Raw genomic sequence first — 134,865 nt, forward strand, 5'->3', positions numbered from 1 at the left:
GAATCAGCTGATAGCACCTGATATTTACCTTCAACAGACTCATGATGCTTTAAAATGAAAGACGCTCTCTGCTCTGCACCACAGTTACAGTCACTCAGGCCATTGTACGCGGACACTGTCGATGAATGCCCTGACAGTTTTATTACCCAAACGCTTTTATTTTGTAGTATTAGAAGGCCGTGTCTGTTTTAAAGGTGCACTATGCAATTTTAATCAGCAGAAAGATGATTATTGTCTGATTTTAATGCCCTAACAAACTAAATTAATAAATTGTTCCTGTTTTCATGACTGAATAAAAGAACTGGCCTTAAAGGAAACACAGTTTCACACTGTTGTACATTGTTGATGTGTAGCGGACCCTGCCACCTTTCTAGTTTCAAACAGTGTTGAGACCTTATGGAGAGCAGCTGGTTTATTCAGTTATGGGAAACATAATTATATATATGTTTCAGAGTTTGTGTAATAACCTCATTCAGATCCAGAACTACACAGTGCAAATGCTGTGCTTCAGTGGATGATGTGATCTCAGGTGTGTTGTTTCAGCACCTTGGACAGCGAGCAGGTGAGGCTGGGATCAGATGAGGCTGAGACCAGGTGAGGCTGGGGTCAGGTGAGGCTGGGATCAGATGAGGCTGAGACCAGGTGAGGCTGGGATCAGGTGAGGCTGGGATCAGATGAGGCTGAGACCAGGTGAGGCTGGGATAAGGTGAGGCTGGGATCAGGTGAGGCTGGGGTCAGGTGAGGCTGGGATCAGATGAGGCTGAGACCAGGTGAGGCTGGGATCAGATGAGGCTGAGACCAGGTGAGGCTGGGGTCAGGTGAGGCTGGGATCAGGTGAGGCTGAGACCAGGTGAGGCTGGGATCAGATCCTTTGAAACAACAAGATAAAACTATATTGATTGGCTCTTATCAACAGTGTCACGTGATAATGAGTTCAGGTTCAGGGGGTTTGAATCGCTAATGAGGCTCAGTAGTATCTCTGACACTGAGGTGTGAACTGGGTCAGAGGTGTGATGAAAGACGTGGGACCAGGTGACTGATGGACTGAGACATCCAGGACCTAAAGGCGCTTGTGGCGCTGACCGAGCCCGCTGTGCGTCATCGTCCCGCATCAGAAGTGAAGCCTCCCTGAGGACAGTTCACCACAGACCACCTCCGGACGTTACTAGATCTGGTTCCAGCCAACCGGGGAGAGATCTGCTGGATCTGATACTGTATCACGGGTCGGCCTCAGAGCTGGGTGGCCTCTCTCTCCTCTCCCTCTCCTTCTCTCCCTCCCTCCCTCTCCATCTTTATCACCTCCAGTGTTTGCATTGCTCTCCAGCAGTACGCCGCCTTTCAGCGACCCCGCTGTGAGCGCGGATCCGCCCTGAGAGCTCCCTGGGACGGGCCGCCTTTAAACCTGAGCCGCGGTGTCCAGACCCCTGCGGGAGTCAGACCCGTTTAAGCGCATACCTCAGCGCGGGGCCGCTGGCGGGAAAATAAACAGCACGGCCTGCTTACGAGCGCAGACCTCCTGCTGTGACAACCTCCTGTGTTTCAGTAGGTCTGATGTGTTTTCACCGCCGCCACTGCTCCCATCTCGGGCAGCGTCTAGACCTGGAACACGGAGGCTGGAGGCCTCCAGCCAGACAGCAGAGAGGAGGAATCTCTGAGATGTTCTCAGCGTCTCTGATTTATTTCTGTGCAGCTGAGAAGCTCAAGCAGAACTTTCAACTCTGACGTTAAAAAGGGACAGATGAGTCTGGACAGAACCGAACTTCACCCATCAGACTTTAAAGGAGCACTGTGTACTTTTTGTAAGTACGATATTAATGAGGTAATAATACAAACTCAGAAATATTAATTTTCTCTATCAGTGAATAAACAAACTGTTCTCAGATAAGATCCCAGAAGCTAGAGGTGGCAGGTTCCGCCACATCTAAACAAAATGAAACAGTCCTGTAAGGTCAGTGTGTTTGTTCAGTTGATCAGTCAGGGAGACAGTTTGTTGTTGTTCTGATTAAAACCACACAGACACCTTTAGCAGAGATCTCTGCTGGAGGAAACCGCTTCAGTCCGGGCAGAAATAACTTCACTTCTCTCACAAATCTTCACCTATGATTCACCAGCTGACTACAGCCCCGTCTGAGGGAGCCTGCATGTCTTAAACACCATTCCTGATATTATAGCTAGAACTCTCCCACTGCTGCAGTATTATATTACACCCCTCCTCACCCAATCACAGCGTTCCCCAAAATCCTCCTGCCCGCTCCCCGCTATAAGAGCCCGTCGTCCCACTCTGGCAGTCACCTCTCCTTCTCTGTGGCGCACGAGATTTCCCGTCACACCAGCTCACACCTTCTCCTCAGGCCGCGCTCTCATTACCTGCGCTGTTTGTTGATGCTGTAGAGGGCTCGGTGGATTGAGGTCAGGGGTTATAACGGAAAAGAGTTGGAAGAGACGATGCGGGAAGAGGACTCCTCCCCAGTAATGGACAGCGCGGGGAACAGCGAGGAGGAGACTGACCGTCAGCTGCCGCGGAGGGGCGCGAGGAAGCGGCGGGCGACAAGGAGGAGCGCGGACGACGATGAGGAGAGAGACGTGGAGAGTCCGAGCCCCGAGAAGAAGTGCAGAAAGAACTGCGACTTAGGAGGAGGCGGAAGCGCGGGGAGCGAAGGCAGCAGCAGCCCGGAGCCCTCCTTCGATGACCTCCAGACGCAGCGCGTGATGGCCAACATCCGCGAGCGGCAGCGGACGCAGTCCCTCAACGAGGCTTTCACGTCGTTACGTAAGATCATTCCCACCCTCCCGTCGGACAAGCTGAGCAAGATCCAGACGCTGAAGCTCGCGGCCCGGTACATCGACTTCCTGTGCCAAGTTCTGCAGAGCGACGAGCTGGACGCGCGAGGGGCCAGCTGCAGCTACGTGGCGCACGAGCGGCTGAGCTACGCGTTCTCGGTCTGGAGGATGGGGGGCACGTGGTCCCTGTCCACCACGTCCCACTAGATGGAGGATGGACCGGATGGAGCAGCAGGTAGGCTGAGCGGCTTTCATTCCTCATACTGCAGGGAGACGAGCCGTGCCAAATGTTCCCATGCGCATTTACGCACAGACTCCGGACTTTTGCTGCAGTGTTTGTTTGGAAAACTCCCCAAAACGTCTCTCAAATAAATGTAGTCTGTTTCATTTCTTCTAGAAAGTGGAGTGTAATATTTGACCATCCACCACCCAACAGAGCTGTAACCAAACACAGACTCATGTTTCTATCTTACAGTCTGAGTCCTACACATGACACGTCTTGATACATTTGTACATATTGGATGTTTGTCTCAATCAAAATAATGTGTCTCTCACAGATTGTCTGACTGAAGAACATGTGGATCAGGCTTCTTCAGACTCAGCACTGACACAGGATCAGCCGCTGTCCGTCAGGCTGCAGAGGAGAGCCGGCTTTTCATATTTCCCATTGCATGGACTGTAATGTTTGCATGGGGAGCACTTAGGACAGACAGGATGGAGCTGAAGAAAGAAAGACCACTGCGACTACGAATGTTGTGAAAGCAAGATGAGCTCTGAGGGACTGCTCAGTTTTGAAACACAGAGAAAAATGACACTTCATTCCACATTCCCTGTGACAGTGTTTCACAGCAAATGAAGTATCCTGTATTTATTTTTCTATACATGTGCGGAATTCCTTTTCCCCCCTCGCTCAAATAAAAGTTATTTATTTTTGGAATATCTCAGAATGCTGAATGGATCTGGTGTCTGCACATTTTGAGTTTTGTAAATATTTGGCAGTATCTTGAATTAAAAAGATGGAAAGTATCACTGTTACGTCTCAGTTGTCTGGATTTTCATTATAGAGCTCAACTGAAGCTCCATGACAGGAGGCGATGAAGTGGTCCACCTCCAGACAGTCGTCTGAAGGAACGAGGGCTCATTTGAATCACAAAAACAGTTTTAAATACCTGACATTTTTTGAAACAAACCCATTTCCCAGACTCTCAGCACTTTGAGCCTACAGGTGGTTTATTTTCTTTAGGCGTTGCTGAATCCTAAGTTAACTAAACCAAAGAGAGGGGAGGGGGGCAAAAGAAAACAGCTCATACTCCTGGCTCATTCTGGAGTGATTCCTTGAGCTCAGGGATCTGGGAAAGCCATAATTAGCTGGTGGTGTGTTTGAACGGGGTGAATGTGGAGCAGTGGGAGGCATGCATGATATTCCCAGATGTCCTCTGAGCCACAGGTCAGCATGGGAGTCTCCTGCAGGTGCTGCAGCAGCCAAACCCCCAGAGCTCCGACAGAGAAAAGGGTCGGACGGAGTTGTGATGCAAACTGAATAACAGCCTGTGAGGCTACATGGAGGTGCACCTGGACTTCTGATGAAAAACAAGATGTTTCTCAAATGATCAAAACAAGATTTATAACAGTTGTTCCATATAAAACACACAATGATGTATAATTCACAGAGAGAAAGAGGCAGCAGAGCTGCTGCTGGTGTTCCTCAAATCAACAGTGCTCATGGGGACATTCAGATCTGAGTCTCCAGTAATCATCTGTTCATCAGAGGCCCATAGATGGAACATGACAAGCTGCAATATGAGCCCTCTTGAGCAGCAGTAGAGTGACCTCATCATCTAGATGATCGTGTGTTTGCAACCTTCTTACCTCAGAAATCTTTTATTCATGTGTCTGTCTGGACAGAAACAGATTGTCGGATGTGTTGATGAAGCAGGACTGTATAGATCAGAGCAGTTACTGTTACTGTCGTTTCTACTTCACCGTACTTTGCTTCCCTTAATAAACACTCAGGACTAACATTATGTTCAAATACTGTATATGTCAACTTCCTAAAGCAGTAAGCTGTTTCAGGAGCACGACAGTAATGTGAAAGCTGACTGATCAGTTGTTGAGGGATGGTTAAAGGAGCATTACGGTGTTTTTGCATCGCGGCATCGCGTGCAGAAGGTAAAGCCATCAGCTCTGACCCGAGGAATCGATTCCCACCCTCTGATCACCGTGACCATGTTATCTTAAACTTGAGGCTGTTGCTCTGACACGGAGGAATGTCACCTCTGAGACACACACACACACACACACACACACACACACACACACACACACACACACACACACACACACACACACACACACACACACACACACACACACACACACACACACACACACACATATAGGTTATCCACACACACACAGGGACATTTCTCACGCCTACCAAACAGGGAAATACATTCCACAGAGGAGGAGGAGGAGGAGGAGGAGGGCTCCTGCTCCCCCCACTTTGATGTTTGGAGGTAATGGGATGACCGCTGGTTATCAGTGTGAAGGCATCTGGTCCTCTGGGTGTAAGTGTGCTATGATAGACTCTTTGATTGACTGACACACTCTCTCCCGCTCATTAATCACAGTTTATATCTCCTCGCTCTGCAGCCCTTAAACTGATCTGAGAGTCAAAGGTGCAGACCTGTGAGTGGGTTTAAATCACGGAAGCAGCTGTAAATCTTTGTAAAAATGGATGTCTCACTCCTCTGCATCAGAACACGGTGCTGTTTGTTTGGGTTTTTGAACACTCGAGCGGAGGCCGACCTGTCTCACCTCTGCTGTTCTCCAGCTCTCCCTCACTTCAATCTGTCTGAGGAGTCGCCCAGTACGAGGAAACGAGATGGTTTACCCTCAACACCAGAAGAAGAGAAGGAGAGAGGAAGTTGGACTGACACACACACACACACACACACACACACACACACACACACACACACACAGACTAGATTTGAAAGTCTGGTTTCAATTAGAGCTAATTATCTGTTTCATCTCCACCTCAGGCGGTTGCTGTGTGTAACTTTAGGTGTATGTTTATGTGTATTTGTGAGTGCTAGAGTCTCATACATCTCAAATGAAGAATAAATATACAATACTTCTGAATGCTTTCCTTATTATTTCATATTTACTGTATATCTATTTTGACAGCTGCAGCATTTTGCAGACAAACAGACTTTTCTTTAGGTTCGGTACCACTAACTGATACCAGCGCCTGGAATCAGGACTTCAGTATTTTAGTCTCAGTGCAACAACAATATTTAGCTTCAGGTATAAAAAAGAAGTCAAACATTTGACTCCACACACAGAAAACCTCACTGTCCCCTTTCAAACCCGTCTCTACAACCTACCGGAGCATCGGGTGAGAACATGGCTGACGCGAGCAAAAACTAGCATCGGGCATGGCCGTGAAGACAGACCTTATTAACGTTATCTCCAACCGCAACAAATCCAACATGTTAATTAATCATCTGAGGATGTCGATGAAGTGTTCCTTGTCCACGGAGGGTTCAGCTTTCGGCCCTGCTGGCTACAGACTTGCTAACATTAGCTGAGGCTGCTAATAAGGATGTGGCTTTTAGGCTATCAAACATTGTACACTCTGAAGCTTTTCGATGTATTTTGTGTTTTGCCAGATGTAATCTGGAGTTTAAGATGCACTCTCAGGTGCCAAACTAAATGTAACGATGTGATTTCACTCGTTCCCCTCGCGTGTCGTATTAAAGTGGCCAGTTTTTACACATAAAGTCGAGCTTACTCATTAAGAGAGAACCACTCAGCCTGTGAAGTCAGTTTTATAATGTCATTTGAAGCTCTGGAGGGAGTTCTCCAAAGAAAAATAACTGGGATGATATCAGGGTTGGACCTGAAGTACATACTGTATGTTAGTGTACATTTAAGACAGTTAAGATATTAAGGTTTGAAAGAAGTTGGCGTTTGGAGGCAGGAAGGTCAAATGAAAGATGCCCCTGAGCTGCTTCACGGACAAATAGGAAGCAAATTATACTGGAAACTTAAAGCCTGCCTGGATATCACAGACACAACTTTAGGAAGCACAGCAGCTGAATAACTGAGTCCTTTCAGTGCTGCAGCTGAGTGTGTGATGCTTCTTTGGGCTCCAACGTTGTATTTCTGAGAACAAGTAAAAAGTGGAGAGTTGCAAGTCATTTGCGAGCAGGAAGAAACAGAGTGACAGGAGAGTGACAGAAAGGAAGTCGGGCCAAAAACCGGCTCAGTAACATAATGGGCAATCACACACACATTCCCCGAGGACGCTGCCAAATGCAGCCATCATCCTGGACCTTTGACCTCTCCAACTGACCCTGTCCCCAGACTACAGCGACCCCCAGCTGGACCACGAGCCACCACATTCACCGCCACAAAGTACCCACTCATTTCACTAATCCCTCTCTGATGAATGGGCAGAGGTGTTGGACTGCAGAAGAAAACATGTCTGACTGCAATTTGAAATGAACGTGCAGACAAACAAGTGAGAAAAAGAGGAAGAAAGAGGAAGAAAGAGGCGGCAGGAAGAAGGCAGAGGAGCGTATATGAATCCTCTCAGCGCTCTCGCCCCGAGGCTGTTTGTCTTACAGATTGAGTTAAGCACAAGCAGCTTATAACTCTCCACATACCAGACAATATCACAGTGACCCCGCGTTATGAATGTAAACATACGCGCTTTATCAAAGACCGGCACGGCTCAGTCCAACACATCGGGCTCTTTCTCCTAACTTAATTTACCTCCGACCTATACAAAGTTCCTTTATTGGATTTGAGCTGTTTGAATGTCTAATTCTGGCTAAAATGGGGTCTGATGATGGAGATGGCGGTTTTCTCCATGTTTACTTTATGAAACCACACTGGTCTCTGTTATCATGCACAGACGAACTATCAGCAGGGAAAAGCCCCGAGGTCACGCGCAACGCATCAAGTGTTATTTGTACAGAGAGAGAGCATTGTTGGCCTCAACACAGGTCCATTCACCACCACAGAGAGGAGAGAAGTGTGTTTCCTCGTTGTGTTATTAGCAGACGAGAGCACTCAGAGTGTTGCATCATCCGGACCAGTTTCCAAACTTTTCTCTGTTGTAAGCAGAACAGAGTGAGCACACACACACACACACACACACACACACACACACACACACACACACACACACACACACAGCAGGCTTCCCCCTGGTGTTGGCTGTAGGGTGGTCTCTGGACTCTGGTCTCTGGTCTCTGTCTGTCTTTCTTCACCTTCTTTATTTCTCCCTCCTCACTGCCTCCCTCGTTACTTTGAGGTGGTCGCTCTCTGTCTTTCCTCTCTCTCCTTCTTCCTCATCTCTCCTTTTATCTACTGTACAATCTCCTTCCCTCTGTTTAATACTTCCACTCTTTCATTTCCTCCTCTTCGTTCAAACTCTGTCTCTTCCTCCCCCCACTCTCTGTTTACCTCCCCACAAAAGCAATAACACTCATCGAGCCTCACTGTGAGCTGGCTGACGTTTGCTGAGAAGTGTGTGAGAGTGTGAGTTCACTTTAAGAAAGAAGGAAAACCCTGTCGAGACAAAGAGTCTTGCTGATCCAGTGATTATTGCCAGCCAGCGTTTTTCTTGCCAGTTGTGCTCTGATACAGTGTGTGTTGCAAAAAGCGTGATATTAGATCATTTATATTTCTGACGGTTGTTTCTCTGCGTCTCACTTTTCCTTCTCTCTCTCAGAATGCGTTGGTTGTGTGATTTTATGAGACTGGCGTTTGGTGTCACATGAACCATTTGCATGTTTTTTTCAGGCCTGAAAGCCCCATAACTCCTTTCCTCTGGCTGCTCGGTGAGAGCTAGTGCCAACATCCACACACACGCACACACACACGCACACACACACGCACTGTGGAGTCACAGCACACAACAAACAATATGTAAAGTAACACTGCCTATCTTAAAAAAGAGGCAAAAGGTCTTGTAGAGACCAAAAGCACATGTAAATGCAAGGAAGGAGTGTGAGTGTGTGTGTGTGTGTGTGTGTGTGTGTGAGAGAGAGAGAGAGAGAGAGTTATAAATAGTTGGATCATCTGGAGTACATTAGAGGTACAGTCTCTAAGTGAACAGGTCCGCTACCTGAAGCCACAGAAACCTCAGAACAGACACTGCCAAGCCCCCAGCTGGACACGCACACACGCACACACACGCACACACACACACAAACACACACACACACACACATATACACACACACACGCACACACACACACACACACACACACACACACACACACACACACACATACACACACACACACACGCACACACACACACACACACACACACAAACACACACACACACATATACACACACACGCACACACACACACACACACACACATACACACACGCACACACACGCACACACACACACACACCAAATCTTTAAGAGTAAGACATAAATCAATAAAGGCAGTAAGTCTTCTTGCTCACCTAAGCTGAACACGCTCCTCACACCACATCACCAGCTGACTGTGACTGTGAGACAAACAGAGGCTATTAGCAAAAACACTGCAGGGGCATCGACTCTGTGATTAAATGGGTCTGACATGAATTCAGAGGGAGGGGAAACATAATGTCTGAACAGGGCTGTTAAACTTAGAGCAGGCGTTACATCGCTTCCCGAGGCCACGCATGAGCAGCACCTGCACACACTGATGCACAAATCCACACAAACATGTCGGACAGGTCAGGCACCGAAACAATACAGGCTGCGTTACCCAGCCCAATAACGTTTAAAATCCTGCTTTAAAAAGTCTTTCATTTACACTGTTATACATGTATTAGCTGTATGTGTGCACACACTACTCCTATATGTGAATCTCAGCAGCCATTACTTGGATTAACTCTACATTTTCTTGCTTTCGCTGCTTCTTCTTCCAGACAAGAAGGCCCCAAAGTCAGAAGTGGAGCAGGAAGTGGACCCTCCCCCCACAGCACATTTACACTGAAACCTGAGCCACAGGAAGTGGTCCTGCGCAGCATCTTGTCAGGGCAGACAAATTATTCACCATTTGAAAAATGCACCTTTCTCTCCTCTCCTACATTTCCCTCCTCCGCCTGCACTCCCTCCTCGTCTTCTTCTCCACATGAGCTGTTTTTGTTTCAGGTCCTCCAGAGAGGAACAGTGGAGGAGACACAGCGCTCTGCTACCTGCGTTATCTCAAAGTGAGCTGCGTTCAGACTCGAGTCGAGCTGCTGCCGCTGCGGTCGCTCAGGCCCCTAAATTCCGGGAACTATTCTCCTGCGGTGTTCCCTGAAGACTTGTGGTATTCCTGCCCACAGTATCCACACAACACTTTTGTGGAATTTCCTAAATGGATGAAAAGCAGGTTTATTCAACTCTTTTGAAAAGTGAAACATTGATCTGTCTTATCTCTACTTGGCTGTATTATTTTACTGTGTAAACCCAACTGTGAAACGGCCGAGGGAGAGAATGAAAAGGACAATTTTGTGCTGGTTTTACAAGAATAGAATGAACAAACAATAAAACCACCCAGTTTAACACATAATGTGGGCGATGAACACGGTAAAACCTCCTTCCAGTGACCTCACCAGAGAGTCAAAACAGAATGGAACACAGACTCCTGTATTTTCAGAATTGTATATACTAATATTTGATTTGTGGATTAATTGGTAGGGTGTCGTGTCATTTGAGCAGAACTGTGGAGAAGAGAAAGGTATGGAGGAGGCCTGCAGGTAGATCAGAGCGCATGTTTCACTCACACACTTATCTTTATGTGTAGAAACACTAAGTTATCGCTTGGTGCCACTTCTATCATCATGTTGGCTGCAGGACACTTTAACCACGGCTCGTTCTTTGTGCTTTAACAATCGGTATCAAAGTAAAGCTGCAGCGTCTGCACCTGAGCTCCACATTCATCATTTTACTACATCAGATCCAATATGATCCTGATCATCAGCACATCAGACACTGAATGGAGAGTGACTGCATCATTTGTTGGAGCACAAAAGATACAAAGAAAAACTTTGACAACTCTCTTGTCCAAACACTGTGTGTATGCTCTGCTTAGGTTTAGGCCATAAACAACGAATGTGTATTATACCTGTTTTGGTCGACTCGAAGTGTCCCGAGGTCTCGTTATAAACACTTACTCTTGCCTACACAAACACAGAACTGTTCCAAAGTATCCTTATAAGTATCAAGTGTTGTCACGTGTACAGATGTTGATATATATATAAATATCCAGTAGTTTCATACTTACAAATGCAAACACTGAGCTGTGGTGCTTCTATCAACACATCATTGTTGGATTCACCGTCTGACTGCTGCTCCTAATTTATACACAACTGCTCCTGTTGATGTGCTGCAGACCTTTTCATTTTCATATACCTGTGATTTAGGGGTTGTTGTGGCTAAGCAGGTAGAGGGTCACCTGTAAATCCCGGGTTTGATCTTGATCTCAACACATCCGTGAGCACAAGACTAAACATCAACCCTTGTCATCATTGACAATGTGGATGAATGACAACGTTTTTCAGCCAAGTCTAGTGTAAATACACTCATATATAAAAGTGCTGAATGCCGACTTCTGTCACAGCGAACACATGTCTGTATAACTGTAGTCCACAGATATCAGAACTAAACTCCTTCTACTTTATCTTCCCCTCATCGCCTGGTGGTCAGTGTGCAACATTCTTGGGACTTGTGTCTGAACCGACAGTCATGTGGCTTGTTATTCTGTCTTTGTGCAATGTCATACCAAATGTCACTCACTGCAAAATATTTTCCCCACAAGGACAGAAAACTATCCAGCTCATGTTGTGCATGTGTGAGTGTGGCGAGCCGTGGACCACAGGGACGTACACACAGCGCTAGAATGACACGGTTGTTGTGCACCAGGAAGTGTCGCTCTCCTCCTGCCAGGACTGTGACGGTGTGGATTATGTGGAGGTCAGGAAGGGGAGAAGGTTGCGCTAAGTGGAGTTCAGAGGAGCAGCGGCCAAACACACTTTGCCCTCAGGCGAGTGGTCCAGGGACAACTGAGGGCACACACACACACACACAAACGGTTGATTCTGAAGGAAACATCTTGCCCCATTAATACCCATGCTGCCTCAGGCTGCTTGGCCCACTGGCCTACCCTGGCGACCCTTGTTACCGTGGTGATTAGATATTGCGGGCCCTCATCTGCAAACATTTAGCCAGTGTCACCCCTAATCTACCTTCTGTCACCCGGCCACCGCAGGCTCAGCAGCAACACACACAAACATGCAACTGAGGACACACATTGTGCCACATAATAAACTAATTCATACATCTTCCCTCTGCTGCTGCTGCTGTCGGCTGAAACCTTCCAGTACAGATCAGAGATCTGTCTATAGGAGCTAAAGCACCACTGTGCCTCAGATGTATCTGGGAATCAGACTCTCACCCAGTGTGGCTGCACAATGTTTAAAGTTTCCTCTTAAACAGAAAACAGTGATGAGTTTCTCTCACACTGCTCCACCAGCATAATCCACTTCTCCATCACCCATCCGTACATTCACTCATATTTTTGTCAGAACATGGCTACAGGACTTTTACTGGATCTGAATTAACTGACAGAACAATATTTCATCATGAAAGCAGTTTGTAAAAGCTGCGGATGGTAAGATTGTAGAAACCAGCTAGAACGCTCACTGCCTGTCTACACCAACACTGCTGTTTAGCTCTCACTGGCTAGCACGGTGGTGTTTTATCAGCTAATTTGCTTTGTTTAGTCTAATAAATACATCAATAGAGAACTCTGTTAAAGGCAGCAGTCATGTGAACACAAGCAAAACAGCATCAGCTGCAGCAGTCACTCCTTACTGCTGTGGGTGTGTGCTTTGTGCTAGCAGGGCTAGCTTGGCTCAGGGTCTGTGTGCTTTGTGCTAGCAGGGCTAGCTTGGCTCAGGGTCTGTGTGCAACCAGCTCATGTCTCACTCACATGTAAGAAGACATCTGACATCATCATGAGGAACATAAACCACATCATTGCTAACTATAGCTTTAGCAGTATATCCGCCTAGCCTTGACTCAGTCATGCACAATGAGTGCACAGGCAGAGTGTGTGCACACAGACAGGTATATAAGCAGGCAGACAGGTAGTCTGTCGACTCTTTTAAAACAGGCTGTATGAGACGACTGGACAGGATTACTGCAGGAGTGAAACAGTCACAGACGCTGGATATTTTTCTTGTGATTTTCACAGCAGTTGATTTATTGACTGTTGTCGAGATGTTAGGAGATTTCTACAAATAGGATATGTTTCCACCCAACAACAAAGATGCGTACCTATCACACACGCTTCCTTCATCATTAAAATGGCCGTCACATTCCTCCTCCTGACCTCTGAACTCTGACACACGGGTCCTCCTCCTCCAGGTCAAACCACCATGGACACTGTGCCTCAGGCCACTCACTGGCTTACTAAGCAGACCAAAGAGTTTGTTAAGTCTGGAAGTAAATACAGCTTTAAATGGCACATATATCTGAGTTGGTGAGGGACTAACTTGACGTTTAGTCATCATGCAATTGTAGGTGCACCAAAAGCAGCCAAAAAGTTCGTCCAAAAAACGTCTTAGCGTTCAGCACAACAGTTTTAGTCTCCTCTTCTATTTGCATATGTGCTGCTGGATCAGGGATCTGCACACAACCTGGTTTTCACAAGTTTTTCTCATTAAGGGGGGACGGCACAGGTGAGACACTCACACTGCTGGAGACCACAGCACGGCAAAGAGAGAGACAACGTGTAGAAAACACATTTCTCAATCAAGAAACACCACTAATCAGAAGTAAGTACAGACCATAACAGGCCAGAGACAAATACACCCCCTGCAGAGCACTCAGGAGACCCCCAACAACAGGAAGGGGTCTTATTATCATAAAGTGAAGTAAAAACTGCTGATTGATGTGACAGACTTGAAAATGTCTAACAGCTGTTTTATGGTTTCCTTCTCCACAGTGATGATCCACCGAGTCTGTGATCAGCCTCAGTTCAGTCACACAATGCATTTCCACAGCCGAAACACACACATGAACGTTTAAAACGTCTCTTGTAACGTGTAATCGACATCTGTGTCAGGCTGTATGTTGTGACAAATACTCACCAATATGTCTGATACAAACAGGCTTTACAGAGTTTTGGAGCATTAAATCGGTGACAGGGCTACGAGGAGGTTTATACTATTTCCAGGTTGTCTCATGCTGTTGATAGTTGATTAGCTTTTTACCTCCAACACTTCCATCCATTTATTTCCACTTATTCAACCATCCAGACTGTGACAGCAGCTTGTGATGGTTTGGTAGTGACCTCTAGTGGTACAGATACAACACTGCAGGTTAGGACTGAGGGACGGTTTTGCAAAAACTACCTACAACATGTTTCTGGAGACCTTTTGTAGAAAGCACGGTTCAGAAGTTTGAAGACACAGTATGACATGGTCAATCTGCTGTGTGTCTGCTGTGGTTCCTGTAAAAGGCCAGACATTGTGTAATGGTGAGCACACCTGCATAACAGGTAGATCAACATGCTGCTGTTGTCTTATTTCCTGCAGTGGGAGATCATTTTAAATGAACTGTGATGCAGTCAGAGAGCTGCATGTAGAAACATCAGTAAGCTGGTCACGTGTTGCTCACAGCAGGCTTGTTAATCATAAAACGTGGGTATAAAGTCTACAGGTCATAACTCACCTGTGTGTTTCTGTGAGTGTGTGACAGACTGCAGGAACATGAGGAGGCCGGGGACGACTCTTTTGTGTGTACATGGGGGTTAGAAGAATGGGCACTCTGAACAGGACAGACTTTCACCTGCTGTGTGACCTGGCCAGGGCTCTGTCCACCTGGAGACAGGTGCCATGACCCAGAACAACACAGAGAGCTCCTGTAGCTAAAAAATCTTCTTCACAGACTCAAGGATTTGTTTTCTCTGCCTGTTCCAGTCCCCACCTTCCTGCCCTCTCTTTGCCAGGAATTGAAAGCTACATCTCAGGTGCTACTCAGGCAATAAATTATGCAGTGTTTTGCAGGTAGCCACCGATCAACTGTGTTGTGTCCAGTGCCAGGATGATAATCATGTTAAATCAGGCTACAAGTTGAATTTGAGGGATCAAACCAACGTTGGTGCTGATTATTTGGTATCTGTTTCTCACTGTGGTAAAACTGTGGAGATGTCAGTAAAATATTATTATTGTTTTTGGCTCAATCAGTCGTGGCTGTCACTGTATTTATGACATGTTTTGTCTTTATTGAGCATGGACAACAATAATACAGAAACACAACAATAATACAGAATATCATATATATATAAACTGTAACACTGGAGGTCTAAATCATCATTGATAAAAAATAATATGTGAAAAAATAGTGAGAATATGATATAAAATTAAATAAACAAACAAATCAATAAATAAGAACAAATACATTATATTTGTAATAAATAATTCATTTGATAGGTTGCATTCAGATTGTATGTTTACTGAGAATAACAAGAATTAATCTGACATAAGTTTAATGTTTATCAAAGATAAAGTGCCTTAAATTATTCCTAGAAGGTTTCACAGGACTGCAGTGTTCTGTTCTATCTTTCTCTCTAGCACCATTTAAATCATCAGACAGGTTTCATAAGTTTACAACAGATAAACATAAGAAAATGAACTTCTTTACCCATCATAAGAATAATGTGTCAGCCTAACATCCTCCCAGAAAAACTAAAGACACCTAAAAGAGAATTTTCTCACAGATCTGAGTTTATTTTGAAGAAAAGACCAACGCCTTCAGTCTGAATCAGGTTTATCAGGATATATAAGCAGATTTTCACATCAGCCTTTTGAATCTGGTGCATAAAAACAAATAGATATGAGAAAAGGAAAGAAAAGAACAGAAAAGAAAAGAAAAGAAAAGAAAAGAAAAGAAAAGAAAAGAAAAGAAAAGAAAAGAAAAGAAAAGAAAAATCAATAATCATAAATAGAGAATAGAATAATTTACACTAAGTAAGAAATATGTGAAACATGTTCAATATGTTTTAAATGTAAAGAAGTTTGGGCTTCAGTGTTAGAAAGGAAACACAAGGAGCAGGCCATGTGTAAACAGTATGAAGTCTGAAGAATATGTGCAGCTTTCACACCTGTCGGCATGAAGCTCACAGGTTTACAGGTGATCGATCACGTGTGCGATATTAAGAAATCAGAGCTGGATGAATGTGCAGAGATAAATATTGTATCAACAGTAGTAAACATCAATAAAACACGTGATGAATGGTTGAATATTCTGTATTTGGGTCAGTCAGCCGTGATTATCGCTGCATGTGTGTCCGTCAATCAGTCACGGGTGTGTTTCTGCGTCATCGCTCTCCAGCCAATCGCGTGGCGACTTCCAGAAACGGGGCAGCCGAGACATAAACCTCGCAAACATGGCGACGCTCCGAGGAGAGTACGGAGATTGGAAATACGACCGTTTTTAACCGAGAACATCAGCTCCTGCTCGCATGCGACGATGTGGTGGGGTTAGCCGGAGCCACCGCACGCACAGCCTGTTAGACGATGTTTGCAGAGGTGAGTCAGCGCCGAGGGCCGATACAGGAGTTTGTTTTCCAGTGACCGACATGGCTAGTTAGCTTGTAGCATGCTAGCGCCTTAGCGTTAGCCCCCGCAGGTAAACAGCGCACAGCCTGACAGGGAGAGGGAGGACGGCACACCGCCGCGGTGCTTCCAGAAAGGCTGGCAGCTGTAGGTGGCACTCAGCCCGGGATTACACAGGTAACGCCGAGTTAATGCGAGGTGCTTAGGACGTCCGCACTGTCAACACCGGGCAGGAGTTAGCTCGACACAGGCAGTGTCGGTAGTATGCGGTTAGATTATGAGTAACGTCCCTCAGCAACGAATTTCTACATCACAACAAATACAGGTGAGCTGGGCGTTAGCTGGGGAAGACGAACAAACAGTGATACCTGTGTGGTGGCAGGGAGCTGGACTGAAAGCTCAGGTGAAGGCTGCTGGTTACCGACATGTTTCTCCATGTTAGCTAACATTTATGTTGTGCTGAGTATACTGGTGTGATGAGGCACTGTGAATACATGCCCTGTTGGACAGACCAGCACCAGAACCAGAACCAGCACCACAACACAACATATGCTGCATATGTTTTGTTGTGGTGCTGGTTCTGGTGCTGGTCTGTGCTGGTGTCCAGGAACATCAGACACACACACACGGACCAACACAGGCTTGCCTTCAAATATTAACAGGCTGTCCTGGGTCCAGTGTTGTGGGTCGCCGGTGGTTCAGGTCCCTCCTCAGCTTCGTGGTCACTCACACTGACAGGTGTGAGTTTTGTGTGTGACGTGTGATGACATGGTCGTTTTGTCACACTTCACGTGATGCAGTTTCTCTCTGCGACTGAGTTCACATGGACCGTTCTGACCATGACATCTGCTGATGTGACCAACAGGCCACACCGTCCACCTCACCTGAGAGGCAGGTGACCTTACCTCCTCCTAGGCATCTCTCCAGCAGTTTAAGTACAGGTTTAGCCTCAGTAATGAGGCTTTAGCTGGCACTGCACTCCTCTGTATGTCTGGCAGGGAGTGCTGATTTCTGTGTACCGTGCAGTCAGGTGTTAAGCTGTAGCTCAGTAGCTATTTGCAAATGTTGTTCTCTGCTAACCTTTAGTCTGAAGTAAATGATGGGCTTGTGTTGGAGCATCCTGAGCTGGGTTTTGGCTTCACACCAGCGTTGTAATGACATCTGTACTGTGGATTTAAGATGTGAAGCGAGGACAGTAGATTCACTTGTAGATCTCGTGGAGGCGGCTGTTGAATATGCTAATAAAAATCCACTGGCTTCTGTCTCTCACGCTTCTGCTATGATTTGTGTTGTTGTGTCATCTGATGTCGGATGTCTTTGCACACTAGGTTGAAATGCAGTTGTTGCCCTTATTTTGTTGTATCAGACAGATGTTGCATGTCTTTTCCTGGGAGAGGGATCCCTCCTCTGTTGGCTGTCGCTCACTGTGCAGGTTATGACACATATCTCAGTGCTTTAACCCCTGGCTAAATCTCATTAAGGTGTCTTAATCAAGCTCGGTGGACATTTAGGCCAGCACACCGTCACATCAGGCCCGTTTGTCACCTGGTACACCTCTACCTACTTCCTTCAGTCAATAGAAGTGGCTGCCTTGCCAAACAGGCCGACGCCTTTCAACAATTTGATGTGATTAATTGAATCCAGATATATCCACAGTGTGTCTGGGTCATTCTGCCACACCAAATTAAGTTCATAATTCAAGATTGGATTTTGCTTCATCGAGTCCCAAGAGCTACCAAACTAGAAACAAAACAAATTTAGGGTAACACAGGTGATCCAGAGGGTGGGACTCAGTATACTGCCTAGTTGGTTGGAAGCAGGGGATGGACTGACAGGGTCCTCAGGGTAATATTGGAGTTGGCGTCAATAAAGTAGCAGTGCTGATGATGGAGTTTTTCATCATATCAGACAAAAGCGTGGTTTCTCCTCTCATTCTTTCTTAGAGTTGTTCTGTATTCCAGTATCAGAAATGTCACCATCACTTGCTGAAACGCTGGAATGTGGATCGGCAAGTACACGAGTCTACACACCAAACTGAAGCAAAGGAAGTTGTTCATTAGAAACAGGACACTGAACCACCTTGACAGATTTTCTACAAAGCAAGCAGCCAGTGTGTTTTTTACTCACTAGTATCTGGTTGATTCTCTGTATTGGACAATAGACAAAGTTCAGATATCTGAATCAGCATCAGATTGTTCTCGTACTTCCTTGTATTGTCACATTTCTGTTTAGCTGCAGCTCTCCAGCTGTGATCAGATCAGTCAAAATGCAGTTAAGTTCAAAATGGGCCAAAGTTTATGGTCCGTTTCAAGGTGTCAGTCTCTGTTTAGAGCCTCAGCGTACACACTGTAAATGTACTACTGAGGACGTGGTGTGTACACATACACTCACACTCCCTCCTCGTTATATTTTAACCAGTACTGTAAATCTATAGGAGGTTAAGTACTCTGCAGGTCAAACACCAGATTTTTCTATAAAACAGAAGAGGAGCAGTTTACCAGATGACCTCAGGTTCAGATGAGAGGTGCTTTGTTCTTTGTGAGCCTGTTGGCCTGTTGGAAAGTGGAGTCATGCTGGCCTGCTGCACTCGCTGCTCCATCTAATGTTAAACTCTGTATCAGTTAATGACGGCAAAAGGCTTGTTTGCAGGGGATTGCACAGCACAGGCTCTGAATTAGCAAGCAGCTTGTTCGTAACAAATCAGTGATTTGACCACCTCCAGATGACAGGACAGCGCAGACAGCACACCAGGATGGACTTCTGTAGATTTGTGTAGACGTTGTGATTCAGTTTGTTAGTGTAAGTAGAGAGTTTTACAGCCTCACATTTCCAAGAGCTACATGTTGATATCAGCTTCCAAATGCAAACCAAAACGTAGATCTGCCACCGAAAGGGGAAACCCAGCTTTGGACTCTCTTATCACTCCTGTGTTTTTAAGAAACTAAATTCAGAGAGCCATCCAGTCAAACGTGTTTTACTTCTTTCTTCTCTTTCTTCTTGTGTTGTCATCTCTACAGATGGATGTGTGACATTTACTGTGCAGAATGATGCACGTCTAGAGTTTGGAAGTCATTCCTGGTCCAGTATGCAACTAGTGTGATGTTAGGACTTACAGCCTCCAGTGCACACACATGACGACCTTTCAGTGAGGCAGCAGACGTCTTACGGCCAGAAGGATGACTTTTGAAATGACAGCTTTTTTATGTATTATTGAATTATTCTGTCATTTTTAATGAAGTAGAGCGAGTTGATGCCTGTTTTATGATGTTAATGTGGAAATTATACTTTTGTGGTGAACAAAAACACATCAGACGCACATTACTGTTCTCAGCAGACTATTAGTATATAAAGTGTATTAATAATCTCTGTAGGGGATCTTTAATGAGGCTTTTTGAATGATTTCCTGACTCTCGACAGGTCTTGAAATGAACCGTCATTACTCAGTTGCACAGTTTCACTTCTATGCTCTTTTGATTCTTGAGATGTATCCTGAGGCTGATTGGGTAGCTCTTTCCTCTGTGGTGGTCCTGGTGGATTAGGCCAGCCTCATTCACTTTCATTCCCTCCCAGGCATTTAAGATGGATCTGCCACAGGGAGCGCTTTAATAGGTTGAGTTAACCTCCCGACCAATGACCACACTGATCAGGGTTTTCAGCTTAGCATTGTGGATTTGTGCACAGGTAACAAAAATAGCAGTATCCATCCATGAGCAGTTCTTCTCACGCGTGTGAAGAATGTGTGTGCAGTTGTGTGTGTGCAGTTGTGTGTGTGTGTGTGTGTGTGCGCGCAGATTTGTTTTCAAACAGCGCCAGGAAATCTGGGAAATGGTAATCTGGGAAATGGTAATCTCCAAGACGCTGATAAGAGGCTGCGTGTGCATGTCTGAATGTGCCTGGAGTCAAGGACGTCCAGCAGCGCTGCACAAAACTCTGTGGCAGCACTTTTAAAACATTTAGATTATAAACAGTTCAAGTTGCAGCTGCTCATTCTAAGTCTGTGTTTCAGAGGGCTGATGAAAGCAGAGGACATCAATACATATTTTGATATCACAAAGTATGACTGGATTTGTAGTTTGGGTTATAATAATGGTAAGAAATGGCAAGAGACACACCTTTCAGAAGGTATTTTTGTAAAGTGAACAGTAAATATTTCCAAACCTAATCTGTGGCCCTGATCCTAATACAGCTAATCATCTTTATCACAAAGCGTTTCATCACTGAGGCTGTGTGATCAGTTGACCTCATCAATTATATTTGATCAAAAAAAAAACATTCACGTCCGTCTGTCTGTGCAGACACCTTGTTCAGAGACTCAAAGTATTGTTCCCCTCATGTTTCAGTGTGTCCCCGTTGCGTAAGAAGTCGTCTAGATGTTCAGATGTGTGCGCTCCCGATGGGCCTGGGTGTTAATCACTGGAACAGATGGTTCATGTTAAAACCCTGTGTAAGCTGTAATGACTCAAGAGTGCTGGTTATCATCTGTCCTGCAGAGCCAAGCCTCCGCAGCCTCGTCCCTCAGACCTACACTGATAGCCTTCACATTCACTGCTGCCCGCCGGCTGCACTGACGTCAGACCAGACTTATGTTACACACTGGAACTATATTCAAATACTTTCTCAGTGAATGATTGCCCTAAGTTTGATGGACTCAGAGGGACAGCATGTCTTCAAAGTTGGATCATTGTCTTCATACCTGGAAAAGACAAATGTCTAAATAAGAAACCATTACTGTTCCTTACAAACCTGTTTTGAAAAGCTGTTAGTGAACTGAACTTTAAATTAAACTGATACAGAAATATATTAGAGCTGCAACAGTTGGTCAGTTAATGGATTAGTCAGTGGGGAGAAAATGAATTGCCTAACTAGTAATAATTGGGTCATTTTAAAAAAAATGTAAGGATTTGTTTTTATGCATCACCTGTGATAGATTGTTGGGGTTGAAGAGTCTTTGGGTTCTGGTTTTGTAGTCCTAAAGATTTAACATCTAAACAATCTGCAGATTAATCAGTAATGACAATAATTGTGGATGTTTCTGTGCAAGTAAGTAGTAAGTAGTAGTAAATATGTCAGTGATGACTGAGCCGACTGGAAGCTTCTGAACACCGCAACAACTTCCTCCTGTGTGATAAGTGTGTTGGAGGAAGGTAAACGGTAGATGTGTTACTGTAGGTCAAGCTGTTCTTCAGGGTTTGCATGAAAGTAATTGCCTGGAGTTTACGTTGGTCTTCTCGTCAATGGCGACAACATTGTGGCTGATAACGGAGCGATATTTTCCTTGGAAAGTGTCGGAGTTCAGGACACTCAACTCATGTAAGGTGGTAAAGTTGTGGCTGGCAGGGAATAAACCGCTCCGAGCAGCATTCCTTTGTATTTTTACCACTCCTAGTTCACCTGTAACAATAGTCCTGTTCTTTGTCCAGCTTTGTTCTCCTCTTAAACCTGCTCTTACTGACTCAGTCCCAGCCAGGCATGACTTGAAAAAGAGGGCTAGTGGAGCCAGTTCAGACACTTTCTGCTGTCATGTGCACTCAGGACACTTGTGTTTGGCAGCTTTTTTGCAATAATCTCATTTCTTGAATGTCATGTGTGTAAGAGTTCTTTTTTCTCAATATGGGTTAAAGAATTAGAGAAACTTGATTAGCAGCATTCTGTTGTTAGACCTGATCTAGGCCTTGTAGGTTTATATTGTACAATGTTTAATTTTCAGACTGAAATTCAATCTAATAAGTCTTAATAAGCTGCTTTCTATAGTGAGAGATACTTGTGTCCTCCCTTGCACCCGTCCAGAAGCTTCAACAAAAAAGAAAACCTCTTCAACATCTTACAGAACTAATACAGTTAATATACGTCAGCCTCCGTTAAACACAGGGTAGAGAAGAGAAGTCCGCACTGTCATGTTACATGTAAACGAGTGTGTTGGAGTCATCGCAGCACATAAGAACCTGCTCCATTTCCTCCCTAACCTCATTTGTCCCACGACCAGGTTTCTAACAAAGTGACTGTCTGCTGGGTGTCAGTTATTCCAAGGCGTGCTCAGAGGTGCTATTGTTAATATGACGAGTGACGACACACATGTTTAAAACCAGTCGTGTTGTCTTGTCGCAGCCCACGCGCTCAACAACTTGTTTCGTGTTCGTTTAGCTAATGAAGTCGAGGTCAGTCAGCAGGTCCTCCCTGACAGCCGTCGGCATCAGGTTTTAATTTTTCCAGTGTGCTGTGTGATCAGCTGGTGTGCAGCTGGGGTGGTGACTCGAGATGTCACAAGCTGATCTGCAGGATCTGACCCGGAGCCAGTCAAGTCATTTTTTAATTGAGTAGGATCAAGTTTATGAAGCTCGATCCGATTCAGGATCTTTTGTTCATTGTAACCTGTCATGCTCTGCATTTACCACAGAGCACATGAACAAAAGTGTTTGTGTGTGTGTGTGTGTGTATAAGGGAGTTATTGGTGTAGGCTATTACTTTCTTGCAGCTGAACACAAGTTAGTTTCCACGTCTTCACATGATATGTGGTCAAACCCACATCAGGCTTCAGCCTCTACGTATCACACGTTCTAACTAGCGATGGTAGGCTACGTTAAAGTGGCTAACATCAGTGTTAACGTTAGCTTGTGTTGGTGGTGTTGGTGAGCTGGTGGCAACAGCTGGATGCTTTCAGTTCAGATGTTGAATCATTGTTGATGTGCTGTTGTGGTACGCCAGTTCTGCTTTGCAGTAGACACTTTGTTATCTTCTTCTTTGAGTGTGAAATGATCCCAAACTTTGGACATTCTCTGTCTTTTACGTTTCTTGTTTCTTGGCTCTCCACCATCACACCAACTCAATTCTGAATTTTGTGGTGTGTGTCCACAATAACAGTCCGTGTGGAAACATGATCCCTGAGCTAAGCAGGCCACGTAACGCTGGTGATGGGGAATTAAACGAAGCCTGGAGGCAGAGATTTCACTTAGACCATTTTTTGTAATCGAATCATTTGAGTTGCTCAAGTAATCGTTTCAGCTCTAGTTAACAGAAATGAAACATGTATGTCTGTAATGAATAGTAAGTAGTTCTTTTATCACAGTGAAGTTCAGTTTATGTATTAGAAAAATATACAGAATAAAAAATGAATTATTAATATAGATTTTTATATTTTATATTTATAATGTGTGTGTGTGTGTTAGTCATGAGGCGTGCACATGTGCAGGAGCTCTGTGCTGCTTAATTAAATGATGTTGAACAAAACATGTACAGATTTGAGTGAAGTCTAATTCCTTATTGTAATAAGGAATTATTAATAAGAAAGATAACTTAATTAAAAGGCTACGCAGAAGTTGATGCAGTAATCTGTGTTACAGATGAAGTTGTGGATTTGCATGTTGTTCGAGCTGCAGGTTGAACTTGTTTGGTTCTAGTGTTTCTATTCTGAACGTTGCTCTCCACAGTGGTGTGCTGAGTGTTGTGCCTGTGTGTCATTCTGTACATTTACACTGGCTGACCTATGTATCTGAATGTAACAGAGCTGGCAGCCAGTCTAATGTGTGTGAACGATCCGATTGTCCATAGCTGGCCTTGGCAGGGAGAACAGTGTCTGAGTGTCCTGAGGACGCTCTGTCTGTCCCTGTCCGGCTCCATCAGTGGAGCTGCTTATCTAAGGACCTCGTATGAATGTAGGCCAGTCGAAGATCATCAGGGCTGATCATGGTGATGTCTGCCACTCTATCTGATGCTGACAGTGAGCTTTATACCACCTCTGTGTAGATAACTGCACTTCTCACCTCCTCTCATTATGCTGGATACCTCATGGTAATCTGCTGAGGTTTGCATGGCGTCCAGCTCCTACCTGTACTGATGACAGGTAGATGACCTGATTGTAAATGATCAGGAGGATCTGGATACTGAGGATTCAGGCCCCATGAGGACATGAAGTAGGGATGTTCTGATTCTAATCATAATCATAAATGCCTCTGATGCTATGAACAGACAGCGTGAACTAGATTGGTTTAAAAATGTGTTACTTCGGCTCTGACTGTCTGTAGTCAGCACACGGTGACATCACTGAATAATCTGAACCTGCAGAGCAACTAGTTACTGTAAAATTACTAGTTTGAACTAGCAGAAAATTAATATACTCATGTAAAGTACCTCAAAATCGCACTTGGGTTAATTGTACTTTGTTACATTACATCACTGGTTATTCTATAGTTTAATACTAAGATTAAAATTTTTACTGCAAATGCATATCAGTTCCAAATATTGATTATCAGTCTCCTTGATTACTCAGAAGTTTTAGTGTTGGCCCTGAAAAAAAGACATCAGTCGACCTTACTAACAGTCCAACTCTCTAAAGGATGGATAGGATACACGTATACACGACATAAGAACAATACGTTTATCTTAATATATTTAATGTGAAAGCATCAGCAGTCATGATGGAGGGCACTTCATCGCTGTCTGTGGCAGTGTTACATATTGGATTGCAATGATTGCATCCGTAGCACAGTTAGCATCGCATACTTGGCATAGCACAGGACTGATTCAAGCTACTAACCAGCGTAACTTATGTGGAAAACTGGGACACAGAGCTGCTAGCTGGAAACAAGTTCAGTTTCCTGCACTGACAATAACAGGAAAGCCATAGGATGTGACACACACACACACACACACACACACACACACACACACACACACACACAGACAGTCCAGGCCTGATGCTCTCTAACAATGCAACACTCCACAGTGTGTGTCTTTTTAAGTAATCTCTTGCTGTGACGATGTCTGCAGGGTAGAATGGTGTTTTTTCTGCTCCACAGATGATTTTATTGGACACTACAGTTACACTACAGTCTAATCATCTTGATTGTATCTGAGTGCTGCTGATTTATTGTTACTTTAATTCACAATTTTATATATATATATAGATATATAGATAGATAGATAGATAGAGATAGAGATAGAGATATATATATATATATATATATATATATATATATATATATATATATATATATATATATATATATATATATATATATATATATCTTGGCGCTACACAAGCCAGTCTTACTTTATTTGAAGAGATTTTATGTTTTGATATTATTTTGATGTGGATTTGTTTTTAAAAATCCAGTTTTTCTTTGTTATTTAAGTTAATAACTACTTCAGTTGCACTTTTTTTATAAGACACAAAAATAGTGTGTAATAATTCTGTAAAGAAAGGACCTTTTTTTTGGTCAAGATTTTCTATTCTTTTGTTTTTGGAGTTACTGAATTACACCAGTTTACTTGTGAGATTGTTGATTGAAAGGATATATTTTTCATATTTTGTTGTTTAAGGTGACCATTTAAGTTGCACTTTTTATAAGAGGACACAAACTGTTTTACAGAGTTCCTGTAAAGAAAGCACCTCTAAGATTTTTTTTCTCCTAAGAATAAAAGATCATTTTATTTGGTCATAATTTGTCTGTAGCTCATTTTGATTGAAAATAAAATAAAATCGTGAGAAAATCGTATCGTGAACAAAAAATCGTGAACCGTATCGAATCGTGAGTTGAGTGTATCGTTACATCCCTAGTTATAACCAGTCATGGCAGATGTAAATGTCCTGATCAGTCAGATGTTGGGGTTGCAATCTTTCCTCTGTGCAGCTCTAATTAACCTCAGACTGATCAAAGCTGAAATGTTTTTCATTGTTTTGTGTGTTTCAGGCCAGTCTGTCCATCTGGGGATGGGGGGGTCTTGGAGTCGTGCTGTTCCTCGTCACCTTTGGACCGTTTGCCATATTCTACCTGGCCTTTTATGTCTTCTGCTTCATTGGAGGGTGAGCATGAAGCTTGAGTCGATTAATGGAGTCTTTACATAAGCACACAGTCACAGTGTCTCTGTACCAACCTGACGGATCATCACGCTGTTCTCTCTTTCTCTCTCTGCTTTGCTGCAGGGGCTTTGCGGTCACTCTGCTCTATGGAAAGATCAACTCGGAGAGACACCTGGAGAAGTGCGAGCACTCTTACTTGCCACCCACACAAATTGGTATACTGAAGGTAAACACACACACACATTCATTTTGCCCCCACAAACCCATCAATTAGGTGTTAATCGGGTCCCTTTGTTGATGTAGTTTGATTGGTCACATTTCACCACATCTTCAGTCTTCTTGTGTTTCTTTGTGTCTCCTGCAGACGTTGGATGAGATGAAGCTGGAGATGAAGCCCATAAAGATTGACAGGAGACTGACTGGCTCCAGTTTCATAGATGAACCACTACAACAGGTGTGTGTGTGTGTGTGTGTGTGTGTGTGTGTGTGTGTGTGTCGTGTGTGATACATGCTGTGATAAAGCTTCACCATCAGCATGTTCCACTTGTGAACATGAAGCTGGAGAAGCAGAGATTTCAGTGCTTCATGACAAGAGATTAAAAAAACATGATCAACTCTATTTACACTCAGTGGCAACTTGATGCAGCTAATGCATTTACATTTACATTTACATTAAAGGCATCTAGCTTGTGTCCAGAGTGACTTACAGTAAGTACATTTGTTACAAGAAAGAAACCACAACACATCACCGTCGATAAAGTGAGAAAGAAAAATAGAAAACATTCAAGCCCTCGTCTGGGAATCCTAGTTGCTTTTTATCACCAGAGCAGCTTCACACGACAGTCCAGCAGTAAATCCTTCAGCATGAAGGTCATAATGTGGACGCGGGTTTGAGGAGGTGATGATTTCAGCCTGAAATGATCATTGTGAGAGAAAGTGTTTCCCTCGGCTTTCAAGTTCTCACTGTACACTTCCATCGGTCATAATAAGCAGCACAGGAGAGAAGATTACAGGATCGTGACTGGGTGACAGACAGTAACACTGTCGGCCCATCAGCTGGTCCAGGTCAGCAACTGCACGGCCTCAAGTCATAAAGTAGTTGTCCCTCTTGAACACTGCCTGACCCCTGATGCCTCCAGTGTCTCAGGTTCACAGACGGCTGGTTGTTGGAGTATTTATTGAGCAGAATCTCTGTCAGCTGATAGATGCTCTGTTTTATCTTTTGTAAAAAAAATAAATAAATAAAAATACAATTAACCAAAAGCTTTAGAAAAACTAGGACAAATAACTAAATAATGTTAAAGCTTAATATAAATATAATTTGTGCAAACAACAAATGTTGCTGGCAGGATATTTCTCCATCTTGACTTGATAGTTTTTTCTTATTTATTCTTCATGCTGGTGCAAGAAGCACTTTCACAACTTTCTCATGTATTGTTTCCTTCTCTTTGTCTTTGTCAACCACCAGATCTGTGGCTTCCTTTTTTTTTTATAAAGTTGTTAACCCTTCTTCTAATGTATTGTAGTTAAATAGAATGTATTCCATTCAGTATTTAAATTCACAGTAGTTAAGTCATGTAAGCAGATAATGTGCTCATGTGGCTCTCAGATCTGATCAGACACACTTTCCTAAAGAAAACTTGTCTGTCTTTCGTCCTGACAGAAAGTGGAACTGAAGGTTTCCATACTGTTGAGCTGTCAGTGTCAGTGTTGTCATCGTGAGGCTTGAGCAAAAGGAAAAGACTGTTGCAGTGCTGTCATGTAATGTTTCCGCCCTCTGGCTGTGACTCTGCTGGTAATTGACTCAGAATACATTTGGGCTTAACACATTCATATGTAGATCCTCTGAACGAAGCTCCAGCTGTCCGTCGGTGCTGCACGCAGAGAAGACGAGTCGGTCAGTTTTTTCTCTCCGCCCTGTGGTTACAACACAGACATGCTTTTAGCTTGTTCACCTCACTAAAGCAGCGTGGCCAGCAGAGTTAAGTGCAGACACAGCAGTTCGTGACGGTCAGGTGACACTGACTGCTCGACTGTGGTGCCTCTGTTCTCTCTTCCTGCCTGTGAAATGCACACTAATCATTTCAGCAACATGTGAACAGTTGAATGTCACATCATGTGAACCTGCCTCATTTTCTGGCACTTTGTGCATGTTTATTTATGTAGAACAGAGCAAATTGTCTTGTTAACATGACATTAAAAGAAAGTACAAATGATATAAAATACTTTATTTTATGAGCAGCATACTGACGGTCACACTGATGCTGTTCTGGCCTGATGTGTGCAAGTTACTCAGGTTTCTTCAGACCTAACAGCCCAGTTATCTCTTCTCTGGATGTTTGTAACGGAAACTGACAATCAGCAGACTTTGACTGATTTATTCACCCAGCTCACACGTTTCCTCTCAGCTCTGCTCAGACCTTCATCTTGACTGAACTTCTTTTTTTCCCCACTATCCCTCCTCCTCCATGTTGCTTTGTCCCTGCAGGTGATCCAGTTTGCTCTGAGAGACTACATCCAGTACTGGTACTACACCCTGAGCGAGGATGAGTCCTTCTTGTTGGAGATCAGGCAGACGCTGCAGAATGCCCTCGTCCAGTTCTCTACAAGGTACAAGACACACAGCCATGCATGCAATTCTGTCGTGATATTGAATGTTTTGTGGGGTTTGTGTTTAAAGTAATCCTCATTATTTGTGTGTGTGTTGATGTGTCAAGGTCCAAAGAGGTGGACTGGCAGCCTTACTTCACCACTCGCCTGGTGGACGACTTTGCCACCCATTTACGTGTCTTTAGAAAAGCCCAGGATCGCCTCGCCGACCGAGAGGACAAGCAGAGTGAGCAGACACATTCATACACTCCTGCTTTTCACTCCCGTAGTTGTTCGTATATGTTGCATTTAGCTTAGAATGATTGTAATCATTTTGTTGTGAGTTTAATCAGAGTTTCGTGGTCCTTTTCAAAGACTCCACAATAAGATTTGATGAGAATTTTGATGTTGCGGTGTCTAACAGGAGACATAACAGAGGAGCTGGTGGACTCCTTCTTTGAGGCCGAGGTGGAGATGGAGAGGAAGATTTGTCGAGACGTGGTGTGCACTTCAATCAAAGACGAAGAAGGTAAACACACTTGTGCAGCGTGATGAGCCTTGTAGTTCACACTGTAATGAGGAACTGTTGCCACAAATGTGTCGGTTCGATGCTACAGCTTGCAAAAACTAAACACATGATGCGCGTGTGTGTGTGTGTCAGGTTTTCTTCGAGACTTGTGCGAGCTGCTTCTGTATCTGTTACTACCTCCTGGAGATTTCCACAACAAGAACATGAGATACTTCCTACGGGTGAGTGCACATCGGATAAACAAACACTCTCACTTACATGGCGTGTCAGACGATCACAGCTTCATCAATCTGAGATGTGAACATGAGGCGCACAAACACATATTCACTCACACAATATGTCAAACAACCTGTGTTGTTGATGTATTATAGTTGAGCCACGTGCTGCTGCTTTGACTGCCAGCCGGCTCTGAGTGTTATTAGACTGAACTGAAGATGCTCTGTGGTATCTTCTCTCAGGAGGTGCTGGCACGCGGTGTGCTGCTTCCTCTGATCAACCAGCTTAGTGACCCGGACTACATCAACCAGTTTGTCATCTGGATGGTGAGACACTTGTTCATACCTTCAACCTATTAGGTCTCAAATTTACTGTTTTTTAAATGTTGTAGAAAATGTTAACTCCTGTTTCCAGGATGATTTAAATATTTGCTTCTGCTCATAAACTTCTTTACCCACCTTCATTTCCTCTGTCATCACTGCTGGCCGTGTGCAGCTCCCAGTATGGATGAACTGAAAGTCACGCCTCAGATACTTTTGTCACTAGCTCCAGAAAAAAATATTAATTCTTTTTTTATTTTTAGTCCTACCCTATATTTACTGTTGTGACATTTCATCTCACTTCCCCCGGGCAGACTTTAACTATCAGCCGTTATCTGAACCAGCCTCCTCGTGTCCGTGTTGTAAATGCATGTGGTTCTGTACAGATCCGGGACTCCAGCTGCAACTATGAAGCCTTCATGAACATCCTGAAGCTGACGGACAAGCCTCCAGAACTGGAGGCCGTCAAAGACAAGGTGCTGGAGGAGCTGCAGTACCTCCGCTCCCTGGACACTGCCGGAGATGGTGGGCCTTTGCTGTGTTTCATATCGAAATTCAAACGCTTGAAACTAATTTATCGTGTTAGTATGAAAGCATGAAGCACATACGTTAAGTTTCTTTTTCCTGTCCTCTAGACATCAATGTGATCAAGAACCAGATCAACAGTCTTCTGTTTGTGAAGAAGGTGTGTGAGACCAGGATCCAGAGACTTCAGTCTGGCAAGGTGAGAAACTGCAGCACGGCCTGTTGGTGCTTCCACTGGAGTATTTGTTTACATGATGGTAAAATACTGGAATTGCTCCGAGCCAGTTATCTTTGGAGTCCGCTAGTTCAAGACTCAGACTCTGCTCATCCTCTTCCTGTGTTGTGTAGGAGGTGGATGCCCTGAAGCTGGCAGCCAACTTTGGCAAGCTGTGTGTTATCCCACTGGATCACATCCTCATCCACAACATCGCCCTGCAGTTCTTCATGGGTAATTCTGGAAACGCATCATCACATACATGACGGATGCCAGACGTCACTGTAGTCATCACGAGGCCTTAATCCTGAACATTTCTGTCAATCTTCTTGATAATCCATAATTTATTCAGTTTCTTATAGCCCCAACCTGTCTCATTAGGCACACTTCTCATCAGAGTCAAGGTCACTCCATGTTACTGGTCAGATTACCAGAGTGTGTGTGTGTGTGTGTGTGTGTGTGTGTGTGTGTGTGTGTGTGTGTGTGTGTGTGTGTGTGTGTGTGTGTGTGTGTGTGTGTGTGTGTGTGTGTGTGTGTGTGTGTGTGCATACAAACTCGGAGTGAAACCAAGTTGTGTCTGGTGTGGAGAATCAGCAGGAGTCATTCAAGATGCTTATAATGTGTAAAGAATGTTTGAGTCAAGGAAACCTGCAAATAGAAACCAACCAAAGTTTCAAACGGTGCGAAAATCCTCCGTATGTACCGTAGATACTTAACAGTGTCACAGAAACGCCTTTCAGACAAAACAGCATTTGGACCGACTGTTGTGCTTCTGATCCAGACTTCATGCAGGCAGCAGGGGCCCAGGCCGAGCTGTTCTTCTGGCTCACTGTGGAGGGCTACAGGGTGACGGCTCAGCAGCAGCTGGAGGCCATGCAGGGCTGGCAGAAAGATGGCATGAAGCAGCCCAGCGCCACCAAGGGGCTGCTGAAGGCCGCTGCACTGGGTGTCTTCGAACAATACCTCTCTGACAAGGTAGGAGGCGTGTTGAGGTGGCAGGAGGTCGTTTCAGCTGTGAAGCTGATTAACACTAATCAGAAGCTCAGTAGTTATTTCCTCAGATTTTTGGGGTAAATGACATGCACACAGCATTCTTTGGCCCTTGTGGTGTAGTATTTAAGTATTTACTTGTCTTCCTCTCCAATAGGCGTCCCCCAGGGTGCAGGTGGACGAGGCATCCGTCACAAAACTAGGGGAGAAGCTGCAGAAAGACGACCCCACGCCAGAGATCTTTGACGAAATCCAGAGAAACGTACAGGAATCTTTTCTACACTTTGATCTGTTGATGAGGGAATCTTTCAATGTGCAGCCTTGCCCTGTTTTCCTCCTGTTAAACAGTCTTTGACACACATTTGCCCCTCAGGTGTATGACATGATGCTACGTGATGAGCGTTACTACCCGTCCTTCAAGCAGAGTCCTCTCTACGTCCGCATGCTGGCAGAGCTGGACATGCTGAAAGAGCCGAGCTACCGGGGATCTGACGACGGCGAAGGAGAGTCCTTCAACGGCTCTCCCACAGGAAGCATTAACCTAGTACGTCTTCTTCACTTTGTGTTGCAGGACTTAGACAACACATATGCATTTACTGTATTAGCAAACTGTGCTGTAAAATGGCGACTCGTTTCCTGTGATTTCAGTCTTTGGACGACTTGTCCAACTCCTGCCATGATGAATCTATGCACCTACATGCCTTCATCTCCGACACAGGTACACAGATACACTCACACAGTCTCTTATACACTTATGTTGTGTGTTTTCTCTAAATCTGTGTTTCACTTTTTACTTGGAACACAGTAAGAAGGGTTGAAGGGTTAATGATAAAACTTAGATGGGTTATATTTGACACTGACAACTAAAAAACACATGCTTGACGTCACTCGCTGTGGGGTTTGGGTGTTTTAACTGCTCATGATGAGTGTATGGATCAGTGGGTATATTGTTGTATTGTATTATAGTATATTGTGGGTATCTGTCCGCCTCCATTCGTCCCTCCCTGCATGTTTTTTTCCTCTCAGTATTTCACCTCCTCCATTCATTATGTCTGCTGTCACTTCGCACTTTTCCTGTATGCTTTATTTCTTTCATTCCATCACCTTTACTATTTTTTATGCTTTTCCTTTTTCCTTCCTCCTCCCTCCTCTCCTTTCCTGTCATTCTGTCTCCCTTTTATCACCCTCTGCACTGCATTATTTCTTTTGCCTGCTCTTCCTCCTCCTCTCACTTTGAACCTGCACATGCTTTTCTTTCTTTTCCTTTCTTTCTTTTCTACTTTAACCTCCATTCCCATTTTGGATGTAATGCCGGGGCGGGGTAGCTGACGCTTGTCTCCCCGGATTGTGGGGTGCTGCAGGGGTTTGCAACGACCACGGCAAAACCTACGCGCTATACGCCATCACTGTGTTCAGACGCAACCATGACGGCAGCGAGGACTGCTGGAAGACCTACCGTCGCTACTCAGACTTCCACGACTTCCATATGAGGATCACTGAGACGGTGTGTTCAGAAGTCAGCGGTATTTCTACCTCAGAAGAAAGTTAGTGTTATAGAGCAAGTACTCATGAACTTCTCTGTCTGAGTGTTGTGTATTTATTCTGTTTCAGTTTGAGAACCTGGCGTCCATCCTCAAGCTGCCAGGGAAAAAGACCTTCAACAACATGGACAGAGACTTCTTGGAGAAGAGGAAGAAGGACCTCAATGCTTACCTACAGGTAACAGTTACCTCTCATTAATGACTGTCCATTTCTGAATAACTATAAGTATTTTGTAGTATATATGAGTAACTTCTGCGATTGTGTTGTAGTTGCTGCTGAACCCAGAGATGGTGAAGGCTTGTCCAACTCTGATTCCCTACGTCTACGACTTTCTAGAGAACAAGGCCTACAGCAAGGGAAAGGGAGAGTTTGCGCGCAAGGTAGGTTTTTTTCTCTACCAAATAAATGCAAATATGTGATGTGCACCATTGCGATTTTAGTATGTAGCACATAAGAATGCATATTGTTAATGACAGAGATGTGCTGTACTTGACACATAACTAATCAATGACCAGTCTGATAAAATACAATCTCTCTTTTTACTTTATCGACCCATCAGATAGACACATTTGTAAATCCTCTGAGGAGCTCCATGAGGAACGTGTCCAACGCTGTGAAGGCCCTGCCAGACAGCCTGGCTGAGGGGATGACCAAGGTGTCTGACAACATGGGCCGCATGTCAGAGAGACTGGGCCAGGACATCAAGCAGTCCATACTGAAGGTAACATCACGAGGAGCAGGTGCCTTATATCCACACGGAGAGAATCTATTTTTATTTTCCATCAGTATAAACGTCCCTCGTCCTGTTGGCTTCGAAGTTGCTACCTGGGCTGTTTCTACTGTCAGCTGTTTGATATGCAGTAAACCTACAAGCAGTGGTCAAACTGTAGAAAGACATACTGGATGAATATGCTGCACAGGGCTGATGCAGGATTTCTATGACGATTATGTACAAGGAGGAGGACACTCATTAAGAGTGACTGTGCATCACTGACAGCTGCCAGAAACATTCTCTCTGAAGGAAGTCAGTGGAAGTTTTGGTATCGGAGCTTCATTGATGCTGTGCGGCTGATTTAACTGCAGCATGTTAATGAATTGATTCCTGTCCTCTTATATCCTGGAGCTGCAGCTCTAAATAATCCTCCTCTTCTACTTATTGTTCTGACTGGTTTTATTCATCCAGCCGCTCACTGTCCAGTGTTCTGGTTTTTCCCAGGTGCCTCCACTCCTCCCCAAGACCGACATCGACCCCGAACACTGTCGAGTCTCTGCTCAGCTCGATGACAACGTGAGTCGGCGGCCATGCTGGGGACTGGTTGATGATTTTAACTTCCTTGTGATTTAATTTATTCAGCTTTTATTTATTTGTGCGTCCAGGTGGATGATAACATCCCGCTGAGGGTAATGCTGCTGCTGATGGATGAGGTGTTTGACCTGAAGGAGAAAAATCAGTGGCTGCGCAGGAACATCAAGAACCTGCTGCAGCAGCTCATCAGGGCCACGTATGGAGACACCATCAACAGGTGAGGGAGCGACTGAGAGCAGGTCACCGGCCGTGTGGACATACAGGCACGTAGAATCATTTAGTTTCATTTAGAAATCACCTCATGGGTTTAATCTCTCAGAAGTCAGTTGGGATTATGAAGAATTTTCATTTGGAGGATTTATATTATTTTTCTCACAGATGATCATGTAACCCTGGACTTTAACATAACTGATACTGGGATTACCAGTATCAATCCCCTGATTGTTTACCTGGATTTCAGCTGTTTCGGTGACTTGAAAAGACGAGTCATTCAGTCAGTCTGTTAAACATTCACACCAAAGTACAGCAAGATGCAGTCAGTAGTTCTCACTGCAGAAACAGTTCCACTGGATGAACATTCACGGATCAACGTAGGTTTGCATAAACTCACATGGAACAGAAATACAGGCCTTTTCAGAGCTCAAGATAATCTCTCCAAAGTCTCATACACACGCGTCATACACACACGTCGGACACACACGTCGTACACACACGTCGGACACGGAGCACAATCTGAATCGTCTCTTTCATGTCTCGGTAGGAAAATTGTGGATCATGTGGATTACATGACCTCACCAGAGCAGGTTGCAGATTACGTCAAGAAGTTCAGGTAACCTCTCTCCTGTTTTTTTCAAACGACTCTGATTGGTCAGCAGAATTATGACTAACCACCAGTGACTGTCTCTGTATAGGGATTCCTACTGGCCCAACGGCATCCTGGCCGAGACGCCGCCCCGTCGGGACAAGAACATTCGCATGAGGACACGAGTAGCTGCCAAGACCAGCCTGCTGGGAATCATGCCAGGTGAAAACACACTCACACTCACACACACACACACACACACACACATTTAATCTAGGCATCACCCTGCACCATATGGGACTGTCCCCTCTGCCTCCCTGAGATTTTCTGCACCCTCCTGACTTCTCCACCATCTTCCTCAGATGAGCTGAAGCACATCATCGGGGCGGACACCACGAGAAAGGGCATCCTCCGCGTCTTCGACATGTTCCAGTACCAACCCATGAACCGCCGGCTAGTCTACGTTTTCCTGGAGGGCTTCTTGGAAACGATGTTCCCGCAGTACAAATTCCCAGAGCTCTTCGTCAAGCTGCACTCCCGCTCGCCACGCATCCACAGATACAGCCAGAAACTCAAATCGTCCTCCCTCAAGAGGTGACAGGAGAGGACAGAGGCAGCGGGACATGAGCCGACTAGACACACACAGACTTGAGAGTGAGAGTGGGAGGGCTTGATGTGAATGTTGAGGGGTGTGTGTATGTATAGGTGTGATATCTGCCCTTCCACTCCCTTTACACACTCTTTTCAGTGAAAACACTCCAATTATCCAGCTGATAATTTCTGTGGAGACAGAACTGAAGGATGAACACACACTCTGCCCTCCTCTCACTCTGTGACACACACTCGCACCTGCGCAAACACAAATCCTGTAATTTGCACCAAGACCGAACATGGCAGTCTTTCTCTTTTAGTTTTGAATATTCTCCCTCCTTCTTTTTTTTGGACTTTTTAGTTGTGTTTAGCTTTATCCTGGGCCAGTCAATGCTGCTTTCTCGTGGTCCAGAGAGCAGACCACAAGTACTGTCTTGTTTTTAAACTGCAGGAGTTGATAGCATAGACCCACACCTTGCCTTACCTTCCTGCTTCTGTCTTCTGGCCGGCACAGTTCTACCATCTGAGTGACCCGGCCTCCTCCGCTGTAGTCAAACTTCCCCTCATGCTGTAGATGTTTTATCTGCAAAAGCTGCACACTTGCTTACATGCAAATGATGTTTTGTTTTCATAGCAACCAAATATGTCAATCGCACTGGGTTCAGAAGGCGCTGTTTTTAAAAAATGTGACTGAACAAATGTGGGACAAAAAGGATGATTTAGATTTGTATCGTCTTCTCTGGATGAGAATTATATTTCTTTCCTAAAGTGTTTCATCATCTGTACCACCCGTGATCCTCCAAGAACAGGCCACATCCCCTTTAACGCTACTGTCATGAACTGAGACAACCAAAGCTCATGCTGTTCCATACGTGTGTGTGTGCACTGGTTCAACGTCGGGATCCTCTGAACATAACTGTGCTTCATATCGTTAGTCGTGTGAGGAAAGAGAACTCGAAGATGACCTTGTCGTTACCTAAAAGATGAGGCTGTCCAGGCGCACCGTCAAAGAATGTACTCTGTGGTCTAGTCTGTTTGGCCTGTGTAGAATTGAGTGTGTGTGTGTGAGTGTGTGTCGTCAGTCAGAAACTGTGCCAGTGTGAGTTAGTGAACCAGCCTTAAAACTACATACAGTATATACTGACCAAGAGCCGCAGGCAGAGGCAGCGCTCCTCCACGCGACTGAACGTTACGAGGAAATCAAGATAGAGATATGGAGATATATCCCTAATCACTTTAATTCAGAGAAAATGTCTTTAATTTTGTGCAATATTTTTTTCTTTTAATGCATGTGCATTTTGAATCATTGTATACTGAGAAAAAGTAATTCGTATTGTTTTAACGGTAGAAAAGATGAAAGAAGTTTCCCCTCAGACGTCTTCTCCTCCCGACAACTCAACATTCCGTTGTTGTAAAAGTACAATGTTTATTTTACAGACTTGTTTTATAAGTCTGAGTTTTTTTCTTTTTGGTTTTCGTTTTTGGCGTGTGGGGGATATTTCCCACGTATCTCTCGCCCACCCTAACAGAATCCGTGTTGTGGGTATGGACCGGGCGGTGGCAGGGGGTTCTGTGTCGCGGCCTGATGATTAGCTCATTGGGCTAAAGCTAGTTGAAAGGCGGCCTCAGACAACTGATTCTTTTTAACTCTTGAGTGGCGTTTTATGCATTCATTCTGTTGAGTGTGAACAGATCTTTGTCGGTATGAACGGACCGCTGGAGGGACCGCCCCTTCTCCTCCTGTCCTATAGGCACACAGGAGAGCCGTATCCTGTGACCAATGGAATCACTGCTAATGAGCACTTAACGTAGCAACTGTGGGAAAGCCTCTCCCATTGGCTGGAAGGAGCCCCATTCTGCTGCAGCCATAGGATGGAAACTCACTCGTCTGCTTTGATTTGCTTGCACTGAGCAGCCCTGGTGGACTCTGATTGGCTGAGCGGGAGGACATGAACTTGGACCTCTCTCACCGGGAGGTCCATATTTTGTCCCGAGGTGGAGGAGGTGGTGTCACTACCTGCACATCTCTCCATACAGGAAGGCTTGTCTTTTTTTTTAACCCCAGTATTTATGATAATCTATGATAATGAAAAATGTGCATATCTGTGTACAGTATGTGTTAATAGTGTGCCTAAATGTACTGTCAACTCTATTTTCATATTTTTCTTTAACCTAAAAAAAAACCAATCAGAATGTCATGATCATTTTACGCGACTGAAAATGACTTTAGGGTGTTTTTTTGCATCATGCTTATCAAACTCTTCCTTGTGAGCAAACTGTGCTCAGATCAGTATAACACTAATAAAAGGTAACTCAGACTAACTGACCTCCGGCGTGTCCGCTGTCTTCAGTGCATCAACAGTCCTGATGTGGCTGCAGGTTCTCTCGCAGGTCAAACATGGAGACGCACGATACGGATTTTCTTTCAGCTGATAACTGAAAATGACCTGCTGCTCATAGCAGACGGCAGCCAGGATGTTCGAGACACTGAGGTCCTCCACCTCCACCCACACAGCGAGAGAGGTTTCAAGACTTTCATATAAATCTGTTCATTTCTCTCTAGGAAATGATATCAGTCCCAGCAAATGGATGAAAATCAGACTCAAACTCTGACAGAAGAAGAGTCTAAGTGACAAATATGGCCAACTGATCTTCACTCCCTCCGTCTGTTAGAACCCCCGCAGAATCTTTACAGAAAAAGTTCCACTGGTGTCGTTTATTGATCAGACCACCTGTACAGGTGCACACTGCCACCTGCTGCATCAGTGTGTGTGGATGCTGTGCTGGTTCAGTCAGTTCAGGCTGAATCTTATCTGCTTGTTTTGATGGCTGGAGTTTCAGAGATATTGAGAAATGACACATAATCTGAATGTAAACTCATGTCGTGCTCACTGTGGTCGACAGGATCTCCTGTTGGATCTTTGCACAAACACGCAGCTAGAAAACAAAAAGTTATTCCACATCCAGTGTATCATTTATTTTGTGAGTAGTAAATAGTGACGACAAATCCCATCGAACAAGTCTGTCGTAAAGTAAAGAAATAAATGAATCCTGATCCTGAAACATAAAGAGAAGAGCTGACGGTCGGCTTTAATATTCATATCAGACAGAAAGTGAAGGAATTGAAAGTTCCTGAACCAGAAGTGTGTGTAACATCCTGCAGGCCTGAACTCTACAGTGTCCATCAGTGGTTCTGATGCAGGTTCTACGTCCAGAGTCCAAACAGCATGTGATTAAAACTGAAGTGTTAAGAAAGTAAAATAATCTCATTTGATTTAGATTAATGCTGATAATCTTTTCTTTGGGTCTGATGGCTTGTCAGTGTCCACAAGAATTCATCATCAGTATTCTGATGAACAGAACTCTGGTTCTGTGCTGCTGCTCAGTACCACACATAAAAACATGTACTATATATTATCTACTGTTGAATACTATCGCAGATGTTCATACAACAGATTTAAAGGATGACATGTATCATCTTTCACTATTTTATTCAACTAATCAACACGCGAACCAAACAGACTGAAGAGCAGCACCTCCAGGAGTCACACGGCCAGAACCTCCAGTCCAGAACCTCCAGTCCAGAACCTTCAGTCCAGAACGAGCAGCTTTAAAAGTTCATGGTGCTGTTGATGAGTTGGCTGTCTTCACGTCTTCCTCTGGGCCTTCCCCACCGGGTTAGTGATCAGAACCAGCCCCCAGGCGGCCAGACCTGCAGAACAAAACCCACAGGAGGCTCAGTTACTGTTCTACAGGTGTTCCCCCCCGGAGAGTCTGAGCACTGCGTCACTCACCGACAGCAAATGTGATCTGGGCCACGGTCCCTATGGAGGTGGTTCCGCCCTGCCGCATCACTCTGCGGGCCGCGTTGAACACGTAGGCTCCGGACAGAACCAGACCCCCGCCGGAGGTGAGCCGGCAGCTCCAGCAGCTCATGAACTTCTGGCCGGGGGCCGATAGATCCACACCTGCTGGACCTGGAGGAGCCTCCGGTGCTGTTGACATTGTGCCGCAGGAGGTGTGCTAAAGCTAAAGCTAATGTTAACACACGTCCTGGTCAGGAGCGCCTGGTGACGTCAGACAAAGACGAACAGGTAAGAGTCGCACCTGTGTGGAAGTTGTCTGCAGGTGGTTCATGAAGGACAGAGACTTCTGCTGGACTATATTTCAGCTCTTTGACATGCTGTTTGGTCAGAGGACAGCTTCAGGAGTACTTCCGGATTCTGAACCTGACGTTTCCTGTCATATACTTTCAAAATAAAAGCTCAGCAGTAGTGGAAAAACGCTGTATTGACGTCACACTCTGAACCTGACTGTCGGGATGAGCAGCAGTCAGGCTCTGTCACGATATTCCGGTAGAGACTTTATCGTCGTCAGTAGCTGATGTTGTTATATTGTGATGTGTGTTGGCTCCTGGTTTTAAAGGCGGTGCTGAGTCATGTCACTTTCTGAACTTAATATTTGTCTCTGTCCACTTAACCATCATGTCCACATTTCTGATCAACAGAACGTGTCTCTGTGAGAATACTTGGTCTCTCTTTCACACTCAGCTGCAGCTGAACGCTGTCCAGATGTTGCTTAGTTGGAGATGGATTGAACAGATCACAAGACGGATGCTCGTGGGTGTTTGTCCAATGTGAAAGAGGTTTATTTCTCCCTGAAATCTGACAACCAGCCCCGTCAGCTATCAGCTGTCAGTGATTCCACACCAGGACTGAAGGCTTCCAGGTGAAAGTGTAGCTGTCTAACAGAAGAACCTGTGTGTCCTGACAGCAGGTGGATGATCCTCCCCACAAGAGGAACATGTGACAGCGTGGAGGAACAGTCACTTCACAGAGATAACTAAGGTTACAGTGAAATCAGACAGTTTCTAAGATCCATCCAGAGCAGTCCGGCTGCAGTATTAGAAGATGTGAGACACGGCGCTGTACAAGCTTTGATCATATTGATCGACACTGTTGCTCAAGGGAGGAGGGTTCATATCACCTCTAAACAAACAGAACACCAGCTGAGTCAGCTGTTTGCTTCTGCCCCTGGTTGGACTTGTGACTCTCAGGTGCCATTGTGTTACCAGTCCGTCTGTGTCACACTGCTCCGGTCTCAGAGGAAAGAAAACATGTTCCTGTTTGTTGCCTTTTTAGGTTTATCGTTGTCTGCAGCCGTTGTTCTGACAGGGCCCGTTGCAGACTCCTCGTACGTTGCTGCCGTGTACGAGCACAATGTGATCCTGAACCCGAACCCTCATGTCCCCCTGTCGCGCCCCGAGGCCCTCCAACACATGCAGAAAAACCTGGACATCTATGAGGAGCAGGCTGCCCGGGCCGCTCAGCAGGTACCGTCAGAACAGTAAGAGACTCAACAAGTGTTTAATTTTTCAGTCAAAGGAACTGTTGGTTATTGTTATTAAGAGATGGTGCTGTTTAAAATGTTAAAGTGTCCTATAACTGTGATGAATCCAGAACAGAGGTCTCAAGTCCCAGTTTGACCCCCAACATCAGGTCTGACCAGCCTCTCCCAGTGAGATCAGAGATGTGGCCAGTTCAGTCTGTTATCATTCTGGAAGTGTCTCATATCAGATGAGACTTCATGTTGTCACTCTCAAACATGCCATCAGTAGTTTGCTCTCAGTCAGGTGATCACAGGTGGTTTTATGCTCTCACTACTTCTATTGTCACAGAGTTCTGGACTACAGTAGAGTCATGAACCTGTCTCGTCTCTACACTCTGCTGTCATGTTCCCTCGGTCAGGGTGTCCAGATCCTGGTGTTTCCAGAAGATGGTATTTATGGTTTCAACTTCACCCGATCGTCCATCTCCAGCTACCTAGAAACCGTTCCTGACCCCCAGCAGGAGAGCTGGAACCCCTGCACAGAGCCGGACACACACAACAACACTGAGGTGTAAAATCATACTTGTGGATTTAATTTTGGTGTTGATTAACATCCAGACATGACACAACTTCCAGAGCATCCAATCAAGCAGCACCCGTCTGAATACACATCAGATTCTTGTGCGGTTGTGTTTCACAGGTTCTCCAGAGGTTGAGCTGTATGGCCCGTCGTCACAACCTCTACCTGGTGGCCAACATGGCTGACCTGCAGCCCTGCCCTCTGAGGACCAACCCGTCCTCCTCCTGCCCCCCTGACGGACGCTGGCAGTTCAACACCAACGTGGTGTTCAGGTGAGGCGTGGACCTTGGAATACTTGAGCCAAGTGCACCAGTTAGCGCACCATCGTCTTCATGTGTGAAGTGTTCACGGTCTCTTCTCCCTCACAGGTCGGATGGCCTGCTGGTGGCCCGCTACCATAAACAAAACCTCTACTGGCCTGAAGTGGCCTTTGACTCGCCGTCACAACCTGAGATCATCACGTTCGATACACCTTTTGCTGGAAGGTTTGGCACAATGATCTGCTTCGACATCCTGTTCCATGAGCCCACGATTACCCTGGTGGAGCAGGTAGATCAGCAGCCACTCAAATTTAGTACCCAAAATGTGACTACGTTCCTGTTTGGTCTTATTGTTTCTGGGTCCTTTTTAGGGCGTGCGTCAGTTCATCTACCCCACAGCTTGGGTCAATATGCTCCCTCTAATGGATTCAGTGCAGTTCCAGCGGGCGTTCAGCTTGGGTGCCAATGTCAGCCTGCTAGCAGCCAACCTACGTCATGATCAGAGGAAAATGACAGGAAGTGGTATCTACTCCCCTTTGTCTGCCACCTACCACCACGCACAGAGAGGAGACCCGGAGGAGGGCCGACTGCTGGTGGCCAGGGTGCCAGTCTTAGACCCACTGTGGTTGAATCAGAGCGTGGCCTCGGAGGAGGGCGTAGTCAGGGAGGACTCCACCTCTTCTACAGCTACAGACTCTGAAGCCTGTCAGCAAGAGAGCTGTTCTACTACTCCTCCTTCAGATAGTGCGTCTTCAGTCCCTCCCTCCTCCACCACCTTCATCTCATCCATGATGTATGATCCGTATACGTTTGTCCTCTTAAACGAGACGGAGGGGGAAGTGAAGGTGTGCAATGGGACATTTTGCTGCTCCCTGCAGTACCATCGTTCACCTCAGAGCAGCAGTGAAGAGCTCTACGCATTGGGAGTCTTTGCAGGAACACACACAGTGTTTGGACGCTTCGCCCTGCAGGTATGAATGAGAAGAAGGTTGAACATTTAAAACTGTTTAATAAAACTCATGTCATGTTTATATTTCTCTTTCAGGTGTGTGCACTGGTCCGCTGTGCAGGGTCGGACAACGCTTCCTGTGGACAGGAAGTTGAAGAGGCTGAGACTAAGATGGACTTCCTGTTGGAGGCGACGTTTGGGACCAAATATGTGTATCCATCAGTTCTGGCTAGTAAGCTGGTCCTGGAGCAGCCAGAACACCTGGAAACATCTGCAACTGGCAGAGTGAGCATGAAACACTCCAACATGACTGGTGGGCTGGTTACTGCCGCCCTGTCTGGACGGATGTATCACCTGGACAGTCAGTGAAGTAGTTTGGAAAACGTGTGTGTCAGTTACACACTTGACTTCTGTAATGTGCACAGTGAAATAAAGAACTTTTGTGACGGTTGTGCAAGAATTCTGAATATTTTCTAACCAATATAGTATAAGTGTGTGTGTCCAGCCTGAGCTTTGTGTGCAGCAGCCAACAGCCGGCCCCAAATGTCTCTACACTCCAAACTGATATCAGAGAACGAGCTGTTACTCCACCTCACATCTCCTGAGTCTCGGCCTCAAAGCTTCATTTAAACACAGCGCAGAGACGACAGCAGACAAGCTCACACGTGACAGGAAATACAGCTCTGCTGATGTACAGACCTTTGATGCCACTCTCATTAATATAACTGCTTCTAATCGAGAATATGACTGATAAAAAGTTAAACTGGCACTGGAGGAGAGACGAGCAGAGAAAATAAGGAGAAACCACAACGAATAGTTGAAACCGAGGATACTTCAGGAACAGGCTCAACAGGCTCCCCTTGCGTTTGCACACTGATCACCTGAACACAGTTTTCTCATCGAAGATCTACTTTGCACTTCCAACAACAGGAGTTTCTGGAAGAGAAAAGTTCTGCAGGAGTTTAGAAAGCCGCAGGGTTCAGTCAGCAGCTGCTGAGTGCTGACATGTCAGTCAAGCCCATGACACCTGACGTCACCCCACAGATGTAAGAAGACATTTGTGCAATATCTGAATTTCTGCAGCTGTTAGTATGTTTAAGAAAAACACCATTTGATATTTTTACAAACAGCCATGCCACTGACGTTATCATTTATTATTATTATTAGTAGTAGTAGTAGTAGTAGTAGTATTGTTATTATTATTATTATCATCAGCTGTTATTGTTATCTGTTAAACATTAATGTAGTCAGTGCACATTAATATTTACGGAAAACTGCAGAATTCCTTTGAAACTATTAAGAGTGAGATGAGACACGTGACCAGGTGGTGGCAGGATTTAAAAACTTTATATGTTAAGATTTTATACAACAAAATAAATAAATGAACTGAATAAAATCCATAAGTTCTATTAAACACTCCTTGACTTCCTCTCCTGCTGAAGGTTTACATGTTGTTTGGGGGGAATCCCACATTGTTAAAGTGCTTCCGGGTTGTATTCCCACTGTTTCCGGTCTTGTGTTTTCAAAATAAAAGTTTTGTTTATGTCTACTTGCCAGGTTGCTGTGGAGGAGCAGCTGGTTCTGACCCGCCTGTGACCGCCCAGCACACGAGGCTTTGAACATGTAAAACGTGATCTGACTCCAGTATCCAGATTTAAACCTGAGTCAGCAGTTCGCCTCCGCCCTCTGGACCTTTGACCGCTCAGGTTCGGTGTTGTAACACAACACTCGTGTCTCTCTGGGAAGACACTATGTTTCTGCGCGTTGTCATCTTCGTGAGTTTCTGTTTAACCTCGGCTGTTGTCCGAACTGAGCCTGCAGACTCCTCGTATGTCGCTGCTGTGTACGAGCACAACGTGATCCTGAACCCGGAGCCTCGGGTCCCCCTGTCCCGCCCCGCCGCCCTGACACACCTGCAGAGGAACCTGGATGTGTACGAGGAGCAGGCGGGCCGGGCCGCTCAGCAGGTGTGTTCTGGACAACAGGCGGTCCCGAAGTTCTGTTCAGTCAAAGACACAGTTCTGCTGATGACTCACTTCATTATGCAGTCATGTTGATTGATTATTAATGTCTGACGTCACAGTGTGCAGGGGGACTAGGGTGTCTCAGGAGGACAATTCAAACTGTCTCATTATTACATCATTGTTTATGTTTAAGTCAAACTGTAAGATCTCAGGTGTCATCTGCTGTAAATGACTGAATAATTATCAGTCACCTGGATAATAATCAGAGACCTCAACACCTGAGAGTCTTTCGGTCAGTGGCACAAGTTACACCTCAGAGTTTGGATGGTGGTTGTGTTGATGAGTCAGAGTCATCAGGTTGGTTGTAGTTCTGTGTAGGATCACTTAGAGAAATACTGAGAATGTCGAGGATTAAACGACTACATCAGAATAATGAACCTGTCTCGTCTCTACACTCTGCTGTCATGTTCCCTCGGTCAGGGTGTCCAGATCCTGGTGTTTCCAGAAGATGGTCTCCAAGGTTTCAACTTCACCCGATCGTCCATCTCCGGCTACCTAGAAACCGTTCCTGACCCCCAGCAGGAGAGCTGGAACCCCTGCACAGAGCCGGACACACACAACAACACTGAGGTGCCCGATCAGTGCTGACACCACTGGGCTGCCCACAGCTCCCATCAGCACCAGTCTTTGAATCTGAATCGGATTCTTGTGCGGTTGTGTTTCACAGGTTCTCCAGAGGTTGAGCTGTATGGCCCGTCGTCACAACCTCTACCTGGTGGCCAACATGGCTGACCTGCAGCCCTGCCCTCTGAGGACCAACCCGTCCTCCTCCTGCCCCCCTGACGGACGCTGGCAGTTCAACACCAACGTGGTGTTCAGGTGAAGTGTAGTCAGACCTTTAAAACTGGAGTTGTGTAGTCGTAGTCTTGCAGGTGCACCAGTGCATCATTTCTACTCCATGTGAACTGCTCAGTCTCTTCTTCCTCACAGGTCCGATGGCCTGCTGGTGGCCCGCTACCACAAGTACAACCTCTACTTTGAGGACGCCTTTGACACGCCACCAAAACCTGAGATCATCACGTTTGATACACCTTTTGCTGGAAGGTTTGGCCTCATCACCTGCTTCGACATCCTGTTCCATGAGCCCACAGTCACCCTGGTGAAGCAGGTAGATCAGCAGCCACTCAAATGTATAACCCATTCTTTGGTTTGGTGTCTTTCTGTAACATCCACCTCTCTGGACCCTTTTCAGGGTGTGCGTCAGCTGATCTACCCCACAGCTTGGATGAACCAGCTCCCTCTACTGGACACAATCCAGTTCCAGCGGGCGTTCAGCTTGGGTGCCAACATCACCCTGCTAGCAGCCAACATTCGTAACGACCGTCTGATCATGACAGGAAGTGGTATCTACTCCCCTTTGTCTGCCACCTACCACCACGCACAGAGAGGAGACCCGGAGGAGGGCCGACTGCTGGTGGCCAGGGTGCCAGTCTTAGACCCACTGTGGCTGAATCAGAGCGTGGCCTCGGAGGAGGGCGTAGTCAGGGAGGACTCCACCTCTTCTACAGCTACAGACTCTGAATACTGTCACAAAGACAGCTGCACTGATTCTCCTCCCTCCTCCACCACCTTCATCTCATCCATGATGTATGATCCGTATACATTTGTCCTCTTAAACGAGACGGAGGGGGAAGTGAAGGTGTGCAATGGGACATTTTGCTGCTCCCTGCAGTACCATCGTTCACCTCAGAGCAGCAGTGAAGAGCTCTACGCATTGGGAGTCTTTGCAGGAACACACACAGTGAACGGACGCTATGCCCTGCAGGTATGAATGAGGAGTTTGAGCATTTAAAACTGTTTAATAAAACTCATGTCATGTTTATATTTCTCTTTCAGGTGTGTGCACTGGTCCACTGTGCAGGGTCGGACAGCGCTTCCTGTGGACAGGAAGTTGAAGAGGCTGAGACTAAGATGGACTTCCTGTTGGAGGCGACGTTTGGGACCAAATATGTGTATCCATCAGTTCTGGCTAGTAAGCTGGTCCTGGAGCAGCCAGAACACCTGGAAACATCTGCAACCGGCAGAGTGAGCATGAAACACTCCAACATGACTGGTGGGCTGGTTACTGCCGCCCTGTATGGACGGATGTATCACCTGGACAGTCAGTGAAGTAGTTTGTCAAATTCATTTTAAAGGACGAGGTGGAAAAAAAAAATCAAACAAATGATAATAAATAAATCAAAAACAAATATCTTTATTCATTCATTAGTTAATCTTTAAAAACATTGCACCATGTAGCGTTCATCCTCTGCCTGAAAGTTTTTTGTTCCTAAAAAGGCATTTTTCATTTATTTATTTATTTATTTTTCCCCTCACACACACACACACACACACACACACACACACACACAGTGTCTGCCACTTTCCCTCGTCTCCAGTACAGTACATAGACATTGAGTAATTACAGCTTCTCAAGTTTAAAGTTCCTCAGGTTGCTCGTTCGGCTATTGTCAGTCATCTCAGCTGTGGACCAAACATACAGTAAATGGTTCTTACATCCTCCTGCTGTCACAATCAGCTCCCAAGGATTCAGTTTCCACTCAGAATAAATTCATAGGATTCAATAATGACTTCCTCTCCTAGGAAAAGTGGTTCGAGGACAAAGCATTACCAATCTGACAGCCGTCAGTGTCTTCCATGATAAGTTGAAGAACTCTGAAAAAAAACTAAAGAGTACAGAAGGAAAAACAGTAATCATCAGTAATCATGTCCTGGTCCCATAAGATTGTCCCTCTATTTCTACTTGAGACAATCCTGCTAGAAAAAGAAAAACAATCCTCTGAGCTTTCCTCCAGTTGATGCTCTTCTATTAATATTTGAAAGAAAAACTGCGAAAAAGCTTAAAACCACTCCAGAAAGGACCAGCAAAGAGTATAGGCTTAATTTAAAAAGAGAAACATCACTTTATATTTAAAAAGACACTGGCCATGTTACTGACCATACAGTGATACTGTCTGAGAGAAATGTAGTGTGTATTCACCTTATTCTGTTTTCTACAACATCATCTCCACCCCATGAGTATGCAGCTTGAGGAAACCAACATCTGGTTTACAGCAAGGGTTATTTTTAGATTTAAAGAGCTTTACCTAAAAATAATCAGCACACTGGCTCTATTTTCTCCCTCTCTGCTTGCCTTGTCAGTGGTCTATTAAGGCTCCTGAGTGGCTGGCTAGCCTGCCAGTATTGTGGGGCTCTGTCCAATAGCAGGAAAGTCGTCAGTATGTCTCTGAGTCTGAGTCATTCAGTTCATCGTCCCCAGAGACGGAGGACAGCGGGCGCTCTGGCCTGCAGTAGGAGGCGTGGTCAGGCCTCAGAGGAGGTGGGGTGTCAAAGGCCACGCCTTTGGAGATGTGGTTGTTGGTGGGGTGGTGGTTGATGACAGTCTGGGTGAGAGAAAGTGCAGGGAGAGCTGCTATGGTGACCATGGGGGAGGTGGGCATCATGGAGTTGAGGATGAGCGCCAGGCAGTCGGCCACATCTCGGTTGGGAGCGCAGGACAGAGCTGGAGTGTAACCTACATACAAGGAAGGAGCAACAGAGGTCACGATTCCCTTTAGAGGTACATCTGAACAGTGAGAAGAGTGTTAGAGCGGTGAGATGAAGGCTGACCGTTCTCGTCCACTGCTAACACACTGGCTCCTTTCCCCAGCAGCTCCTGGACAACCACTGTCAATCCCTTTCTTGCTGCTACGTGCAGAGGCCTGCAGGAGGGTGGAGGGAGACATAATGTTAAAATAAATCTGGTCTGAATTTCTTAGATTACCCCGCTGCACTGCAGAGTGTCTGCCTGCACCCCTGGGAACACTACATACGTCTGGAGAGCAGCATTGGTGCAGTTGATGAGGTTTCTGTCGCTGGTCTTCTCCAGAATCAACAAGGCACTCGTCTCATGAGCCTGAGAAGGACAAAGTGAGGTGCAGTGAAATATTGAAAAGTATAATCATGCATGTATAGCACAAAATAATTAGTACAGTTGACCAAGTATAACCACTACTATTGCTAACCAACTTAGAAGCAGCACATGTAACCCTTTTCTTCATGTTATCATTCTGATATTTAACCATCTGAATATTTTGTTGTGAGCTGCAGTTTTAGAGATATTGGATTGATAAATGGAAGCAAACAGCAGTCGTGGTGCTCAAAGCACAAAAAAATACATTTTCTCACCAGCAAGGTTTCTTTTTAGAAATCGTGACCCAGTTACTCAAGATAATCCACAGGTTATGCTGTGAGCAGTTTCACGTTGAAACTCCACCGGCCAACTGTATCATAGCACAGACAGAAGCTGCATCTGCTCATGGAAGAGGGGCTAGCTAATCTAGCTAACATGGCAGCTCAGTTTAGGAGGACGACTTTAATGTTTACATCCTGTGTCATGTCATGTCAAGTCATGATGCCAAAAGAAAACTGTTCTAACTTCACACTGCTCACAACAAGGTCTGTGGATTATCTTGAGAAACTGGGTCTGGATTTTTGGGGAGATATTGTTGCTGAGTTGTTTTGTGTATATATTATATATACAGTGAGGATGCAGACAAGAAGGAGAATATGCATTTGTAATTTGGGGTGAACTGTCCCTTTAATACCCATAATTCACCATGACCAGTGAAGGAAATAGCATTTCCTGTCTCTGTGAACTGTTACCTTGCTGCACGCCAGATGTAACGCAGTGTTCCTGTGTGCGTCCTGTAGTGTCAAGTCTGCTTTAGCACTGCTCACCAACACCTCTGCAACACGAGATGATCACATGTCAGAGAGTCATCAGAGCCTTGTACTCATGCTGTGTGTCAGAGCGTGTACTGACCCACAGTATTGGTCTGTCCGTTTAGAGCTGCCATCATCAGTGGTGTCCTGCGCAAGTGTGTGTCGACCACGTTGGCCTGGGCTCCGTGGCTCAGCAGAAGGGAGACGCACTCCACGTGGTCGGAAAAGGCTGCAGCATGCAGGGGGGTCCTGCACCGACACAGACACACTTAATGACAGATTGTGCTCAACTAGACAGCTTTCATATAAACATGATGTCATTTAGGTCTCACCTGCCCTTGGAGTCAGTGGCGTTGACAATGGTTGTGCCCAGAGAGTCAATTAACATCTCAGCCACTCCCTCGTTATCGTTCATACTGAAACACACAACACACACCATATAACCTCAGTTCTGGGTCTTCATACAAATATTCACTGGTACAGAGAGACAGATGATCTTACACAGCACAGTGCAGTGGACTGAAAGAGTTGCCCTTAATCTTCTTGAACACCTCCTGGTCCAACAACACCTCCACACATGCATCATATCCTAAGGAAAGATAAGGAGGAACAGATGAAGATTCTACTTTGCTGAGGCTTCATAGAGAACAGACACGTCTGTCTGTGTCATAGTGGGTTCCAGTACCATTGTAGCAGGCCCAGTGCAGTGGTGTGTAGCCCTGGTTGTCAGTGAGGTGTGTTTGAGCATGTGAAGTGGTGGTGGCGGCCTGCAGCAGAGCACCCAGGGCGCCCATACGACCGCAGGCAGATGCTAGATGTAGAGGGGAGCGGCCCCGGATGTCTCTGACACACACACTGGCCCCCCGCTGGAGGAGGGCCTCCACACACTCCTCCTGCCCTGTCACCGCCTGCGTGAACAATTAGAAAGTGAAAAGCATTACAGACGATAGATAAATACATTATGTTTGACGAACATAAATATAGTTGTAGAGTTAGTAGATGTGTGTGAATGCCTCACCCCTCGATGTAGAGCCGTCCTGCCCCAGCGGTCCTGATTCTCTACACTGGCTCCTTGGCCGAGGAGAGAGTACACACACTCTGTGTGTCCGTTCAGCACCGCCAACATCAGCGGAGTCCTGCAGACCGTATAAATTAAGTGTTTGTCATATTTCCATTTTTAATTCAAATCAATCTTGTTTAAGTAATCTTCTTAAACAGAAGAGTAGCATAATAATCTTAATGTAAACCTCTAGCTGCAGCCATTTTGTCTATGTAAACACACACTTACTGTCCACTGATGTCTTGTGCATCTACATTAATGTGTTGGTTGTTGTTGCTCATGAGCAGGCGCAGGCACTCTGGGTGGCCATTCATAGCTGTGGCAGACAAACGCACACACATGCTAGGACAGGACTTATTTTTCTGTAGCAAATACATCGTTCCATTTTAATAATCAATAAATGTTGCTCATGTGAAATGAAGGTGTGATGTATTGTTTCTGTGTTTGTACAACTGTGTGCATGCTTACCTGCAGCATGTATGGCTGTCTTTTTGTGTGTGTAGTCCCGGGTCATGGGGGAGGAACCATGGTGCAGCAGCAGGGAGACACACTCCTGATGACCCCTGGAGCAGGCCAGGCTGAGGGGGGTCCTGCCCTCTGGGCTGCAAACGTCCACGTCCAGCAGGGACGACAGGAGAACCTCTAGAGCTCCACAGTGTCCGTGGTAAGCCTAAATCAATGGAAAGGACACACCAACAGACACACTTCATTTATGTCTTATGGTAATAGATGTGGCAGACACAGTGAGAGCCACACCCACACACACACACACACACACACACACACACACACACAGATCCTGAGCTCACCGCGAGGTGGAGTGGACTGACGGGGGCCTGGCTCTCAGAGTCACTCAGCGTGTCTGTTGCCGATGTCTCCATCAACTGAAATAAACAGATGGTTCATAAATATCTAATTTCAATTTCAGGTTCGTACACACACCAGCCACTTCCACACACTTGTTGCACAGACACGGTCACACAGCTCAATGACATCCAAATTTATTTATGACAGTAAGAAGCAATTTGACTGTAAAAGATTTTTGTTGCATGCAACATTGACCTGCACTTTGTTATCTAAGCAAAAACAAGACAAAGTTTCTCTTCAGCTTCATCTGCCCACCAGATGACCTAACCACCAGCAGAGGGCGCTACCTGAAAAGAATCAATGTGAAGGCTCATTGTGTAACAGTGGAAGATGGAAATGTCTTTCTTACCACATCAAGAGGCGTCTCACTTGCCATCTGAAAACAACACAGACAAAGACCGTTTATAATACCATGACAAGTGAACTTGTGTACTGTAACTTCCCTACAATTCTGAAACATTTTAGCATATGGAAGAGATCAGATTTAATTTGCATGATGTTTTGGATTTTCTGACTCTCTCTGTAAGACATGCAACATATTTTCACTCTGTGCGGCAGCTGTACTCACCAGTTCCAGGCAGAGTGTGCGTCCGTAAGCTGAAGCATAGTGCACTGCACTGTAACCTTGCTTGTCTCTCACTGCTGGATCAGCATCGTTCCTCAACAGGTACTCCACACACCTGAGAGAGACAAAAGACAAAAAGCTGTAGTCGGGGCGCCGCATAGCTCAGTCGGTAGCGCGCAACCCATGTGCCGAAGGCTCTGCAGCGGACCCGGGTTCGACTCCCGGCCCGGGTCCCTTTGCTGCATGTCACTCCCCATCTCTTACCCTGCTTCCTGTCCAAACTCTTCAGCTACTCTGTCAATAAAGTCGAAAAAGGCCAAAAAAATACTTTAAAAAAAAAAAAAAAGCTGTAGTCTAACGCTGAGGATTCTTTGATGCTTTATAAACTGTATTAACTAAACGCAGAGCAGAACTTACTTCCCATCAGTATCCGCTGCAGCAGCGTAGTGCAGAGAGCTGCAGCCTCTCTGGTCCAGCTCATTGATGCTCGCTCCAGAGCCCACCAGAGCAAACACACACTGGTAGTTACAGTTGGCTGATGCATAGTGTAGTGGAGTCCTGGGATGGTCAGAGAGTCAAATCAGTTATTACTTATCCAAGGCACAACTTCATAATCTCCTTCTGGTCCCAAAGTGTTGCAAAAGACTAGCTCTGTCTTCATATCCATTTTTTTTATATTCCTAGCATTCCCATGACTTAAATTGATACTTAGCTCACCTGCCAAAGTTGTCTTTCCTGTTGAAGTCTGCTCCGATGTTTAACAGCAAGTTCAGACACTCCAAGTTCCTGGTTGGACAGACAGCTTAACAGTGACATTTTTGTTGACAAGTATGAGGTTACGCACACACGCACACACGCACACTTTGTTTGTGATTAAAAAAAAAACAGCTAATTACTTCAGACTGAAAATGTACTTAATAGACAGAAAAATAAAACAATAGTGTGAGTGATGTCGGATGAGAGGCTGAGAAATGAGACTGTAAGGCCTTTAGCAGGAACGATGACTCACCCTCCAGCTGCAGCAGCATGAAGACAGGTCCTTCCAAAGTCATCAGGGGTGTCTATGTCAAACCCTGTGCAAATATGCAATCAGCACCCATTAGGATGTCAACTAGGTGATTCGAATCGCAAGAATAGAGTCAGCATGTATGTACCTGAGGACAGCAGCTTCCTGCAGCAATCTGAGAAGCCGCTGAGAGCTGCCAGGTGTAGGGGGAACATCCCGTGAATTCCTCTCCTAAAATGATGGGAGGCCGAGAAGGCAAGTCATCACAGGACATGGAGGGAAAGATGTGACAGATAACAGGAAGAAACAAAAAAAGGTTGAAAGATTGTTTTCTTGAGTTTAAACATCTCCAGTCATCAGATGATTTGTGCTTCTCAGAGCAAAAGCACAGAATATATTCAGTGAGAAGAAAAGACAGGTGGTAAAATGTCAATTGTCACTAACTTGGCGGTGTTGGCTCCGTGTTTGATGAGTGCTGTGATGATGAGTTCATGGCCACAACGAGCAGCGATGTGAAGGGCAGTATTTCTGCTCTTGTCCTCACAATCAATCTCAGCTCCTATTCACATATAAATCAAGTATATTCATTAGAGCTGCAATGTTTAGTTGATGAGTCAATCCAAAATAAAAACTACTAACCATTTTGATAGTTGATTAATCATTTTCAGAAACATGTCAAACATATTCTGGTTGCAGCTTCTTAAATGTGAGGATTTGCTCCTTTGCTTTGTCATTTATGATAGTAAATAAAGAGTCTTTGTGTTTTGGACTGTTGCTTAGACAGTAGAAGCAATATGAAGACAACACTTTGGGCTCTAGGACATTGTGATGACCGTTTACTACATTTTCTTTTAACATTCTACAAACTAATCGGTTCATTGATTATTTCTAATCATAAAAATACTCAGTAGCTCAATTGATGATGAAAAAAGTTAGTTGCCACCCTGATTTCCATTAAAACCCTAAAAAAAACACACACGCATTTACATTCCCTGCCAGAACACACAGACTCATTTGCATTCAGACAGAAGGCAGACGGCACACTGTGCAGACTCTTACCATTTTGAATGAGGGCCTGCGAGCAGGAGAACCTTCCATGAGTAGCTGCCATGTGGAGGGGAGTCTTACTGTCCTTACTCTGGATGGATGGAGGGAGAGAAAGTGGAGGCTAATGATTCTGATACTGCTGTAGAGTATTTGTGTTGCAGTTTATGTTAATGGTGAGTCTAATACTGCAGTGTTAGACAGCTCAGAATGAGCAGAAGCTATCTTACACCCCTTTGTGGACCACATGCACACCCACACACATATTCCCCAAGCAGCTTGCAGCCTCAGGGAGCCATCCCCTCCCCCTCCATCTTCCATATGGCCCAGCATCTTGACGCTGTGAGGACCTAATATCAGTTTCCATCACTGCTACCAACGTGTTAACAACACTGTTGTGTCAACTTCATACTTGATTCTGGGCAGCACACACATTTCATGAGCTGAGGACACTCATGACAGGTGATGTATACTGCTTCAGTTCTATCAATATAATACTGTTTTCAGCTGAATTTGTGTATCTGCTTATAGACACACCTGCATGTTGATGTGAGCTCCGTGGGCTAACAGCAGCTCCTGGCACAGCGCCCCCTGACGTGAGGAGGAAGCAAAGTGCAGGGCAGAAAAACCCCTCTCGTTCACCTGAAGCAAGGTACAAAATAACACAATTAAAGACAAGAAATTGTCAAGAATATGCTATCTCGAATAAAGAGATGCACACCCACAAACCTGGTTGACATTTGCCCCTGCCTCAATGAGCTCACTGACAACCACATCCTGTCCGTTGTAGCAGGCCAAGTGGAGAGGAGTGTTGCCATAGGCGTTCACCTCATTGACCTTTGCAAGTAGAAAAGACATATGTTTATGTATGGCATGTTTGTCAGGCTTTTTTGCATTTTATTGACTTGGGAATATTTTACATAGATTGAGGTAGGTCAAAGAGGTCATGGCACATTAAATACACTGCCAGCACATGCATATGTGTGTGTGTGTGTGTGTGTGTGTGTGTGTGTGTGTGTGTGTGTGTGTGTGTGTGTGTGTGTGTGTGTACTGACGTGGACCCCGAGGCTCAGCAGGTAGTGCACTGTGCTGCTCATGCCACTGGAGGCAGCTGCATGAAGCGGGGTGTAGGCTTTCTTGTCCTTACAATCAACTTCTGCTCCACTGGCCACTAGTAACTTTACCACCTCTAGGTGACCTGAAAGAGATGAGGGACAGGAAGAAATTAGTCCAGATCAACAAATTTAGCCATCACAGAAAGCTTGTATGACTAGGGAAAGACAGAGGCTTCACAGAGTCTGATAAAAAAGTGTGTTTGCATTAGAGCCAGACATTATAACTCACCCATGTAAGCTCCCCAGTGGATGGCTCTCCTGTCCTTCTTGTCAAATGCATTAATGTTGGCTCCTCTGGACAGCAGCAACTTCACCATCTGTCACACAAAGGCAAATTAGCTGGATGCTGACGTGTCTATGTGCGTGCCTGAAAGAAACCAACCTCAACATGTCCACTGAAGGCAGCATGGTGCAGGGCTGTGCGTCCTGCCCGGTCAGACACGTTGACATTGCTGAGCAGTGGGACCAAAGCCTCGGCACAGCGTACCGCCTTGTTGCTAGCCGCAACGTGGAGCGGAGTCTGCCAATTCTTGTCCCTGGCGTTGACATCGGCGCTGTGCTTCAGCAGCACTGCCACTGCATCCTAGATAGAGAATGAGAATGGGTCAGAGTGTGCAGAGAGAGGGTCTATTTGTAATAAGCCTCAGTGTTCTAACAAAGTATGCGAGAGTGTGTGCAGGTGGCTGTGAGTGGGTGCTTATAAAAGTCTACACTATTCTTATGGGGCTTCAATGCCGACAATAGCACCAAGAGCGAGAAAAAACACGAGGGGCTATGTTAGTGTGGGCACGTTGCCCAGGCCCAAGCAGAATAGGTAGAGATTAGAAAGGTTTATCCAACACCAACACACTGCGGTGGTTTTATAATTTTACCCCTTTAAGGTCAGAATGTACAAATAAAAAAAAAAAAGATGTTTTATCTGGTATGTGTGCTGCTGCACCAACTCTGAAATGAAAGAAATTTGTTATCTCCAGTGGGAAAGTCCCATTAATAGGACTGAATGTGTCTATCAAACAGGGTTATAGGAAGATGTGATCATCTAATTGTGAGAAATAGTGCATTTCATTGTTTTGGACAAAGAAGAGCATAGTCTTGTTTTCACGGAGGGGCTGACCACAGAACACATTAGCAGCAGTGTGTTTGTGTAATGTGTTACCTCACTACAGGAGGCGACAGCTCGATGAAGAGGAGTCAACCACTTGTTGTCTTTGGCATTAACTCTGGCTCCTAAGATGAGAAGAGAGAAAGATGGAAGAGAACTGTCAACAATGGAAACCTGTGAAAATGTCTCATCATTGAATGATATATTAAATGTCTTTTACCCAAGAAGCAGAGTAAGTAAGAGTAACAAAAGAAAAAACTCAGTGTTTAAAAGGCTTTTTTACGTGACTTATGGGAAAAGGGTGTTGTGAGCCAACAGTGCCTGGAAGATATAAAACTCCCATGATCCTCTTTGGCACAGCTTGGGGGTTAAAATAGCCCTAAAGCTGCACCTGTTGCTTGCTCTTCATGTTATTGAGAAACAGTGATCTCACACACACACACACACACACACAGACTTGTGTTGCGACAGGTTTGGCCCCACCTACTGACGTGCTCAGCTTAGTTCACAGAAAGTCAAGCTGCCATCGACCTCATCAGATGATTGATAAATCATCAGTAGTGACCGCGAGAGTGTCACAGTCACTGAGCAGCATGTAAACTAATGAGGGACCAATGAGCAACATATCTGTAGGTGAGGGAGCTCAAACTGTAGTTGTAAAGTGCCCTGTTTTTGTGTTTATTAGTTGTTCCCACCTGACTGGTGAAACATTTGATTTTTTTTTTTTTTATTTGAACATATGGGTTTAGTTTAGTACATTCCCCCAGCAAAGGCGTAGCAGTTATACAAGACTTGATATTGTACTGTTTAATTTTAAGGACATGAAAATATAAATGACTGTCATTAAGGCAATGGTCTGCTGATCTTTACAAATCAAGATTTAGATTGTCACAGCCTAACAGTGGCACGTTCATCAGGGCTGGAAAAAGAAAATAAGGTCATGGTTCAATTTGATTCTCAATTTTTAATCCAAATGAATATGAAAGAGTAGTCTGTGTTACAGGTGATGGTTTAACAGATAAATCTTTGTTTTTGTGGTGCCTGCAGAGATGCCCTGTTAGTCGTGCTGCCAGTGGAAGAATATGGTACACGCACACAGCAGAGCTTGCAAACTGTGGCTTTTTTGTCGATGAATGTTGTCAACATAACTCACTGGAAATCCAAAATACTTCCACACCGGCGACTTGACACCATTGAAAGAGGAAGGGGTTCAAGTTCTGTCGATGGGTCTCCAGTTGCCATTATTGTAAGAGTGGTGTAGCTCCTTTTTAGTAGTAGGGAGGAGCGTGAGGTGTGTGTGTAAGGTGCGTAAGGTGTGAGTGGGCGAGCGAGAGTGAGGGAGTGTGTATAGGTGTGGACAGTAAATAAATGGGAGAGAAAGGATTTAAAATCAAAATCAAGACACCCTTAATTGTGGGATTGAAGAGGATGGGCTAAGCTCTCAGGAGACAAAGAAAGTGTAAATGAACCTAATCTTGGTAAGTTTCCTCTGTATTATGACACAAATCTTATGTTTCTTTAAAACAAAACAACACATTTAGGAGAGCTCATACTGAACAAACACACAAATGAAAAACAGGACCAGATGGCTGCTAACAGCCAATGTGGCCGGATGAGTAAGCTCTTCAGGAGAACTGATACTGTTGATATTTGTGTGAAAGTGAAACTGAATGGATGGCAGAATAGATTGAAAGATTAAAGGCTGGGTTGTGGTTTTACCTGAGAGGATGAGCAGTTCGATGATCTCAGCGTCTCCCAGATAGGCTGCAGCGTGTAGCGGTGTCCGCTTCTCATTGTCCTGACGAGAAAACACAAAAATTTAAGCATGTGCGTTCTTTCTGTTTTTCATACACACATGGGCCTTCAGATGCATGGTCACAGAAATCATGATAGAGTGACACACCCCAAAAAAAATCTATAGACATTACACAGCTACAGACCACAAGAAACATGACAATAGAACTACAAGCAGAATACATGTTTCATGTATTCACTTGCATTCTCCACTTTCCTCCATCACTTTACACACACCCTGCTGCTGCACCCCCACCTCTCGCTCTTTCAGTGCAGGAGACAGCAATCAACAGAGTGGGGCTATAAACAAATGTCATGTGACTGCAGTAGGCCAGGGCCAGAGTTGCTGACTCCAGCGTGATGACCCCAGCATTATGGGTCCACGGAAAGACAGGCACCGAAGGAAAAACAAAGAGTGTGACGACGTTAACTGAGGAAATAGGCTATATTAGGAGAGGGAAAGTGACGGGAGGTGTGAAAAATGACAGATCAGGTGATGGTAATGTTTCCTGCCGTGGTTGACAACTATGTAAGACTGGGAAGCTGCCAGAAGGCACTCTCAGTCAGTTATGCAATCGATAGGAACCTAGATCAATCATAACCTGCTTGCTAACTGCTTCTCCCCTTGGCATTTTCTTGCATGGCACGGTGTATGTGCAAAGCTACAGTGTCAGGCATGATCACAATACTAAAATATACAGTATATTAGGAGAAGAGTGTGACTTACCTGAATGTTGACATCCTCTTTCTTGAATATGAGAGAGCGAACTTCATCTGGGTCCACGTTGAAGATGGCTCTTAAAAGAGACGGCTGCAGAGATCACAAAAAGAAAAATAGATGAAGAAATGCTGATCTACACTATTACCTACTCAATTTGCAAGGCAGTAATTTTCTATGCTGACAACTGTGTTATCATGGAGAGTTATGAGAGCTACAGAGGGGAGAGTCTCACACACAGACACTATAATCCTGAGCTGGGGGAGAGCCATGCCTGTATATCACCAATTTGTTTACAACAGAAGCAGCTGCATCAGACATCACATAAACACACGCATGAATGCACACACCATTCCATAAATGTGTGACTGTGTGAGGTTAAAGCTATGCTGTCATGCCACGTGGTGCAGGGCCAGCTGATAAGAATGTAAATAGTGTGGAAAAGATAAGGGGAAATGAGGAAGAAAGACTAGGTAAGCCATGTATGCTGAAGCATTTCCATTGTTTATTTGGACAATTTAAACCGGTGACACAAGGTGTTCTTAAGAAGAGATGACAAATTTCCTGAGAAGGAGGCTGCTGCAAAGGAATGAGATACAAAAACAAACTAACACACCTCTATGATACTGTCTATCACTCTGGTTTCATTTACTGTGTGTATGAATGTAAACGGCTGGTGTGAGCATAACAGCACGGTGCCTGATACTGACAGTGAGTCCATTCAAATCAAAGGTTAAGGGAAGTAACGCTATATTAAGCTCACAATTCAGTTCTTTATACTGGATTCAAAGTACTGTAGTCACGTCATGTTTTCATAATTATTTGGGGTTATCCATCCATCTATCCATTCATTCATCTTCTCCAATAGTACCTTAAACCTTGATGGTAAATATCAAAATGAAACCTGTGCATTTATATCAGAACATCTTTGGCCAACATTTAAATTTTTTCCCCTACATCATCTTATGGAGCACAAGAGCTTTTCAGTTTTACATGAAATCCTGCAAAACATTTATTTGATACATTTATTTCAATAGCTGATATTTGGTATTACAATATATATTGTTTACAACAAACAGCACATTCATGACTTGTTAGTTACAGTGATTGTGGATATAAATCACTTTTGTCACGCACAGGTCAGAGTGACAAAGTAGTTTTACACAACTCTAATCCATTTATTCGAGTACCTGATAATTCCAGCAAACTGTTTTCTTGTTTTAATATGTCTGGATAGGTAATTAGCATCAGGATTTTAAGCAGATTGAAGAGATATTAAATGTAAATTGTACTTTTCTTTGTGCAGCAACATTTTTGAAAATGCACTAACAAAGTAGACAAACGTAAGAACAATGACATCATGACGATGAATTAGGAGGTTTGAAGAGCCCCTATAAATCACAGTATGTTCAATCTATTCAGTACTTAGTCCCCTAATATCATTTTGCAACATGCACACCTCAGCTTTACCCCCAGCAAGGGCTGCCAAGTTGTACCATTCAGTACTACGCATGTACTATGATGTGCATCTACTCCGTAGTCTCTGTTTTCCCCATCCCTCTCTCATTCCGTCCCAACTAAAAATAAGTCAGGTTGTCAGGCATGTAGGCGTCTGTCCCGTGCCTATTACACTGATGACCACGACAACTATGTCAGAGATCTGAGAAGGTAGACACAGACTACGAGCACAAACCCTGTCATCAGAGCTGGCCTTTTCCCCATCTCCTTGTTCACTTCAAAGAGCAGCTTTCACAGGATGAAAAGTCATACTACCATGTTTCAATGGTGGGCTTGCCCTTTATTACAGCCAACAAAGGCCCAGGCTTTGCCGATAATCTATACAAATCAGCAGCCACCTCATATGGCAGGGCTATATTGGTGATTATATTGGTGCTATATTTAGCCAGTGCATTGTATTGTCATGCAATAAGACATAACTATGCACTTCAACCAAAACTTCAGGCCAGGTATGAGTGAACCGGTCTGTTTAAAGCCCTGGTGGCTGCTGTCATTCACATAAAATAACGCTGCTGATTCACACTTAGCTAGCTTGATTCAATGAATGACGAACCAAACAGAAGGACCCGTCTCACCTTGTCCTCCTGAGCAGCAGCCCTTCGAGAGGCATGATGGGATCTGCGGTCTGGAGATGATTTGGGCCGAGGAGGTGGGGGCGAAGAAGACGGCTCATCCTCCTCCACCTCCTCAAGCACCACGATACACACACGGCTAGCCCGCTCTGACCGCATCAGGAACACTCACGCACACCAACACAATCACACATACACTCTCCCACACACACACATAAATACACTGTGTTCCCTCTTACATACGGGCACGAATAAGGAGCACAAAGGTCAGCAGTAAATCCCATACACCGAGTGGTTTCCTCGTAAACAAACACTGCACGTCTTCATGTCAGATCCAATGTGAAATCCAGTCTGTCCTCTATCTGTCAGTGTTGCTTTGCAGCATGTCTCCTCTCCTCCTCTCTCCTCTCACTAACCCACTCTCACACTCTCTGTGTGCAGCAGTAGCGGAGACAGCAGGGAATTCCTCTGCGTAATGGTGGCGGTAAGCGGCATGCGGCAGAATGAGCTTGGGCTGCCTAGCAGCACACAGGAAGCTACATATCCTCACTGCTGTGCTGCAGCCAGGAACACACACACACACACACACACACACACACACACAGACCCTGTGATTAGCGTGGACCGGGGCCGTAGCAGCCAGTGTATGAGTGGGCATGCGTCGCTCGTTTCAGGCAGACTGCTGAAGCCAGCTCTTTCAAGAGGAGAGACAGTGAGGGAGAGGAGGGGGAGGGGGGGACAGGGGGAGAGAGGGAGAGAGAAAGTGAAAAGAAAGGGGAGGAGAACAACGATGAAAGGAGAGAGAGCAAATAATTGTAGGCAGGTACCTACTGTGGAGCACTAGAAAACACAAAGAAAGCTGAGCATGAATGGAGCAAAGGACAAAGCGATGGAGCGAAGGACACCAATGGGTGCAAACTGGTTACAGAAAGTTAACTAAGAAACAAAGTGAATCAAAATAAAGAATGCAGAGAAACTCAGATAGAGAGTGATAGAGAGAGAGAGAAGAGAGAAACACTGAATTATAGGACACTTTGTGCCGTATTTTAATGCCTAATTGTTTTCAGGTAACTTTCTGTATAGTTCAGACCATCGGAGACACGTGAGTTCACTTATGTTTAAAAACAAAAGCGTAAGTGGCATGGTGATGCTACAGTGGAGAATGATGGTGCAGCACTATTGATTCTTTACTGAAAGCCCAGTATCCAGTGCCATGTTGTTTGTTGAGAGCTTCAGCTCTGTCCTGAATGTTTACTTCTGTTTGCAGGGTGATTTTATTAACCAGGTTTTCTGCTTCTCATTGTAATCCATTCAACAAAGCGCTGATGTTTGGTATTGAACATTTATAACTAATAGTGTGAAGGCTTCCTGAAATGATATTACATGGCCAAGCTTGAGAAAAAAAGCTGTAATGGTGAAAACAAAACCATGTGCACTGCACTACAGTGTTGCACTAAACAGGGCTTCAGTAGCCTCCGCTGTCATAAAGTTGGTGCTAAAATAGACATTGCCATTCCTTCTAAATGTGAGAGAATAAAAGAAAATGAATACCAGACTTGTGTGTTTGTGTGTGTTCCACTATCCCTTTTGGTGTATCGGTGGCATAGCTTCAGAAGTCCCCATCTCCTCATTATAAAACTGGAACAAACTGGCTTTGCCAGAGAATGTGAGGGTAGCTAACAAGACCAGTCTGTGCGTGCATGTCTGTGTGTGTGTCTCGGTCTCCTTCATATTCAACGCAGATCCTAAATAGAGCAATCTTGCCAAGCCACACAACCCCATTAACTGCAAGGAAGGGATGTGGGGAGGGAGGGCGAATGAGGAGAGGTTCAGTTGGATGGAGCTTCTCTGCAGTCCTAAATTTTGAGTATAATGGACTTACCATTTATAAACTTAATATGAAACACAGCTTAACAAGCGTTCTGCTCCTACAGCAAATGAGTTGATGTTACAGATTTGCTCCAAAGACACAAATAAAGAATGATGTTTGGGAAGCGAAGTACATAAACAAACAACCAATGTTTTGTCTATCCCATTTGCTAGAAGTGGAATCCTCTCAGGAGTGTAGCCCAGAGATGTTTACAGAGCAGATCTGTTGTCATTTCTCAAACAGAAATTAGTCTCTCTGTGAACTGTGTGTATTCATGAGTTTAAAGATGTAAGCACGACTCAAAAGCATAGTCAAACATGTGGAATAGGCAGGTAAACACATTAAGTACAGAGTGATCAGAATGAAGTTCAGATGAGAATACAAGCAACAACAACTGAAAGAAAAATTAGTTGCGTTAGACACATATGCTTCCAAAAGGCAGGCACAGCTCAAAGGCCTGCTGTATTTCTGCTGAGCTGGTGCTCTTACAGCAACGGGACCAGCGCAGAAGGTGAATCTGATCTCACTGCAACACCATGAGGACGCAGGCCTGAAAAAAAATCCAACACAACCTACAAGCTTTACTCCATGAGAGACTCAACGTGCCAGTGGGACATGTGTAAGTGAAAGTATGTAGCTTGCACCGACCGCTGCTCTGACCCTGCCACAGGATGCACTTTGTGTAATGTAATCCCAGTCCAGACACACAAAGGCTGGCGCATGTGGGTCCAAGTGTTGGGACACTCACACAGACAGCGGTAGAGCCTGACTGATATACGGGTCAGTGGATATTGGCCTGTCACAGATATCTGTATCAGCGTACATGGTGTCTGATATGTGCTGATTTTTTTATATGTTATAATTATTAAATTCCCAGTGAAGTGTACAGTTTCAGTGTTCCAAATTCATTTTGGACAATGAGGTTTATTGGTAAACTGTAAAACACCTTTCCTGCATTACATTTGAAAGTTTCTGAGAACCACTACTAAAGGATCATTGCAAAAAATGTGTACTAAATGTGTTTGTCTGTATTCTGAGCATATTAGAATATCAGGCAACATATAAATATCAAAATGTGTTTACTCCCCAGTGTTGGGAACAGAAAACAACAGAAAGTTTAATGCACCAGATTAAACCCCGATATAAAACTGACATTGATGTTCATACCAGATTGTGATAAACAAGCTTTAGGCCCTACTTTTCATTCAGTTTGAGTCACATCTCAATGATGTACTTATTATGCTGTGTACTGGGACACTGACTCAAGTCATCTAGCTGAGCTTCAGTCATGATGCCTCATTAAATAGATAAGCCTGACAGTTCAGACCTCAGGCAGTTGCTCTGTAAGTATACTGTACACATTTTACTGACGCACAAACAAGATGCTTCATGGTGCTTCGAGGCTCCTTGACTACCAGCTTTTTACAGCATGTTGCTGATTAAGCATCATGAGCAGGTCTGAGAAGCTCTGTGCAAGTCAACACAGACACAAAACTATACACTCTCTCGTATGCATGACCTTCTGTTTGGCTGAATGTTTTCTCTTATATGCATCAACCATCTCTCTCTTCATAGCTAGGTTATGACGCTCTGCATGCACTACAGCTGATGGATGCCCCCTACAGGACAAACAGGAACCACTGCCAAAAGTGACACTCAGCCCTGTCCCCAGTCCTGCCTGAGTGGGACTATTTTTGTCCAGTTGTCTGTCAGCCAGCACTATAGAGAACAATGGAGAATAGAGAGGGGGATCTAATCACACACACAAACTTCCGTTAGTTGCGTTCGTGCCGGCTGCCCGGAAGACTGGTCAGACCAGGACAGGCCACAGAGCTGCACAATCATTGACCTACTTTGACTGAAGTTCAGATCTGAACCAAAATCCACAGTTACAAAACTCTCCATCATAATAACAAATTAGACAATATTGATAGGATTTAGAAGTACTTATCAGCTATAATAACTTCAACAAACTTTTTCTTAATCATTATTTTACTTATTATATTGAGGAGATAAATACTGTAGTCTGTAGTAAGTAGTTTTAAATTAGAGACTGACTGATGACATTTTTATACCGATTACAAGTAGCCAAGGAGACCAATAACTGATATCTGGAACAGATAAACATCTGTAGTGATTAAAACCTCTGTGTCAAACTTTAGAATAGCCAGTGACGGAAAATAATTAAATGCAATTTACTCTCTTTACTACAATACAATTCTGAGGCATTTGTGCTACTTTTGAGTATTTTAGTTTTTTTCTACTTTGTAATTCTAATGCCATCACACTACATTTTGGAATTTTACTACACTACATATTAGTACTTACTTTGTAGATACAGATTATTAAGTATTTAAAGGCTAGTAGTTGTGACGGGAAACAATCCAGGCAGCAATAAGAAAAAAACAAAAACCACTGATTTCTATAATTGGAAAACTGCTGAATATTAAATCCCATGATGAGTTTATCCTCACTTTAAGTCAGAAGATTTGTACTCCTGGCAATTACAAAACAATTTCACTGAATTTACAATGGCCTAAAAAGGCAAAGAGAATGCAAATATCATGTATCTTTTTAAAAGCTGTATTCACTAGCCAATATATTATTAATACAATATACAATTTACTCACTTCTGCCTGATAATTAAATTATTAATAATTTAAATATAATAATTTCTCTCTACCTATCAAGCAGAGTTAGATTTACTTCACTCACCACCTGTTATTAGACGTCACAATGCAGCAGGTGGTGGTGGCTCTGAAGTGTTCAGCTGTGGTCATGAATTAGAGACTTTCCAAAAACTTAAATCAGTTATTAACAGTGCTGGGAACCGAAGGCGGCGACTGTCTGTTGAGTTCAGGGTGCAAGAGTGACATTTTATGTCCACAGGCCAAATGGCTAGGGGTATGAGCTTTTCCGGCCACTTAAACGATTACCGTTGTTTTTTTGTAGAGCCTGGAGGGTATGTGAGTTCTGCATCCATTTCAAGCATCTATGCATGGGATATGTTGTAATCATTGATTTCCCGATGAAGTTTACTGCCTCAGTGTACTGGTGCTGTTTTAGACTGTATTTTGCCTCTATTACACATCCTTGTCTTCAAGTTGTTGATAACCACACTGTAAAAAATGTGTGTATCTTGGTCAATTAAGATTAAGATTTGAACATTCAGTAGCTGTATGGCCAGTGGACAATAAAGTCACTATTGCACTCTGATTTTAAGACACATGTCACTGTGATTATCTACACTTGACAAAGTGGGCCAAAAACAACATGAAGAGCCTAATTCCACTTTTCACTTACTGGTTCATGTGTCCACTACAGTTCCCTCGGTATCGCTGCCATTAATTCCCAGCCATGTTTGTTACACTTGATTTAAGCGTGTGGAAAGTGTCCAACTCATGCGCACAGCTGGAGACTTTAGGGCCAGCACCACCTGCTATTTTAGTCTGACAGCCCCTCTTATCTCCAGCAACAGGTGACTGCCCACAGCTGCCCCGGAGCAGGGCTGAAATCAACAGCTGACAAAACACACTCCATGGGCTCAACATCGGCTCGCAGTCAGGCACTTAGCTTAATTCGGAAACATGCAATCCAATTCGAGACAATATATCGAACCAACTTTACAGTGATTCTCTTACAATGGCCGGTTGCATAATGCTGGTCTCGCATGAGTTCAAGCTGCTAACACTAGCAGGGAGTTAGCCACCCTGTTGATCTCGTAGCTATCCAGCTGTGTTCACCGGTCCATCACCACCACAACAAGAAGCAACAAGCACCAACAATCAAAAACACCCACGGACACTGACAGACCGCCGTGTAAGCATCCATTTGACATGAAACGGGGCGTTTAAACTAAGCCAAGTTAACGTAAAGCAACAGGTGACATTACGTTAGCCCTCGCATTAACTTGTTTACATTTAACTAGTCACCGTTAGCTAGTTAGCTACCATGTACGTTGACTCAACGTAAAACGATATCAAGCACAAGCATCAGACATTAACTTAAGCATCAGACATTTATTTTTTAAAACTTCCAGGTCCAGACAGGAGAAAGTAGACATGGATTTGAACTCGTTGCTGATTAACTGTTTGTGAAGCTGAGCTATCACTGCAAAGGGTAGTCGGTGTTAATGCTGCTGACTGAGACAGCACACTGGTGGCACCTAGCAACGCGTTAACTTTACGTTAACCTACATGTTAGCTAGCTAGCGTTAGCATCAGACAGACAGCGTCGACGTTACCTGGTCTTGTATCTTCAACACGGCCATATTCCCCGTGTAGCACTGAGCAGCAGCCACAAACTCGCCCGGGAGTTACTGTAAATGAACCGGGGTGGAGGGTGGAGGGGGGCGGGGGACAGGCTCTCCGGAGCGGAGTCAAACGGTGCCGCTCCCCCCTCTCTTCCTTCCTGCCGTGGATAAAGTCACCGCACCGTCACGGGACAGATGACAGCCCGGGAAACTTTGAGGAGCCGCACGAGCGCAGCAGCACACATCTGCGCCGACCGCTCAGACGCGCTGATTGGCTGCAGGGACAGTCCATTCAGACAGGACGGTGTAATGCTCCTTTAAATGTCTTAACCAAACTTTTACTACCAAAACACACAATAATCAAACTCTGACTCATGTCAGCATCTTTCTTCAGGTTTATTTGTAACGTTTCCAGTTATTATTATTATTATTGTTTTATATGGAAGAGGGAAATTAAAATAGGCAGGTCTGCATTCCCTACGTGACAGATGTGTTCTGCTTTTACTGTCACAGTGATTTGGTTTTTATTTATCATGAATATTATCACAGTTTGAAATTATGAGTTGGGATTCCTGGATTCAGTAATTAGCTGACGCCCCAGTAAAACTGAGTATTTAGTTTAATTTTGGTAAAGAATTGATAAATTATTCAGACAGCATGTTAATCAGGTTTCTGTGGTACTGCGGTACACTCTTGAATGCCTGAAAGCTGAATATGCATATTGTGCTTCCCAGTAATGCATGCATTGACATTCAGCATCAGGTACTATCCATTTACAGTAAATCAATAATGAAAATAGGCTGAATGGTGCCCTCGCCCTTCTAAAGTAGATTTCTGGGGCTGCTGTTCACATCACTGAAGGGTGAAACCTATGAGGTGTTGTCTCTCACTTCTAAACTGATGAAAAAATATAAGCAGGAAGAAATATGAATAACAGTTTTACCGAGGTGTACAAAAATTGCATATGAATAGAATGTTATACATCAAACACAAAACTAGATCACAAAAAGGCCGTACTGACTGTATCACTTTTATACAAGGAGCCATTTGAGAGCTTTGAATCCTCGCAGAACAAACATGTCTGAAACCATTGATACCTGCAAGTTTGGCAGTTTTTCAAGCAGAGCCTGGGTGTAGCTTTAGAAACAGGAAGGACAGGAAGTATGGAAACAGTCTTGTCAATATCCAAGTCCACAACATGTAACTGCATGTAATAAGATTATCCCCAGAGGATACAGAGGTATTCTCCAATCCAAATCTGATCCACTGGGTATTAAACAAAGGTGGGAGGAGGTGGTGAACTTTGATATTTCAGAGGAGGGCTGGTGAGGAAAATGCTGAGTGCAATTGAGCTCAACTTTAAGCTACATGGACAGATTCTGCAGGGAAATAAGATTTTATTACACCTTTTACAAAAACAACACCTGAACGACTGTGGAGACAGTGTGGGATAAATGGAGCCAAGCTCATTTTTGTTCATTATAAAAGAAAACCTCTGGAAGAGCCAACCAAACTTTGAAATGGATATCGAACACACTGTAAATCCACTTTGACTTAAATCGATAATACGAACCGTGATAAATAAATAATAAAACACAGAACACACTGCCGAGCACTTGGACTGGCTTATACCTCCCATAAACTGAACTAGTATCTCTCACTGAACAGATTCCACTGCAGTGGATCAGATGCTGATAATCACAGCAGCCTTCTGTGGATCTGTAGCTGATGACATCACATGAAATCTAGACCCTAAGGTCTATGACATCTTCTATGTTTTTTCAGACGAAATGTATTAGAGAACTGTTTGCCACATACACATTTGTTTCCCCTTGTGTGGTTTTGAAGATGCTGGATTAACCTCAGTCTGGACTCTGAACGTTTTCCACAGATCCCACAGATAGAGTTTTTATCCTCTGCGTGTGTGTGGACGTGTGTCCTCAGCATGTGCATGTAGAGGAAAGTTTTTCCACAGGCTTTACAGCAGTGAGGGTCTGTGGGACTCTGACTGACAGGGAGCTCTGTTGATTTCTTTACATCGAAGCGCTTTTTCCTCTTTGAACTGGGTGCCTTTAAATGTGAAGGTGTGCATCTCTTCTTCCAGTCCTCAGTCTTTTCTTCAGAGCTGTCGATTGTTGATTGGATTGGAGCTTGAACATTACTGCCCACAGAGACAGTGTTGATTGCGGAACATTGGCCATGATCCACATCCACTCCAACACCTTCGGGCTTCACTTGCACTGTGGATAAAGGAGATGTTTAAAGGTTTACAAGTTTTCACATGCAGTAGAAGTGACTTAAGCATGCTGTGCTCCTCCACCAGACCTTGCTTTCTAAAGGAAGGGCAGAGTGATGTGTTTTACTTTTAGGCAATGTGACAAATGCCTGTTCATTTGCAGTCAATGTGCACAACTATTATCGTGTGGCTGTACCACCTTTACTGCGGTGCCCCAAAGAACAACAACATAAAAGATAGCATGTACTACGAGTATCCAGGAGTGTATTACTGCTGCATTATTGTGTAGCGGATGTACACATAGTTATGCAAGTGATGCATTTAGGTTATTTTTGTGCTTACTCAGCAAAATAATTAGTTACTTTTAAATTGTGTTCATAGCATCATTCTAAAATTGACTAAAACTAGTAATTCATGATTTGGAACAAGTGAGAGGCATCACACCTGCTGCACACAGACATACTAACCTTCATCTTGTCTTTGCAGCAGTAATACGTAACCTGTAAGGTGAACAGACACAATAGTACATCATCATGTCAACAATTATATCAGTCAGTAATGCAGAACTGAAACAATTAAACAAAGAAATTAAACATAAGAGCAAAGTCAAGGGAATGCAAAGAAATCCTACATACGGTGTTGTTTAGACAGGTGCATCTCAAAGTTACATTTCCGAAACAGGATCTTCCTGCAACAAGGGCAGTGCCAGTGACTTCTGCCCTTCTGGATCTTGTCTTTACACATACACGGAACAACAAACTGCTCTGGAAGGAGAAATGATGGCATGTCTGGATGCTTACAACAATAGTGTTTGAACAAAGTCTCATATTCCATTTTAATTTCATATGAACCTAACCTGTGCCTTCTGCAACAAAATGAACAGCAGATAGAAAATGCTTTTTCATCAGATGTTTCTCAGAGGCTTGAACACTCCTGATGCAGTAGGGACAGTTGTCATCGCCTGCGAACTTCATGAAGTTTGTCTGTGAAGTGAAGACACACTGCAGGTCTGGAAGAGAAATGAAGATTGGATTTACTTACTTTACAAAACATTACAGTAATTAATGCACTGACTAGAGTTACAAGGCACTTTAAAACTTGTAAGGAATAACAGAAATGTCTGTTTTAATTTTAGGAAAATCAGGAAAAACTGATGGTTAGCACGACACGACTGGATTAACATCTTGAAGTCAACAGCAATAAAATACATTAACTGGTTGACTGTGTTACTGATTGAGACTCTTTCCTGGCAGGACTTCTATTATTTTGCTTTCACAAATTCATAACATTATGTTGAGCTTCATGGAATTCAATGAATTGATTTTAGGAGGATCATTTTTTGTTTAACTGATATCTTACCACCGGAAGTATGACGGGGAGGATCTCTGTGCCTGCGAGGAGGAGGAGTTGGATCTGATGCACAGGGGCTGGCATCATTTTTGGCAGCTTGAGCTGTTGCAGAGAAAAATAAAAACAGGTTGGAACTAAAGACTGGGAGCATCAATGTAGTCAGAGAATACATGCCATTGGCAGAGTGAGTATGACATGAAGCCATGGTCGTGACATTGTGATGCGTCATCACAATGACAATGATTTGCTGAAGCACTGATCAAAACATGCTTTGTTTGCAGCGGAGCCTTCTTAAAATTGGTAAATGCATTAGCTATACAACACCAGGCTAACAAATGATGAGCTCATTTTGCACACACATTTAAAATGGTCCTCAGAGCTTACCAAACCTAAAAAGATGCGGAATAACTTCAATATGCTTCAGTGTGTTGTCTAGCTTTATCTATATGAAATCTTGTATAACTACTGTTTTCCAGCAGCACTTCCGTCATGTGTCGGTGGAATCACAGGAGTGGCGGACCACTCCAGGAATCGATAATGCCACTCTCATTTCCTGCGCTTTAACACACCCACTCGGTCAACCAAACTAAAAATCAATTACTTCAGTACGATAAGAATAACATGATATCCAACTAAACTGCGTGTGTGACTGATTTTCTTCTTAAATGTAACATCTCTGCAGTTTGGTTCTAATTAGTCGAACCAAAACTAAGACAAATACGAGGTTAGGACTCTTCGGAGTGTCTTCAGTGTTGTCAGGAAATATGCAACTTTAACGTGATGTTACAAAGCAGCTAAACAACAACATCCACCACTGTTTGAAGCTAACCAAGTTAGCTAGCCACACTTAAAAAGACTGAAGTTAGCCTGGTATCTAAACATCGTTAACGCAGCTAGCAGTTAGCTTAGCCGCAGTGAGGAAAAACATTCGCGAACAGTTTATTTCCAACGTAACACACTCCACTCCGGTACATATGTGCACATATTTATTTCCCCCCAGATGTTTTCATGTTGCACATAATTAATAGACGTGACGTTATTTAGCAAAGCTGTTGCTAGGTGATAGACGACCACTACGGTGGCCTAGAGGGCACAAACCTTCCGTCTCCGGTAACTTGGCTTTGACGATGATGTCCAACAAACAACGATGGCGGTCGTTTTCTTCCTTCAGCCGGGAGGCCTGTGCCTCGTAATCCGACAGTGTCTTTTCAATTACACCTACAATTTCTGAAGTAAAAGCGTTTAGCCGCTCGGAGACTTCGTCGATCTGACCCATCTTCGCTCCAGTCTCGCACTCCAGCACCGCCCGGAACAATTCATTCGGGACCGACGGAAGGTAGCTAGTCGGAATTTTAAAAAAGGGCGCTTCCGCCGGCTCCTTTCAAAGTAAAAGTACTTAAATGAACATCGCCCATAGATTTTGTGAGTGAGTGACATCATTGTCACGCCGGTGACACATTCAAATCAGGGGCCATAAATCAACACACTAGATGAAAAAAAAACCCCAACACTTTATAAACATTTTATAAATACATATTTTATTTAAACATGTCCGCATGCGTGTCAGTCTTCAGTTGTCTTATCTTACAGACGAAATAAAGACATGAAGGAAAAACATATAAGCTGGTTGCTAAAAATAAAATGTGACATCTCTCTTACTAACCACTACAATATATAGTTGGACTGATCTCAAATCTTTTTCTTTATTGTTGTCTATTAATGCTGTGATGCATTTTAATCCGAAATGAATTATGTAAAAAACAAAAGAATATACCCCCCAATAAACAGTGAAGTCACAGCACACAAAGTAAAAGCATGTCCTTGGTCTGTTCTGTCAGTTCCCCTGCTCAAGAGGCGAGACTTCTGCATGTCAAGGAGGTGGGATCGCAGGTGTATCCGTACTGACAGCAGTGCTGACCGTCTGCACAGCACTTGCCCTGAATCAGAAGAAAATTGTGGTGTTAGTACAGCATTTGTTATTTTCTAGGTTGACACAGGATGACACTCAAACCTTTGTCAGCTGCTCCAGTGTGTGGTGATGTGGACTGACACATTTTAACACTATAATGATCAATGAGTTGTTCTGTGTATTTAATCCATACCAGTGGGTAGGGGCAGCAGCTCCACTGGCCATCGGGTCGTTTGCAGCAGGATGACCCCCCTGGGCAGTAAAACTTGGAATCACAGCGAATAACTCCGGCCTCACCGTTGCTGCTGCTGGCTTCTGTTACAGCTTTCATTGGTGTCTGCTGAAGACAAACACACGATGAGCAGGATAAAGTGTTTTAATCTAAATATTTCATCATAAATCTATATTTTTGTACTTTTAATATATAAACATTGATTACAGTCCCTATTTTATCTTATTTACCTCAGTATTTTATCTTATTTTTGTAACTATAGCTAGTAACTAGTAGTCTTGCTTTGTTTGCATATTGTGTATGTTACTTTTTTATATCTATATTTACCCTTACATTTTGATTGTATTTGTGCTTGTACTGCTGCTATGATGACGTTTTAATTTCCCCTCACGCATTAATAAAGTTATCTATCTATCTATCTATCTATCTATCTATCTATCTATCTATCTATCTATCTATCTATCTGCCAGTCTGTCTGTCTATAAGCAATGAAAAACATCCTTACATACTTTATTTGCTTTATTCGATAAGATTCAAACACTCAGAATTGAAGCTACCCTACTTTACCTCTTTTGTGATTCTGATGATGCTTAATCCTGTGACATCAATGATGTGTGACATTTTTCAAGTGAGGCCCCCCCAAAAAAACCGTAGAGGCAAAAGTCTGAACATTCAGAAAACTCTCATGTGAAATGACAAAAGTATTTTTTCTCACCTCTTGCAAGCTGCTTTTGTCCTCTAAAGTTGAAATGTGAGCTGCAGGGACTGAGGTCAGCGGTTGTTTGGGGGTGAAAGGATATCTCAGGCCTCGCCTTATACAGTGCGTGTAACTGTAGTCACAGTCGTAGCCGTATGGACAACAGTGGTAGCCATCCAGACAGCACCGGCCCTACAAGGCACATGTTTTATGGAACAATCAATACAGACTAGCACTAAGACTCGTCAGCATTAAAACAGTGACATTCAGATGCTGTTTGAGTTAAAGGTCCAGTGTGTAGGATTTAGGGGCTCTATCGTCAGACATAAAATGACAGGAGGGCGAGACAAGGGGTATTTTGTTGGTTGCAATCAACAACCTCACCACTAGATGCTGCTAAATCTCACACACTGGACCTTTAATGTCAATAGTGATAAAAATGAATTTCATCACAGTCATGAGTCTTATTGCACAAAGGTATCTAGGTCAACTCACAGGAGAGTATGGGCAACAGAACCAGGCCTGATTTGGATGTCTGCAACAGGTAGTGTAATCAGGACAGTAGAAATAGTTGTCACAATGAACTACTGAACTCTTTTGTTGGTCTGGAACAACAACGTTGTTTTCGAGCTCCAGAACGGTAGACACAGGTTGAACGGGAGTGCTCGTTTCCTCCGCGGCCTCTGTTTCCTTCATGGGCACGCTCGCCCACGGCTCGTTTTCCCTCTCACACATCTGGGTGGCAAGATTACAGCTAAACCCTGAGGGGCAGCAGTGGGCCAAGTCAGGGCAGCACACAGCCTGAGGACGTATGGAGGCAGACAGGAGGAGAGATTACTACCAGCACACCAAAATGTTACTCTACAGGTTATGCTGCTTGACACATATGACTTACTTTTGGATATGGACAGCAGCTATAGCCATCCCTGGTCATACAGCAGCTGGCCAAATCAGAGCAGACATGGCCGTCAGGACACGTGATAGAGCAGGATGCAAACTCCCACACAAACACTCCCAGTACCATGCACAGAGTGAACCTCGACATCTGCAGATAAGAGTGTTCATATGAAGTTTAATATATTACGTGCTGTCAGGGAAAATCAACCCAATCTTTTAAATATATGAGTCAGATTCTGTGGTTTCAGTGTGAAACCTTTCCCGTCACTTTGCTCATGTGCTGCTCTAACTTTCAGTTCCATCTTAGCTGTCACTAATACCGTCCTTCCTTAAAGCAACCTCACTGCGCAGTCACAATCCACAGAAATGACTGATTATAAAGCGAAATACAGACGGTATGGCAGAAAGGATCCAACACAGATACATGTGGAAGATATTTTTACTTGCCTTCTGCATGTGAAATGATTCACCAGCTTCCTGTTGCACGTCTAGCACTTGCCCTGAACTGAACCACCAGATACTCCACTCTTTATTTGGCAGGTTGGACCCTCCCACTACACAAAATCTGGAGGCAAAACTTTATATCACTCCCCTGGGTCTTGTGACTGTCAGGTCAGGAAGGCAAGTGCTTGTAGAACTAGTTCCTACACAAGGGTAGGGTTTAGGTAATCATTGTTTGAGAATGCAAACCACACAAAGACACACTCATGCACTGACACATTAGACGTGACTTTAACCTTTGATACATTATGCTGTTTGAATCACATGAGCTGGCTGTATAATCTCAGGTTCACTATTGTTTTAGAGCTACAAGATTTGTTTTCCCTGCTGCTGTGCTCATATATTTCAGAGGGAAACACTGTACTTTACTCCACTATATTTATAATTAATTTGCAGGTCAAATATTTTATATGTACATCAGATTTAAATTTGGCTCCACCTCAACCAGCTGAATGAAGCTGAGTGAAATTTAAGATATTGTGTTCTAACAAGTTTCTGATATGAAATGTATATTATGTGAGATAGTAGTGGAGCATATTCAAAAACTAAAATGATCAAATTGTGGAGATATAATAGTTCTGACATTATGGTGTCTATGTATTGTGTCACAGAGATATCTGCTGAAGTTAGCATGCTAACCAGCTAGCCCAAGCCTGTCCCGCTCCAGAGCTCCACTGTTAGCTGTGTAAACAACCAGCTGTTACCCTGTGCTCCAGGCTCACTCTGGACAGCTAGCTGCATTGCTAACTGTGCTAAATAGCTAATGACAGTTACAGTAAGCAGCAGTTAGCGGTTACTCTAGCCATATTCTGACCCTTTTTGTTTTAAGCATGAATTCAAAAAGTGACCAACTCTTACATATTGCACCTTTCCCAAAGAAAAGTATTGTTATGGTGATATATGTAGTTAAGTGTCAAACGTAATTATATGACTCATTATCAGATAAGACTGTCAGCATTTTTCTGATGCTCAGTGCTACTTTGGCTCTGATGCAGCATGTAGTCTGAAAAGTAACTAAATGTAGGTTACAGTAGAGTGGAAGCACAAAGAAGTAGTAAATGGAAATACCTAAGTACCTCAGAATTTTACTTAAATCCAATACAGTAATACATACCATTCCCTCACTGAGTAACTTCAGTACTTTTCCCAATTGTTTTTTGTAAGTTAGAAATGGAAGAAGTAGTGAGGCTTTAAAGTAACAGCTCCATTGTGTTTCCTGTAACAAGAGGGGAACACGTGGATCATGTGGTGTCATTAAAAAAGATTGTTATCTTGTGGTTGATATCCAGTTTGCAGCATTGCTGACCCCAATTACATTCTGAGGAAGTAGGACAGTAACGGTTTCATATATAAAGTTGGGAGGTTATCAATAAAAGCAAATCCAGCGGGCGGCTCTAACTAGATGTGAAAGTATGATTTGAACTAAACAGAGTCTCATAATGGAGGCTGGAGCTGAGGAGCAGCAGTAAAGGCTAAAACAATACTTTATTAATGAATTCCCATTGTTTATACATTTACACTGCAGTGTAACGATTCAGAGCAGGACAATATTCCTTGTATAAATGTTGACTGTGCAGCTCACATTTCTTCACGTAAGTCCAACTTCAATATGAGGCTGGTGAGACATCATGTCTTCAGTCTACATGCATGGCACAGGCACTAGCATTACCAGCCTCACCGAGCAACTAGAAATGCAAGATGTCGGGTTTGAAGCGGAGACAGCGTCTCCGAGAGGGCCAGCATACTGCAGGTGTGGGCTAGTGCCACTCACACTTAAATATCCAAGATGTGGGGAAAAAAATGCAACTGACTTCAGTCCTGTGGTGGAGGGAAACAGATCTACAAAAGGCTTGGTGATAAAAATCAACAGAAGATATGTACCAGTAGTTGCCACTGAGAGGGATGGCTGCCTCCCTCGATTTCACTTCACTCGAAACAATCCCAGCATTACAAGTCTGTAGGTCTCTTTTTCAAGCGTGATGACCAGAGCTGGATGGGAGAAGTTTGTTTAGACGCCAACGGCAAAAATAACACTACTAGTTGACTGTTGGGAGAGAGCGCAGCCTCGGCTAGTCGAGCTCCGAGTCCGACTGAGACGCCGCCTTCTTTTTCTTTCTCCTGCCATGTTTCTTGTGCTTCTTTTTCCTCTTCTTCTTGGATTTGTCCTGTGAGGATGAAAACAGTTGTCATTTGCTACTAGATTAACAATAAGGATTTGGTAGGGGTTGTTGCTATACAGGTATGTGTTTGTATGGACTTCTGGCACAGAGCTAGAGACATATCACTACATCCTAACATCTCTGTACTGAGCTACTGTGCAGAGTCCAAGTCAAAATAAAATCTGACCTCTTCCCGGCCGAAAAACATCAAACTAAATCTTATGTAACATAATCTACAGAGCTAATTAAAAACAGCAAATTGCTCACTGTGATTTTCTCCTTTTCCTCACTACTTCTCTTTTTCTTCTTGGCTTCAGCCTGTGGAAGAGAAAAGCAGAAATGATACAAAGCGAAAAAAATCCCTTTTCATGCAATAATCATATTTCAACATTACTGGAAACTGCATGAGCAATTTGGCAACTGATATTCTGCACCAGAACAAGCTCAAAGTCTGTTTCTGGGTGACCATTTCATAAAACACTGAAAAAAAACTGACGAGCAAGCCTAATTCATCATAAGATGCTGTGGCAGCATTTCTCTTTTCACTTAATGTTTTGCAGAGTTAATCCAGAGTTGTGAAGGTTTGCCAGAATACATGACAAAATCCTGAGCATCTATTATTACAACAGAGTGACACAATGAGGAGACTAATGATTAAAAAACATCATTTTAAAATCTCATACTATGGTTCAGGGGTCCGATGTGAAACAGTCACACATGCACCCAAAGATCTGTTGAGGGCGACTTAACATTGTCTTTGGTTGCACCAGCGAGCCTGATGTTAAACAGGTCAGACTCAAACAATGTTCAAAATACTTTTTAAGCAACAAAGAACAAAGATAATCCTCAAACACTTCCAGCAGCACTACACACTGTATACAGCCAGTGATGGAACGTGATGGTTTTAATAACACAAACATGTTAAACAACAGAGGTTATTGTTAGTTTTTATTGCCTGTGTTGTGATTTAAATGATCCTTTGTCTTAATTTTCATCCTGTTAACAGTCATTTACTTTACATAATGTGTTAAGAAAAAAAATCAATGTGAGGTGATAGTAGATGAAACACTGTCGGAAAAGCTGTGGAGGAAAACTGAGACTCGCTGTTTATCTATGCAGGAAGACTGACTGACAGACTGTGGATGCTAGTCGAGAGGTCGATGGCATGAATGTTGCTTTCTGATACTTAAAGTAATTTCCATACCTCAAACCTTGAAATAAAAGAGGAACGAAGAGGTAAAAGAGGAACAGAAAAGATAACCTAAATATCAAAACATGTGATTTTCTCTTGCCGTCCTCATTCAGAGCAGCAGCGACAGGAAGTCATTAAGCTGTAGTCACAAAACAGCAGCTTAACAAATGTGTGAAATGTTTTCTTGTCAAGTCTCTGATGTTAGATTGTCTTTTAAGCATCATTACTGATCTACAAACATTAGAATAATTCTTACCATCTCCTCCCCCTCAGAGTCCACAGAGTACTCTGAAGATGAGTCTTTATAACTTCGCTCTGCCTTCTTTCTTCTTTTACGGCTCCGTTCATCCTGACAGACACAAGAATCGAATCACCGTTATCACTGTTTATTAACACTTGGACTCAAAGCTGTTAGACTTTACAACTTTACCAGGGAGAAAAGCAGTGACTTCAAGTAGAAGTCTGACAGAAGCATCACACATCTCACACAAAGGTCGTTATTTAGGTTAGCCAAGAACAAGTCACCTTATCTTTGTCCCCTTCTTCCTTCATTCTTTTCTTTTTCTTCTTGGGAAGGAAAACAACATTAAGATGAGGCACTGGCATTTTTTAATATCTTGAAGTCATTGTGCTATTTAAAAAAGGCTGAACCTTGCTCTCGGCGTCAGATTCCTCCTCTGAGCTGTCCGATGCTCTCCTGGCCAACGACTTCTTTCGCTTCCGTTTTTTCTTCACACTCTTCTTTTCATCCTGAACACACATATGGAAACACAACAGTGTAGCGAATGGTACATTTCATTTTCACACACATAAGTATGTTCCCTGATCAGTTCTTTACTGACAACCACTTCATTTCAGACAACCAAAAACACACCACTGCAACATGGAAGCATTTTCCTAGAATGAACCTACAACAGAGCATTAAAATCAAACAGCAGCCAACAGTCCTAATCAATCAACGGTGACTGATTATCTAAGGTTGATCTAGCATCACAGTCTGAGGTCTGAAATGACTTACTTCGTCTTCAGAATCTGAGGAGGAGCTGCTGGAGGAATCAGAACTCGATGAGGAGGAGGAAGATGAAGAATGCTTGACAGAAACACAATGAAAGCAGGGTTCATTAGACTTGAGAATATTTGCTTGTTTGGAAACTGGAACATGATAGTAAAGAAGATTAAATAGAGGGACAAAGGACGAGCAGAGTGTGTGTGTGTGTGTGTGTGTGAGACAGCTGGCCATCACACTACTGGAGGTCTCTCCTCACCCTGTTGGATTTCTTCTTCTCTTTCTTTTTTTTCTAAACACAAATGAAAAGCCAAAGTGAGTCGAGACATTTCAGAGTGAGATCATTCAGATGTTTGATGTTTGAGATGTCACACCTCCTTTTTCTCTTTCTTCTCCTCTTTTTCCTTGTCGGTTGTCTTTTTGTCTTTCTCTTTGTCTTTGTCACTTCCACCCAACAGCTTCTCTCGGTTTTTTGCCAGTTCTTTCCTCCATTTCTGAAAACAACAATAAAAGTCTGAACTATATATTCATCTAACAAGCTGGTCAGAGATACTCATATGCAGCTGCACCTCCGTCCACATATGAGACTGGTGTGTAGTACAATCTAAAGACTGACATAATATGACAAGTTACTCTTCTCACTTACAGACGGGATTAAAAATAATGTGAAGAAACAGCTGGTGACCTGTCAAAATGTCAGAATACATAATGCAAACATACATCGTTCATTTTGTCCTCAAAGTCAGCCAGGGCTCGAGAACCCTTCTTCTTCTTCTCCAGCTGCTCCTTTAACTCCTCCCTGATAAAGAGACAATACATCAGCTACAACACATGCTGTACATTTGGAAGGATCACATCTACAGAAACTGAAGAAAGAAGCAGTCGCTGCTTTTTGCTATTGTTAACATGCAATCGTTAAACTGATCCGTCACTTAACAGGAATTTACAGGAAACAGACAATGAATGACTCAGTGGCCCATTTCATTTCCAGCATTTGTTTGATTAATCAAGATTTGTGTTTTCCAAACAGTTTCCATTGAATTTAACTATAATTAGCCTCTTAACTAACTCTGTTGTACCAAATACAAGTGATTTAGGTCCCTTTTGTGTTTTTTCTCTTAGCATAACATAAAGAGGAGCTTTCATACAGCCAGTAAAGCTGACAGTAAATTAAATATGCCCCCTTGTGGCTAAGACTAAACCTCATTTCTTTTACGACTCAATTTAAGAATTTCATTAGATATGAGAAAATACAAGAACGTCTGAATGTTTCATGGAGGGACCAAGAAATGTCACTGCACAAGTAAAAAGGTTAGATGATGGGGCTGACAGCTGAATGTGCATAATTTATAACCAATGCAATCAGCGATGAATGAGATGATCCCTGGGTCACACACAGATATCAGACTGCAGCATCCTCTGCTGGAGTAACGCTGATTTTGCAACTATGAACATCGGGTCCATCAGGGTGAAACACTGTCAAAAAGTGAGGAAGCGGTCACATTTTTCTTGCCGCAGACATTAAATGTGAGATGCCAATGTCAATCAAATTCTCCATGTAGGAGGACAGGATGCAGAAAGTGTTCCTGCATCACACTCAGATTAGAGAAGCCTCGTTTACGTCAAACTATCTGAAAAGATTTCTGTCTGTTGTGAAAAAATCAGACTTTGACACAGGCCATTCGCCTGTCTTAAAAATCCTGTCCTGAAAGCACCCGAAGTTTACAAAAACAACATCTAATGAAGACAGACTTCAGAGCCCAGCAGGGATAGAAAATGCTCCCAGAATACAATAATTTAGAGTTCATTGCTTCATCGCAACACTTGACACTTGCTTTGCAGAAAGGCACAGTCCTACTCCTGGACTAGTAAACATTACTTATCTTTAGCATCCATCACAGCCCATAAGACAAGTGCTGGTTCTGGCTGTCTGTAGGGTGACCCATGAACTAGAAAAGGAACCAGAGTCTTAAAGACCTACATCTAAACATCTGTGATACTGATCAAGGTGATGCAGCAGTAAAAAAAAATAAAAAAATAAAAAAATTTAAAAAAAAGGCATTTGTCTGTTTTTGTAACGAGGGAGTAAATATCTATGTCAGGACGGGCCGTGAAGGAGGTCTGTCCTTCCCTCACCATGTTGGTCGAGGTCTGCTTAAATAATCCTGTATGGTCGGTCCAGAATTTGATGCTGGTCCTCTGGCTCGTGCAGCAGCGATGGGGTTGATGTAAGCCTGGAACACCAAACAGATGAAAGCATTTCACACAGTTGGAGTGGAAATACGCAGATACCAGATCATTATTAAAACTACACAGTTACGCAGTTTATCAGAATACTACATTGCAGCTCTAAAGCACCACATACATCCTCATAATGACCTTAAAAATGAAAAAGCACCGATCTAACAGATCTAATGCAGGACTAGTGACTTCAAGGAGACCAGTTTTAGTTTGGGGTGCCTAATTAACTATACAGGGACTGCTCCTAAAGACAATGCCCCCCTATCTGTCAGGAGAAACTCTACTATGCCATACTAACAGGATCAACAGGGAGCATGCTCCGTTGTCAAGAGAAAATATCTGCAGGATTTATATAAATGGTTCACTTGACTTTAGCAGAGTTTGTCCTAAATCACCGGACTAACGTTAGCCATGTTTGTTAATAATTTATACAAATAGTTCATTAGTTCCTTAATGATAGCTGAATATTGTGTATAGCCTAAAGAAGGGACGGGAAACGCTGCGCAACATCAGCACGTCAAAACATTGCCTAGGATGTTATTAGCTACAGTTAGCATGTGTAGCTTTACGCAGCTCCACTATCGCCGGTCGAGCCTGACTCTCGCCTTTTAGCGTTATCTGCAGCACGATGCATCAATCCACTTTAAAATGAAAATGTTAAAATTCAATAAAACAATATTCAGTTGTGTTTTCAACGCGATACACCGACGTTAACCACAGTCCGGGCCTAGCATCAGGGTACCCAGCGGAGCTAGCCTATGCTAGCTGAGCATCACGTTAAGCTGTGCTTGCTTTTAGCCTGGCTAGCTTAACACATGTAGCCGTGTGTTCACTTCGCAGCTCCACACAAATTCTGCAGCATAACTCACCACTCGATTGTCTCTCTTGCCCATGTCGAGTTTACAACAGGAAAAATTATCCAACAGAGACAGCAGCCATTAGTGTCACCTAGCTAACATTAACCTAGCCAGCGTAAATTTCTTTCCCAGCCGCATTTCGCGAAGCCCCGCCTTCCTCAGCAGCTGATTGGCTAGTACGTTTCCTTCCAGACGCCTTGTGATTGGATGCTCCATGTGCAGCGGAGCAAAAAAAAGGTAAACGCTGACCTGATCACTTTTTATTGATCTAATTGACCTAATTCCCAGTGAACTAGCAAATGTCAACCTTATTTTCAGACAGATCAGCTGTTTCCTGTCACTGCACCTCCCACCTAATACATATAGATAAATTAATGTTTTATTTGTATCAGATATGTCATTGACAAGGTGTCCAAAAACACACCTGAAGTTATCCTTGTCCATCTACTGGTGATGGCAGAGCACACACCAACCTCACTGAAATTCCTCAGAAATCCTTGTTTTAGAATATCTATTCTCTGGACAGATCTAAGATACGTAGAAGCAAATATTATAACAAGATGCAACAATACACATTCACTGTAATGACTCATTAATTTGTCAATCACACTCAAAAATGAGTCCAAACAATATTCAGAAAAGCTGCTTTTTATTCAACTGGTGCAACACAATAATAAGACACCAATGCCAGCATTAACATGAAAGTATAATGCCATGATTGTGTTTTTTTCCTAGTCATCATTTCCATAGGCTAACTACAAATGTGACACAGGAACATTATGTGTGATTTGAGTTAAATGATGGACCAAGCTGCGTTGGTTTCAAAACAGTGAAAGCTCAACAGTGGAGTTCAGTTTTACATAATGAGACTGAAATGTTTTACAAACTGGTTAACTGATGAGAAAAGCATTCAGTGATTGTATCAAATGTGATGAAACTAAGGCAGTCATCGTTTTAATCATAAACTATGTCTTAAGTATTTGGAGATTTCATTGCATTGTATGCACCACTGAAACCAGATATGAGTTATCAAATATAAAATTCACACAGTGCTTAGTCGAGCAGACAATTTTAAATGGATGTACATCATGTTCGCCATCTAGCAATTACAAGTATCTGGCAAAAAACAGTTGATACAGGCAGTTATTTTCAGACAGTAATGACTACAGTAACATATATTTGATACATAGGAATGACAGTAGACTGATCAATGACATGACCGGTGATGAACAGCTTGAAAGAAAACCTGAAGGAGTTGTTATGTGGTCAGTTTAAGTAGCCCGGGATGTGCAAACTGTGCCCGAAAGGTTCGGACGTCCATAAACAAGAACCTGAGAAAGTCAGAGAGTTTGTCTGTTTGTCTGTGTGTGTGTGTGTGTGTGTGTGTGTGTCTGTGTGTGTCTGTGTGCTAGCAGCACTACCTTTAAGAAAACGTAAACCAGTGTTAAAATATGTTACTGTTCTGCAAGAACTACTACATACAAAAATACAACTCTGCATAACTTGCTTTTTCCTTGCTGGTAAAAATTGGACTTGAATACAAAGGGACATGACAGTAAAATAAAGCAAAAAAAAAAAAAAGAAAAGAAAACCTAAACAAAATATTTGTGCATTATTTCATTATCAAAAACCACTGTAAAGTTCTTAGTCACTCTCAATCCAAAGCAAATGAAATTCAACAAGCCCGCCCAACATTTTCAATAGACAAAATACTCTTGCCATACAACTTTCCTCTGACCCTCGCTAACTCTACTTCTATCCATTTGTACGACATATCTATGGGCTGACGATGCACATATCAAAAGTTTTCTATCATTACAGCTTGTACTTAGCACTCTATACTGTACAGTACCAATGCCTATCCTTTATACATTCCGTACATTGTCAAACTATTCTTACACAAATTCTATAGTTATCTGATAGTTGGTGTGATTGGTGTAAGAATATTGTATCCCCCAGCATCTTAAAAAAAAAAAAATCAAGTAACAACTTGATGAAAACAAGCATATAAGACTTGTCAATAAAATTAAAATTAAATACAGAATATTGGCGACACTATCCTGTGCCAAATGTATTCATGTTGAATAGTGCTGGTGGGATTTAGTCCACCTATTGCAAGCCTGTGCATTACTGTGTCATTCGGATAGCAAATAATAATTGTATTTTATAATGATAAAAGCCGTGATGGCAGACTAGAAGCAAGTCGTAGACACCAAGTGTGTGGCAGGAACGTGTTTATAAGGTTCAAACATCATTGTCTCAGCACTGATATCAGCCCATTATGATGAGTTCCTCGAAGAGTGCAGAGACCATTAGAATCCCGCTACTGGTCTGCAGTTACTGAGGACATCCTCAAGGCGGCAGTAATACAATACATGTGGAACTGGAATGATAAGTCACAACATGGCAGTGAGTGGCTGGCTTGTGATGCCTAAAAATGTTTCAACAGGAAGGTGTGTACATGAGCGTGCTTAAAGTCAGTGGTAGTGCACACACTAAATGTTGCGTACGTATCCGTGAGCGTGCCTTTGCTGTACATCTGCTCACTGCACACACCCACAGCAAGCATTAAAGTCTGGTGAGGTCCACGCCGTCCACCCAGACTCCTGTATGGTCCGGTCGCCCAGTCCAGGGGGCTCTTGCGAGGCCAAACACTGGTCCAGAACAGGCCTCTGCTTCATGATTACAGTCCATCTTCACTACTACCAGTCAATCTGAGATGCAAGTCTCTTTTGCATTGTTAATAGTCAATCATCAACATTTAACAACCTAAAAGCAGCAATTACAATCCATCAGTTCATGGAAGGAGGGTAGCTTCTGTGCATTTTTCAGGGGTGAGAGCGTTGGTGTTGTCTTCCTTGACGCCATCTTTACCCTCACTTTCGGAGTACTCTCCTGGAGCTCTGTACGTCGACTACAGAAAGTATTAGACCCCTTGGTGAAGTTCTTGGTTTGTTATTATGTACAACCCAGTGATTATGCTTTTTTGACACTGTTAAACAGAGAAAACTGATCCCAAGCTGGCTGTTTTCAATAAGTGAAATCACAGGCAGAACGATGACCACCTGTGTGAAGTCAAGATGTGACTTATAACATAACATCCGAAACAATCTAACCAATCCACAACAAGGTTATTAAGAAGTGGGAGGATACCAGTAAAACATGAAGGCACTGAGTACTGAGTCTACAGAATCTGCAGCCCGGGTGTATTTCCAGCTTAATGGCCAACTGACAAAGACAAACTACTGTTGAAAAATCTCGTGACATTTAAGCTTGCAGTTGCCCAAAGGCATGTGGGAGTGAGAGAAGGCTCAGTGGTGGGATGACATCAAAATCAAGCTTTCTGACCAGCACACTACATGTACTGCAAAGGCTGGTGATGACAGAATCATGTGGCAACAGGAAAGCTTGAGAAGGTGAGGGTGAAATTAACACAGGGAAATAGAGAAGAATCCTGGAGGAAACCCTGAAGCTGCACAGGACTGTCTGCACTCAAGTGGCCAAATCACAACCCACACCTGAACTCTTCATGCTCTTCATGCAACCAGAAAGAGTTTGAGGACGTTTAGAGCGACGAGGGAACAACGTCAGATTTAACCACACAGAGCAGATCAGTGTAATGTTCTCAGTCACAATGATTTCTACTCATTTGTTTTCACTCTGACATTTACAGCTTCATCTGTAGATCAGTGTCAAAAAAGTCACGCTTTGATTTAACGCTGTACCAACAAACATGATTAACACTAAGGTGGAGTACGCAGGATACTTTTTATAGACACTGTGTGATGATTCATGGTGACGGAGGACGGTCAGGCAGTCCTCTCCTCCATAGTGGGCTTGTTGCTGGGGATGGGCTGGGCCGCATACACACTTCTACTGTGGCTGTCCACACTTTGAAAATAGGGGTGGCTCAGTGCGGCGAAGGCAGATATCCTCCTGGAGGGGTTGAAGGCGAGGAATTGCTGCACGGGAGAGAAGACAAAAAGAAGAGGGTGAATATAAATGACACATGGTTAGATTTGAAAACACAAAGTACTGCATGCAGAAGCTCATGCTACCCACCATTAACAGAGCCCGTCCTTGCTCATCCATGTCTGGAACCAAGTTCTCTATTGGTTTAGGGAGTCTGGGGGTGAAGGCACTCTGTGGTAGGGCCACTTCCTGGGGCCAGTCTTCTGCTGCAGGTACCCCGACAACACTGTGGGGTGATAATGGTCATCAGCACTTTCACTGACTTTCGAGGTCAAAGCTTAGCTAAAACAACCCTAGTGTTGCTCATGATATTACCCCTGGCAGAGTCATTTAAACTATAACAACAGATGTAACAGTGACACATGAGTATCTGCACAGCACATGTAATTTGACTGGACCGACTCTGGACTGATTTCCATCAACAGTCCAGTAAGTTTAGAGAGCTTTCGTCCAGTATTCAGACACTTCAGTGTTCTTAAGAAAATATAACATAAAGAAACTCTGCAGCCAATAATACTCACTCGAAAATCTTTCCCAGCTGATCAACATCTGAGTTTCCTCGAAATAACGGTCTGTGAAACAAACAAGACACAGTTTATTCCGACTGCTGCTGCATCAACATTTATGTCCTTGTTGATACAGAAAGTGGTTGACTGTGCGGTTAGAAGTGTTAAGTGTAATTATTTATCTCTTGACCTACTTTAGATATGAGCCCTATGCTACAGTGAACTGCAGACGAAATCTGCTAAGATATAAGCTACTGGCTCAAAGCACTGAGGAATGTGGGACTCTGATGTGAGCGTTTGAAGTGGCCGAACACTCGCAGCTCCATCTCATGTTGTCAGGATTGTGGAGCAGTGTTGGGAGTACCACTGCAGAGGGGGAGGGAGGGAAGGATGAAAGGAGGGAGGAGAGCGGTAGCAGGGCTGCTCGTGGTTCCTGTGGCTTTGGGACGTCTTTGGATGCCCGTGGGCGGCCGTGCCTGCCCTGGCACCCGCACAAATTCCAGTAGTCATCATCAGCACAAGGCTGCCGGCCGCCGCACAGGACAGAAAAAGCCTATTTATCCCGTGTGTGTGTGTGTGTGTCTGCTTTTGCTCTTTTCTGTGCAGGAGTGTGTTGGAAAGTGGGAGGGAGAGGCGTGAGAAAGAAAAGTTGGATTATTCTAACAGAGAAGAAGGTATGGGAACTGGACCTTCCTGCTCAGTTCCTCTGAAAGGAAACGAGGAGGCGTTGTTGTAAAAGAGAGGAGTTTCTTCTGTACATGCGTTGCCCGGGCAACAAACTGATATTATATCACAATCTCAATATTGTTTTGGATTCCACTGCATGGTGACAGAGATTAAAGAGTAGCTACTGTGAAAAAAGTGGTTTCGTAGCTCCAGAAGAAGCTGCATGTAATCTGATCAACTGCCTTCAGTGATGTCACTCAGTGGCTATGTTGCATTGTGGGTAATGTGGGAATTCATTATCCATCAGTGTTATACTGTTACTATAAAATATGAAGCCTGCATTACCCACAATGCCACTGAGTCACTTAGTAGTATTAGTAAACAGACTTTCATGTGTGGAATCACTTTGTCTTTACCTGAGTATCATAAATAAATGTCTTGGTGTTTGACTGTCACCCAGACTCAGCAGTCACAAGGTGCTTTTAAACCATGAGACATAAATCATGAATCACAATATAGCTTCAGAGTGTCGCCATATCGTTTTAAGGCGAGCCCAATATGAAACTGGAGAAGGCTGCTCTTTATTATACTCTCCTTGTTTCAGATGATCAGTCACCAGCAGATGTCAATATTATGCAGGATACTGTCACATAGGTGTGCTTGTAATCAAGCGTCTATGGACTCTTGTGTCCAGGCCTCAATACAGCTCAAGTGGACCCCACTTCAGTGCAGTCAACACACTGGCCAGTCACCATGTGCTCCCTGTGTTTTCCCACTTGCAGGAAGCTTTGCATAGCTCAACACCCACACTTTCCTACAGACTTTTAGTCACACAGGGAAATTAGTCACACAGGGGTATTTTGCACATTTTTACAGACGGCAAACTCTGTCACATGCTCGAGTTCGGAAGTGGGATTGAGATAGTTTGTTTCAATCCTTTAAAAAGAGAGAATCTTTAACTAATGGATGTCTCAGTGTTGCTTTAATCATCAGCCTCTGCTTCTAACATCTGATGCAGGATCGCAGCACGTGAGCAGGTCTTTTCTGGCTGAAGAGCCAGTGAAGATCAGACCAAACCAGTTCTGACTGTTGCTAAAGTAGAAAAAAAAAGAAATCACCTAAAGCAAAGTCATCGTGCCAAAACAAGTAGGGCTGATAATTCCAAGAGGTCCATTTTTAAACCTGGAGTGGTTTGTTGGTTTGTTGGAGGGGGATAACTGCATTCACAGAGAGCCGGCCACCGGCATGCACACACGGTCAACAGTCGAGTGCAAATGTACGCTTGCACAAGTCCACACATATGGCTGTACATGTGCACGCACACACACAAGGGACTGCTCCTGAACATACAGATGCACACAAACACAAACGGGTGGCAGTGAAAGCAGGACTGAGACTGGGTTGGGACAGGCAGCTGAGTCACGCTTCCTTCAGTGCCAACACAGCTCCGTGTCCCTCATTCCACTGAGACAACCTCGGGAATGTGTGTGTGCATGTTTGCACGTGAGAGCGTCGATCTGTCTGCTTGGGAAACGGAGAGAGAGATGTGTGTGTGTGTGTGTGCTTGAGTGCAGCTTCTTGGTGTATTTAGACCCGAGTCAGTGTGGGGACGTTAGTCTGTTCAGAGTGTGTGACACACACACACACACACACACACACACACACACACACACACACACACACACACACACACACACACACACACACACACACACACACACACACACACACACACACACACACACACACACACACACGTAAGGCTGCGTCGTTCGGGATTTATCAATCGAGCTCTGCACTGTGAGAAAGTCAACACGGATGTGGGGCCTCTCCCGCACCATTAACGCAACACTCTGAGGCTTTCTGATTGGAGAAATGTCAACAATTCCATTCACTCCAACCATGACTCACCCCGACACTATCCCAGCCATGCAGATGCAGACTTGCATGATATTTGCTCAAATTCCTTTGACATGTTCTCAACTATTCTTGCTACAGTAGATGTTTTAGGAGAGGATGGTGATTGACAGTTGGCCTTTGAAGGTTTTTAAGTCATGAGACAAATGTGATGTTGGATCTACACGTTTCTGACCTGCCACAGGAGGTGACGGGTCAATCAGGTTGCTGCTGCTCAGCGGGGCGCTGACAGACTTTCACTAACGCTCATTTACACCGTTTGTTGCTTTAAGGTTCCATCTTCAAGTTGCTAGTTATTCCCAGGAAACCATCAGCAACAGAAAGCTAATTATGCCAACAAGATTTCTAAATCAACATTCTCATTCAATCTCAGAAAAGGGCATTACATTTACCAACTCTTCTCAAAAGCAATTAAACCAGCAGTGGCGACGTCTGCTGCGTTGTACCCGAGCTGTCGACGATTATAATCTCCAGTTCAACACGACTGCAAACCGATAAACAGTGTTTTCTTATCTTCTCTTGTTCTGCACTCTCCCTCCATCACACCGCTTTCTCTTGCCTTCTTTCACTGCTTCTCCCAGGTGCCCTTTAATCTCCAACAGGTGGCCTTTTAAAAAGCCATTTTAATAACCTGCAGAGGGAGCGAGTGTGTACGTCCTGTTCATGGCCATCAAAGGACTCTGACTCGCCTCCGCCATAAGACACAGTTGGACAGGTGCCAGATCGTACACACGCACACGCACGCACACACACACACACACACACACACACACACACACACACACACACAGCCTGTTTTTAAAGGGACACTGTGGATGAAGAACAGACGTGCACATCATAAATGTGACTTTGTGTCGATTGTCAGTTCTTCGCCACATATTGAATAAAAGTAAGATGCTCTTCCACTTGGTGCTATCCAAGATGTGTTAACACACCTTTAGTAAGGCAGAAAACACTTTCAACTGCAGCTCACATCAATGAGCTAAATCAAATGTATTTTCCACTTAGTAACAGAAATCAGATGTATGTTTTTCTATCTGGCTTTGTGAACCTCCGTGTCAGACATTTACTCCGAATATGAAAACAGTATGAACTTGTTGATGACACACTGTATGACAAGGACATGTTGGTTTGTGTGTGTAAACACACCATTTAAAGGTGAAGTCAGATTGTGGAGAGGGATGGTTCATGGATTGAACAGTGAAGACTCTGGGTTTGACAATCTGAGAATGAGACTCAGTAATTCAGCAGAAAGATGGCTGAGTGCAGCTAAAAGCCGCCCAGAACACAGCATAATGACAAATAATCAGAAAATAAAAAACACATAGAAAGAATTACAGGCAGAGTCTCTGCACCTGCAGACGACACCACGCACCAGTGGATCGACAGTGACCGCGAGAGATTTTCTCTGTGAGTCTGTCCGTTCTGTTTGAGAAGGATCCTGCATAACCAAATCCATGTAGGGCTATGACCAGTGACTTAATTATTGCTTAATCAGCTGATCATATTCCTGATTAAATTATATCTTGATTGGTTTATAAAATGACAGGAACCTGAACATTGCACAACTTTCTCACGCTACAGAAGTGCTCGTGTTCAGCCACTCTCAAAATCCACAGATATTCATTTCATCAGCGCACAAGACAAAGAGATGCATCAAATCATCACAAGTGACAGAGGAAATCTCTAGTTTGTGTAATCCTGCTGACAAACCAACTAACCAGCCGACTAACCAACCAACAGTCAGACGGGTGAAAATATAACTTTCTCGGCAGCAGTTACATGAGTGATAGAGACAAGACTGAGACTGAAACCACCAGACTTACTTAACAGATAGGAGAGAAAACACATCACCATCATTGATTTATAACCTATGACAAAGATAAAACATTAAAAATGAAACAGTGTGGTGAATTACAGCTGAAGTGTTTCACATAACGGACTCATGTAAGACTGTAACTGACTGTCTTGTTCTGATGCACCGACACTGCTGAGCGACGTCACGGCAACAAGGCTGGACGTTTGGTTCTCGCTAACGATCAATAATCCTTCCACAGATTCACATGGTGACTGCAAAAGGCTTCTTGAAGCTACTCTGAAACTTGTTCTATACCACATGCTTGAAATGATCGGATATCCTCTTTTGATAATATCGAAAGTCCTGAGCTATAATAACAAACGTATCTACAATCAGATATTAACATGATTACAAATGTGTCGGTATGTGAAATCTACATGTGATGTTTTTATTACATGTCTGGTGTTTTTTTGTCTTTGCTGTGGATCAAGTATTTCTAAAAACTTGGAAATCAGTTTAAAATGCTGATATTGTGACACTAGTATACAGCACACACATCTGCCTTCATTCCTCTCTGGAAGCATCGTCCTGCATCATGCGTCTCCGCTGGTTTACTGCGCTCCGTCTCTTCACCCTGCGTCGCCCTCTCTGCTCCCTCGTGCAGAGCGAGCTCGCTGTGTGTGGCTGTGAGGACGGTTGGGGAAGGAAGCATAAATTACAGGCAGGGCTGCTCACGCTGGCATCCTGCCCTACCTCAGAGAGACTGCTCTTATCTACCCTGAAGCACACCACCACAGGCTGGCTTGACCCCAGGCTAACGCTGATGTCGGGACACAGCTCTACACATACGATGCCTCATAAATAATAACATTAGATTGATGCTGTGATAATAAAACATGTTCCTTTGCCCTGGAAAGTCCTTTTTCCTTCCATCAGCAGGCAGTGGCACCTTTTTTTTTTTTTTTTTTTTGTTAGAAAAGTGGTCCGTTATTAGCTCGGCTCTCCAGCTTGTGAAGTTCGTTAGACCACAAACCGACGAATACCTATACTGAGAAGCAGAGTCTTGCCTCGCATGCTGCAACCACAGCAGGCATGCCTGTCATTACTGTAATGGTTTGATAAGCTAACTGAAATGTGACTGCTCACAGCTCATCTGGCAGGTGTCATCCGAGGGGAAAGATGTCAAGTTAAAGCGGCTGATAGTGTAACGATGGCGGCTCAGTTCTCAGTCTGATCCCTCAATAAACTCATTTAAAGTAAAACAGAAAATTCTCTTCTATGGATTTTTTTTCAAACATCCAACGTTCAAGTGATCACCTGCCACAGATCTGTGAAAACTCTTCACACTGGAATACTTTGTATCCAGCCAGACAGATGGCTTTCAGTGATAATGGCTCCATAAGGAGATCTAGTCACACGGACATGAGCATGTGAATGTGTGCATACAGTATGTGAACATCTCTGCATGTCACTGATCACAATCAGTAGATGTGGTCAGTAAACGACCTCCGATGGCTCCTAGACTCCATGTGACGGTCTCTGTAGTGATGAACACTCCAGTCTCTCACCTTAGTCCTCTTTAAAAAGCTCGGGGTAGTTGTGTTCTTCAAACTAAAGCAAGTGAAGACGAAAACCCTGAATTCATAGAAATGAAGCACAGATGGTGCAGGAGGGATCAATATGACACATATATGCAAAAACTCATCCGGCTGGAGAAGTCGTCTTCTAGATGAAGGTGGTGTGTGGTCGTGTGTGTGAGCGGACAGATGTCACTGGAGCAAAGATGAGAATTCAGTTATTATCTGCTCACCCACATGCTTCATATTCCACAAAACTTTCCTAATCAGCGTCGCAGCACTCACCAAAAAAACTGACGATTTAAAACATTAAATGAAAACAAAGCTGACAAGACAAAATGGCTGCCTAGAGTTCAGACGGGGCAACTCAAAGATCCAAACTGATTTGAAGAGACGTCTTTTTAACGCGTCCAGAGAATGGACTACATCATCTTTCACATTTTCTATGCTGTCTGTTCTGTTGTGAAGCTCCTTAAGTGTTTTGTGGACTTTGAAACGTCTCCCAACTTTCCATCAGCATCAGGACGAGCAGATAATGACTGAAAATGAGTTTTCATCCCTGGTTGATCGTATTCTTTAATTACACAGAGTGAGACGTCAGCAGGTCTGGAGTCGTCACTGTGCTCTCAGCAGCTCTCACCTTCTCCTGAACATCTCAGCGAAGATGCAGCCGACACTCCACAGGTCCACTGGTGTGGCGTAACTGGACTGGAGCAGCACCTCTGGGGCTCGGTACCACAGTGTCACCACCTACAGCACACACACAGAAAAACCATTAAAGGAAGGTTAAACACACAAAGACGCATGGACACACATCCTTCACAATTTCTTGCCCCTAGTTTTACCAGCAGCACTCGGTAAATGTCACCATCCAGGGGGTGGGAGCTCACACGCACACGCGCGCGCGCGCGCACACACACACACACACACACACACACACACACACACACACACACACACACACACACACACACACACACACACACACACACACACACACACACACACACACACACACACACACACACACACACACACACACACACACACAGAGGGTTAATACTTCTCTGCCCCCATCTTAGGCTTATGTAAGACATGAAATCATATCTGGCAGGACACGTCTCCCTGCTCCCGTTTCGGTGTACCCACATCACACAGTCTTTCCACAGTGATCCAGGGTCACACAGTGCTGTACATGCACATGTGTGCAGGAGCACCATTACAAGAAGAAATCAATACAACGTTCCAGCGGATTGTCTCGTGTATGTGAAGTGATAACAGGCCGACAATCGCAGATTTTAACCACAATGCCTCATCCCCTCTCCTGCACTTCCTGTCTCACATCCTCCTGCACCCACCTGAGGTATTCTGGCAGCCATTTTGTGCCACTCACACTAAGCTTGGTTTCCAGATTTGTCGCTGTGACTCTATTGGGAGTTCTGTGTGTGTGTAGCTGTAGCCTGCAGGAAAGCAGCAGCATTGTTAACAGCTACAGTAGGGAAAGCCTCCAGACAAAACTCAGTGACCCCTAGTAAGAGAGTGGACTGGTTCCAGGTGCTTTCCTAAACTCAAGATTTTTCCAACAGCTTTTGGCTGCAGTTCCCCCCTCAGGCGCTGCAGAGTGCTTATCGGGATCTCAGAGTCTGAGGAGAATGTTTGTAAGCAAAAAGAGTGCAGTGTCACTGAGATATCTTTATTAGCTGGCCTGGACTCTCTGAGGGAGTCCAGGAAAGATACCCTGAGCTTTATAGACGTTGTGCACATTCCTGTCAGTGTAACGTGAGACACTGATCTGTGGATAGACAAATATGAACTATGAAAGGTGAATCAGGTCCTCGCGTCTGTGCTCAGTGGGCCCTGAGAAGTTACTGTGAGTCAGCAGCAAAGTGATGTTACAGTTCTGGACAAGATCTCCTCCACCAGGATCGGTCTGTCAGTCTGACAGCCCTGCACAATAAAAAACTCAAAACCTGAGGGATGGATATCACATGTGGTCCAGGCCTTCATGGTCCATGGTTCATTCTACCCACTCTGACTACTCACAACCTTTCATCTACACCATCATCAGCTCCTCTGGTCCAGTACTTACTATGTAGCTACACTAAGATGATGCACCTCATTAAAATGATCTGCTAAACATCAGCATTTTTGCACTGGGACTGTTTGCATATTGGCACGTTGAGCTCGTAGCGCCACTGTGCCAAAGTTCAGCGTCACAGAGCCTTGAATATCTGAGGCAAACAAAGTGACCAAACATTACCCTGAGTCGCAATTCTTAAGCAACACAGTCAACAGATTAGAGGAATGAAAAGTTTGATCACATTCTGCTTCTAAACTGAATGACGCTATTAATAGAGCCGGGGGCTGCATTTTGCAGATGTGTGATACTTTCTCATCTCCTGCTTCCTGCTTCAGTGGAAACAGGGAGGAAGTTGAGGCTAGTTGGCTGAGATGTGTCAGCGGAGACACGTGGCCAGAAATCAGACGTTTGCTGAGAATGAACACAGTGTTTGTTGGGGTCATTGAAGATTTTTAGAACAGTGAAACCTCAAAGGAAAACATGAATGAAGTTACACAGCAGCCGTTCAGTCAGGCAACAAAGTGTCATTGATGCTTTCTCCACATGGGAAAATTAAACGATGCATCACTTTCATTTTCTTTTCTAACTTCTTTGACTTCTTATATGGAGTTCTCTGCAAATGTTCAGCTTGATATCTGTTCATCACATTACAGCTCACAAGACGCAGCATTGCTGAGCCATCGTGCACTCAAACACGTGTTCCTCTGTAAAACATGTATGGATGCATAAGTGACAAATGGCCCAATCATCATCTTCCTGTAACTCCTGCAGCTGCAGGCTCAAATGCATGTGACTTCAGTCGACTGCATGCTGTCTGTAGGCCTGCAGAGCCTTAACACATAGGCACACACACGTAGAGCCTTCTAGGAAGAACCACAGACCTAGAGCTCAGGGTATATCCGCCTCGGTGCAGTACGGAGTTATTCGAAAACCTGGCCACAAGTGCAGATTAAGCCATATATATCACACATGCACAACACACTCACAGACACACCGGAAGATAGATTTAAGGCGCGCTGCAATCTGAAACTACACCCTGACTGCTTGCAGTGCATCGTGGTGCATGTACAGCAGGGTGGTCTGTCATTCTGACTCTGCATCAAGGATCTAAAGTTTGACTTTTTGTCCATGAAAAACACGAGGCATTGTTCCACCTTCCAAAAAATGATGACTTCCCTTTTTCCTACTCTGGTCATCCTGTTCAAGAGAGTTTTTTTCATTTGCATGTTAAATGCTTTCGATTCACATTTGTGGGGAGTTTTCCAGACTTAATGATACTTAATAATACTGATGTAAACATTCCTGACACCATGACTACGGTCACCATGTACATCATAATAAAGGAGCATGTTACTGTAGTAACAGTTAAACTGTATTAGAAGAGGAATAATCCATATCAGGCTTTGGCGACACGCAACACTTTTTACTATGAGCGAGTTATTATCGGTATATGAAACACATGATGACCAGGTTTATTCATCGAAGGTATTCAAATTGGATATTCCTGACATTAAGTCAGTCGTGCATTCAGTCTCGCCCCTGCAGTTCAGTGTGAGATGTTCGATCAGTATCATATTTGTATGAAAATGTTCCTCTCTGTCGATGTTCAATCAATAATTCCAAAAATGCCATTATGTACGATCATTTGACTGTTTTGTGATGCTTTTATTATATTATGGTACAATAGTTTAACATTAACATTTCCCATCTGCCATCGTTAATTCACCTCACAGCACACAACAGCACTGTTTGAATCATCTGCTCCTCCGAGTGGCTGCCAGTTTGTGCACTAGAAAGAGGAGGCTAACGCTAACAAAGCTACTGACAGCTAGCTGACATCTGGGCAGTACAGTGTGCTAGGTGTTTACTGTAGAAATCAGCTATTCTTATGTTTTCTTTTTGCCACAAACTGGCAACTTCCAAGCTGACAGAAACACAGATGCCATGTGATACCAGCAGTGCTGGGCTGACAAACCTCTACAGAAGCAGCAACCAGTCGTCAGAATTCTTCCACAGACAAACAAAACAAACCTTTTACAGTTACTGCTTCAAATAAACAGCTCTGTAGATGTATTACTAGCTCTTCTCTCAATGATATGTCAACAAAATGAATGAATATGACCTGTAACTGAACAGGATTAACTCATCCTGCCGGTTTACTGTCGTTATCTACAAAACACCCTCTTGTTCTGGTTGTCACTCACAATTAATGCCAATAAATCTGTAATTCTTCATTTTCAGATCTCTGACTCTCTGCCCGTCAGACGGCTCGTCTCAAACCTCTGGTCTTCACTTTCAGGGTGCTCATTTCATTTCCAAACAAACAGTCCCCCTGTCAGCGTCTTTTTCCACTCAGCGATCCTCCTCACCCTTTTCTCCCTTACCTCCCCCTCTCTCCTGCAATCTCGTGTTCCTTCTCCATAAAATGCCTCTCTCCCTGTTTCTCTAAGCCCATGAGTCTGTAAAACACACATGTCCGCAGTGCAATAAAGTCTACATGCAACAGTTGGAGAGCCCGTAATATCCATGAATGCATTTCGATCACACACAGCGTCACGCTCTCCATAAAGGACTTAAATGTGTGTGTGTGTGTGTGTGTGTGTTCAGTGAGCCTCCAGCCCGTTCGACTGAATATCCCAAAACTAAAACATGCTCTGAGTCGCGGCCTGAACACACAACGTAACTACCGTTTTCACGAAGATGATTATAACAACACAGACAGATGTAAAAAAGAAAAAGGACATTCCCCAGTTGCAAAGCAGTTCTGCTCTCTTTTTTTTTTTGGTTCTTTCCCTTCCTCTTCTTCCGACCACGTTTGCATTCTTTCTTCCTTAGTCTCTCTTTCTCACCCTTCTCATTCTCTGTTCTGCTTCACATATCCCTTCGTTACGCACACTCCTCTGTACAGGCCGCGTGAAACAAGAGATACGACATACTGTGCCTGTATCTCTGATTTCCTGCGGCCTGCACAGAGATACAGATACAGTATGTAGGACAATCAGACAGAGAGAGAGAGTGAGTCAGGCCTCAACTGTGCAGTGAAGTCTTTTGCTCTTAGGTCAGCTGCTTTGCATTTTCAATCTGTTTCTCTGCCTATCTGACACCCGTCCTCTCTTCCGCATGGTAACAGAAACGCCAGAGGAGGTCAGATAAAGCCCAGGGAGAAAAAGAGAGAGTTAGAGCGAGAGACAGAGAGAGTGTGTGAGGCTGACTCCAGATTAAAGGACAACATTCTGGGCATTCCTCTCTGCTGAGAGCATCCTCCCCCTCCACCACCACCACCACCATCCTCCTGCTCCTCCTGCTCCTCCTCCTCCTCCTCAGCCCTGGCTGCTGCTCTCTGCTTCAGGGAGGAAATGGCTTCTCCTGCCCCCAGAGGACCTTCAGACCTCCTGGGCCGGACCTCCAAGCCTGTCTGACTGCAACATCCGGACACTGTGCCACCAGTGCACTGAGCATGCACAGCGGAGCAGTATGACAATAGGGAGCATGCATGTGAGCGTGGGGGCGTTTGGTTTGTGTTGTGTGTGAGTACGTGCACGTGACTAAGTGAGCACCTGCTGTGCCTGGACTCACATGCTGCAGGGCCGACAGCTTTCTGTGTGAGTCTACCGATGTACACAAGTTACCTGCAGCGTGTGTGTGATGTCTGAGGATACTTCTGGACTATTACACCTTCGTTACATGAGATGGATACCACCTCTCATGTCTGTCTGTTAAATATGAAGCTGCCGCCAGGAGATATTAGCCTAGCTTAGCATAAGACTGGACACAGGGAAACGTCTGATTGGCCTTGCAGCGTTCCTAAAGCTGACCCAAAGGCTCCGAAGCGTTCATCATTGCCATGGTACCGTTCAAACCAGAGTGCCTCTTTTACCATCGTTGTCCAAAAGACGTGGATGGTACCAGAACAACCACTGAGCCGGTACTAAAAGGTGGAGTTGGGTCAGTCGGAACGGAAAGCAGATCTACCAGGTTACAGAGTTCAGACAGTACCGTCCTGCAAGTTCTTCAGTGGAAATGCAGCTGATGTGTTGATTCATTATTCTGCTATTATTCTGCTGCCGTGTGGACTCTGTACAAAGCCAGGCCAGGTGTTCCCGGCTTCTTTCCTATCTTTATGCTAAGCTAAGCTAAGCTAAGCTAATCGCCCGCTGTCTGTAGCTTCAGACAGAGATCAGAGTGGTAGAATCATTTTATCGAACTCTTAGCAAGAACGTGTTTATTATCATTTCTTTAAAGTGCATCGTCATCAAACCTTTTCCTGACTGATGCCCTGTCAGATGTGGTTGTAGGAACACTGCTGTGTTTGATGAGCACAGAGCAACAGTGGCCCAAACTACAAAAATATAAACAAGTTGAAAAAAAACAACTGAATTATCCATTAAATCTTTGACAAATTGTGCTTTTCTAGTAGCGAGGAACCACCTCCTGTGTCCCTGGTGCACTTCCTCTGCATGACACAAACATTTTCCTGTCACCCTCCATGTGGACTTCCGAGGGGGACCTTCACAGTGACCCCATGCCATGAGGATGACTGAGGCTTAAGGCTACAGCGCCAGAGGCTCTGTGGGCCGGGGGAGCTTGGCCGGGGGCCCGTGTTTACATTCCCTCTCACTGAGGAAGCCCAGGATGAAAGAGCATCACTGCACACGGACACATACTGCCTGCACACATGATGCACCACAGGCCAAATGACTGCTGTAATTTAATCAATAAGAGCATGATTGGAGGTTTTAACTTACAGCAATTACTGAATAAGCGGGATAAACGTTCGGTGCAGTGAAGTCTCGACTCTTTCATGCTATGAGTCTTAAGATAGAATTTGATTACATTCCTGAAAGCAATCCACCACAAATTAAAGTCTTCCTACGTAAATCTGAGGAAGGGAAATGGATAAAGGCCTCAGTGTATGGACAGACCACGTATGGCAGAAGGAAAGCGGATGTTATAATAATAATAATATGAGCTAAACTATGCACTCTGAGAGAACAGTGGAGCTGAGGCTGTAATGTTGTGTCTCCAGAGAGGACCCATTCGAAGGCCTAGCAGTCAGCCATGTTGTAAACACCATTATTTCCCTCCTCCCTCACTTTCCCTCTTTCTTCCTCTTGTTCTGCAAAAAGGACAATTTACAGTCACAACAATACGACCGCACCAGGCCAAGAAAGGAAAAGGGAAAGCAGAGAAGGACGATCTGAAGGAGAGGCGAGGGGGAGAGAAAGGTAGAGGCTGAGCGAGGGAGACAGAGGGCTGGAAAGAAAAGTGCAAGAGCAGCACACAAACTGTATACAGTAAGACAGAAAAAAGGCGCACTACAACTGTTGCCAAAGTATGCACAGTGTACAGGAATGCAGCATGGGGCCCTCGGCGAGCGAAACAAAGACAGCACAGTCAGTGGCTCTCTCTCCCCAGTGCTACCACATCCGCACATCATTAGCTGGAAAATTCCTGATATATGCTGTAATTTTTTCTCTTTTTTCCCCTCCTCTTCCTCTCGCTGGTACAGACAAGGCTTTAATATCCAGATGCCGGTGTGTGCTGGTGTGTGTGTGTGCACGTGCACCACACACACACACACACACACACACACACACACACACACACACACACACACACACCAATCCATAACCCCTTTTCCCCACCTGGAGCGATTCCAAGAGACCATCAACAGTTAATACAGTGAAGTGCAAAGGAGTGGTGAGCTGTGTGTGTGTGTGTGTGTGTGTGTGTGTGTCTGTGTTACCACTGTTCTTTCCAAACACTTAATAGGGGGTACACACACACACATACACACACACACAGAAAAAAAGACCTGCATTGTGCATGTGGCGGTGTGTATTTGTGGTCAAACATTAATAACAATGTGATTGTCTGTGTTTGAACGTGTGTGTGTGTGTTTGAACTGTGCGTGTGTGAACTGTGTGTGTGTCTGTGTGTGTGTTTGCTTATGTCAAACTGGGGCCAGCCCCTTCGCTCCAGCCGGCTGCAGTCAAAGCATAGAGGACGACTTTTCCTTTTTTTCCCATGCGGAGTCGTTTGAGGAGATATCTAAACATTCCCAGAGTGCACTGCACGTGCTCTCCTGCGTGCAGTGCAAAGGGTTTTTCCTCCCTCCTCCCCTCCCTCCCTCCATCTGCTGCTGCCTGCCTTTCTTTCTGTCGGTCCAGAGTAGAAACACATTGTCTGGCAGAAGGAGAGATTCACAGAGTCGACTGTCCGGTTCATCGTTGGTCATCACAGAGAAATGTCAGTTCAGTCTTGGTTCCAGAGCTGCTGCCTGGATAGTGACAGTGCTGCTGCATGTGCAGTCTAGTTTAAAGACTCAAAGACAATCGGAGCAGACAAGTCCTTAAAAGAAGTTTGGTTATAATCAGCGTCTTGAAATAAAGCTGCATTTCAATCACAACACAGTGTAAAAACATCCATACGATCATAAATGCTTTTAGATTTGCAGGTGTCACATGCTGTAATCACAGATCAACATGATGTGTACCGTCACGCCTCTTTTGGCTCCTCGACGCCGGCGTGCTGTATAAAATGACACAAGCGGCGTAGAACAAAGACTTTGTTTTGTCCCCATCACTGAATTTCTGTCTGAAAAAGGCTTCAGATACCAGCCACCCAAATAAATCTGATCTCTTTTTTAGCAAAATTCATAAGAAATTAACAAAAATATCAAAAAAGGCCCGATCTTACACAGTTAAAGAGGGAGACAGTTCCTGTCCTTTTGAGCAGATCTGCACCAAAAGTTCATGCGGTCTATTCTGAGCAGAGACCTCCATCCACGGTCCGAGAACATCCGTTCTGCAAGTTTTTTGTGTAGTCCTGCAGATAAACCCACAAACAAAACACACAGCAAGGGGCAAAACACAGCCGTCTTGGGGAAAGTAATTGCAGAAGCATGTGGTTTGCCAACCTAAAGACATCTTATCTGCACTATCGTCGCCATCTTGTATGATTATCATAGCGTGCCACAAGTGAGAACACACCTATCTATACTTTCCCCTGACCCACACCCACAGATATTAACTCACATCAGTACAGTCAGACAAGGGCCCACGGATGGGGGGGAAATAACTGCGAAAATACAAATTTGCTCTGAATCGCGTCCGACTGCTCCTGAAAGCTTTGTATTGTAGAAGCCTGTATGCTGCTTGAGTGTGGGCAGGAAATCTGGTTTCAATTTGTTTAATGGCGGCTGAGATATGGCTGTCTTATTCTGATAATGGCAGTGGGAGGCCTGTGAGCAGAGGGAACTCAGGGGAAGAACTGGGAAAACACCTTCAATCAGGTAACAGTTTCACTCATCGGCATGTCCCCAGCAGCAGGTTACAGGAAACTGTGAGCACGACTGAACAGACACTGCTGTGAAATACTCTTCTTAAAAAAGCCAATAATGTCAGTCACAGTAACTGGCTGACTCGACCAGATAAAAAGGAATTTCAGAAGCTTTTTATTTCCTATAAAAGATCTGAATGGAAAGTCATAAACTTCCCTTCAACTCGTGTGCAACTCGTCAGTCCACTGAAGACAAGACAGAAACATTTCAGCCACTGATGAGCTTATCTCGTCATCTCCTGGAAATTATGACGATCCCTCCATTTATTTTGGGTTCAGCATAAAAGTCTGGTGGCATTCCCCTCGAGTTTTCCAAATCCAATTTGACAGGCAACGACATGCGCATGACATGCATGAGAGTGGGAGCTAATGGCTTTCATGGGACCACCGTCAGCCTTCTAAGACAATGGTAGCCAATGTGGGGTTGGTGTGGATGGAGAGACCACCAGTGTCAGGTCAAAGGAGGTTATCTTTGAAAACAACACCTGAACTAACCTCCTCTGTCACCTGCAGAGCAGCCGCCCACAAACAATCAACCCACCAGGAGTCATCGATGGAAAGTTTCAGGCTGATCCTCACGTTGTGTTTGAAGAATTATGTGCACCACCTACAGTGACTGAATGACAGGTGAGGCATCAGCGTCTGTGAATGTGAAGACGTAGTTTTAATTAGATTAAGTTTGTTTTAATGAATAAATCTGAGAGACAGTGGAGATATTCCTCATTCATCAGTGCTGCCGACAGCTTGTTCCAGTATGTGAGTAGAGCCGAGTCTCTCATATTATCAGACTGTTTCAAGCTGATACGCAAAATAAAATGATCTATATCAAACACTGATGCAACAAGGAGTAAATCCTGAAGCTGTGAGACGTCCAGGTTCCCTGGAACTTCTCTCAGTCTTAGTAATTCCTCTCAGAACAAAGAATCCTAAAGTTTGGACTCTCTGTCTTCGGTCAGTGACGAGCTGATTTCAGCCTCAGGATCGTGTAGGAATGCGTCCAGTGACTGAGTGGACGAGTCAGATGATGATGATAAAATGTTTCCTTCTAGCTAAAATCTGTACCAGTATTTGGATGTTAATAAGTCTTCACCTCTGCCTGGCGCAGAGGGACGTCAGCATCACTGCAGACTCTGGGGTTGTATTTTGCTCAAGCATTTATTCGAACATCAAAAGGAAAGGTTTTCCCTGAAGCGCTTCGCCAGAAATGGGATCTCAATGAGCTGGACTGAAAAGAAGAGCCCTCTCCTCTCTCTTCTGGTATGTCAGATTAACCCATCAGCCTTTCCCATCTGCCTGTCACTCATGGCAGCACAATGAGCCTGTAGCCAGACTGGGGTCATTAAAAAAACATCAACAAAGCAGCGGACCTCCAGGGACTGCCAGGGCAGCCTAATCTGGACCCCAGTACCAACCCAATGGGTGGTCTCCCTCCCTTTCTCTTTCTCTCCCTCCTTCCTTCAGGGAGGGTGAAATATGTGCAACATGGTAGGTGGGTGATGCCGACTGGCCATCAGTCACACGCAACCACGCACGTGCAAACGCACACACACGCCACACGAACACGTTTCCACACGCACGCAGAGAGTTCATTTTCTGTCAGCGACACATTAACAAGACGGTTTGTTGCTCGGTGAAAAAGCAAATTCATCACATAAAGAGAAGTTGGAGCAATGCTGGTAAATCATCCGCAGAAAGAACGAGAGTGCGACTTTCAGTCAGTGACACTTGGAAAAAAAAAAAAAAAAAAACAGAAAAAGGGGAGCGAGGGACTCTTTTAGACGACTTTATGCAAATGCTCACTTCAGCCATCTTGTCATTCTAGAAGTGCTAAATGAATCACTTTGAAAGTGAGAGAGAAGTGTCTTGTTCGCTTAAGCAACAGCAGTTCTCCAAAGCCCATCTGTCTGCCAGTAACGGTGCATTAGGTGACTAAATAAGCAACTGCTGGTCTGTTGGGCAAAGGGGAAGATCCTCTTAAATGCTGTGTGTGTTTGTGTACATGTGCACTGCACACACTGTAGATTATCTGCTTTTATTAGCAAGAGGAAACACTGAATGGATGAATGGAGATGTGTGTGTGTGTGTGTGTGTGTTGGACTGATAGGGGGATTCCAGACGCAGGCACATTAATCTAGAGCTGAAGATCCCGTGCTCACGTTGCAGCGCTCCGCTCCAGCGACTGCGCACACGCACATGCATGAGCACACACACACACAACTTCCATCTCATTTTTGTGGCCCAATCTGTATAACCAAGAAAGGAAGTGAGTGTGTGAGTGTGCAAACAGATTCACAGTCAGTTATGTTGTGCAGCTCTGCAGGCGTGAGTAGTTTCAGGGACTCTTCAGTTGGCACTCAAAACTAAAAGGTGAATTCCCGGGTAAATATTCAACCATCAACTGAAAAGCGTCCCGTCGAGCCATATGTGTACAACGTCTACTCATCAACCAAACCGCCGGTGACACCACACACACACATACACAGAACACGCACACACAGTATTGGGTAATGCTATGTAAATTCTATGGTGGAGTACGGCTTCCTCTGTGACTGAGCTGTGTATTCTTATCAATTGGAATGACAAATTACAGAAATTCACTGAGAAGACACTGACTGGTCTTATCTGACTCACTGAATCTGCCCCCAGTGATGATGAGACTCAGAAATGATGATGCGTTACCCAAACAGAGAAAAATCAGTGGATCATTTTGAAACTCACAGCCGACAACAGTCAGTCGCAACCTTCTAACAGACATTTATCAGGACTTCCTTATAACTGCTGTCTTCTTTTGGAAAGTGCCTGTTGGCTTGTGATAATTAGTATTAATATTGATTACACTAATTATCATCGACCCAATCATTCAATTTCAATCATCACTTCATTAATCACACGTGCACCGTGACTCTAAAGTCTACAGAAAACATGATGTGATGCCAACTGGGTAAAATACTGATCGAACACAATAAAAAGATTTAAAACTCACAGAACATTTAAAAACAGATTTCTTGATACCTGGAATAACAAACAGCTCGACTTGTGACACACGTCACGATAAACTCCTCCCGCTGCCGACGCAGATACACTGAAGCTCAACGGGCAGATCAGGACTGGACAATTAACTGAAATAATAACGAAATTGCAATTTGGTCAAATGCAAAACCAAAACCGCAGCGGCAGCAGCAGCAGCAGCAGCGGCGGCAGCAGCAGCAGCAGCAGCAGCAGCAGCAGCGGCGGCAGCAGCGTTATGATGGAGATATAATAAAGTCATAGCACGACTGCATACAAGCAGCACTGTGGTGCTGCAGAGACGCCCCAGCACACAAATCTTCACTCTTCAGATTTAAGAAGCCAGTTTGTTCGGTGCCTCTGCCGACCTTACGGCCAGATCACAGAGCACGATGTGACGTCACTACATGAGACATGAAGCGTCTACTGTACGTCAGCTGCAGTCAAAATGGAGGGAGGAGCACCTGCTCGTGTCCACCAGCCCGGCTGCTCGTCACTCGCTGAGCGGTGCCACAGAAGTGCGTGCCGGTCGGTTCTGATGGAGGGGGCAGAATTAAAGTCTGCATAGTTTCCCAGAGGATGTTTATATACTTTAGACAGGCAGCTGCTGCACAACTGGACCTGCTGGATGAACCGGACTTCAGCTCTCAAGAAGTTTTCTAATTTAGCATAACAAGTTGCATGGCTCTCAGCGATAAGCCTTATCCTGCTTCCAATCACTCTGATGCCCATCTGCTGATAAGGTGAGTAACATCAACACTACAGTTTGTCATCCGTCCACAACTCCTGGTCCTTCATGTCTCTGTGCACGTCCGTATTCACACTTCATGTCCCCTCGGACACCTCCAGGTGAAACACATGGGACCTGTGTGTCATTACCAGTGACGGGGAGGCCTGTGCTGACATCCACTCCATGATCAACCTGAAATTAACTATACAAACAACATCCAAACTCAAACGTGTCCACACTGGCCAGGCTGATTAGCATAGCAGCTAAAGACATGGTGCATGTATCTGGGTGATTGTGAAGCAGATCAAAAGACGTTCTCCTGATAAATAAAGGCTTATAACAAGGCACTGAGCTACTGTTGCAGGCTACCTTAATCTTTAAAGTCTCATCTCTCCCGATTTCAAGCCTTCCCAAAGACTCTTTTCAGCGTCTCTCTCCACTTTATCTGGTCATCAGAGCCCAGAGCTCAACAGTTGGACATCAAAGCACCGACAGTGGAAAGGGAGGGGTGTCTGTCTCTCCTCGTCTGTCCCATCCCTGTCTGCAACAGCCACTGTGGGATTCCTGAGAAAGACCACGGGGCCCTTGGCTCTCACTTTACACAGAGAAACTCTATCATTTGGCCCAGTGCTGCAGAGCTATCTGCTGGTGCCCTGTAAGTGCCCGCCACATCACATTAGACGCTTTTCATCTAACTCTCTGGAGATGGCACAGTGGATCGAGGTGGGGTGTGTGTGTGTGTGTGTGTGTGTGTGTGTGTGTGTGTGTGTGTGTGTGTGTGCTTGTGTGTGTGCGTGTGTGTGTGTGTGTCAGTCAACAAGCCATTACAGGAGCTATGGCACAAGATAGACACATATGAAATTGTAATGATAAAAGCATATATGCACACATACTGACAGGGTTTTTTCCTTCGCGCCTGCCACCAAGCAAACAGCCGGACAGTGAATTATTTCCGGCCGCCAACTCTTTCCCTCCTGACATCCTGTGTCTGTCACAGAAATGCTGATTTTTAACGTGAAACTGTGTAATCAGGTTCCTTTATCTTTTAAGGGGAAGATCCTGTAAAATCCTTGCAAAAAACCTTTGCAAGCAAAACTTCATCCCTACACCTGTTCAACCTGCATGAACATGAACATGTAGAGCGTGATATATCTGCTCCGCCCGTCCAGTCAGGAGCTCAGCAGCTAACAGCTAACTGTTTCAAACAAGCTAAAGAAGCTGTATGTGTCCAACTGTTTACGTTAGTTTGACACAAATCTAAAATCTTTCAAACGCTGAGAGGAGAGGAGGGAGGATCTCATGTTCTTCATTCACTCTAAACTTCACTCACTCTCTGGTGTCAGGAATATGATTTATTTATTTATTTATTTATTAACATTTTGAAATGTGTTTCTATTGAGAGATCATTGAGTTTATTGAGAAACATTTGGAGATGCACTGTGTCGTCTACAATTCAGCCTAATCTATGAAAATAAAAGGAATAAGAACGGTCTGCTGCTTCTTCCCTCTCACTGCATGTGAAGACATTCTATCTAATGACCGAGAGGCATCAACTGTGGGGCTACATCATAAAGAAAAACTGCTTGTTTGAGAAATGTTTATTTTTATTCTTACTGTATTTTCATTTCTGTGCTTCAGAGGGCCAAAAGTTTCAAAGAAGGTCTGACGAGAACAGATCAAAGCTTTTCTCTTGCTTTATTATGTTTATGTTATTTTATATATAGTTCCATCTTTAATTTAAAGGAAGTAAAATGGATATAGTGACGCTGCAGCTTGTGTATGTGTGTATGTGTGTATAGACACGCTGCCTCCACCCGGCTAGACACTGTGTGTGTGCACCAGCAGACATCACTGCACTGACTCTTCCCTCGAAGATCCCACTGCTGACGTCGTGCTGCTCAGGTATGTGTGCTTCATTGATTATGGAAGTGTGAGGTTTGAAAAAGAAAGGAGGAAACATGGCTGATGAGGGCAGATAATCACTGTAATCAATGAGGCATGGCTGCATTCTTGTTATGCTCTCTGGTTTTTTCTTTCAGAGCAAGTTTTTTTCTGTTCTGTGTACGTTTTAAGTAAAAAGTACGAACTAAAGATTCACCTGCACGTGTTCTTTTCTCTGAATGCAAATATCACTGATACTTTTTCAACATTCGAAGCCTCAGCTCTGTTGAGCTTTGAATGTCTGACAGCATATTTTCTCATCATCAGACTAAAAAACAACATTTTCTTTGCTTCCTGTTAATAAAAGGTACATGCAGACGATTGTATGTGGTGAGCTGGAGAACAAATCGACTGCAGTGAAAAAGTTTCTAAAAGGCTAAACTGCAAATAAATGGACTGACGCAGAACATTTGGTCATTTTGAAATGATTATATATGTAATCTTTTGTTTCATTTCTGACTGTTGGACTTCTCACAGTTATCGTTAGTCGGAAACAACTGTATGCAGCCGCCACTGGGATGTGATTCTACAAGTGTAATACTAATATCATCAGTGTTGGCTAATCTTTCTCTACAACTGTGTAAAAATACAGGGTTTTAAACAGAATCACTACATGTGAACTTCAGGTACAGCTCTTTATCACAGCAAGCTTCATCATGTTTTATTAATGGCTGCAGCTTGTCTAATAAAAAGCATCGAACTAGAAAATGAAATGAAAAGCTGCTGCAGCGTTCCACTGACTCTTCAACATAAAGTGAAGCAAACACACGCAGCAGCTATTTTCAGTATATACACCTGCAGCTTGTATCAGGACTCCATCTGACATCACCAACATGGTGATCATGTAATATTCCTCTATCCAAGTCTATTTGTGTCTATGACCCAGTTCAAACATCCTGCGACCCACTTCTGGGTCTCTATTCATCAGTTGGCCCGGTGTTTGTTTTGAGTCCCTCTGTTGTAAGAAACTATTGGATGAGTCCTGCTGAGTTCACCGATATGAACAAACACAACTCACCACAGAGGTGAGCGCCATCTGGAAACTGTAGATGCGGGCTAGGCCAAAATCGGCCAGTTTGATCTGTCCTCCGCTGGTGACCAGGATATTCTGGGGCTTCAGGTCACGGTGAACCACGCGGTGCGAGTGCAGGAAGTCCAACCCCTGGAGCAGCTGGTACATCATATCCTGTAAGACGGCAAAACAAAGGACAAAGACAGAGAGGGGGATTTTTAAACATGACAAGGACACGAGATTAATACAGTCAGGCTGAGGTGTGGAGGATCTGAGCTTCATGATGGTGGAGCAGATGGCTGAAGGTGACTACATTTGTCATGCGTGTGTCTACGTGATTGAATCCGACTTGATGAATTCGATTTCAAAAATAGTTGGGCCTTAACAGATTAGACAGATGGCTTCATGACCCCGCAACGCTACAAAGACTTCTGAATTCATTCCTCCGTCAAAGCAGGCAACAAAAGGCCTGACTGACAGGACCCTGCAGAGAGAAGTTAAGTATAAAGCCTGGGACTCTGCGGCACGGGGGGAGTTAACCAGAGGAGGCCTGTGTCTTTTCTTGTCGACTGTAGCAGATGTTTGATAACTGACACACACACAGAGAGAGGCCCCGCTCTCTACAAGCATGGATCTCTGTTTCTCAGCAGCTGTCCTGCTTGAGTTAATTGCCGCTCGTTCTCTTTTTATGCCCAAAAGCTGACCTCAGAAAAATTGGCCGTGGGCATAACATCAGTGACACACAAGCAAAAGTAAACCAGTGTGAACAGCAACGAACTCGGTGGAAACCAGCTCGGACTTGTTCTTTTCAAACCGAAAGACTCTCAAACAGGTCCCGCACCTGTAAACAAATAACAAGTCATTACAAAGGATTGTGGCGAGGTGGTTTTTGGCAGAGCTTTAGTCTGGAATGTTTGATAAAACGAAGTCTGAGGAGAGCCATTTCATGTCCTGACAATAAGGGAAGTAAATACAGAGTTTACAACGTCTCCACAATCATTTAGTGTAGTTAGAAAACCAAATGCGCTCAATCGTTAACTGAAATGCCTGATGCTGCTGTGTGCACCCCCTCCAAAACACACACAGCCCCTCCCTATACACACACGCATGCCCCCCACACACACCCCCCAAAAACCCTCCGCCAAGACCTCACAAGTGACATGGACCTGAGCCCGCAGCTCTATTCACTGGCCGACCAGCTGGTGAGTGAGTCAAAGGGGTCTGCACACTCGAGCAGAAAACATTAGCAAACGGCGCGGGGCTGGCTGCTGCGCTGGCCACGGAGGAGGAGACAGGGCGGCCCACACAATGCTGCAGAGATGGGGAGTGGTGTGTGTGTGTGTGTGTGTGTGTGTGTGTGTGTGTGTGTGTGTGTGTGTGTGTGTGAGTGTCCCCCTGGGTTTGTCTTAACGTAATATGTGTTTATCATTCCCACTGGTGTGTGTGTGCCTCACACTGTATAAGGTTCATTAGAGTGTGTGTGCAAGCATGCACGTGTGTGTGTGTGTGTGTGTGTGTGTGTGTGTGTGTGTGTGTGCGTGTGCGCCCTCTGACCAAGGGCAGGCAGGATGCATAAACAGACCTTCCTTTCTACATCTCCATCCAGCCATGACCCGGCGAGCAGGGCAGCAGACAGACAGGGCCATAGGAGAGGCAGGCGGTTGGTTATTCTGTGTGAGTGTGTGTGTGGAGGGGGGGGCTGACACAATAGCATGGCCCCCCCACCAGTTCCTCTCTCCGCTTTAAATAGCCATTTCGCCGTGCTTCCTTTCAGCAGCATTTCCTAGTAAACACTAATTATCTCAGAAGTGTGACTCTTGGACAAACACACAAACAATCTTGCCCCCCTCACCCCGAGAGCCATCCCCTCCACCACAACACCAACGGACGAGGAGAGTCATGAGAAATATCCCAGCCATGTTCACCAGAGTGACCTGCTGCACTGCCAGTGAGATGCCAAGATTAGAAATGTAAAATATCTCAAGTTAACTCTGCCACGATTTTAAGAGCACTTGTTGCACAGAGTGACAGTGAGACACATCTTAGCCTCACACAAGATGATTTCAGCAGCGAGACTCACAACGGTTGCTCAACACATAACTGTCTTCAACTGGCATCACTTCAAACCTCAACTCCACACACACACACACACACACACACACACACACACACACCTCGGCCAGGAGGAAACAAAAATCACACAAAAAGGCAACACATCTGACCCTGAAAACGCCGGAGGACCAGGAGGGAAAGCAGTGCGCTCTCTGCAAGACGCAGTCAAAACATGGCTTTCTGAGTGCGCCTCCTTTTCTAATGCAAATGTACCAGAGGCAGCCATATTGTTTATTGTAGCTAGGCACAATATGGGACATCTGCCGGTTAGCGTTAGTGTAATTCCCTCCCCATGCTTCATTAACCTCCCCCTTTATGGGCCCAGAGAATGGAGTTGTGGAGCTTGGACGGAGGAGGGTGGGTGAGACCCAAGCGCTGGCCTGGCTGAGGAGCACCGAGGCTGGGGCAGCCCGACCGCTTGATGTCCTTCCAGCTCATTTGATTCCTGGAGGAGGACCTCTTTCATCAATGACCATGTGGTGGGTCTTGAGCCTGAGTAAGGCTGACTGGGTGGTGGAGGGTGGGGGCTGAAGTGGACAGGCTGGGCCCGGGTGGGCTGCCTGGTGCTGGGGGCAGACTGGTCTGTTCTGTTCAGTTTGGAGTCTTTGGCTTGGGGTGAATGTTTCTGCTTGGTTCAGGGGTTTCAAGCACGACAGTCTTACATAGTAAACATTTCATCAGATGGGCCCAGGTGTGCTGTGTTCCACACTGCTGGATTCAGGTCCAGTGTTTGGTGTCATCTGGAATAGCTGAGGGCAAACTGAGGTGATGGGAAGGGGGGGCACTTGGAGGGGAGGGGGTTACTGTGCAGTGTCCGCTGTCCTAGAAATAACAAGGGATGGTGCCCGTGTCATGTTGTCCCTCTGTCATTGTCCTTTTGTCCCCTCAGGGCTCCAGCTGTATGGATGTTAGGAGAAAGCTACAGAAGGAAGGGTGCCTTCAGGGGTCAGCATGCTTCAAACGGGCCGCATGTCTGATCGTTAACAATGGGAAACTCTCCTCCCCCAAAACTTCTCCAGCGTCAGACCTGGAGGACGACATCCAACCATGTTTGCTACAATCCCAAACCAACAATTCAGCAAAACTATCTACTACACACAGCAACTGGCCAGATGTGCAGAGTTAAGAAGTAAGCAGGATTTTAACTTCTATACCAGGATCTTTTTATCTTCCTTGACTTTCCAGGTGTACAATCAGGTACCACATCATGTGTGCTGTGATCCCCATCTGATCGATTCATATGCATCACCACTGCAAGTCAAAAGTCAATATTTCCAAGTTGTTATTTCTGACTTCCAATCTAAAAGCATCCTGGTGCATCTGCTCGGAAAAAACGTGGACGGCGGCTGCAAACTGGAGTTTGATCGACTTCCTGAGGAACTGCAGCAGCTGATTGAGCTGTTAACCCTTAAAAACTACAGCTGGCTCCTAATGTGAAACACAGATGACAAGGCTGTGTTTACTGCACATCTCACAGATCAAATACTATGTAAAGTAAAAGTCATCGTTCACTATGATTGATGCCACACTGCCTGATGCCAGGTGAGATGTGTCAGTCGGGCTCGACTCGGATGACTGTTCCTCTTTCCTGCCTGACTGTAATGGAAGCAGCATTTTCACTCTACCATCTAGTTCAGCGACTCTTTAAAACAATTAATAAAAAAACAACAGTGAAAATGCCAATCAGTAAATCAAATTTACAAATTAACTTGACTTTGACTCAGTAATTGTTTTTACCAGTTTAAGCACTACTGTTAAAAAGAAGTCGATTTTAAAATTCATATCTGATGAGCCATGAAATGGCTGCAACTCATGATTACTTCTAATATAAATTACTGTATTATATCAAACACTAAGTCTTTATTATAATGCACAGTTGAAAGATATTCAGTCAACAATGATGTAAAACAAAGACAAGCAGCAGAGAGAAACGACTCCAACGGCTGATGAATCAGTTGACGATCGTCTTTAATTGACTAATAAATCAAGCAACCAAAAGTTTCAGCTCTAAAACTTTAATTAACTACATAATGGGTGTGAATCGATGTCAAATAGTCGTAATTAAAGTAACAAGTAATATCTTACATAGATAGTTGGAGGTTTTGGGGTAAATAGTTGCTTCAGAGCAGAAGTAAAATGATTTAATACCATGATGAACACAACCGTCACCCTCAGAGGACCTGCAGCACCACGTCCTCCATCACCAGCTCAGTCCCTGGGAAAGTGTCCGGTGTAATCTACCTGACTCATCTACTCTGCACAGCATCCCACCAACACAACTGCTCAACACAAAACTGTCACACATCAACGCGGCCCCGGGGGTGAAAACCAACGGTTACTGTAGCGTCCACAACTTCTCTGTTTCAGATATGACACTTTAAACTCTTGAGGCCCCTCCGACCAAAAATAGAGACGAACCTCTCCAATATTGCGCATGATACATTACAGACCTTGGGGTGAAACACGATAAAGAGATTTAAAAAAGGTTTGACTGTGGGAAAGACTTAAATAAAAAGAAGCAGCTACAGAGGAGAGGAGATGAGGACACATCCGTTTCCGACCTTTTGGCAAAATGTAAACAGAGACTCTGGGTTTATTTAATGAGCTGGAGAAAGTGATAGTGGAGGTGAGTTTGGATGTGTTGTACCTTCATTGTCCCAACAACTGAAACATACACTAGCATGCATCAAATTGAGTACTCTTAGTTTCTAAACATGAAAGAAGGGTTTAAAGTCGAGTTTCTCACACGATCCATCTGTAACACAGTGTAAATCTGCAGAGAGCGGGCAGAGTGAAAATAGAGAAGCCAGGGAGCCTCTAATTTGGAGCCCATCTGCCACATGTGCTGCCCTTCAAAAACCCTCCGGTGCTTCTGATGTTGGAGGGAACTGCACTGTGTCCAAGAACACGCCATCACACACAGACACGGCTGTGGTCGTGAAACGTTCGAGCCGCAGGAGATTAGCTAAAGGTTTCCTTTATAATTCCAATAAAAACTGTGATATTTCAGCTGTGGTTCTTGAATGGTTTGAAATTTGTCACAGGAATATTATTCATGTAGTCCTCGCTGGTGTTTTACCAATAAACACTCCAGCTGACAGCAAACACACGTCTAGATAACACTAGTGATGGACGGTTACCTTGATGGTCTCGGGCGGTACTCCAGGGTCAGGGGCCTTCTCCAGGTAGGTGGTCAGGTCCTGATCCACGTGCTCAAAGACCAGAGTGAGTTTAGTTTCTCGGTCAGTCCGGGAGACCGTACACACATCAAACAACCTAGACAAAGAGAAACAGGGGAGGGAGATCAATACAATTGATTGAATGGGGTCCAATCTGCTCAACAAGGCTTCTGAGTGCAACTGATAAGACTGAGTCTCTTCTGTGTTGATATGTCTGCAACTGCTGAGTGATCCATCCATCTATCCATCCATCCATCCATCCATCCATCCATCCATCCATCCATCCATCCATCCATCCATCCAGGATGGGGACTCATTAATGCCTTCTGTTTGACCTGACTGCTGTGAGTGTTTTCCTACTGTGACAAGACAAAATGTCTCAGTGAGAAAACGTCTAACATGCAGCAAAAATGAGACAAAAAAACACGTAGGGTAACGCTTTAAATCATAGGCTTAGAATCTGAGTGTAATCTTTCAGCTGATGGATGTTGTTATGTTACAGAAACATGATGTCCTCATGTCAGGTTAACCTAAAAAACTACTTCCAGTGCAGAGCTTCAAGACCATCAAGGCCCAAACACCAGCGTTTATGGTTGTGTTTCACTAGGCAACAAACTAGACCAAGAATCCAGATTATGTCGACAGACCTGCCAAAGGCAGGCTTCTGTGAAAAGCTGAAAAAAGCTATCCAGTATGTCCTCTTCAAAGAGCTGGGGACCACAAGCAGCATTCCTCCAGCGGCACTATGACAACTCCTGATGCTCTCTGGGAAGTCGAGTGGACTCTGTAGCTGCTGCAGAGGCAGCGGCAGCTCACAGCGACACAGGAGGCGACGGGATCCATCGAGGATCTCCGTCAGACGTGTCACGTCGATAGTGCGAGTTAAAAAGTAATGGGATACTTTAATCGCATCAGCTGTGAAGGTATTCATCTTTAAGTCCATGTGAATGAGCCGAGCTGTGAGTGCCATGTGTGAAGTCATTTAACTCTGCAGGCTGCAAACAGAAAGCGGTGGCTTCGTTTCCTCTCTACAACTCTTTCATTCCTATCCAGCAGGTCGAGATGCAGCCATGCCAACACCTCGTCATCAGCAGACCTGGGCGTGCTGGAGTCAGCGAGCGAGGGCCGATTCACTCAAGGTATCACTGCTGTGCATGATGTCAGAGCGGACGGCGCCCTCCTGTTGAAGCGCTGGGGTTAAACGCCCCTCACAGCTCGATTGTTGGGCTACAATGGAGGCTCTCAGCAGACACTGAACATATGGAATGAATAATGGGCCTCATTACAAACATCCAGGGGTTGCCTGGAGTCACACAGAAGGCCCACAATGCACCCTGCCTGGCTTGAGCTGGTAGAGGATAGTGAGGCTGGTCTGATCGGTCAGTGAGCTGATGGTTTGCACTCTCAAACTGATTTAATGCAACAAAAAGTGAAGCGTGCACAGCAGCGCAGCACAACTCACAGCACTGAATAAAACTCATGTAATAAAAAGTAGAAGCCTGCTGACGTCTTTGTCTCCCAGACTTCACTGTGCTCCCATTAAGAGAAAACCATTATCCACCATTATTCATCCATACGCTGGGGAATTATTGTTAGAGGCACAATGGCACCGGCTGTGCTTCTGAAACGTTCATCTAGAACTTCCCCTCCAGTCCCAAAGCACTCAATATTCCATAATAAAACCAGCACCAAGGTCGGAGCTCGGCTGCTGCCAACACATGACGCAGGATCTGACTGCTGACCTCTGACTGAACAATTCATTACAAAACTGAAAGGAAACGTCCTGCGTGTGCAGAACACAGACTGAGAGCAAACAAGCTTTATGTAACACGCCATTGTTGCTATTTACGATGACATACGCTTGACTTACAGTAACTGAGATGTGAGAGTGAAGGTGAACAGCACTCTGACACACGGGAGCCATGATGGGCCCGTTCCAACATGAAGCACGCGCAGAACGCATCGACCTGGGACGGGTTTAAAGGATTTCTATCGTTATTTTAAAATACAACTCCATATCTAAAATCAGAAGGGGTGTTCACATTATCGCTCCACAGAGATAAACTGAGCGATCACTCTGAAGCTTTAACTTTTATTGTTTTTTGTGTGGATTGATTTTAATTCTAAGAGAATTGATTATGATTAATTATGAGAATCGACGGGATAGAATTGATCAAATACTGCTTGTTTCCTGAATATATTCGGTGGTTTGAGTGAAACAAACCGCAGGATGTCGTTCAGCTTTTTATAGACCAACGATCAATTGAAAAATTAATCAGTCAGTTATTATAAAAGTTATCTGCAGCCCAGCGTAACTTACCAGGAAACAAACCTTCAGTTTAGAAAACGTATTCACAGATACTCACATTGTTTATAATATTCATTGATTTATTATCATCATTACCTGTTGAAGCAGAATCCCTTTACTGTCCCACAAACGGGGAAATGTGTTTGCCACGGCAGCAAAAGGACAGAAGTATTTTAAAAAACAATAACAATAGTGGAAAATATACAAAATAATTAAAAAGGTATGAGAGCCGGCGTCTGAGCACCCAGAAGACTTTTCTACCTGGTTGATTCTGGAGGTTATATTCTCGAGATGATGTCTGCAGGCCAGCCGTGCACTGATGCGTCTTTATGTTCTAACACTGTTCAGAGGAGCGTGCACGAGCTGGACCAGGAGTGAAGCGGGTCTCAAACCGCCGGGGAAACTAACAGCGCACGTGACAGTAGAGACAGCGACAGGTGCTCTCAGAGCTCACCTGAGGTTCAGCTCACAGGACAGTGGACGTGTGAGTGCTGCTCTGCTGACGGACACATGATGGAGGTGGCATGGTTCCACCTCAGACCATCAGAGAGGAAGTAGTCTGTCTGATGCACACACACACACACACACACACACACACACACACACACCTCCCCAGCACTTACCTGACAACATTGGGGTGCTCGAAGGCCTCCAGCTGCCTCAGTACCGCCACCTCCCGGATGGTTGACAGAGGCATCCCCTCTTCCTCCGTCTGGACTCGAACTCTTTTCAGGGCTACGAACCGTCCACCGTTCTTCAGGTCTCTCGCCTTGTACACTTTCCCGTACGCTCCTTCTCCGATCTCGGCCACAGGCTCATACTGAGTACTTGCACTCTCTTTGTCCATGTTTGCTGATTCCTCTCTCTCTCTCTGGTGTCTTGGTGAAAGTATTGCGGGGGGAATCCCGGCGAGGGTGACGAGCCAGAGAGCCTCACAGAGCCATACTCACAGGAGAAAGCTGGCACATGCAATGCCTGGATGACAGGGAGACACAGGTGGAGGAAGACACCATCTTTGTCAGATTTGCTCAAACTGTGCTCCAGGTAGGCAACAACAGGACTGTCATCATGTTTTATTCCGACTATCAACACCAGAGCCCCGCTGCGTCCCGACTTCCACTCCTCCTCCTCCTGTTACGCACAGCAGCGCATGTCCTCCTCCACTAACACACACGACTGACGGCCAAATCATTCACATTAACCACATTTAGCTTCTTTTCCTTTCTTTTTAAAGCGAGCCGTGCAGTAAATAAACTGTCGCACATTCAACAGGCTGCGTCCACATGCAGCGCTGAGCCCCGCTCCTGCCTGCCTGCCTGCCTGCCTGCCTGACTGTCTCTGGGCTGTTAGAAGGAAATTAAAGCAGATCATTTAAAGAGAGCTCGCAAACATCACGGCACCAAGCTGCCCCCCGGCCTGTGTGGAGCAGCGATCCCCCCCGAGCAGCTAGCAGCCTCCTGCCTTCTTCTATCGAAGTGTTGGAGGCGACACCAACTTGTGGAGCACGTGGCTGTGTGCTGATCGCATTGTCTGAACTTCCCTCAGCAACAGTCCATTAAACCCTCCACGGCTGCACTTCCCTCCCTCAAACCCGTGGAAATGTGTGGAACAAAGCCCCGGCCGGGTTGTGGGGACGATTCCTCGGGCCTGGCTGCCTTCTTTTCATTTTTTCTTATTTAATTGTGCGCGGACGCTCACAGGCGCGCTAGAATAAACTGCAGCGTGTCGGAAAACGCTCGGCTCGTGTTTTAAAGTGTTACCTGAGACTAAAGCAGCTTTCTGAGCCCACACACACATTCTGCACACATATCCACACCGTGTCCGTGTTTACCTTGCTTTATGTTGTCAATAAAAAGGTCGTGACGTCGGCATGTCCGATAAAACGCGGAGGAGGCGTTCGTTTCTCCGACAAAAATGTCCTGCATCGAACGCATCCCCTGTCCACTGTCCTCCATGCGGGGGCCACACAGGTAGTTGGACGGTGCAGGCTCTAACCCCCCATCCCTCAGACTGCACCAGCCCAAGGAGAGACACTCAAACGAGGGAGGAGGAGGAGGAGGGGGTGAGGTGGTGCTGGTGGAGGAGGCGGAGGAGGAGGAGGAGGAGGAGGAGGAGGTGGAGGGGGGCTGAACGAAAACTCACACACACTCTCACTGCAGCTCTGCGGGTGGAGGCGGAGAGGGTGTAGGATGGGGGGGTCAGAGGACAAAGGCAAACGCGTGATACAGCCTCCGAAACCACGCTCTCTTTGGACTCTCTCCTTTCTTCCTCCTCTTTTTTCTCCTCCATATATCCCGGCAGGCCTCTGCAGCCGCGGCCCCGCTCGCCTGTGTGAGCTCCGGCTCTGCTGGCTTTCCCACGCCGGCTGAATGTGGCCTGACCCCCTTCAGAGAGGTTTGACACGGAGCGGGGACATTTCCGCATTCCTCCCCGACTACAAAGGCTCACCGCCTCCTTTTTGCTCTCCCTCGGCCTCCTCGGTGCTCCACCATTCACAGCCCTCTCGGCGGGTTTTGTCTCCCGTGTCAGCCCCGGGAGCGCCGCGGGGCTCTGCACAGAGGGGAGAGGAGGGTGACTGGATGGACGGCCACACTATCTGTCTCCCCCGGGCCGCCCAGCAGCCCCCGCGGCAACAATGCGCCAGCGGGGATGCGATGTGACAAGCTCGCCCTAGATGGTCCGGAGGGGTCAGGTTCAAGGCCCGGGGGCCTGATCTGTGGCGGGGGGGGGGGCTCCTCTGCTCGGGTGGTCGTTTGCGAGGCTCCGTGCCCGGGAACAGGCGTGAAGGCCATGTGGGTGAACTGACCTCACCTAGACTAACACGGAACTCATCATCATCATCATCATCATCATCACCACGGGTATACATCTGATTATTACAGAAACTTATGTGGAATTAGGAAACTTGATTTTTATTTTTAAAAAAGAATAAATGAATATGTCTGTAAACTTCTTTTAAATATTTGAACAGAACTGTTAAAAAATAAATACAAATTGGTTAATTAAAATGTATTTACAGTTATTATGTTAATAAAAGTATCATAAATATTTGTTAAGTTTTATTAAAAACCTAAAACTCATCACTTTGATATATTTTATCCCACAGAAATAACATGAATATATTTGAGCTTTTTTCTATCATATTAATATTTATCATTTCTTTCTTTAATTAGTTTATTTTGATTTTATTTTAAATGCCTCGAACATTTCAAGCATCATCTTCTGTTCTTCAAACTATCTCTTAAAGTTTTCATTCCACATTTTCCCCGTCTCCTTTCTTCTGGACACGGTTCAGACATGACGAGACTTGATGTCAGATTATTCCAATGAATAGCCAATTACAGGCGTGTAACCCAACGCTATTATCATAACTTCATTGAGAAGGCGTGCATCAGAGATCAGAGGACAGACATTCCCCCGGTGCTGCGTTTCCATTGAGAAGGTGAAGTTGGGGGAGGTAATGACATGGAAGTATGTATGTATGTCTCCCCTGCACAACTTTACAGGCAAACCCCTCAATTAAACCATTTGCATCACAAAACACACAATGCAGACAAAGTGTCCCAGACCAATTACTGTAAATGTGGCCATTTACATTTTCCCGTCATCATTGTTCATGTGAAATCAGCTCTGAGAGCCATCGGCAGGTTGAATACATCAGCATGCATACTTGTTATCTGGCTGGAGAACAAACCAATTAGGTCTGTTGTGTAGAGATCACACACACACACACACACACACACACACACACACACACACACACACACACATTCTGCAGCAGTGATTAATAATGAGTTGTTACCTGACACATAAACTTTCTTTCTTCAGTTTCCACGGTGTGTTTGTCAGGTGTTCACCTTCATGGGACTCGTGCTGGTGTTTGTAACGAGGAACAGGGTGGTTCAGTTGAGAACATCCTGTTCTGGGATCAGCACGGTCAGAATATAATGTTTAATTATTTACTTTTTCCAAAGTTCTGCTTGCTGTATGAACAACAGTCCACTGTACCGACAGTTCAGAGGCTGAAATCAAAGATGAAAATATTCAGGTTCTGCTTTCGCTGGTCTAATAAGTCTTTATACACTTTTCATTACATTTATAATTACTGACTCACTTCAGGAAAGTCATGACTTACTTTGTACTTTGAAAAGAACCAGTCGCAGCGAACAGTGACCGGTCCTTCTTTGATTTTCAGACATGAACATTTACTCGTGATGCGCTCGTGGTGACCAGCTGTGAATTTACCTGGATGCTGTTGAATAAAGGTGTTTTGTTTCAGCTGTGTGCTGTTGGTTTTTAGTACAGACGTGCATGATGTGCTGGTTAGTGCTGGAAGAAATATTCAGATACTTTAAAATGAATCCAGTAAAAGTTCTGGTTCTGCATTCAAAGTTCTCCTGAAAAAAAACTGTGTTTAAAGTGTTTTGGGGAGTGAAGATGTGAAGAACATGTATGAAGGCTTCGTGGCTCCAGAGGAAGCTGTGTGTACTCGGTGATGTCACTCAGTAACTGTTGCATTGTGGGTAATGTAGGCACCAGGCTTTGAAAAGTCCACTGGATGAGCTTAGTTGGACTCTCTCTGGACAGTTTGAAAACACTTGATGAGAATGGATACAGCAGAGCCACACCTGCTGTCTTTTCAAAACCCGCTGCCTACATTACCCACAAGGCAACAGGTGCTGCGTGATGTCATTGGAGGCAGTTGATCAGATTACATGTTGCTTCCTCTGCAGCCAAAAGAGTCTTTAAACTTCTGTTATCACATGTGCAGCGGTGCTGCTCAGGGCCTGTTAGCACACTGTAATGTGTGAAATTGAATGTAGCTCTGAAGCTGCTTATCAGAACTTTAACATTCACACAGCACCAGCTCCTGCAGAGGGAAACTGGAGTCTCAGCATTTCACCCCGAGATGATCGTGAAGAGACGGTGTGACGGTTTGTATCCTAGCCGACGTTTTCACATCTCTGACACTGAGCTGGTTGTATAGGGAGAGCATCAGGTTTGGACAGCTCAGCACTTTCTGCATACTTGAATGTTGCTGTGATAAAACAGTGCAAGGTGTTTGAGGCGGAACTGCACATTCTTTAGGTTCAAGTAAGACCAGATAAGGAATCAAATATCAGGGGAGAAACCAAGCATTACAGCTGCGAGAGCAACCCTGCTGCTCGGGGCTCTTAGTCCTCTCTGGGAGTTTGTTTGGGGGGTTAAAAGCTTCTAAATCTGGTAATCAGAGAACAAACTTTTGCATTTCCTTATTAGTTTATTCAAGGCACTAAAAGATGAAGCTGCAATTCAATTCATACATTTTTTTGATTGCAGCAAAACAAGCTGTAAACACAAACAGGAGGTCATCAGCTGTTCACACATCTGGCAAACACGCTTCTGTCCATCCTCACAATATTAAAAATAACGCTCAATCTTTACGTTTCTTATGCTTTGGCTCCACTGAACACATGCCGACTGCATGTGGAGCCAAACTGCAGCGTCTGAACAAGGCCAGCTCTCATTTCCAGGACTGTGAAACACAACGTAGAGTTACAGATTCAAATACTACATGTTGAAGTGTGTTTACAGCTTTTAGGGAGAGCGAATGCAAAAGTGAAACAGGTAGTACAAAGCTTTTGTGGTTCCAGAGGAAGCTGCATTTAATCTGATAATTTGCCTTAATGTCACTCAGTGGGTGTTGCATTGTGGGTAACGAAGGTGCCAGGCTTTGAGAAGCAGCTTAACATTACACTCCTGTAACTCTGCTGGACAGCTGATTAATACAGCTGTGCATTCTTCCTTCTTTACACAACATGGCACCTACATTACCCACAATGCAACCTAGCCACTGAGTGACATCACTGGAGGCATTTATCAGATTACATGCAGCTTCCTCTGGAGCTACAACACCCTTTATACTGCTGTTGTCACTGAGGCAGCAGTTATCTCTGTAAGCACGTCTTAATATGTTCACCTGGTGGAGTTTACCTGTAACATCTGCAGACTGTAATCAGCTCTATAACACATGAAGTCACTGAGAAACTGACAGCTGCTCCTGACATGTGGCTTCTTATCAAAGACAAGCCTGATATATGTGTTCATATGTCCGGCCGCCCACCAGCTTGTACTGTTAGAGAAGGTTTATCAGAGGACATAGTCACCTGCTGGACGGAGCACAAGGCTGATGAGACCAAAACAGTTGAGTTGAGGTCCAGAAAACTGAAACAAGTTGCTCAACGTGCCCCTTAGATGCTCCTATGGAGGATAAAATGTGATACATTGCCTTTAATGGTTCCCTTCCAGCTCACTCTGAATATATCACATCTCTCTGCACACCGGTGCCCCTCCACATGAAGCTGGTGCTCCTGCCCCTCAAATATCCAGTTCACTTCCACCAAAACAGAGACAGCTAACAAGTCTCAGCAGTTTGAGGCTGGCACAGTAATAACACGATGCTGGGCTTTTGCTAAGGAGTCATAATGTTCTGCTGCTCTGAGCCGCCCCGAAACACCAGCCCAGCCTTTCACTCTGACTCTGAGAAGTGAAATAAAATGCACTTTATCCCTGTGTGTGTGTGTGTGTGTGTGTGTGTGTGTGTGTGTGTGTGTGGATGGGTGGGTGGGTTGGTGCGCGTGGCAGCTGCTGATCAGTCCAGCCAAGAGAGACTTATGGTCCTCCCGAGGGGGACGAGGGAGGCCAACAAGGGACAGGTGACTCCCAGTCTCTCCCAGATCTCCTTACACACACACACACACACACACACACACACACACACACACACACACACACACACACACACACACACACACACACACACACACACAGAGGGAGAGATTGATTGTGGGCCTTCCTAAATAGAGGGGGATGTCCATGCCACAAGGCAAAGGGTCCCGTGATAATCACCTGAGGTCTTTAGGCAGACAGCTGTCACACCTGGGAGGAATCTGATAGGACGTGTGATATTGGGTTCCTTTTTAAGTTCCCGGTCCCATTGTGGGGATTTACAAGCATCACTTAGTCCTCAGTGTTTCATGTGCGTCATTTCTTATCCCCTCGTCAGCCGCTTAATATCTGAGCATTTTGAGAGTTAGAACCGGGCCGGCAGACAATCTGAGCCTGTTTTGTGTCTCTGACTTGATTTCCTCTCTTCCTCTTTCTTGTCAAGCCAGACTGAAGTCCAGAGTGTGTGGTGCAAGTAAAGCCCCCTTCTCTTCTCTTCCCTTGTCCTCCTCTTCTCCCCGGCACCGGCCCCAGACACAAGCCTCTTTCTGTTGGGGCATCGCCATGGCAACCAAGCCACTAACTTGAGGAGGCGACATAAAAACCTGCTCTTTTAGGGGGACACAGGAACACCTGCCGCCGCCGCCGCCGATGGGGAGGGCTGGGCTGGACGCCTGGCCACGTGCAAGACACACACTTACACACAGATTCATGTGGCCACAGACACGCACACACACACACACACACATCCACATAAACAGAGGATCAGTGTAACATTCAAATGAGACCTCCAGCTAACATCTGCTCCCCGTCAGAAGCTCATCTATCTTCCAGTAACATCTCACGTTGTTGGGTGGCTTTCTTCACTCATGTTGTGGTTTCCTGAACAGAGGACAGGGTGTTACAGAAACAAAGAATCCATTATTGATAAGGTTTATGATTTCAGGCGGAGGTACGAAAGTATCCTTATCTTAACACTGTGTCTCTTTACACCAGTGGCTACTTTGATGAGAAATCATATTCCTCATAATCCTGAAGGACCAACACACACACACACACACACACACACACACACACACACACACACACACACACACACACACACACACACACACACACACCATGTACCTGTAAGGCCATGAGGTGAGAGCAGAGCTTGTTAACTGTTAATGAACCAAACGTAACCTGACTTGTCAGTAAAGATAACTGTGAACCTTATTCTATACATATTGTAGAAGCATTGCTGAAGGGAACCTGAGAACTAAAGGTTCATTACCACCGGCTGCTTCAGTGCGAATGTTTAGCCAGCATGACAAATCAAAGATAGAAAATTAAAATCTTATCAGGTGTTTGGATTCAGATTATATCTGGACCCCAGGCTCATTATTTCCTCTGTATCAGTGTTCAGTGATATTTAGAAATGAAAAACTGATGTTGTGTTAATATTACACACGATAATATTGTGTAAATAATCCAGCACCTTGATTGTTTTCCTGTGTTATCGTAGCAGGTGGATAATTCACTTTAACACTGGTTACCATGTGCCACAAACTGGAAAAACTACGATGAGGCAGCAGCAGTAACTAGCTAGCAAGCTACTGCTAGCTACAGCTGTTACTGTTATGTTGTTACTGCTGCTTTATCTTCGCAGGTGGCAGTATTTCACTTTAACGCTGGTTAACACCCACCATTAAACGAAGGTTAGCCTTATCTAGCTAGCTGTTACCGCAGCGTTTGGCTACTGCCGAGCAAAATCATGTCGATGAGATGACGCATGACGAGGGCGAAACACTGGAAACTGATATCAGTCCTGCTGCTATATCACAGTGTTGATCTGACATCGTGACGCTCCACACCACAAGAGAGTGTTACATCTCTCTCTCTCTTCTGTTCTTGGTGTCATTTGAAGCTCCACAGACGAAACGGTACAGCAGGCAGAACTTCACCACCAACCAGGAGCTGATGTGGAAAAACAAACCAAGTCTGTTGTAGTGAGTTTTATTTAGTTTATCCCAAGTTTGAATGAACTGTGTTTTATATTGTTGATCTCATCATCGTTCTGTAAAAAAAGACACTTGAATCCAGAAGGTTTCGAACCTTTACGGTTGTTCTTTTTTATTTAGTCAAAAAAAAAAAAAAAAGAGTAAATATGTTTCATTCTCGTAATGTTTTTGTTTATTTTGCAATAAAATCTGTTGTGTATCTGCCAGCTGAAACTACAGAAACCATCAGATTATCACCTCTTGCCGGTGCAGAGTGGGATCAGTAGACAGGACTGGCCGGGGCTAGCTGGTTAGCATGCTAACGTCAGTAAACATCTCTGTGACGTGGTATATAAATGTCTTTGACATAAGTTCAGCACCGTTGTTTCTTCACATTCTGTTGAAACTGTTAAATTTTTCAACGATTTAAACTAAAATTCTGTCCATAGTTTCCACATTTCTCCTTAGCTTAGCTTAGGCTCGCTCATTTAAAACTCTTATCTCACAAGTTGAATCTGTTCACAAACAGAAAACAACAAATTGTGGTTTCATTAGCAGTCGTTATTAGCAACCTTCGTTCATTAGCACCCTTTTCTTACTTGTGCCTCCATCTTAAGGTGGTGCTTTGAACAGCTTGCACCGTCACGCTGTCACATTCCTCCAGCCTGCCTTCTAATCACAGCTAAAAGGCATTTTTGACGTGACTTCATTAACCTTCTGGACAATCAGCACATCAGCTTGTTGACAAGACGACATGATTTAACGTCGACCTTTTGTTTTCACAGTGTAACAAATCAAGCGACTGTCATTTAGTCATTTTTCTCAGGTCCGATGGGTGAAACGTCATCAACCAGACAACAGTTTAAAGCCCCCGCAGCCCCTTTAAAGGCCCCAGTCAACAAGTGTCAGTTCGGGGTCAGCCGGCAGGCCGAGCTGCCTGCGTCCTCCTGTTGCAGGCAGAATATTCTGGAGAGACTGGTGAGTGAACCTCTGGTGCCTGGCTGCTGTTCATTAAGAGTATTAATGATTAACTGAGAGTGCTATTGTCCCCTCGGGCCCAGCTGTCCCTCCTCCGCCGTTGATCCACTCTGATGCCTCTGGGCCACTAAACTAGCTCCATTCATGTGCTAAAGTGACAGCTGCTCCTCACATTCCACACAAAATTAACTGCAGACGTAGGAAACGCAAGCTGGGGGCAAATAAATAATATTTGACAGATTTCTTTTGTCTGTGTTTTTTCTAAAAGGGATTGATCGGTGATTAAAAGAGTGGACCGGAAGGATTATTTCAAGCTTAACTAATAGTTAAAGCGGCTGAAGATGGGGAGGAGGGGGGCAGATAATGTTTGCTGTGTTGGGGCTTAGTCATTCAGAGGATGTGAAGCAAGTGAACTCAGCAACTTTACTGTTGGGATGAAAGCCATCGAGCTCCGAGTCGACACCGAGTGCAACGCTGGAATCTCCAGGAATTCAGAGTCAGTGAAGAGTCAAGGAAGAGTTCAGATACGTTAGAAGTATTATACACGTTTTAAATAATGTAACCAAAGTACCCATAATGCTGAAAAATACCCCTGTAAGAGTTTAATAATTAGATTTTGTGTTATTGTATCATTATTATTATGGATACAAGTGAATACATTTACCCAGGTTCTGGGTAATTACAGGTAATTTTGAGCTTCTTGTACTTTATGACATTTAAATCTTGTACTTTTTACTCAAAATATTAATTTGACATCTTTAGTTACAGTTAATTTGCAGAGTGAATCCTGCATCAGAGCTATGGAGGCCCAGTTAAAATGTAATGGTTTGTTCTGAAACAAATATGATGCTTCTCTATATTTTGTGTGTGAAATCTTAGTGTGCAAAGTTACTAGTAACTACGTTTGTCAGATAAGTGTAGCGGAATAGAAAGTACAGTATTTCTGTTCTGTGCTGTAGTGGAGTAAAAGTGTGAAGCAGCATAAAGTAGAAACACTCAAATAAAGAACCACTGCATTTATTAAAACAAGTTTGAAACTGTTTGTGGCTCCAGAGGAAGCTGCACGTAGTCTGATAAATGGCCTTTTTAGATGACGTTGCATTGTGGGTAATGTAGGCAGCAGGTTGTGAACAGCAAGAAGAATGTGTAGAGTCGAGTCATATGTAAAGTGCCAGAGTAACTGTAATCAGTTAGATACAGCCAGAGAGCCGTTGCTGCAACAATCTGCTGCCGGGTGAGTTGTTAAAGATGTAATCATATCAGCGAGTCACCTTTGTTATCATTCCTAAAGAGCGGCACGTTATCTCATTGTATCTGACAGCAATCAAGAAATAAAGGTTGGTGTATTCTACCTGGAGAGGAAGGAAGACATTTGCAGCATTTGTTATTGTGCTGATAGGAGACAAACTGTGGACAGAATGCAACACATGCACATGCAACCTTTGAAAAAGTCAGATATCACTGGGATGTGTGTAAGAAGAACAATACAATGAACAGTACGATCAGTCGCAGCCGAGCTGTATTGTTTTATAACATCTGTAAAAGGAATCAGAGTTGTTTCATCTTCCAGGGGGAGGACTTTAATTGGACCTTGAAAGCAGCCGCTGGTGTTTCGCTGGCATCTGCAGCTCTTACATAGTGAAGATTGTTATTGTTTCACCTGGTAACCATTATGCCATCTTGTCTGTAATCAGCTGAGTGGTCACAGATACTGTACGAGCCTGCCGTGGGAGGACAGGGCCGTGTTACCCAGCGGCTCACTGTCCGGCCTCCTTGTGTTTTTACCAGCACAGACAGGTGGGACCTAATTACTGGTAACGTGATGGTTGTTTTCCACATCGCTTTCAATTAAAGGCTCTCTCTGTCTTTGTTTAGGGTTTTTGCACAATAAACACATACTTCAAATTCCAGTTGTTGTGTTCTTGGATGGGCACATGGGAAGAAGCAGGAACATCTTACAACACTGAGAAAGAGCACTGAAGTAAACACCAAATGTGAACAGCTGATAACTGCTGATAACGCATCTTCGGATCAGCTGGTTGGAGATATTGATGCACCTACAGTTAGAATGCTTGTGAAGCAATCCTGTCACGTGGTCTCTGTGGATCAGGGTCTGCCTGTGAGCACTTCTCCTCTTTGCTCATGCAGTTCTGCGTTGTGTGTCGCATGTCGACATGAGTTTAAAGACCGTTCCTCTTGCCACATCGCGTGTTGGTGACTGGTGCATCACCTAAGACTTCACACAGCCCAACCCAGCCACCTGAATAAATGTTGGCATTGTGCCTTTCTGCAAGATGTTTGAGGAAACTTGTACTGATTTACTTTATGTTGCAACTTATGTTAAATAAACTAGTCAGTACGTACTGATGCTACGGGCTGGTGGGCTGCTGCTGGCCTCCAGTTGCAGACTCTGGATGTTTGAGGGGCACCAGCACACAGAGAATTGTGTGAGCTGGCAGGTTCCCCTGGAGGGCAACTTATCACCTCTTACCTACCACAGGACCATCCAGGAGGGCACCTCTGCTGTGGCTGTACTGGCTGAATTAATGGTCTCTCAGTGTCTCTCTGACACTAAGCAGAGTGATGTGACGTGGCAGACCTGCTGTAACACAGAGAAACAGCTCAGACCCAACATGACAAGTCTCAGAAGAAGCTGTCCAACAGTACCTGCGTGACATCTGTCGTGTTTCAGACATCAGAGGAATTTATCAAAATATGCTTTTCTTCTAGCTGGAAGTTAGAAGAAAATATGAACGAGTAAATATTAAGGTGAAGGTAAAACACAGCTCTAATTAAAGTGAAGTGTGTGTGCGTGCGTGTGCGTGTGTGTGTGTGTGTGTGTGTGTGTGTGTGTGTGTGTGTGTGTGTGTGACTGTCTCACCCTGCATGTGTGTTTGTTTGTCCTGTCTGTGTGGACGATGTCATCCTCGTCTGTCTCTGTCCAGGCTGCGGAGGTGGAGAGGAGACGTGTTTTACCTGAGTTTTCTGTTTGAATCAAAGCTTGTAGTGTCGAGCTGGTTGCATGTTGTATGTTGTTCAGGTTGTGAAGCCCCTTCAGGACACGTGAGATCTGTCATTTATAAAACACTGACTTGACCTTGTCTGATTTTTCCAGCTCACATGCAGTGATCGCTCCCGGCCACAACATTCTACTCATGAGTTCCAACTAACAATCCTTCCGCTTTCATTGGAAAACCAGCCAACGGTCTCCCACACCAACACAGGTGAGCATGGCATGTTTTACTTCACACCTCTGGCTGATTACATCACCACCGTGGGTGGTTACAGATATCACATCTAAATACCTCCAGACAAAGGAATGCCTCTATTTAAGATAGTGTGATTGGCCCCAACCAGCTGTTCAGCTACCCCATAACATACATCTCTTTATGACAGGAACTATGTAATCTCATACCTCTACCACGCACCACTGGGAAACATGTCACCGTGACACCTCTGGGGAGGGCGGCAGGGGGAGACCACCAGATGTTGGGGGGCAGGGATCAGGGAGCATTATGAATATTTTGATAAATGGCAGAGTGCTGTACCAGCAGCTCGTTTGTGCTGAGTGATGATGAACATTAGCGCCTTCCATGGCAGGAAGGTGTGTGTGTGTGTGTGTGTGTGTGTGTGTGTGTGTGTGTGTGTTTGACTCCAAAATACAAAACTGTGCTTTAAGAAATGAACAGTACAGTCAGTACTTGTGTCTGACATGTCGCCTCTCGTCTCAGGTTACTGGAGGCTTCATGAAGCCGGTGAAACTGTCAGATAAGGTTAATATGGACACTGTGACTTCAGCGTGGAGCTCGTGGAGTGCTGTTTTCCACTCTCCTATCCTGTGCTGTGCTTTACGACTGTGTGAAGCACAGAGTACAAGCACAGACCTGAGCAGGGGACTGCTGCCTCTCAGCCTGGGATCTGGGATCGCAGTCCGTCTTAACAGCCAACAGTTTACTGCTGGAGAGAACATAGAGGCGGCTGTGTCCATTCGACTCTGCATGCATGCACGTGCACCCACCCACTGAAGACATACGCATACGCCAGTTTGGTTTGTGGATGTAAACAGCTATTTGTCATAGATGTGTGTGTGTGTGTATGTGTGTGTGTGTGTGTTGGATGAAATGCTGCTGGGGAATTAATTATAGAGTCATCTGCAACCTTCCATTTCTCTGGCTCAGTAAATACACACTTTGTGCTGCAGACATATTTCAATTAGTCATGTCTGGCGTAGACGCTTCTCTTGTATCTATTTGTCTTTCCCCCTCCAGCATGACACACGTCTCACAGAAAGCGCCCGTTCTGAGTAAGAAAATATGATTTTTAATCTCTCTACGGACCTCCAGACCAGAGAACAGGAAATAAGACTGTGTGTGTGTGTGTGTGTGTGTGTGTGTGTGTGTGTGTGTGTGTGTGTGTGTGTGTGTGTGTGTGTGTGTATGGGTGTCAACTATGCAAACACAACTGTTGAGGAAAGTTTTTTTAAATTTTTTTTTATCAGCGCTCCACCTGCCATTGACAGATACCATGTGACATGTACTGCAGCCAATGTTCACTTGAGGTTTTAAGTGATGAATTTAAAGGAGCATTATGTAGTTCTGGGGAAGAAATTCTAGGCAGAATACAAAATCTTCACTTTCTTTATACAGAAACATGCTGAATAAATCATTTGTCTTTGTTTTCATGACTGAATGAACTGAGTGAACAAACTGACCTTGAAGGGCAACACAGTTGTTTTACTTTGTTTATATGTGGCGGACCCTGCCACATTTCTATCTTTGTTCTGGGACATGTTTTTCCTCTGAGAACAGCTTATGGAAAAAAAAGAATATGTATACATTTATATTATTACCTCATTAATATTGTAGTTGTTGAAATTCTGGGGTTGAATCTCTCCCAAACGATGTGGTGCTCCTTTAATAAAGCTCAAGCAAATTCATGATGTATCTCTTGATTTAAGGAAACAGTTACTAAACCAGTGGCAGCACAGAGGTAACATGAGTGCACACAGGCTGGATAGAAGTGCAGCTATGTTGCTATACGTGTACGTTGAGCTCTGGCTGTGGGTGTGTTGGGCTCTGAGCACACAAAGAGTCTGACTGGAGGCAGAAGAGGATCTGAGCTGCAGCCAGCAGGATCCGACATCGGCTTATTTCCTGTCATTGACTGCAGGTCACATGTCGAGTGCGTGGGCGCAAGATAGTGGAATGCGTTAAAGGGGTGAGGCTCTTGCCACCAGACACACACACGCACACGCACACACACACACACACACACACACACACACACACACACACACACACACACACACACTCACACACACACACACACACACAGATACAGAGACACAAGGGTTCAACGGTGCAGCAGTGAAGAAAACAAAAAGCAAAACACTGTGTGGTTCACATGAGACGAGGAAAACATGCTGTCTGCATACACCCACACACACACACACACACACACACACACACACACACACACACACACACACACAGTGAGCAGTGTGTGTGTGTCAAGCATTCTATGTTTCCCACTGTTATAAATCTTTGTGTGTGAATGAAAACTTGTCATCCAATCAAATCACTCACAGGCCATACAGACATTCCCGCCCCTTTTCTTTGCTCCGTTGCTACTCCACCTAACCTCGGTGTGTGTGTGTGTGTGTGTGTGTGTGTGTGTGTGTGTGTGTCCAGCTCTTTTCAGCCGTAAGCTAACATTTCTATACATGAAGCTGTAAGAGGTGTGACATTGTCTTATCAGTGACCTCAGAGGCACCCCGCTTCTCGTTTTGGTCGCACTGTAACTGACTGTGCGTGTGAGTGAGTGTTTGTGTTTCCTGTGAATGACTCTTACAACAACTTGAATGTGTGTCGTGTGTGTGTACTTCACTTCAGCATCCTCACCGATGAACCCGGCACAGCTACAGTTAACTTTTATTCCACATGTCAGTGGATTAAGAGAGAATCATGCACGCGAGCCTTCAGTATATCACAGGACGCCACTGACACCCTCTGTGGCCCCACTGTAACGACTGCTCCAGACACACACACATGCACATGCACACACGTGTGCCAATAGTGTGGCCTTGATGTGGGCTGGTGTGCTGTGTCTGCTCTGAGTGTCTGCAGCTGGAAGCCAAGGCTGCTAGAGGAGAGGAGGCATGCAAGGGGAGGAGAGGAAGGATCGGAAAAGAGGAGAAGAAGAAGGTGTTAGAGGGAACGAGAACTTAAGGGAAAAGCTTTAAGACGAGCTACGCAAAGGCAACATGAGGAAGAGCGAGGGGGAGTTTAGGTGGAGAGCAAGACAGCATGATGAGGCTGAGGTGGAGGAGCAGGAGGAGGCGACGGGAGGCAAACAGACCAGAGGGGTAGAGCTGTGGTGAAGTGCGGCAGCAGTCACAGACATGGGCTGGGAGGCCGAAAATGGAAAAAGTGACATGTTATAGCTCAGCAAGAGGGCCCCCAGTGTGTGTGTGTGTGTGTGTGTGTGTGTGTGTGTGTGTGTGTGTGTCACTCAGCTGCTGTGTCCTGGTTTTGGTAGGGCGGTCGGTCCAAAAAGGCCATACCAGGCCATATATATATATATATATATATGTAATCAGGTAGCCTCAATCGCCTGTTTCTGCAAAACCACATATAAGTGAACTTCATGTTTGTTCAGGTTTTCTTTCCACGACGCTGCTCTCTGGTTGGGTTGAGGCACAACAAACTCTGATTAGGTTTAAGAAAACGTGTTTTGGTCGCCACCAACACAGCTGGAAATGTCCAGCAGTGCCACACCTGCAGATGACCACAATATGGACAGGTCTTTAAACAAAATAACTAGTGCTTGTCACCACGAGCGTGTCTGGAAATTGTCCCCGAATTCTCCTTTAAAATATCCAGTGGTGTCAAGCTTACAAATGTTGAAACGCAGTCCTGAACGGTGGTCACTGACTCGGAAGCCTCTCACTTGTCACTCACGGTAGAAACATGTCAACACCATACAAATATCAACACGGTCAGTAGAGATGTCTCAGCTGAAGTGAGATTTAAATGAAAGAGGAGATGTGAGGTGGTTTGGAAGCTTCAGCAGCAGAGCTTCATATACAGCAGATCCAGCAGCTCCTATTGGTCGTTTCATTCATAATAGTGGAAAGAGGGTTCGGACAGGGACGGGTCATCATGAACTGCTGTCGAGCACATTTGTGCACTAGACTGACATTATCTTGACCCTTTTTGATACTGTATGTATGTGTTGGCTGAAGGGTGGATCTACTTTTCTACCTCGTCACGCAGCAGGCAGTGGTTGTCAAGGGAAAAGGTCACAGTGTAAACAATAACATATTTACCCAGCTATTAGCTAACCTGTTTGACTTTCTCAACATCCCCGGTCTTATGACAGTAAGACATGACATGTAATGCTTTTGTTATTAGTCAGCGCTCTTAACTGGAGTGACCCAGCATTTTTATAATTTAGTTAAATTCTCAGTCTAAACATTCACTGGGAAGGGACTCATATACTGTTCATGTGACGTATGTAACTCCTGTGAAAATCATGTATCTCCAAAAGCACCTTTGTGATGATAACAATAAATTATTTAGTTAGCTGAGGAAGTGGGAGGAGGACACAACACACAGATATCAACGGAAAGCTGAACACCATCAATGTTAAGAAATAAACATTTTTGATAAGGTTGTCAGTGTCACTGTGCTGCAGAGATCTACTGAAGCAGGCGTGCTAACCAACTAGCTGCGGCTAATCCATTCTGTTAATACCACTCCAAGCTTCCAGTCCGGATCGCTACCTGGACAGCTTACTGAGCTAACTGGTACTCGGCAGCTACAGTTAGCGGTAGCTAACCCTCTAATTGTTTAGCGTGACGTTCGACAGGTGATTTTACATATTGCACCTTTAAAGAATACGCTGTAGAGCTGCTTGTGTCATGACTCACTAACTCAGGTTGTGATATGCTGCTATATAAATAAAACTGACCAAAGTGGACAGAGAAGTGTGAAGTAAATAATCAGGAGCCGAATGAAAATATGGCTAATGCATCGTTTGAAAAGATATATAAGGAAAAAAAAACATGTCTGCTTAAAAACTGTGAGAAAACTGCAGAATCTGAACTCCTGAGCTGCACTGTGATTGTTGTTGTGAAGGCTGGATAGTAACAGCAGGGTCAGAGGCCGAACACAGGCTGGGAACCACAACCAGAGAACCATGCAGACTGAACGGGTCACTACACACACTTAGTCATGATAAAGCAGCAATTAACCTGTACACTTCCTGTAACCTGCTGCAGGCTGAGTGTGTGAATCCAGTCGGCTGCCTTCGTCTGATTTGTGAAGCACTGACTCCATCTAAAGGTGAAGAGGAAACCTGCAGGTTCAGTGGAGAGAAACCTGCAGTTTAAAGTATATCTTTAAACATTGCATTTGTGTTTGACACATTTAAATACGATCATTTCGATTCATTTTCAAATCCATGTTGAATTGTGATAAAGAGACCAACATTAGTTTGAATGGTGAACAGATGACTTTGAATCAGGAGTCCTGAACAACAGATACTGTATTGATGTGATACAAACCATTTGTGGTTGTCCTGAGGTGAATGGGCGTTCCATGAAGTAACTGAGCAGCT

At 44.5% G+C, this 134,865-nt stretch overlaps 11 protein-coding genes and 1 long non-coding RNA gene across 21 annotated transcripts in view; 6 read left to right on the forward strand and 6 right to left on the reverse strand.

The window, feature by feature from the left end:
• Nucleotides 1-339, forward strand: part of LOC119017040 (protein Fer3) — a 1,494-nt gene extending 1,155 nt beyond the window's left edge. Inside the window, exon 1 of the mRNA XM_037093430.1 lies at nt 1-339. This exon is cut by the window's left edge and continues 1,155 nt beyond it. The gene's annotated coding sequence lies outside the window, so the exon portion shown is untranslated.
• A 1,954-nt stretch (nt 340-2,293) lies between these two features.
• On the forward strand, nt 2,294-3,799 carry twist1a (twist family bHLH transcription factor 1a). Its single transcript, XM_037093229.1, has 2 exons — nt 2,294-3,016; nt 3,339-3,799. Exon 1 carries the CDS (start codon nt 2,446-2,448, stop codon nt 2,986-2,988), a length of 543 nt encoding a protein of 180 aa, XP_036949124.1. The 5' UTR covers nt 2,294-2,445; the 3' UTR covers nt 2,989-3,016; nt 3,339-3,799.
• Nucleotides 3,800-16,155: 12,356 nt separating this feature from the next.
• Nucleotides 16,156-47,422, forward strand: snx13 (sorting nexin 13). Of its 2 annotated transcripts, none has more exons than XM_037090445.1 (25): nt 16,156-16,384; nt 26,098-26,210; nt 26,331-26,433; nt 26,572-26,661; nt 28,696-28,817; nt 28,925-29,043; nt 29,221-29,325; nt 29,458-29,546; nt 29,784-29,867; nt 30,248-30,386; nt 30,497-30,585; nt 30,735-30,834; nt 31,382-31,575; nt 31,748-31,852; nt 31,964-32,134; nt 32,239-32,308; nt 32,952-33,094; nt 33,202-33,309; nt 33,402-33,512; nt 33,692-33,853; nt 34,349-34,420; nt 34,510-34,655; nt 35,199-35,267; nt 35,350-35,506; nt 47,289-47,422. In XM_037090445.1, the coding sequence occupies exons 1-25, from the start codon at nt 16,373-16,375 to the stop codon at nt 47,367-47,369; spliced, it is 2,754 nt and encodes a 917-aa protein (XP_036946340.1). In that variant the 5' UTR covers nt 16,156-16,372; the 3' UTR covers nt 47,370-47,422. The 2 variants fall into 2 exon arrangements, with proteins under 2 accessions (XP_036946340.1, XP_036946331.1); XM_037090436.1 differs by lacking the exon at nt 47,289-47,422 and adding an exon at nt 35,603-38,158 and having other exon boundaries at nt 16,162-16,384; nt 35,350-35,462.
• On the reverse strand, nt 38,784-40,070 carry dmac1 (distal membrane arm assembly complex 1). Its single transcript, XM_037090490.1, has 2 exons — nt 39,626-40,070; nt 38,784-39,543 (listed from the first exon to the last, which is right to left on the reverse strand). The coding sequence occupies exons 1-2, from the start codon at nt 39,834-39,836 to the stop codon at nt 39,479-39,481; spliced, it is 276 nt and encodes a 91-aa protein (XP_036946385.1). The 5' UTR covers nt 39,837-40,070; the 3' UTR covers nt 38,784-39,478.
• On the forward strand, nt 40,692-43,408 carry LOC119014975 (biotinidase-like). 2 transcript variants are annotated; one of them, XM_037090468.1, is made up of 7 exons: nt 40,692-40,887; nt 40,973-41,163; nt 41,579-41,728; nt 41,860-42,011; nt 42,108-42,288; nt 42,371-42,970; nt 43,045-43,408. In XM_037090468.1, the coding sequence occupies exons 2-7, from the start codon at nt 41,110-41,112 to the stop codon at nt 43,315-43,317; spliced, it is 1,410 nt and encodes a 469-aa protein (XP_036946363.1). In that variant the 5' UTR covers nt 40,692-40,887; nt 40,973-41,109; the 3' UTR covers nt 43,318-43,408. The 2 variants fall into 2 exon arrangements, with proteins under 2 accessions (XP_036946363.1, XP_036946354.1); XM_037090459.1 differs by lacking the exon at nt 40,692-40,887 and having other exon boundaries at nt 40,894-41,163.
• LOC119014987 (biotinidase-like) lies at nt 44,304-47,161 on the forward strand. The gene is made up of 6 exons (XM_037090477.1): nt 44,304-44,915; nt 45,393-45,542; nt 45,640-45,791; nt 45,903-46,080; nt 46,165-46,737; nt 46,809-47,161. Exons 1-6 carry the CDS (start codon nt 44,700-44,702, stop codon nt 47,079-47,081), a joined length of 1,542 nt encoding a protein of 513 aa, XP_036946372.1. The 5' UTR covers nt 44,304-44,699; the 3' UTR covers nt 47,082-47,161.
• Nucleotides 47,147-67,387, reverse strand: LOC119014953 (serine/threonine-protein phosphatase 6 regulatory ankyrin repeat subunit A). Of its 2 annotated transcripts, none has more exons than XM_037090426.1 (29): nt 67,151-67,387; nt 58,957-59,040; nt 58,155-58,233; nt 56,490-56,560; nt 55,716-55,916; nt 55,563-55,650; nt 55,274-55,416; nt 54,948-55,055; nt 54,756-54,860; nt 54,234-54,312; nt 53,619-53,733; nt 53,323-53,405; nt 53,178-53,241; nt 52,886-52,954; nt 52,586-52,726; nt 52,172-52,283; nt 51,953-51,979; nt 51,546-51,620; nt 51,205-51,406; nt 50,965-51,052; nt 50,695-50,812; nt 50,362-50,584; nt 50,178-50,265; nt 50,009-50,092; nt 49,777-49,925; nt 49,617-49,699; nt 48,785-48,867; nt 48,582-48,673; nt 47,147-48,486 (listed from the first exon to the last, which is right to left on the reverse strand). In XM_037090426.1, exons 1-29 carry the CDS (start codon nt 67,175-67,177, stop codon nt 48,188-48,190), a joined length of 3,180 nt encoding a protein of 1,059 aa, XP_036946321.1. In that variant the 5' UTR covers nt 67,178-67,387; the 3' UTR covers nt 47,147-48,187. The 2 variants fall into 2 exon arrangements, with proteins under 2 accessions (XP_036946321.1, XP_036946311.1); XM_037090416.1 differs by lacking the exon at nt 67,151-67,387 and adding an exon at nt 61,041-61,196 and having other exon boundaries at nt 48,188-48,486.
• Nucleotides 67,388-67,760: 373 nt separating this feature from the next.
• Nucleotides 67,761-72,089, reverse strand: LOC119017459 (zinc finger and BTB domain-containing protein 49-like). 2 transcript variants are annotated; one of them, XM_037094191.1, is made up of 6 exons: nt 71,844-72,089; nt 70,755-70,847; nt 70,252-70,404; nt 70,031-70,159; nt 69,863-69,895; nt 67,761-69,399 (listed from the first exon to the last, which is right to left on the reverse strand). In XM_037094191.1, exons 1-6 carry the CDS (start codon nt 72,019-72,021, stop codon nt 68,912-68,914), a joined length of 1,074 nt encoding a protein of 357 aa, XP_036950086.1. In that variant the 5' UTR covers nt 72,022-72,089; the 3' UTR covers nt 67,761-68,911. The 2 variants fall into 2 exon arrangements, with proteins under 2 accessions (XP_036950086.1, XP_036950087.1); XM_037094192.1 differs by lacking the exon at nt 70,031-70,159.
• Nucleotides 72,090-72,262: 173 nt separating this feature from the next.
• Nucleotides 72,263-75,080, reverse strand: LOC119017046 (progranulin-like). Of its 2 annotated transcripts, none has more exons than XM_037093440.1 (6): nt 74,928-75,080; nt 74,479-74,628; nt 74,079-74,384; nt 73,602-73,775; nt 72,848-72,991; nt 72,263-72,682 (listed from the first exon to the last, which is right to left on the reverse strand). In XM_037093440.1, exons 1-6 carry the CDS (start codon nt 74,934-74,936, stop codon nt 72,593-72,595), a joined length of 873 nt encoding a protein of 290 aa, XP_036949335.1. In that variant the 5' UTR covers nt 74,937-75,080; the 3' UTR covers nt 72,263-72,592. The 2 variants fall into 2 exon arrangements, with proteins under 2 accessions (XP_036949335.1, XP_036949334.1); XM_037093439.1 differs by having other exon boundaries at nt 72,848-72,994.
• Nucleotides 75,081-76,434: 1,354 nt separating this feature from the next.
• On the reverse strand, nt 76,435-82,606 carry fam133b (family with sequence similarity 133 member B). 2 transcript variants are annotated; one of them, XM_037093442.1, is made up of 11 exons: nt 82,449-82,606; nt 81,475-81,572; nt 80,059-80,137; nt 79,713-79,832; nt 79,598-79,630; nt 79,351-79,422; nt 78,984-79,082; nt 78,858-78,896; nt 78,589-78,681; nt 77,408-77,458; nt 76,435-77,146 (listed from the first exon to the last, which is right to left on the reverse strand). In XM_037093442.1, exons 1-11 carry the CDS (start codon nt 82,470-82,472, stop codon nt 77,051-77,053), a joined length of 804 nt encoding a protein of 267 aa, XP_036949337.1. In that variant the 5' UTR covers nt 82,473-82,606; the 3' UTR covers nt 76,435-77,050. The 2 variants fall into 2 exon arrangements, with proteins under 2 accessions (XP_036949337.1, XP_036949336.1); XM_037093441.1 differs by having other exon boundaries at nt 78,858-78,899.
• A 462-nt stretch (nt 82,607-83,068) lies between these two features.
• cdk6 (cyclin-dependent kinase 6) lies at nt 83,069-120,815 on the reverse strand. 4 transcript variants are annotated; one of them, XM_037093214.1, is made up of 8 exons: nt 118,724-120,815; nt 117,205-117,556; nt 114,235-114,370; nt 108,989-109,156; nt 93,513-93,622; nt 86,930-86,980; nt 86,499-86,634; nt 83,069-86,398 (listed from the first exon to the last, which is right to left on the reverse strand). In XM_037093214.1, exons 2-8 carry the CDS (start codon nt 117,426-117,428, stop codon nt 86,246-86,248), a joined length of 978 nt encoding a protein of 325 aa, XP_036949109.1. In that variant the 5' UTR covers nt 117,429-117,556; nt 118,724-120,815; the 3' UTR covers nt 83,069-86,245. The 4 variants fall into 4 exon arrangements, with proteins under 4 accessions (XP_036949109.1, XP_036949105.1, XP_036949108.1 ...); XM_037093210.1 differs by lacking the exon at nt 118,724-120,815 and adding an exon at nt 118,413-118,702; XM_037093213.1 differs by lacking the exon at nt 118,724-120,815 and adding an exon at nt 118,342-118,407.
• A 3,872-nt stretch (nt 120,816-124,687) lies between these two features.
• On the forward strand, nt 124,688-127,891 carry LOC119016913. Its single transcript, XR_005074286.1, has 3 exons — nt 124,688-125,277; nt 126,082-126,246; nt 126,515-127,891. It is a non-coding gene; the product is annotated as an uncharacterized LOC119016913 (long non-coding RNA).
• The last annotated feature ends 6,974 nt before the right edge of the window (nt 127,892-134,865 follow it).

This window comes from Acanthopagrus latus, chromosome 3 (assembly GCF_904848185.1).
Source record: "Acanthopagrus latus isolate v.2019 chromosome 3, fAcaLat1.1, whole genome shotgun sequence".
NCBI classification, from domain to species: Eukaryota; Metazoa; Chordata; class Actinopteri; order Spariformes; family Sparidae; genus Acanthopagrus; species Acanthopagrus latus.

Bases quoted from the DNA above. Each gene is read 5' to 3' on its own strand.
- twist1a (XM_037093229.1), top strand. From the start codon at position 2,446: ATGCGGGAAGAGGACTCCTCCCCAGTAATGGACAGCGCGGGGAACAGC.
- snx13 (XM_037090436.1), top strand. The intron at 30,387-30,496 runs GTGGGCCTTTGC...CCTGTCCTCTAG, and splicing joins CCTGGACACTGCCGGAGATG to ACATCAATGTGATCAAGAAC. The intron at 34,656-35,198 runs GTGAGGGAGCGA...ATGTCTCGGTAG, and splicing joins TATGGAGACACCATCAACAG to GAAAATTGTGGATCATGTGG.
- dmac1 (XM_037090490.1), bottom strand. From the start codon at position 39,836: ATGTCAACAGCACCGGAGGCTCCTCCAGGTCCAGCAGGTGTGGATCTA. The intron at 39,544-39,625 runs GTGAGTGACGCA...TTTGTTCTGCAG, and splicing joins CCAGATCACATTTGCTGTCG to GTCTGGCCGCCTGGGGGCTG.
- LOC119014975 (XM_037090459.1), top strand. From the start codon at position 40,948: ATGTTCCTGTTTGTTGCCTTTTTAGGTTTATCGTTGTCTGCAGCCGTT. The intron at 41,164-41,578 runs GTACCGTCAGAA...TCCCTCGGTCAG, and splicing joins CTGCCCGGGCCGCTCAGCAG to GGTGTCCAGATCCTGGTGTT. The intron at 42,289-42,370 runs GTAGATCAGCAG...GGTCCTTTTTAG, and splicing joins CGATTACCCTGGTGGAGCAG to GGCGTGCGTCAGTTCATCTA.
- LOC119014987 (XM_037090477.1), top strand. From the start codon at position 44,700: ATGTTTCTGCGCGTTGTCATCTTCGTGAGTTTCTGTTTAACCTCGGCT. The intron at 46,081-46,164 runs GTAGATCAGCAG...GACCCTTTTCAG, and splicing joins CAGTCACCCTGGTGAAGCAG to GGTGTGCGTCAGCTGATCTA. The intron at 46,738-46,808 runs GTATGAATGAGG...TTTCTCTTTCAG, and splicing joins ACGGACGCTATGCCCTGCAG to GTGTGTGCACTGGTCCACTG.
- LOC119014953 (XM_037090416.1), bottom strand. From the start codon at position 61,196: ATGCGGTCAGAGCGGGCTAGCCGTGTGTGTATCGTGGTGCTTGAGGAG. The intron at 53,242-53,322 runs GTACATACATGC...ATATTTGCACAG, and splicing joins CAGGAAGCTGCTGTCCTCAG to GGTTTGACATAGACACCCCT. The intron at 52,727-52,885 runs GTGAGCTAAGTA...TGACCATCCCAG, and splicing joins AGGAAAGACAACTTTGGCAG to GACTCCACTACACTATGCAT.
- LOC119017459 (XM_037094191.1), bottom strand. From the start codon at position 72,021: ATGGGTCAGATCGACGAAGTCTCCGAGCGGCTAAACGCTTTTACTTCA. The intron at 70,405-70,754 runs GTAAGATATCAG...TTTCTCTTCCAG, and splicing joins TCCCCGTCATACTTCCGGTG to ACCTGCAGTGTGTCTTCACT. The intron at 70,160-70,251 runs GTTAGGTTCATA...TTCTCCTTCCAG, and splicing joins TTTTGTTGCAGAAGGCACAG to AGCAGTTTGTTGTTCCGTGT.
- LOC119017046 (XM_037093439.1), bottom strand. The intron at 74,385-74,478 runs GTAAGTCATATG...ATACGTCCTCAG, and splicing joins GCTGCTGTCCATATCCAAAA to GCTGTGTGCTGCCCTGACTT. The intron at 72,995-73,601 runs GTGAGAAAAAAT...GTTTGTCTTCAG, and splicing joins ACAAAAGCAGCTTGCAAGAG to CAGACACCAATGAAAGCTGT.
- fam133b (XM_037093441.1), bottom strand. From the start codon at position 82,472: ATGGGCAAGAGAGACAATCGAGTG. The intron at 78,900-78,983 runs GTTCAGCCTTTT...TTCCTTCCCAAG, and splicing joins AATCTGACGCCGAGAGCAAG to AAGAAAAAGAAAAGAATGAA. The intron at 78,682-78,857 runs GTGACTTGTTCT...TGTGTCTGTCAG, and splicing joins AAGAAGGGGACAAAGATAAG to GATGAACGGAGCCGTAAAAG.
- cdk6 (XM_037093214.1), bottom strand. From the start codon at position 117,428: ATGGACAAAGAGAGTGCAAGTACTCAGTATGAGCCTGTGGCCGAGATC. The intron at 86,981-93,512 runs GTGAGAGCTGCT...TTTGTTTCACAG, and splicing joins GCTGAGATGTTCAGGAGAAG to ACCGTTATTTCGAGGAAACT. The intron at 86,399-86,498 runs GTGGGTAGCATG...TCTCCCGTGCAG, and splicing joins AAGGACGGGCTCTGTTAATG to CAATTCCTCGCCTTCAACCC.